The 144,179-nt window shown below is 44.9% G+C and overlaps 2 protein-coding genes across 8 annotated transcripts; both read left to right on the top strand.

The window, feature by feature from the left end:
- Positions 1-11,147: 11,147 nt before the first annotated feature.
- SMIM36 (small integral membrane protein 36) lies at positions 11,148-11,432 on the top strand. The gene has a single exon (XM_084832325.1). The coding sequence runs from the start codon at positions 11,148-11,150 to the stop codon at positions 11,430-11,432; it is 285 nt and encodes a 94-aa protein (XP_084688451.1).
- A 74,719-nt stretch (positions 11,433-86,151) lies between these two features.
- MMD (monocyte to macrophage differentiation associated) lies at positions 86,152-122,795 on the top strand. Of its 7 annotated transcripts, none has more exons than XR_014788155.1 (10): positions 86,152-86,473; positions 91,890-92,023; positions 96,855-96,936; positions 106,311-106,471; positions 108,998-109,072; positions 110,062-110,163; positions 113,661-113,730; positions 119,641-120,535; positions 121,576-121,607; positions 122,086-122,396. XR_014788155.1 is itself a non-coding variant. In XM_084837234.1 (10 exons), exons 1-10 carry the CDS (start codon positions 86,348-86,350, stop codon positions 122,155-122,157), a joined length of 906 nt encoding a protein of 301 aa, XP_084693360.1. In that variant the 5' UTR covers positions 86,152-86,347; the 3' UTR covers positions 122,158-122,779. The 7 variants fall into 7 exon arrangements, 5 of the variants coding, with proteins under 5 accessions (XP_084693360.1, XP_084693362.1, XP_084693361.1 ...); XM_084837234.1 differs by having other exon boundaries at positions 120,484-120,535; positions 122,086-122,779; XR_014788157.1 differs by lacking the exon at positions 91,890-92,023.
- The last annotated feature ends 21,384 nt before the right edge of the window (positions 122,796-144,179 follow it).

Below are 144,179 nucleotides of genomic sequence, written 5' to 3'. Positions count from 1 at the left end.
GCAGGTGATTGGCCTTGAAATACAGAACTGTATCCTGAACCAGCTTTCATTCTGATAGTTCAATTTTCAGGGGAGATACCACCTTACATTACAATATGCTACATCTTTACTCAGCCCCTTTGAAAATGGTTGCAAAAATCCAGCAGACCTTGGAGCTTGAATTGTAGAATGTTGTCATTCTGAACCAAATTTCATTCATATCTTGACGTTTAGGGAAGATATGATGCTGCACACAAACAAGACAATAGAGAGGAAGATGGGTAATGGAACCCTCCCCATGCACCCCTCTGCCCTTTTGTATGGCCCCCTCCACCCACCCCCCTCACCCCAGAATTTGCCACCATAGTAGCAAAAAGTCCCATGATTTTGCTCTGAAACAAAGCAAGTGGGGAGCGCATGTGTTATTTAAAGCAAAATTGAAAGGGGGGGTGCTGCTGCTGTACCACCACTGAATTTTGGCAGCAAATTTGGCTGCCTGGTGGGTTCTGGGGAGGAAATTAGCCTCTGGACTCAGGGGAGTTGACCACCCCTGTAATACAGAATGACAGGTGGATTAAATCCAAGAGCTCAGATGTGTTAACCCCAGGGAAAAGCCTGTAGCTTAGTAGAACACAAGTTTTGCACTCTGAGGGTGCCAGGTTTAATCCTTGGATGGGGGAGAAATTAATTTGGTTTGTCTTCTAATGCGAACTTACCTAACTTTGCAGTTCTGAACCAACACACAAACCAAAACTCAGTTATCCTTCGAAATTCGCACTACTCCAGTGTTGCAGTAGAGTTCTCTAATCGAACAAACGCATATAAAAATATGTATATTAGGGGAAAATGTTTGGGACAAACTGAATTTAAGATTGGAGAAATTATCAAAGTTCAAAATGAACCAGATGTAACATTGGAAAAAATGAGAAACTGACAGAAACTGAAATTGACAAATTTGTCCATCCCCAATCTCCACTTAGAAGCCGACCTCAGGTAGCACGTGATGGAAAAGAGTTCTGTCTGATACCTTGGACAATGTCTCTCAGTCAGAGGAGACAGTACTGGGCAAATGGACCAGTGGTCCAGCTCAGCATAAGGCTGCTTCATATGTTCTTTGCTCCACCAATAAGTATTCCTGGGGTAAAATCCAGCATAAGTCCTACTTAGAGTAGACCCATTAAATGAATTGGACTCCCATTCACTTCAATGGGTCTACTCTAAGTAGGACTGGATTTTACCCCTGGTTCCCAAAAGCTTACACTGCACAACTCGACAAAGCATCAAGAAAATACTCACTATACCATCCCTATTTTGCAGTAGATGATGAGGCACAAAACATCAAGTGATTTTCTCAAGTTTATGAAGGAAAATATGTGGTGGAAACAGGAAATATTTCCAGGTTACAGAAGCCCCCCTCCATGGCCCCAATGTTTTTCTTCTATAGCCATGTGTGTGTGCCCACAGATGTGTATATGTATGTGTGTGATAGATATACAGATATACGCACATATTTAAAGTTGAAGAATAAATTATCTTCTGATTAAGGATAACATACCATACATCTGATGGAACTGGCTCTATGTACAGCTATGCCACACAATTCTTTGTTCTTCTCATTGCACCAGACTACGGTGTCTCACCCCTCTGTAATTTGTTCCATTAAGTTCAGCAGTCGATGTTCTTACAGTGCTGGTAACAGGCAACAGGACACTATTGGGCACTAATCTTGTCTGATCCTTTGCCTGTATCATTGGGCTATTGTCCTGCATACAACTCACCCAGACTGTTGACGTCTTTGCTTCTCTTCTTGTCTTCCATTTCCAACTAAGCTTCAGTGGATTTCTTTTTCTCTGTCCTCCAGCTATTCTTAGCAACAGCTATCTGACAACAAAGGCAGCTAAACCAATCTATCTATCTTGTTAATAACAATGACTAACCCACCTCAGGCCAGCAAGGTTTGTTGGTGTGATCAGTGGGAGTCATTTGGAGTCCTACAACACTTTTTGGAAGTGTTTTGTTGAGTTGTTTTGATTCCTACCTGATCTGAATTGTAGCCAACAAGATCAGGTTTAACAGTGGTTCCATTAATGGGAAATGCTGTGCTTGCATTTGACTAAATCCCCCCTTCCAACTGCCAGAAATTTGTATTATTAAGGGTGCTTATTAGCCATTCTTCAACAAAAGCTCTGAGTGGTTTACAACATATAAATAATAACAACAATAACAATAACAATAATAATAATGCAATAACAATTTAAAAACACAATCAAAGGTCACAGCAGAGCAGCATAAGATCAAATCCCAGCATAAAACACTGCCTGCAACACTAAACACCAAAAAGGCCTGGGCAAAGGGTGGGGGGAGTTTCCACCTTGCACTGAAAAGAAAACAAAGATAGTGCTAGGCAAATCTCCCTGGGAAGGAAATTCCAAATACCACAACAGAAAAGGCCCTGTCTCCTGTCATCCCACCCAGGCAGAGAGACATGAAGCAGGGTCTCAGTAGCCAATCTTAACGTGCAGCCAAGTTCATGAGAGAGGAGTTCAGGAGAACCAGGTTCAGGAGAGCCAGTGCAGTGTAGTGGCTAGAGTGTTGGACTAGGAACTGGGAGATCCAGGTTCTAGTCCCCACTCGGCCATGGAAGCTCACTGGGTGACTTTGGGCCAGTCACAGACTCTCAGCTCAGCCTACCTCACAGGGTTGTTGTTGTGAGGATAAAATGGAGAGGATTATGTAAGCTGCCTTGGGTTCCTTGGAGGAAAAAAGGTGAGATATAAATGCAAATTAATTAATTAATTAATTAATTAATGAGGGAAAAGGCAATCCTTCAAGTACAATGGTTCCAGCCACTACTCAAGACTAAGGGCCAAACAGGGAACATAGAACATTGCCGTGTGACAGGTCAGACTATTTGTCCATCTTGCCCAGTACTGTCTGCTCCAGGGGTGCTGAACCTCTTTCAGCCTGAGGGCTGAATTCCACTTCAGAGAAGCTCCTGGGAGCCATATTCCAATGGTGGGTGGTGCTAGAGGCAAAGTGTGTGGGGCCAAAAATACAAAAACAAACCCACCTGCATATTGCACCTTCAAGTGCTTACTGCCAGTAACTGTGTGTTGCGAGAGGCGTTTCAACCTTTTCAAATTGGGAAGCTGTACAAAACCACCAAACAACCAGTGGTTGGGGAAAGGGGTGGGGCCATGTGAGGGGGCATGGCCATAATAATCCCAAAGGGGTAGGTTGGGGCTCCAGAAGGACAAGATTTAGCCCCTGGGCCTGGGGTTCTGCATCCCTGGTCTGCACCCATGATGGGCAGCAGCTTCCCGGTGTTTCCCATCAGCTGCTACCTAACCCCTTTAACAGAAGATGCCTGGGATTGAACCTGGGACCTTCTCCATGCAAGCATGTGTTCTGCCACTGAGCTGTGGTCCCAGTCCCCCACCACCAGGGATTGCAATTAACTTGTCTATTTTATTTTTTAGTAAAAGCCATAGGACGGGGAGTTTCAGCACTGGATGCATGGGGATGATGGAATTAACCCTTCTCAGGCCCCCAGCCCTGTTCCCGACAAAACTTGCCCCCGTCAAGCTGATTTGTCTCAATGGGAAACTGCTACTGGTGCCAACGGACCCTCCCAGGGTGTGGGGGGGATTTTTTTCTTGGACCACGGCTATGAGGAAAGGGTAAAGAGGCCTTCCTGTGCACCATGATCCCAAACATGATCTCTGACCCAGGAGTTTCCAGTCAAAAGGGAAAGCATCTAGACAGGTTCAATGCAATCATGCATTTCACAGATTGTCTAGTTCAGGGCAGAAAATGTGATGCCCCTGGCAGTGGAGGCCGGTGGCTCCGATTTTGGTGGGGCTATCCAAGAATTCTAAAGGAGCTATCCAAGGTGCTGAACCTATTTTGGGGATAGAGTTCAGTACCTTAGATAGCTCTTTTAAAGATCTGGCTGGTTCTGACTGAAACCCAGAATGGATGTAATGCCCCACCAAAATCAGAGCCACCAGCCTCCACTGGCCCCTGGACACCAATGCACACCTGGACACCTTTCATGCCACCCACCACGGTGCTCTATCCTTCCCACTTAATAAAAAATAATCTTACCAGCGGTTGTGATTGCTGTGAAGTAGGTTTCTGTTCTATTCTATTCTATTCTATGTTGGTGCTGCAAACTGTGGATTTAAAGCAGTTGTTTAGTGTGTTGGAGCTCAAACACCACCTCTTGGACTCTTTGGGGCAGGTTAGTTGTCCTTTGCCATACCTCCCATGGCAGCCATTTTGTGGCAGTGCCCAGGACAGTTTAACAAATTGCCAAATGCGCCAATGGCCCCAAAAGGTTGACTGCTTCTAGTCTAGTTTGGCCCAGCCTGGCGTTCTTACCAATGACCAGGTGATCCTCTGATTTAGGAGGGTTCCATCCAGTCACTTGAAAAGGCTGGTCCTTTTTCCAGCCAGCTGATCCATCTTTAGGAAGAGTTGGTGCCAGTTTTAAACTCGTGGGTAGGCATACAGGCAGGGAGGGCCCCAGCTTGCTGCTTAAAATGGATCCCTTTCCAGACAGCCCATCTGGACCCAATGGAGGGAATACAAGCAGTCTGGATTGCTGAGAAAGGCTCAGTTTAAAGTGGCTGACTAGAGCCCTCCCTACCTCTGGTTGTACTCGTAAACAGGCACCTCCAGCCTAGACTCATGCTCCCTACAACAGCCTTCCCCAACGTGATGCCCTCTGGATGTGTCGTAGTCTAACACATCTGGAGGGTACCAGGTTGGAGAAGCCTGCTCTACAACCTTTCCAGCTAGCAACCTGAATTGAAAGATCATACTACCCCAGATAGATGGCCTCTGCCCCAGTGACAGGGTGCCACAGTCCAAACTCCCTTCTGCTCTCCGAAGCATTAAGCATGGATGGTGGAGTAAGGGTTGTAATTTGGGGCCCAGTTCATATAGGCTGGTCATATAGTTCCATAGAGGCTATATGATGAGGCCCAACCTGGCCAGGTGCTAGCATTAGGATTATTTTTTTATCCTAATTTTATAGTGGACTATTGTCTTCTGCTGGGACTTCACTTGGACTCTGCTGTTCTAATCACATGTGATATGCAATTGTGTGTAACTTTTCAGTGGACACAGATTTTTTAAAAACCAATAGTGGAGTGGGAGAGCAATGGGAGAAAGAGCTGCTCAACCCTTCTCTTTCCTCCTATTTCTCCAATGAAAAATGCCCCAGTTATTCTGCTTCCCCATATGTAACGAAGAAGATACATGCAACTGCATGTCATCTCTAGTATAGTCCTGAACCAGTAAATAAATCCAAAGTTATGGTGAACAAAGGGAATGTTATCTCAGGATAAATGGTCATCTCAGCCAACGCTGAAGTCAATGAAGAGAAATACCTTTCTTGCGCTCTATTTTTCTGTGGCAAATGACTTCTCTTCCAGCTATCACCACCAGATGGCCTACGAATAAAACACTTATCACCTGATGTTTACACCCTTATGTACAGTGAATGGATTTGAAATGACATCTAGAGCATTGGTCCAACTGATGGGGCAGGACCAACCACTGGGTCACAGCTGGATCTAAGGTGGATCAAAACAGCAGCCCCACCACCATAAAAAAAATTAAGAGGTGGGCCCCTGAAATGCATGTTCAGGGTAGAAGTGGCCCCCAGTCTCAAAAGGCTGGTTAAGAGGTTTCTGAGAAGAGTGTCTCAGAACTGACTGCCATTCTCCTTTTTAGAGGGGGCTTTATGGCCATGAAAACAAAATGTGGTTCTTTTAATGCTGAATTTAAACACACACACACACACACACACACTTTAAGTGGGCCTTTTCCATCAGTGATGTAAATGGTGTTTCCTTCCAGAATAATTTCTTTGGATTAGGAATCCAAAGGCATCAATATTCAGCCATTCTGGGTGCCATTAGAGCTAGGCGCTCAATCAACCTCTCACTCATTTCCTTGCGTGCTGTATAAGCAGCTGTGTGTGTGTATCAGTGGAGTCTGGTGGCTCTGATGTCAGTGGGGTGGTGAATCCACTCCGGGTTTCAGTCAGAACCAGTCAGCTCCTTTAGAGTTCTGACTGAAACCTGGAGAAGTTTCACCGCCCCATTGACATCAGAGCCACTAGCCTCCATTGGTGTGTGTGTGGAGAGAGAGAGAGAGAGAGAGAACCCACAAGCAAATATCTGTGGAAGCAGGTACATTTGGATGTAAATTAAACTTCTGTCACCATGTGAGGTGCCAGCTTGACAATATTATATTTTGTTTTCAGTGCTGAAACAATCGATGCCTTACTCTCATTTGCACTAAGGTCCTCTGACCCTGCCCTTATGCTACAAAGATGTTTATACTTGCACCAGCTCTGGAGTGCCCTGATCTCTGTCAGAGATGAGAAAAGTGATTCCCTGTAAACCACCCTAGTTCTTTCTTGAGCCCTGGAGCAAAGCAGCAGAAGCTGCATTCTTCAGCCTCTGTTCCCACTGGGGCTTCAATTCATGGCTATTCCATGCAGGGACTGTATCACTCAACTTGATGGTTTGTTACTATCTACTGAAAGGACATTTTTGCAAAGATACTCCTGCAAAGTATTACAGATATCTTATTTTAGATAGCATCCATCTTATCTTATGAGAGTCTGTCAAGTTTATCACCTACAAACCACAGGTCTTCCAGAAAGCTGGAAGCCCTTATCCTTGAGCCGCTGCAGCTCTGGAAGCCATAGGCCTCTTCCAAGTAGCTTTACAGAGCAACCGTTTGCATCTTTAGATAAATAAGTGCTGTCTGGGACAGGGAGATGCTGAGTTGTAGAATTTATTTTTGTTTAAACATGCATAGGATTGCATCCTTACTGGCTCAGCCCACCGCCGCACAGTGAGTGGTCGCTGCCCATTTTCTGTCCCTCTATAAATATCCCCTTCCTATTAGCACACTATATGCTCATAATGATGGCAGATTTATTTTACTTAGCACTTTTATACTGTCCCACCTTTCATCCATCATGGAACTCATGGCTGTGTTCATGGAGGGGTTCTTTCGTGGTCTCCCCTCCAAACACACACCAGACCTAGGCCTGCTTAGCTTCAGCAAGGTGGCTGACAGTGGTGCAGCTAGGGCTGGGCCTTGTAACTTAGATTCTTAAACATAGAATCATATAATCATAGAATAGTAGGGTTGGAAGGGGCCTACAAGGCCATCGAGTCCAACCCCCTGCTCAGTGCAGGAATCCGAGTCAGAGCATCCGTGACAAATGGCTGTCCAGCCTCCTCTTGAACGCCTCCAGTGTGGGAGAGCCCACTACCTCCCTAGGCCATTGGTTCCATTGTCGTATTGCCCTAACAGTCAGGAAGTTTTTCCTGATGTTCAGCCAGAATCTGGCTTCCTGTAACTTGAGCCCATTATTCCGTGTCCTGCACTCTGGGATGATCAAGAAGAGATCCTGGCCTTCTTCTCTGTGACAACCTTTCAAGTACTTGAAGAATGCTATCATATCTCCTCTCAGTCTTCTCTTCTCAAGGCTAAACATGCCCAGTTCTTTCAGTCTCTCTTCATAGGGCTTTGTTTCCAGTCCCCTGATCATCTTTGTTGCCCTCCTCTGAACCCTCTCCAGTTTGTCTGCTTCCTTCTTAAAGTGTGGTGCCCAGAACTGGACCCAGTACTCCAGATGAGGCCTAACCAGTGCTGAGTAGAGGGGAACTTTTAGTGCCCCTGCTGTTTTTATTCTTGGGCTGTTTTTATTGCATTTTATTGCAAGTGGGGCCACACATCAATGGAGGGGGGGTCAGACTTTCCCCCTGTGCCCTGGTTCCTCCAAACCCCCACCCTGAAAATGCTATTAGCCCCAAGATGGAAGCAGGCCTGTAGCCAGCCTAAAGGGGGGGGGCAAAAAAGTAGGGGGCAGTTCATCTGGTTTGCAGGGCTTTTAAAGACAAAATTGTAAACTGTTTTTAATTTGTTGTTGCTGTTCAGTCATTAAGTTGTGTCCAACTCTTCTTGACCCCATGGACCATAGCACACCAGGCCTTCCTGTCCTCCGCTCTCTCCTGGAGTGTGCTCACGTTCATATTCATTGCATCGGTGATGCTATCCAGCCATCTCATCCTCTGCCGTCCCCTTCTCCTTTTGCCTTCAATCTTTCCCAGCATCAGGGTCTTTTCCAGTGACTTTTCTCTTCGCATTAGGTGGCCAAAATATTTGAGCTTCAGCTTCAGTATCTGTCCTTCCAATGAGCACTCAGGGTTGATTTCCTTTAGAATTGATTGATTTGACTGCCTTGCAGTCCAGGAGACTCGTAAGAGTCTTCTCCAGCACCACAGTTCGAAAGCATAAATTCTTCGGCGCTCAGCCTTCCTTATAGTCCAGCTCTCACAGCCATATGTTACTACTGGGGGGGGGGGGGAATAGGGAGGGCAAAGAAAATTGGGGGGCAGCCCACCCAGCCCCCCACTGGCTACAGGCCTGGTGAAAGCTTCCATTGGAACCAGGGCTAATAGCTGCTGAAAGGAGAAAGGGGCATTTTCATCAGAAATGTGGTGGGAGGAAGGGAAGTGTTAAGCCCTCCCCCCCAGCACACCACTGTTCCAATTAGGCTCTCTTGGTGGGGGCTATTGTCAAAGAAGAAGAAAAATAGACACTTTAACTGCATTTGCACATTTAATGTCACAGCTGTTTGGGCCCAAATTCTTTCCCTTTCTGAGGCCTTGAATCCTCCTTCCTCATAGCAGTGTTTAGGCTGCCACTCAGGCAAACAGACCTCTGGAAAAATTCCACTCCTTGACCTTCTCTGGGATTCTTCACATGGAGTTTTTATCCTGCTATTGAGATTGCTCACCCATGGAAGTTTGCAGGCCCTTTAGATGGTGTCAGCCTCCAGGGCATCTCCCACACTAAAGGACCTTTATTCTGTTTTTAAATAGATCAGAGATAATGAGCTATCAAATTACCCCACTTGTGTTCCCTCCGTGAAAAAGGAAAAGCCGCCAGAAGAGGAGCTAAACCAATGAAGCCTATGGAAGACTCAGATAAGGGGGGAAAGGAGGGGGAAGGGGGGGAGGAAGCACGAGTAAAGGGAATCTGTTGTGATCCTGCATTGAAAAGGGAAACAGAAAGACCCATTTTAAATGCAGGATTTTAGGCTTGTGTAGCAATGCTTCTGTGTAGCAAACAGAACTATGGGAAAATTCCACTCCTTGGCCTTCTCTGTTTATGCATCACAAGACACTCCCAATGCTAAGTTCTGCATCTCTTCCTGAGAATTTTGCGCATTTTTGCAACAATATCATAAATATCCACCCATATTGTTCGTTTGTTTGCTTAAAGGATTTTTAACCCACTCTTCAAGCTCCCGGGATGGCTTACGGGATAGAGAGAGTCTCTGCCCTCAGGCTCACAATCTAAAAGTGCACAGCATAAAAGAAAAAAGTGACGGGGAGAGGAAAGGAAAGTAAACAAGTAAACCTAGGCATCAGTTCTTAGAGTTTTATGGTTCTTATAATGACTAGCTGTTATGCAGCTGTATTGCTGTAATGGCTATAATGCAGCTGGACATGGCTGGTCTTATCAGGACCAGCTGGAATGGGATGCATCATGCGCACAAAAAAAGAAGCAGCATGTTCAGACTTCTAATTTCCCTAATGGCAGTGATCTGTTGGTTCAGAAAGTCCCCCAGGAAAGGGTTTCCAGATGCCTGACATTCAGCGATGGTGCTAATGCATCATATCAGTTCATGCTGGAGAAACATGCTTCCACTGGATTTCTAAAATTAAATAGCGAGATAATAATAATTCACATTTCTATAGCACTTTCAAGTATTCAAAGCACTTCACATGCACTATCTAGTTATAATCTTAACATCAGCGCTGTAAGGCAAGGGTGAGGAGCCCTTTGGCTGATGCTGAACTACAACTCCCATCACCCCCAAATATTGCCCATACTGGCTGGGGCTGATGGGACTTGGAGTATATGTTCTGGCCTACAACTCCCATCAACCCTAGCCAGCATAGGCAATGGTGAGGGATGATGGGATTTGTAGGCCAAAAATCTGGAGGGCTGAAAGTCATCCACCCTTGTACTACAGTCTTACCCCTGCTGTAAGGTAAGTCAATATTATTATCCCCCATTATTGCAGATGGGGAGACTGAAGCTGAATGAGAGTGACCTGCTTAAGGCCATTTAGTGAGTTCATGGCAGAGGTGAGATTCAAACTGGATACTTTCCGATTCTTAAACTCGGCTTTTTCGTCCTTTGGATCTCCTATTATTCACAGCAACTGTATTCCAGTGCAAAAAGGAACTGTGTTCTATGTTTACACACAGATGGAAACCAGTTTCAAACTTTTTAATCTATGATAGCCTGGGAAGTGTAGTCCTATGAAGTGTCTGAGGATCTGTAAGGAACAAAGCCAGCCCTCGCCTCATTCAAACTGCAAATTCCTTCAAAGGAAGCCACAACAGTTAAACTGGATTTAAATGTGGGTTTGCAATTACACTCCGAATAACTTGCAAAAGCCCCGTCAGAATCAAATTTGAGCCCTCATGGACCACAAAACCAGATGCCTCCCTCTAGTCATTTCCTGATGGATGCTTGCAGACAGATGGCTCTTACTGGTACCAGTGTGCACCTACTCTGTCTCCTCCTCCTTAATGGGTTTTTTTGTGGAAAGAAAAAAGACGGAAGCAGTGGTGGGAAAACCCAGGAAGGTTACAAGTGGAAGACAACATTGTCTTGATCTCCAATAAAATTCTGCCAATTAGACAGTGTGATGGCCCAATAAAAGCCTCATCTAGAAGCACCCCTTGTCAATTTCCTACTTGCATTTTCAGAATGTGCATAAGAAAAAGGGCGGCAGGGGAATCCTATACAGTTCACACAGACAGAAAGCTGTGTATCGTGCTGCAATGAAACATTCAAATTTAGCTTCTGTCACTGTTGGCAACATGGTATTAAAAGAAGGAGCTTAAGTTATTAAACTGAGCAGCTTTAATCATGCAGTTCAGGGGGAGAGAGAGAAAAAATCCATAGTTACAGAGTGCACAGGATTAGAGTATTTTTACCACAAAGCCAATACATCTATCAGTAAGCTGCTGCTCCACTAGTGTGGGTGTATGTATAGATGCGTATATGTGCAACTTCATTCGCAGAGATCCTGTTAAATATTATGGGATCCAATGGATTTTTATTTAGAAATTGACCCAGTTACCTTGAACCTGATCATACTGGTAGCTAGCTATGTCATCTTGCTTTTGGTTTTCCTGATTTCTTGTGTGCTGTATGACTGCAGAGGGAGAGACCCCAGTAAGGAATATGCTCCTGAGATTCCAGCGGAAACCCAGCCTCCAGTCCAGCTTGTGGTGATGCAGCAAGGAAACCCCAGTGCCCAGTGGGCTAAAGGACTTGTCCCCGCTTATGAAAATGCCTCCAGTCCACCAGGGAAAAGGACTACAGTTGTTTAAGAAGGCCTTCAATTGCTCTGGAGTTTTAGTCTAGGATTGCCTCGTCGGCCATGTTTACATCCTGTTTGCACAAGGATAACGGAGCAAGGTAAGCCAAGATGGAAGACTTTATGTTCGCTTACATATGCTGCAGCAGTGCGGGTTATATATTTCATTCTCAGATGTCTTTCATTTCCATACGGTGCCACCAGGACCTTAATAAACAGAGTTAGACCTAGCCCTCATCTAATTCAAATTCCACTTATTTGTTATTTTCACATATGGCATTTATCTTTGGCAGATAGCAGATGTGTAAATACGAAAAGGAACCACCCAGAAATCCTAACTGGGCGGTAGTGCTAGAAGTCGGAGTATATCACAAAGCAGATTAGTGATTTGTCAGAGAGAAGGAGACAAAAGCAATGAATTCGAAAGAAGCAACTATAACACATTTGCCAGAAACTGTTCTGTCTGCTGCCAGCGGAAGGGAGGAACGGTGGGGAATATTAATCATGAACCTGATCAGTCTTGAAGATGACAAGGGCTGCAATTCCAAATTCTATGTAGTGTGATACCTTTATTAGGCCAACTCGAAGATCACAAAAAATGTGCAAGCCTTTGAGATCTCCAGATCTCTTCATCAGGTAGTCTGGGGTGCCCATGGACCCAGCTCTGCCACTAGAGGCCCTAGTGGCCTCAATGGCATGGCATGCCTTTCACCAGATAAGGCTGGTGCACCAGCTGCGAGCCCAGCTAGACAGAGAGGATCTGATGTCATTTCTCCATGTTCCAGGAAGCTCCAGGATAGACTACCACAGTATGTTGCACTTGGGGCTGCCTTTAAAGATCACCTGGAAACTGCAGTTGGTTCAAAACAAAGCTGCCAGGCTGCTAATTGGCACTGGGCATTTGGAATATATCTCATCGGTCCCCTGGCTTCAAGTCCATTTTCAAGCACAATTCACCATTAAAGCCATTGTCAGGGTGGAAACTGAGCCCAGAGAGCCCCAGAGCAGTTCTGATTCTGAGGAGCAACAGGAATCCGTGGGAGTGGAGCCAGCTCATCCCTCACAGGCTCAGCACCTGGCAGAGATTCCTCCTGCCGGCATTCCAGAGATAGTTAGTGACCCGGGTAGTGAGGGAGTGCGGGAGGGGGGCTTCTTAGATGCTCGACGCAGACGCAAAGAGTGACGAGTGATGGAGGGCGTGAAAGGAGGCGTAGCGCCCGTTTGGTGCGCAAGCAATGGCCACCTCCCATGGACCCAAGGGAAAGAGGGAGGATCTCTCCCTAGCCCATAAGTTCTGGGTCTTCAAGTGACTCTCTTTCAAACGGGGATCAACTGCCTATTCGAAGCTTAGGCCACTCTGCTGTTCCTTGCTTTAGCTGATGATTAGCATCTGAAAGAGTCATTAAGTTGTAATGGGATTAAAGCTTTGAAAAGAAATCCCTTTCGTCTGTGTCTTGAGTTGGCTATTGGAATCTACTGAGAGAGGCCGCCAAGGCGTTCCTAACAGCCATACACAGTCTGGGACCCAGGCATTAGAAGGGCTGTCTTCTCTCCCAGCAACCAGCCCATACACTGAGTTCTTCTTTGGAGGCCTTCTTCCAGGTGCCCTTCTTCAGTCCCCTGAGATGGGATGGGTAGAAAGTGGGGAGAGGGTCTTCTTGGCTGTGGCACACTGCTTATGGAATACCCTTCCCATGGAGGCTGCCTGGTGCCTGTGCTAATGTCTTTTTAGGTGCTAAGTAAAGACTCCCTCACCCAGGCTTCAACCTGTGGTTATTTTTATTTCTGCTGCAGTTTTTTTTTTAGCACTGCCCTTTAATTGTTGTTTTGTTGTCTTTTAAAAGGCTGGCAGCATAGAAATAGAAAAATAATCAAAACAGCACAATAAAAACAAAACTTAATAAAATCAGTAGTGAGGACGGACCACAGCACAGACCACAGAAAATCCAGCTCATCTGCAGTAATACCTATTGGTTCTGGGTCCTTTTAAAGCCTCTTTAAAAGACAGACCTTCGCCTGGCACCAGAAGGCATACAATGGGGCATGCCAGAGCATCAGTGCCACTGCCCCAACGGTCCTACCCCTCATGCCCTCCCACCAAACCTCAGACAACATCTCCTCAGGGAAATGCCAATCCACTGGTGACCAGCCCACTTTCACAGCAAGAGTGCTCTTTCAGCAAGGGAAGATGGACTGTTGCCCAAATGGAATGGGCTTATTTTCCTTCATCCAGAAGTCTGGTTTCAGTCTATCAGTGCGACCTTATAGCAAATCAGACCATCGGTTGATCAAGCTCAGTATGGTCTACACTGAGCTAAATGACTTTCCAGGGTTTCAGAAGGAATCTGTCCCCGTTCTACCTGGAGATGCCGGGGGTTGAACCGGAGACCTTCTGCAGGGAAAGCAGGTACCCTACCACTGAGCCACAGCCCATCCAATGGGCCTCATAGACTAGCAGGGTCTATCCCAACAGCCAGGCTATGAACATCTGACACTCTAAACAACAAATCACACAATGGATGAAAGCATATTGCACAGGGAGCTGACTGGGTAAGAACGTCTAGAGTTGCTTAGCCATCTGTCATTTAACCACTTGAATGGATAAACCCAATCACATTCTTGCTGTTCTGAATATGTCAGCCAACCATTTTGTTCAGCTAAATAACACAATAATTTGTTGTCTGGAAAAAATATCTTTCCCAAACTGCAGCACAAATCAAGAATCGTGATAACAATGCAATCAACACTGAAATTACTTCAGTTCCAAAAGCCCACATGATCAACTGCAATTAATTAATTTGAATCATATTAGTTGATGTATACTATCATCCTTAGCAGGAAAACAAAAAGATAGTTTGCTTGAATACATCAGCTTCTTTATTCTCTCTGAAGCTTTCTCAACATGAACTGATGTGGAATGGAAAGATAGTGCAAGGATCAAATGCCAGCCAGCCAGAAGAAATTTCTCTCGACAAGCCTTCCATGAGTAACCGCTGTCTCTGCATGACTGCTTTTCAAATTCCACTGTATTGGGTGACATGGGCTAAGATATCTTTGCGAAGGGAAAGGTACTACTGTGAGATTGAATCTCAGTGTGACAGCCATTATATAGAAAGAAATCAATAACACTGGATTTGAACACGAGTACCCCAACTGCACACATACACACAGCATGTGTTTAATTTCTAAAATGAGAGTGATGAGCCCGGCATGTCTGAATTCATATCGCCTATATTGACCTGAATGCATATGCTCTCAGGTTTGTGGTGTGGGGCTGATTGCAGTGACTTGAAAGTGAAGGAAAGGCATTCTGTGCATGCTCAGGGGTACTATTTCCCCTGTCTTATTTCCTGTTTTAAGACTGATCATGTTACAGAACTTTGGCCTCAAAGATATAAGACATCAGATGATGGCTGCTACTTCTTCTACTGATCTGGGGGAAAGTCTGCAGCCATCTTACCAGGCTGAGTTGACAGAGAAAGCTCTTTGAAATCTTGTCTATAGGACTTTACCTACTTTCTGTGTCCTCAATTGGAGTTCTGAAACTGTGTCTAGGCTCAGGACATCCGGAGAGATACAAAGTTCCGGGTGGTGGTGATGGGGCGGATTATTAAACTGTGGTATTCTTAGGTAATGTTAGACCCTGGACCTAGCCTTGAAGAAAGTGGGTAGGGAGACATTTTTCTCCCTCTCTCATAATACTAGAAACAGGATCATCCCAGGAATCTGATTGGTGGGAGATTTAGAACAGATAAAAGTACTGCTTCACACAGTGCATACTTAAACTATGGAATTCACTACCACAAAATGTAGTGATGGCCACCAATTGTCTGCCTGCGACTGACAATTGGCCAGACTGGATGGCCACCAATTTGAATGACTTAAAGGGACTGGACAAATTCCTGGAAGAGAAGGCTATAAATGACTATTAGTCCTGATGGCTATATGATACCTCCAGTATCAGAGGCAGTATGTCTATGAACACCAGTTTCTGGGGAACATGGGCAGGAGGGTGCTGTTGCACTCATGTCCTGCTTGTGGGTTTCCCATGGGCAGCTGGTTGGCCACTGTGTGAACAGAATGCTGGACTAGATGGATTTCTGGTCTGATCCAGAAGGGCTCTTCTTATGTTCTTATGTCTTACAGGGGGGCAGGAGGATAAAAGCTTTCTAGCTGTTGCTATTGTCAGACAATTGAGCATCAGAAACCCTTGCACATCTACTGCAAATCACACAGGGATCTACCAGTGCATCCTGATTAGGGATGTACGGTTTGTGTAAAATTTGTTTCATCTGTGTTTCGCAGATTGTCAGGAGCCTTTCGTTCTGTCGTCCGCCCATCAATGGAATCAGGTTTTGTTAATTTCCAAATTTGTGCAAATGTGCATTTGTGCAAATTCGCACGTGCAAAAATGTGCAAATTCCCCCTAAGTGCACATTTTTACGCTTTAGCCTATGGGGGAAATGCAGATTTTTGGCCAGTGTTTTTTTTTTATTTTGTGTATTTTTCTATGACAAAATTTGCACAAACTTCAGGAAAGTTAGAAAAACCATCCACAAGTCCACAGAATCAGCCTAAGAGGGGAAAAGCCAGTCTGCTGCGGAATCCGCGGGACAGATTCATGAAGATCCAAACTCATTTGGTTCCATTGCAGATTTCTCCGACATCCCTAATCTTGGTCTGCCTTCTGCCTACCCCTGCGCAGAACAGATGCTTGGGGCTGAGTTGGAGGGAAGAGCTTGGACAGCCCATCATGTTCAAAAAATTTCAAAAGCACAGGTGTAGGAGGAGACGGCTCTGCCTTTGAGAGGAACCCAAGCAAGCTGGGGTTGTTGTTGCTTTTTGCTCCTTCCAGTTCTAGGAACTGAGTCTCTCCTCTTCCCACTCAGCCAAGCATGCACCAGCAGAGCAATGAGCAGCAGCTCAAAATCGCCAAGGTAGCTACTCAGCATGTCTCCCCCAGGAACAAATATCCCACCTATCCATCTAAGGTGACTGGCGTGCGCGGACATGAAAGCATTTTGCAAGAGCATGGGAGGCTGTGCCTTTCTCTCTCTCTTGTTCCTCGTGACCTTGTTGTTGACAGGGGAACAGCTGTGGGACAGGAGGGAACTAATCAATTGGAGATCAGTTTTGTGCTGCAGTTCAGAAGACTTTGCCCTGATAACGTGGCACTTTGGGTGGGAAAGGATCTCTGAACTCTGACACATGTTGTTTCATGTTTGAGCTAGTGCTGTAGAAAGACCTGGGTGAAGGTGCTTTGCAGATAGTGAAGAACAGGTGCAAATTAGAACCCTGTGGTGGAATTGTCAGCACTGTCAATCATTATAATGTTCTTTTGCTTTTTTCCCCTGGGGAACATCAGCCAGTTCTATCCTGGTCAAGCCAGTGTGCAGACATTTTACCTGTTTAATAGGCTCAGATCCAATGTTCTCATGAAATATACCAAAACTGAGGAAGGGTTAATCCGTTTTCAGTGTGTGTCACTTTTACATGTTTTTACCCATAATTCTGTTCTTTTTCTGCATTAATCTGCAATTTTAAAAAAAAAATCCTCTCAAAATACACTTTTAAATACGCATTATAATTTTAAGCTGTATTTAATTGTTTATTTTCTTCTTGAGGTGTATTTAAATGCATATTGTGGTAAATGCTTAACTGTTAAGAACTGTATTGCAACATTCGGAGAAGTGTGGAACCTGGAGAATAGCTAAGATCTCCACATTAGTCTGAGAAGTGTGGATCATGTCATTTTGTAGAGGAATTCCGAGTTCTTCATGCATCCCAAACCAGAATGTCTACCTGTTTTTGGAGCTTACCTAACAACAATGGGCAGGATCCCAAGCTGCGCGTGTGCCAGTAGGACCCACCGCCAGTGCAACGGGAGGCTGGTGCTTCGCGAAGCAACCAGAAATGAGCCAAAGTGCTCATTTTCAGAATGGAAAGGTCAGCGGAGTTCGCCAAAGGGAGCTCCACTGGCCTGTCTTGTTCTGGAAATGAGAGTTTCGGCTCATTTCTGAGGTTGTTCTAGTGCGTCGGTGGAGGGAGAGTCCCGCTGGTGCAACATAATCAACAAAGCTGCAGCTGCAGCAGCATTGGTTACTGCCCAATAGCTGGGCAACTGCTATCACTTCTACTGCCCTTGGCTATGCTCCACTTGCTCTTCATTTTCGTTCTGACAGGTAGAGAGGAACTGCATTACAGGTCCCAAGCCAAGATGCCTTACAAACACGTATGGCTAAAAAGGCTGCAGAGCAGTGCATGGGAGGGGAGGCAAATTACAGAGTGGACTTACCCCCACCCTATTATATGATGTGAAATATGGATGGTGTTTTGTGTGGTCTGTTGGTATTAGGGATGCTGGAGAAATTCAAGGTGAACTAAAACAAGCTCGGATTTCTAAGAATCCGACCTGCGGAATCCGCTGTGGAGAGACCCCCTCAGGCTGCGCAGAGTCCCTGGACTTCTGGATATATTTATTCTTTACTTTCCCCAAAATTACACATATTTATTCATAGGAAAAGTTGAATGGGAGACAATACGCTAAACACTATGTACCAAGTTAAATTATGTAATTTTTTATGAAACCTCTTATTTGTGTATTTTTCCACATGATGGAAAAAAATTGCACCTGTCTCTGAGCATACAATGGAACAAAAGGCTCCTGATAATCTGCGAAACTCCGACAGAGCGGATTCTACACAGTCCGTACATCCCTAGTTGATATACCATTTAGGGCAGGGGTGTTGAACGTCTTTCAGTCCCAGGGCCAAGAGCTCTCTGGGTCCACATTCCAGTGGTGGGCAGGGCTGAAAGCAAAAGGGGTGGGGCAAAGAAATACCAGCATATTTTCATTTAAAGCTCTTACTGCCAGGAAGTAAGCCTTAGAAGAGGCATTGAAACCTTTTAGAATATGAAAAAAGCTGCACAAAAGCCATGAAAGTGGGTGGGACCAGGGAAAGAAGGCTGAATTGGGATCCCAGGCAAGCTGCATTTGCCCCCTGGGCCTTAGATTCTGTACCCCTGATCGGGGGTTAGTGTACCGTCCCTTTCAATATCTCAGTATCAGTCTTTTGCTGAATAATAAACTGGGAACTTTGAGCCAAGAGAAGGGTTGAAAATGTGTGCATTTTCTGCTGACCCACCAGCCTCCAACCTAATCCACCAGGCTCGTGACCTGCTAGGCCCCCGTACTTGCCAAAAAACAACAACCAGGATCTAGCCCTGAACAGGCAAAACCCACTATGGTTCTGTCCAACCTTGACATCAACTCAGCCCTTGCCGCCTTTATTTCTCCCTGTTGCAATGTACTTTAACAAGAAACCCCCATTATATTCCTTAAGATGAGAAGGCCTGGTTGTGGGACCAGATGCTGCTGTCAGGCTCTAGAAACTTGAGTCTCCCTGCTAAGGCTGTTTTGTAATCCACACGTGCAGCCAGAAAAGCAGGAACCTTGGAAAACATGCAGAGTGCAGGTTCCTCAGTACTGGCATAAGGAGATGTGGGAAGATACTCCCTGGAAAAGACCCTGATGCTGGGAAAGATTGAAGGCAAAAGGAGAAGGGGATGGCAGAGGATGAGATGGCTAGATAGCATCACCAATGCAATGAATATGAACTTGAACACACTCCGGGAGAGTGCTATGGTCCATGGGGTCACGAAGAGTTGGACACGACTGAACAACAACAACAACAACAGAGACTGGTGTCCCAAATGCTTCCACAGCAAAGACTGGAATATATAAAGGGAAGGAGGACCAGCCCTCTACCAATGAATTACAGTCCAGATATTTGCCAGCTAGGTTTTGTCTTGTTCCATTGTCTTGTAGATCTATTTATGTTGGCACCGGACCAGTTTGCTTGCACAACTACCACTCACCCAGAAAGGCAGGCAAAAACAAACCCAACCCTTTCCTGTTCTTAAGTTCCCCTTAAGAGGATCAGCATCTAGTGCTGCTAGCATGCAGAGAGCTGTAACTATGCTCTCCAAATCCAGGAACAAAAACTTCAGTCACTTCAGCAGACCTGTCAAGGACTAGAAACTTGTTGTTCTTTTCAGATCGCCTTCAGATTGGCTAGGAGCTCTAAGTCTAGAGGTCAGTTGAGACTGATAGTTAGGTATTCTGTTGGTAACCTGCTGCCAGCTAGTTAGGGCAGAACTATATGTATCAAAAACACAGGACTGCCACCAAAAATGGCAGACCTGTGTCAAGACCTCCCCTGCAGTAAGACTCACTTGTGTCATGATGTCCTCATGTTACACATTTCTGCATCTTCGCCCCACATCACAAGTTTGCATTGGTGGAGGTTGGGAAACGCACAATTGGATGATGTCTGCATAGATGTTTTATTGCATGTTACTAGGTTGTGGGGCTCTAAAACTAATTTAGTGATAGGAATGCGCTATCATCCCCCAGACCAGAATGCTCAGGGTGACCTTGAGATGGAAAATGAAATCAGGGAGGCCTCCAAACGAGGAAGTGTTGTAATAATGGATGGCTTCAATTCCCCCCACATTGACTGGATAAATGCACATTCCAGTCATGACAAAGTGGTTAAATTTCTCAATGCCCTAAATGACTGTGCCCTAGAACAGCTGGTCATGGAACCGGCCAGAGGGAAGGAGACCCTGGATTTAATCCTAAATGGTGTTGCCCAGGACCTAGTACAAGATGTACATGTTGTTTAACCAGTTGGAAACAGGGACCACAATGCTATCAGATTTAATATATATTTGAGTGCAAAATTGCCCGGGGAAGTCCAGCACAGTCACATTTGACTTCAAAAGAGGAAACTTCTCTAAAATGAGGGAACTGGTGAAAAGAGAGTTGAAAGGGGGAGTCAAGAGGGTTAAATACTTTCAAAATACTTGGAGGTTACTCAAAACCACAATAATAGAAGCTTGGATACAATGTATACCACAGGTTAGGAAAGGTAGCACCAAGTCCAAGAAGTCACTGGCAAGGTTAATGAGCAGCATCATGGAATCTTAGAGAAAAGAGAGCTTCCTTCAGAAAATGGAAGTCTTGCCCAAGTGAGGAAAACAAAAGGGAGCACAAGTTTGCACAAAGGCGATGCAAGCAGGCAGTAAGAGATGCAAAAAAGCATTTTGAAGAGCATATTGCTACCAAAACCAAGGCCAACAATAATAACTAATTCTTTAAATAGAAGCAGGAAATCAGCTAGGGAGACAGTTGGACAGTTGGACAATGGAGTTAAAGGAGTACTGAATGAGGGACAAGGGGACTGCAGAGAAGCTGAATGAATTTTTCTCATCACTCTTCACTGCAGAAGATATAGGACAGATACCTGTGCCTGAACTGATGTTTTCAGGCAGGGTGTTTGAGGAACTGAGGCAAATTATGGTGACAAAAGATGAAGTTCTCAAGCTTATTGATAAATTGAAAGCAAATAAATCACTGGGCCCAGACAGTAACCATCTTAGAGTTCTCAAAGAACTCAGATATCTTCAAACCAAACTATGCAACATGTCCCTAAGGTTAGCCTCTGTATCAGAGGACTGGAAGATGGCCAATGTAACACCCTTTTTTTTTATTAAAAAAGGGGGGGAACCAAGGAGGATCTGGGAAATTACAGGCCCATTAGCTTAATGTCTGTTCCAGGTACATTGGTTGAAAGCATCATTAAAGATAAAATTAGTAAGCATATAGAAGGACAAGCCCTGCTGGAAAAGAATCAACATGCCTTCTGCCAAGGTAAGTCCTGTCTCACTAACCTTTTAGAGTTCTTTGAGAGTGTCAAAAAAACATGTAGATTGGGTTGATCTAGCTTCCAAAAGTCTTTTCACAAAGTCCCTCATCAAAGACTCCTGAGCAAACTTAGCAGTCATGGAAGAAGAGGACGGCTCCTCTTATGGATCAGTAACTGGCTAAGGAACACAAAGCAGAGAGTACGAATAAATGGTAAATTCTCCCAATGGAGGAAAGTAAATAGTGGGTCCCACAGGGATCTGTATTGGGGCCGATGGTTTTCAACTTGTTCATAAATTATCTCGAATTAGGAGTCAGCAGTGAAGTGGCCAAGTTTGCTGATGATTAAGGATGGCACGGGCACCCAATTCCGTCCGGAAATCTGGCGGAACCCCCCCCTACCGCCCACACCCCTGAGCCCCACTCGCCAAGCCCCTGCCCCCACTCGCCCCCTGCCCATGCTCAGCGAGTGGCCCACACTCACCTCAGCAGCCTTATCGAGCTCCATGGTAACCATTTTTAAAAAACTAAAATGGCAATCACAAAAATGTGCATATTTGCATATGAGCGAAAATGCACATTTTGCGAAAATGCACATTTTGCACATCCGCTAACATGCAGATTTGCAAAATGCACATTTTTGCTCATAGGCAAATATGTGCATTTTTGTGACCACCATCATTATTTTTTTTTAATGGAGGTCGACAAGGCCACTGGGGTGAATGCAGGCTGCTCCCCAAGCATGGGAGATGCTTGAGCACAGTCCTGGGACCAGCGAGCGGGGGCAGGGGCTCATGCGGGTGCCCAGAGAACCCAGATGGGGGTGGGTTCACACATCCCTACCAATGATACCAAATTATTTAGGGCGGTTATTTATTTATTATTTTATTATTTATTTATTACATTTATATCCCACCTTTTTTCCTCCTTAAGGAACCCAAGGCGGCGTACATAATCCTCCTCCTCTCCATTTTAGCCTCACAACAACAACCCTGTGAGGTAGGCTGGGCTGAGAGTCTGTGACTGGCCCAAAGTCACCCAGTGAGCTTCCATGGCCAAGTGGGGACTAGAACCCGGATCTCCCAGCTCCCAGTCCAACACTTAGCCACTACACCACACTGGCTCTCTGGTTAAACACTGGTAAAACAAAAAGGGATTGTGACAAATTCCAAAAGGATCTCTCCAAACTGGGAGAATGGAAATCCAAATGGTAAATAAGGTTCAGAGTAAGCAAGTGTAAAGTGATGCACGTTGGAGCAAAAAATCCCAACTTCAGGTATAACCTGATGGGATCTGAGCTAGCAGTGGCCAGCCAAGAAAGAGATCTTGGGGTTGTGGTCGACAGCTCAGTGAAGATGTCAGCCCAGTGGGCAGCTGCTGTAAAAAAAGGCAAACTCCATACTAGGCATAATTGGAAAAGAAATTGGGAATAAAACTGCTAATATCATACTGACTGATACAAACCTATGATGCAACCACGCTTAGAATACTGTGTACAGTTCCAATTACCACACCTAAAAAGAGATATTATAGAGCTAGAAAAAGTGCAAAGAAGGGCAACTAAAATTGTCAAGGGGCTGGAGCATCTCCCCTATGAGGGGAGGTTACAACAGCTGGGATTGTTTAGCTTGGAAAAAGGGAGAGTAAGGGGAGACATGATACAGGTGTACAGTTTATGCATGGTGTGGAGAATGTGGATAGGGAGACATTTTTCTCCCTCTCTCATAATACTAGAACCCGGGGTCATCCCATGAAGCTGATTGGTGGGAGAGTCAGAACAGATTAAAGAAAGTCTTTCAGACAGCGCTTCAGACAGCGCAGAGTTAAACTACAGAATTCACTACCACAACATGTAGCTATGGCCACCAGTTTGCATGGCTTTAAAAGGGGGTTAAATAAATTCCTGGAGAAGGCTATCAATGGCTACTAGTCCTGATGGCTATGTGCTACCTCCAGTGTCAGACTCCACAAGCCTATATACTATACACCAGTTGCAGTGGATGGGAGGGTGTCGTTGCACTCGTGTCCTGCTTGTCGTTGAGAGTTGGTTGGCCACTGTGTGAACGGAATTCTGGACAAGATGGACCCTTGGTCTGATCCAGCAGGGCTCTTCTTGTGTTTTTAATACCACATGGGCTGCTGGTGCTCTAATTTTTACAGTAGCTAGAGATTTTTACAAAATTCTCCCCATCCCCATTTCTTGCAGACTCTGTGGTTGTGGATTATCTGCCGTTACTTGTGGAGTTCCCCTGGTTTTGGTTGATGTCTTTATTTCTGGACTTGCTTTTTATTTCTGCATGGTGGTTTTCTACATCTGTCATTTGTTCAGCTTATCAGAAGGTTCAATACTATTCATTGGGGTCTGAATAGAGACAATTGTTTCCTGTCCCACTACAGGTGTTAATTTATTCAGCAACACTAACATGATTGTGTCACCATCAATTACAGCTGCTTCATATGAATTTGTATAGATTTAAAATCTAATTGAATTGTCACAGACTGGACTGTTTTGCATTCTATTGCCGTTTAACTCCTGCCTTTACTTCTTCACACACACACATCCCTTACTCCCTGTCTAACAGTAAACGGTTATGGACTCTGATAGAGTCAGAACCTGCCCCAGTGCTGTATCCCACCTGGGCATTCACCCAAGTCTGGCAACTGAATTAGGCCAGCGGGATTCATTGTGGCATGTCAAGGCCAAGACACACACACACACACACGCGCATACGTACACCTGACAACTGAGGATACATCTGATGACGTGCACTCTAGTCCACAATAGCTTATGCCATAATAAAATGTGTTAGTCCTTAACATGCCACAAGACTCGTTGTTGTTTGCAACAGATTAAGACAGCTACCCCTTTGGATTCTGTTTGTTCTTGTCTTTCACCCATCTGGGTTAACGTTGCACACAAGTGCTTATGCACACTGATGAAACACAGCGTGCGCACAGAAGCACAGTCGTGTGCTTTTTTGCACTACGTATCATCACCTGGGTGCAGCAATAGGAAAAAAGCAAAAGATGCATGTGTACAGAAAAAAAAGAGCAAAAGACACATGTGTACAGAAAAAAAAGCAAAAGACGCATGTGTACAGAAAAAAAAGCAAAAGACGCATGTGTACAGGGAAAAAAAGCAAAAGACGCATGTGTACAGGGAAAAAAAGCAAAAGACGCATGTGTACAGAAAAAAAAGCAAAAGACGCATGTGTACAGAAAAAAAAGCAAAAGACGCATGTGTACAGAAAAAAAGCAAAAGACGCATGTGTACAGAAAAAAAGCAAAAGACGCATGTGTACAGAAAAAAAAGCAAAAGACGCATGTGTACAGAAAAAAAAGCAAAAGACGCATGTGTACAGGAAAAAAAGCAAAAGACGCATGTGTACAGGAAAAAAAGCAAAAGACGCATGTGTACAGAAAAAAAAGCAAAAGACGCATGTGTACAGAAAAAAAGCAAAAGACGCATGTGTACAGAAAAAAAGCAAAAGACGCATGTGTACAGAAAAAAAGCAAAAGACGCATGTGTACAGAAAAAAAGCAAAAGACGCATGTGTACAGAAAAAAAGCAAAAGACGCATGTGTACAGAAAAAAAGCAAAAGACGCATGTGTACAGAAAAAAAAGCAAAAGACGCATGTGTACAGAAAAAAAAGCAAAAGACGCATGTGTACAGAAAAAAAAGCAAAAGACGCATGTGTACAGAAAAAAAGCAAAAGACGCATGTGTACAGAAAAAAAGCAAAAGACGCATGTGTACAGAAAAAAAAGCAAAAGACGCATGTGTACAGAAAAAAAAGCAAAAGACGCATGTGTACAGAAAAAAAAGCAAAAGACGCATGTGTACAGAAAAAAAAGCAAAAGACGCATGTGTGCAGAAAAAAAAAGCAAAAGACACATGTGTACAGGAAAAAAAGCAAAAGACGCATGTGTACAGGGAAAAAAAGCAAAAGACGCATGTGTACAGAAGGTACTGAAGATTGAGGCAAATGATGCAAACCAATCCTGGAATATATTTGATCAATTCTTCATGCTAAATCAGAAGGAAGGTGGAACACAATTTGGGCAGAGCAAATAAACCACAGGAGAATGGAATGAAGCAGAGAGGATCAATTAATCCTATTCATAAATAAGACTTTGCCATATACTGAGATTAAGGCTGGAACCAATCCACACTGTACAGTTCTCCACTATAGCTCAGTCAAGACTTTGTCATTCTCACCTGCCCACTTAGTCATTCTTACCTGTTGCTCTGGCCATTGCCTTCCCTCGTAAGAGCACAAGATGGACCAAAGGCCTGTTTGATCCCAGTATCCTGTGTCTCACAGTGGCCAACTGCATGCTTCCTGGGCAGCCCACAAACAGGACACAAGGGCTGTTGTTCCCCAGCAGCTGGGATTCAGAGGCATAGTGCCTCTCACTCTAGAAGTCGCATACAGCTAGGATGACTAGTAACCCATTGATAGCTTCATCCTCCACAAATTGGTCTAATAAAGCCTCCCAGGTTGGTGGCCATCACCACCACATCTTTTAGTAACAAATTTCATTGTGTGTGAATTTCCAGTTCTTTACCCTCTGCTTCAGCTTGCTTCCCCACATGCTGACCTTGGTTCAAACCTCAGTGACCACAGTAAGGGTCTTGGCCTTGACATGCCACAATGAATCCCGCTGGGCTCTGGCCTAATTCAGTTGCCAGACTTGGGTGAATGCCCAGGTGGGATACAGCACTGGGGCAGGTTCTGAGTCTATCCGAGTTCATAATTGTTTACTCTTAGACTCTCTCTTTATCAGTGCTGGCAAATACGTCTCTGTGACCCTCTGTAAACATAATTCAAAACTTCGCCCATTAGATAATTATGTGCTATTAAGTCTGCACATTTTGTTTGCCTTACTATAATCTTCAATAAAACATGCCCTTACCATGTGCCAAAATAACAGTGAATACATCATCTAATCCTTAATAATTTATTAAAATCCCTTATAAGCTGCTATATATGAATACAGGATTAGTGCTGAGAGAATAAACTCTCAGTGACAAAGGCAGGGGGCTCCAATCCAATTTGGCAAGTGCTTTGAACTTTTGCAATTTTGAGAACAATGCACTTTCCCTCCACTACAATTCCTCATGGCCAAACGTGAATTATTGCTTTGCTTTCCCAAGGGAAATCTTGGTCTTAGGAAACTTCTGTACGACTGCGTGCCACAATCTCCCTAACAATAACATTCTTTGGCTGAAATAAGAGTCAACATCCCAGTGTCACAACAGCAATTCAGGGACCCACAGATTTTGGCTGAACTTAGTAGCTAGCCATTACATGGCACACAGAGAGAGGTTGGGAGGAGGAGCAGGGTTGATCCCTCCCTTTGTGCTGGCTTTGGAGAAGGTCAGAAACAGTGCAAGCCTCTCTGGATGATTCTGACCTTTTCGCAATGGCTGACGCAAAGAGAAATGTGACACCCCAAGCCCTCCCCAAGTCCTCTGTACATGCCAGGGGGATTCAGAAGTGAGGTGAGAGATGGGACTCCTCCCCCTCTCAGTTCTCCAACATGCATGGAAGGCTCGAAGTCTCCCACTTTGTACTGAGCATGGGGAGGAAGGTGTTTTCTAGGATTAAATATAAGGTCACCATTGCTGACTGTATGTGTGAAGTCCCAGTTATCATTGTGCAACAGCTCTTGCATGCAATTCTTCTTTACTTTGTGTGGAGGTCACTTTTTCCTTTTTGCTCCTGTGCTTTATCCTACATCCTTCTTCTCCCTTCCTGCTTCACAGGGTCTGCCTTTCATAAGGAAGGGAATGTGGGAATTGCACATGAAGGCCCTGTGTAAATTATCATGCATGACAAGAACACAGTATTTCAGTGCCGTGCATATACGCAAGCTGTGAAGTTATAATGAGCCACAGTTTCCTACCATACATATAGTATATGTATGAATGTATGTGTGTGTGTGTGTGTGTGTGTGTATACACTCACACACACACACACATACATACACACACACAGTCTCTCTACAGTGTAATTGCATAGTGAATGAGCAACGACTGCAACGTGATACTGACATAGGGATTTTGTTGGGGGGTTTCCTACATGGAAATGCTTTCCTGTGTAGGAAATATGCAAAGCACCCCCCATCAGTAACAGAATGGTAGTAAAACATGCTAACTAAGTACAACTTCACCACACTACGATGTTGTGGGAGACAGTGGGGAACATGCCATATATCGAGCATAGTATCAGTCATAACATCCAATATTTCCAGTATAAAAAGGTAAAGGTGTCCCCAACCAGTCGTGTCCGACTCTAGGGTGCGGTGCTCATCCCCGTTTCTAAACCGAAGAGCCAGCGCTGTCCGAAGACGCTTCCGTGGTCATGTGGCCGGCATGACTGAACACCGAGGTGCACGGAACGCTGTTACCTTTCCCGCCGAGGCGGTACCTATTCATCTACTTGCAATTTCTTGCTTTCGAACTGCTAGGTTGGCAGGAGCTGGGACTGAAGACGGGAGCTCACTCCGTCACGCGGCACTCGGGTCTCGAACTGCTGACCTGCCGACCTTCCAGTCTGCAGTTCAGCGTCTTAACCACTAAGCCACCACGGCCCCATATTTCCAGTATAGCATCTTCCATAAAAATTCAAGAAGCCATGCACCCAAGTCCCCCAATCTCAGACCCTTATTTTTGGATGTGGTGGGTGTGAGGTAGGAGGAGGAAGAAGAGAACTCGCTATGGGTAACTGATAGCAAGAGTGCCTTTCTTCTTGTTAATGGGTCTGCATTCACACTTTTAGATATAGTCGATGCAGGAACAAACTTGGGAAACAGTTATTTTGCATTTGAATGTAAGTCACCTTCTATCCTGCCATTTAATTGGAATGATCCTATCAATGCATGTTCTTCTCAGCCTTGGTTCACAGAGCCTTAATTCATTGGAACAATGAGAACTAGATACTTAGGCCATTTAAAAACTGAAATCAAGAGCCTCTTTTTAAAAAGGCTTTTATGTATGAATGTGGTGCAGATGTTCAATTTAGCAGATGGGAGTACAAAGTCAGCATTGCTGATTCTTTTACTGAGACTGATAACTTGAGACATGGATCGTTAAGATCTCAGCTTCACGACAGATATCTGGTGTGGGCAACACTGACATGTGGCCTAGTTTCTCCATCTGTCACAATGGCAGGGAATAATTTGGCACTTACATTACAGGGTGCTGATGTTTATGAAGCAATCTGAAATTCTGGCTTCAGAGGATTCGGCCAAGTATAAGTGCTGTTGATTGATAATTGTTGCAAGTACTTGTCCGTGTCAGATCCATGCACTTTAAAAGATTGGGATAACCATGTGCCTAGTAGCACATCAGCTGTTCCTGGGCTATCCCCTGAACATCTAAAAGGAATTATCAGAGTGAGACAATACATTATAGAATTATAGATCTGTAAGGCTGGAGCAGATATGAAGGCTATCTCTATTTTCTCCATATGATTTAAGCAAAGGCATAACAATCCCACAGACAACTGGAAACATCACCACCACCACCACCCTGACCTCCAATGCATATTCTCAAAGTATAAGCTATAATCCTGCCTGACACACATTAATAGGATTTTGCCAGTGTTACACCACAAGTGTAACACTGTGAGCATGCATTCACATAAGAAGCATATGTGAATGCATGCTCACGCAAGCGGAGACACACACAAACACGCAAAAGCCCGGGGATTCCCTTGGTAGCACTAGCAAAGAACCCCTTCCCTTATCTCTGATCTCTGATTAGGGCTAACAAGGCAAACCCCAAGCAATGCCACCATGGTGGGAGATGCAGGGAGTCTAGTGGGCTGCAAACAGTCCACAGGCCCCACTTTTTGCACCCCTGCCATATAAGCCTACCCATATGTTGAGAATTTACCTGAAGGCCCTGCTCTCTGTGCCCCCCCCCCCACTTTCAAATGACAATAGGTAGCAATAAGGACAAGCTTTGGGACTGCCTGGATAATTAGCTCCTTTTTCTTGCTTATGCTGCTCTGATCCATATTGCTGCTATAATTACTATTTAAAAGAGGAAGGGGTTAAAATGTTATATGTGTTTATATGATTTCATATTGTTTTCCATATGTTTTGTTAGCCACCTTGGAGGCTTTTAGTCAAGAGATGGCTTCAAATATTTTTAATAAGTATATGTACAGAAATAGCACAACAGTTTAATCCTTCTTGGATTGTACCACTTCAGATTGCAAGTGGGAGGAGTGCATCATGGTTGACTATTCTCCCATACTTTTTAAAGGACAACAACATTTTGTATGTGAAAAGCTAGGGTACAGGCTGGCTTATCCCCAAGATCCTAACTTTTCAGATATGGAAGCATTTTCCATATGGGGAACCTTCAAGCATGGAGTTCCATACTTGCATTACAAAGTGGTTCTGTCCAGGAAGGACCACAAAATGTGTTGTTTGTTTGTTTGTTTGTTTGTTTCATTCATATTCCACCTTTTCCTCCAAAGAGCCAAAGGCAGTGTATATGATTCTCCTCCTCTCCATATTATCCTCACAAAAGCCCTGTGAGGTAGGTTAGGCTGAGAGTCACTGACTGGCCCGAAGTCACCCAGTGAGCTTCATGGCTGAGTGGGGACTTAAACCCAGTCCAACGCTCTAAGCAGTACACCACACTGGCTATTTCTAAACATTGTAATCAATTAGCATTAGAGAAGTATTATTCTGAGCTCTTTGAGGAATGACAAGATTTAAAACATGGTAAATAAATAACTCCTGTCAAAAACAGCTGTTCATGTTTGGCCTAAGTGTTTCCCCCAGGTGCATGCTCTTCCTAAAGATCTAACATCTTGCAAGCCTTTGAAATACTACATTCCCTTATCATAATTACCACTTTCCAAAATATATTTGATGGTAGTATGTACATCCTTTTGTTACCACTGTGCAAATCAAACATGATAAATAGTAGACATGTTTCTTTAAATATCCATATTCAGCAGAAGAAACTAGTAATCTGAATCTTACCGACTGTAATATTGGGAGAACATCTGCTTTCCAGTTTAATCCAAAGATCAAATGGATACAGATGGGCTTGATTTGATGGGTGACTGGTTCCTTGTACTAGATGTGTTAAGGGCAAAAGTGGAGTCGTGCAGTAGATCGTGTTAGAGCCAGTTCACACACTGGTGAATCTGGCCAACCTATCTTGTACTGTGGCAACCAGGCCTGTGTGCCAGATCACCACCATGTGTGTCATGCCCCTGTCAGAAGACTCCTTGGACAAGGAACAGTTAGAGGCCCCAACACAGGACGATGCCTGCCAGGGCCCACATGGCAACATGGGTCTGAGCCCGTGGAGGAGCCCAATTATGTCCCAGCTCCTCGGGAAGAGGGGGAGTCTGCCTCAGAGGAGGAGGTTGAGTGCCTCCCAAGTTCCAGGGAGCAACGGTGCCAGAGGAGGCAGGCCCAACTCAGAGAACCTCAACGAAGTGTCAGGCTGCAGCAGAGCTCTACTTGGGAACAGAGGGCTCCTCATGAGTAGAGGGCCCTCCTCATGAGGAGGACTCTCTACAACCAGAGTGAAAGACTGCAGCTAGGGCTTGGGTGGGGCTCCGGCAGCTCCAGGACAGAAAGCCCAGTAGAAGCTCACAGGAGGTCCTGGAAACAATGTCTGTGTTTGACTCTAGCTCCAGCCTACTACCCTCCTGTGGGCCCTGCCTTCTGCTTGGGCCCCTCTCTGTAAGTGACCTGGATTTGGCTACTCTCTTTGCATAACCCCTTGTATCTTGTTCTGCCTGGCTTGCTGTTTGTTACTCTGGATCTGACTTGGACTGTTTGTGGACTCTGGCTCTGTTTGCGCATCTGTTGTACCTTCAGCCAGTGATTTGCCAGCCCTGCCTGAACACTGGGGGGTGGGGGGCAACACAGGACAATGTGCGAGTGACTTTTCTGGTATGACTATATGTCTGATCCTTCCAGCACAAAACAAGGTAGGATTATGAAGTTCAGGCTCTTTGTGTAACATGGGAACTACATCATGTCCTATATAAAATGTACAGTGGCAGGTGAGCACACCTAGGTCCAATTTCCATGCCCTTGCAGAAGAGCGAACAACCAGCCCTTGGTCACTCACAATCAGCTTCTAGGAATCCAATGCAGCTCACATGTGTGACATTTAGGAGCATTGCATCGCAATGAAACACGCTACAAATAGGTCAGCCTCTCTAGCAATGGCACTAAAATCCTTTGGCTGTTTTCTAGAGAGTTGTAGCTGTCTGCACAAAGGACGATTGCAATACCAGTATTAGACAGTTGAACAGAACCCAGTTCTGTGTCCACACACCCTTCCATTCCACCAGTATGATTCTGCTTATTGTGGCTAATCAGCATGGGTGCGGGGGGGGGGGGGAGCTAACAATTGTGCCTCTTTACTTCGTGTTCACAGGTTGCTGGAATAGGGTTGCCACTCCAGGTGTCAATCAAGAGATTCCTCTTAACTTCTGAACTGGCTGCTGAATCAGGAGAAAAGGGATCCATTTCTCCACCTCCACCCCCAGTCCTGCTGTCCTCTCATGCCTCTCCCTCATCTGCTCTAATGGCGCAACTCCAGATATAGATTTCTCGCGGAAGCAGCAACCACAACTGAACAGGAACATATGAACGCACAGTCCTGTTGTTGCAATTTCAGACTTACTTACTTCAAAGTAAATACCTTCCACTTGGTTAGACTTACTTTTGAGTAATGTCAAGAATACAGATTTGTTGTTGGTTTTTTATGTTATGTTATTGTCTGCCTTGATCTGTTGTACATAGGGATGTACGAAAGTCACTTACCTTTCGTGGATTATGTTGATGGGGGGGGAGGCGTTCCGTTCCTCCCCCCGGAATCCTCGACGGGGGGGAGGCGCTCCGTTCCTCCCCTCCGGAATCCTCCGCGGCCGGCTGTGCTCCGTGGCAGCTCCGCGGAGCAGCCGGCCAGGCCCAGCCAGGCCAGAGCCATCCGCAGCTGGATTTCCGGCTGTGGAGGGCTCTGGGGAAAACAAAAAAAAAAAACGTGTAGGCAAATGGTGGCGGCTACGTCCACCGCCATTTGCGTTCCTTATTTTTGCCATCTTAATCTACATAAATATGTACGTAGACTAAGACAGCGAAAATAAGGGGAATGCAAATAGTGTAGCGGATGCTATTTGTGTTCCCCTTATTTTCGTCGTCTTAGTCTATGTAAATATTTACGTAGACTAAGACGGCCCAAAATAAGGAACGCAAATGGCGGCGGCCATAGCCGCCGCCATTTGCGTACACTTTTTTTTTCTTTTTTTTTTACCCAGACGTTGTAGGCTACGTAAAAACTTACATAGCCTATCACGTCTCTGTAAAAAAAAAAAAAAACTGCAAATGGCGGTGGCAGCAGCCGGTCGGAAGACCAGCCGCCGCCACCGCCGCCGTAACCACCACCACCCGGAAGATCCGCCCCAGGTAAGTCTCGTCCCGGGGTGGATCCGCAGGGGGGGGCGGGGGGGGCAGGCCATTCCACCACAGATTTCAGGGGGCTGAATGCACTGGCATTCAGCCTCACCGAGATCCGTGGCGGAATTCTCTGCCATCCCTAGTTGTACATCACCTTGGTAACTGCTATGGAAAGGTGGTATAGAAATATTACCAATACAGTTTTGAATAACCAGAATTAGGACACAATCCTATGTATGCTTAGCCAGAAAGAAGTCCTACAACTCCCAGCATGCCTCAGCCAGCCATGCTGGCTGGGGCATGCTGGGAATTGTAGGACTTTTTTCTGTCTAAACATACCTAGGATTGCACCCTGGCATTGCCTTAGCTGAAACATTCGCTCTCACCGCTTCAGGTCCCATGTGTAGAACAGGATTAACAGAGTCACCTACATCTCATGAGTGTGGTAATGCAGAGCCGAAGAAGGGCTAGCATTTGTGTGTGTGGTTCATTTTCTTTGTTCTTGGACCAGAGTTCTCTCTCCATCCCTTCTGGTACATTTTAAGATGAGGGCAGGGCCAGTGTCAAGGGTAGGCATGGTTGGACACCTTCCAAAAACCCACACCCCAGCAGGGCCCACGGAGAAGAGCCCTCTGGACCTGCTCCTCCACTTCACCCACCTCTCCTCTCCCTCTAGCTCTGGCCCAGATGACACTGGTGGTGAGAAGGAGGATCAGTAGATGCCATGGCCTACTTGCTCTCCTGGCTCTTTGCCTGTCAATCAAAGCACACAAGTGTTAGCAGTGGTGAGAAAGAGGATGAGAAGCAATGGCGCCTGGTGACAATGGTGGTGGAAAGGTAGGCTCAGTGAGGGAAGGGCCCATTGAGGGTGTCTTGCCCAAGGACTCTCCAAAACATCAAGCTGGCACTGGATGGGTGTGTGTTTTGTTTGGTTTTGTCTTGTCTTATCTTGTTTTACTAGTGTCTCAGTAAGACCCATCTTTTAAGACCTGCAAACTGATTGATTTTGTTGTTGTGCACGTGTGGTTCATGCGGTACAATAGTAAAGGAGCCTGGAGGAGGAGACAGGAGGCGGAAATTGAGTAGGAAGGCAGGTAGAATGAGGCAGAGCAAGGGGTGTCACCAGGGCTGGCCCTACTATTGGAAAGAGTGAGACAGCTGCCTCAGGCACTGGATCCTGGGGGGAAAGACAGGCAGTGAGGTGCTGGAGGACAGAGCTGTGTATGGCATGTGGCCTGTCCTGCTTCCTCTTAGCTTGTCTACTGCCCTCAGGTGTGGTGGAGGATACTATCTTGTCACCAGTGTTGAAGTAAGATTCAGCTACCCTTCTGGTTGGGTTCAGTGCATGGAATGGGGTGGGGACTCCATCTTGTTCCTCGCTTCAGGCAGCAAAATGTCTGGGGCCAGCCCTGGGTGCAGCCTAGGGTGGTGGTTTGGATACCAACATCCATTCCACATACGTGATGCTAGTAGGTAAGTCAGCAGAGAGACAAGGAGGACTGAATTTTGAATAAATTGTTCCACAAGTTTGATGCAGGGTTGCATATGTGGATCTGTCTCTTGTCAGTCTACCTTGTCAACAGAGAAGCTTTTTTTTCCCTTTTAAATGTGCCATGTACATAATGATGACCATCGAAGGAGCTCTTCTCTTGAGTACTGAGACAGACTTGGCATCAATTCCAGTCCCAGCAGCTTGAACTTTGCATGTCTGGGGGTTGGCTGGCTGGCTGGAAGAAAGGAATTAATGTAGTGACGCAGGCAGGAGGAAGTCAGAAACCCTAAGGACCCTGGGCATAGTCTTCAACTTCAGCCTGAATTCAGCCTGTTCCTTAAAAGAAGGGACATTTTTGAAAAAGTAATAGGATATTATCTGTAACACAGGGAGCAAGCAAAGAAAAGGAAGGCCTCAAATTATGTAGGAATCCCTTGAGATATGAGGGGGTTCCTCCAATCCCGACTCCTGTTCTGAAAATTTTCAAATGTTGATATAATTTAATTTTGAGGGACACATTAGAGCTGTGCACAAATGGCCCCTTGAAATTCTCCATGCTATTTGTGGACAGAGAAATTGTGGGGACAATTTCACCGCATTTCTCCAGGGGGAGAAATTCTCAACAGTTTCTCACATGCAGAGTTCACCATTGGCAGGAGGTGCAGTAAACCTTTCTCCTTTTTTGTAAGGGTTTGTGAGTTTTTTGTGCTGCCACTGCAAGTGGGAACAGCATCAACTGTGAAACCAGGCTGGCCACCATTTTACATCCAGTACAATGCAGGGGTGTGTGTGTGTGGGGGGGTGATATTGTGTCTAGCTCCAAGGAGTTGCTACTGAGCCAAAATCTGTTCTCCAGTTTCCTGAAAGTTTTCTTCCCCCATGAAAGTGGCTACCATTGTTCTGCCTCCTTTTCAGAGTGTTTTATAATTTATTTTTGTGGTGTTTTGAGCATACCTAATCACTCCAAGGCGGCTGAGGTGGCTGTGTTTGTGTGTTTTCTCGGCTGCTCTGCAGCCTCTCGGGCTACCTGTACTTCCTGATCTGATAAAGCCCTGCCCTTCTGAGGTCTTCCCCTGGGCTTTAATTGAAATTCAGGAAACAGAGGAGGCTACAGGCTGCTATAGAGATGATTGTACAAAGAAAGAGAAGACACTCCTCAGCCATCTCCAAAGTAAGGTAAGCACAAGAAACCCAAACCCAACCCATGATAATTTACTCGAAACGGTGTTCACCATTGCATTTCTTTTTGAAAGCAATTTATTTTCTATCAGACTGAATGAGAATGGTTGGAAAAAGTGGGTTTTTAAGGGTTCCTAAATAATTCGAGGCTTTTTTTTTTCTTTGCTTGCTCACTGTGCTATAGATAACATCCTGTTAATATGTCAAAAATGCCCCCTTCTTCAGCTTTTAAGGAAAACACTGAGTTTCATGTTGCGGTTCTTGTTTTGATTAATGCAAGAGTGTTGAGTGTCACCTTACCCAATTCAATACTGTCAGTCGCTCAGTGAGGTGGGCAGGTAGGGTAGCCAGGTGTCCTCTTTGACAGAGGACAGTCCTTTATTTGAAGGGCTGCCATAAAAACTGTTGCCCGTCAACACTTGAACAGCGGACCCGGAGGTTACCATCTTCCACAGTATGGTTAGATGTACTGCACTTCTATTTAAATTATAGGAATTATTTCTAAATTTGCATCAAGACATATAGTGAGCATATGCACATCTTGTGCTAATTGCCTACCTCTTCTGTGCTCTTTTTGTCACCCCATCAGGCCACCTCCATTAAGTGGCTGACAGTATTGAATTGGCCACCCTATGGGCCAAAAGAGATGCCCAAGATAGGCAGTGTGGAGCATACAGGGAGAACCAGATGGCCTCCCTTGGACAAGTTGCCCAGACTGAGGAAGTCAGCAGGGGTGCAAGCATGATTAGGCCTGGAGCACTGCCAGCTGACTTCTGACTCTCCTGGCAGTGGTGTAGTGGAGCCAGGGCTCACTGGGATGCAGCACCGGCACTTTTTTATTAGCCGGGACGCTGACGTCCTCTGCCACCCCCTCAGGATTCCCTGTGGCCTCTGAATTTAGTCCTCACAGTAGCTGGGGTGGGGGTATAATTTCCCCAGTAATACTATATTTTCCCCTGTTTTCATGCAAAGTATTTTGGGGTGGCTTAGTCTTGAATGGGGAATTAAGACCCATTAGCTTTACAAAAGACCTGCTCCTGCTGGAGATGAATACTGCCAGAAACTGGTTTGTTGATATCAATCAACACAGCAGCTTGAAGTTTTGGACTGTCCTTGGGGGTGTAGTTATGGGGCCTGTCATGAGCCCCTGTGCTTCAAAATTCCCCACTACATCACCATTCCGGTAGCAGTTGTCTGCAGCTTCTGTTCCTCAAGTAGCAAGGAGCCACTGCCTGGCTCCCATAGAGCAGGAGTGGGTACCCTATGGCCCTTCAGATGTTATTGGGCTGCAACTCCCATCATCACTCACATTGACTGTAATGGCTAAGGCTGATGGGAGTTACAGTCGAACAACATCTGGAGGACCACAAGTTACCCATCCCTGCCATATTTTTCCTAGTTTGTGCCTGACAAATGCTTCTACATTTTTAGGGATTGATTTCCGCTAAACCCAACAGCATCCGTAATAAAGTTGAAATGTTTAGATTAAAAGGATAATGTTCTTGAGACATTGCCCCACTACATGTCACCATAGTGGAGAAGACTGTGACCACCTTACCTTTGACCAGCTGACTCTGCCTCTTGTGTAGGTGGCAACTTCAAAGTTCCTTGCTGTTCTCTTTTGTTTTCATGGTTCTTTATTTTTCAACTGGACTTGGCCTGGACAGTCCATCAAGCAGAGGGCTTTCCTCTGTAGAGTAAGACATGTGGCTTCCCTACCGCTGAATTATGGCTGAAGTAACATTTGGGAGCTCTCATCTGGTCAAAGAATTTCAAGGTTCCTCCTTAGGCAAAATATCTGAGGAATTTCAAAAGAAGCTAAAAGATAACAGTGGAATTTTCCAGGAGAGTTCGGCATCTCCCATGCTCCTGCCTGCACACCAGGGGCATCATATCTCCCTTATCCAAAGTAATGGACTTAATTAGTGATCTTAAGCAGCATTCCTCCTATTTCACACAGATTTCATTACTGCTGAGCTCTTGGCCAGAGGACATATAGTCAAAGCTGTATGAGCAGGTCCTGATGAACTATATTACTGCTTCCTCTAATCCGATCAACAGCTGTGGGAGGTGTTGTGAAATATAGATTCCTAGCTGGAGGCTTCTTTTGCATATTAATATTGTAATGCACTTTCCCAAGGCTTGCAAGCATGCCACATGAGATCAGTGCTCTAATCAGGCGGCAAATGTAGCCACCCAAACATAAAGAGAGATGGGCTGTGAAGATTGTGATGGATTATATGTCTCAACCAAGAGCTTCAGGGACTACTCATTCATCTCACTGTTATTGTGAGATCTCCAACAGAAGATACATAGACTGTTTTCCACAGAGCTAGCTGACCCAGAATATTTGGTAGGGATGGACTTCTGATTTAAGGCTGTGTGTTCCTATTGAGGTCAACTGGCTTAAAGCCAAGTAAAATCAGGTGCTTTGTAAATCTCATTTGTAAATTAACATTTATCCAATCAGGACAAAAGTTCAGGTGCTTCCAGGCAGAGGTTGTTACGAGCACACACTGGATGCTGGCAGTCCACAATGGGACTGTGCTAGGACTGTAGCCACAGGGAGGCTGAGAGCATCTCTTGTTGTTTTTCAGTCGTTCAGTCGTGTCCGACTCTTCGTGACCCCATGGACCATAGCACGCCAGGCCTTCCTGTCCTCCGCTCTCTCCCGGAGTGTGCTCAAGTTCATATTCATTTTAGCCTTGTGATACGTTCCATGGGGTTTTCTTGGCAAGAATACTGGAGTGGGTTGCCATTTCCTTCTCCAGTGGACCACACTTTGTCAGAACTCTCCGCCATGACCTGTCCGTCTTGGGTGGCCCTGACGGCATAGCTATGGCTTCGCTGAGTTACGCAAGCCCCTTCGCCACAACAAGGCAGTGATTCGTGAAGGGGAGAGAGCATCTCTACACCAGCCCCAAATCCTGCATTTAAAGGGGGCTTTCTGCTTCCGTGTTAAATGCAGGATCACAACGGACTCCCTCTACACACGCTTCCTTTCACCTCTCCCCGCTTCCCCTTATCTGAGTCTTCTTGCGGCTTCTTGCAGCTTCTTGAGGCTTCTAGCTCCTCTTCTTGCACCTTTTCCTTTTTCACAGAGGGAACTCAAGTGGAACACAAGCACGGTCATTTGATAGCTCATTATCTCCGATCTATTTAAAAATAGAATAAAGGACCTTTAGCGCAGGAGGTGCCCCGGAGGTTCAGGACGTCATCTAAAGGGCCTTCAAACTTCCGTGAGTGAGCAATCTCAACAGCAGGATAGAAGCTCTGTGTGAAGAAGCCCCACATCTTACAGCAAAGTCAAGGGCCCTTCTCTGTATTTTCAGTTTTCTTCTTAAAAAGTCAGGTGTAAGCCGGGGGGGGCTCTTTCAGCCCAAGGGCCAAATCCAGTTTCAGAGGAGCTCTCGGGGGCTGGATTCCTGTGGTGAGTGGGACCAAAGGCAAAGGGGGTGGGACCAAAATACAAACAATATCAACATGTTGTAGCGTAAAGCTCTTACTGGCAGTAACTAAGCTTTAGGAGGGGCATTGCAACCATTTAGAAAAAAACTGCACAAAAACTGGAAAACCACCAAATGATTGGTGGTTTGGGGGAAGGGGGTGGGGCCATCTGGGACACCCCCAGAGGGCTGGATTGAGATCATGTGCAGGCCATATTTGGCTCCCAGGCCTGAGTGTCCTCACTTCTGATGTAAGGCAAAATACGCAAGCAGTATTCTACCCAACTGCTGACAGAAGTAAACCTTTCCTGTCTTCCTTTTCTACAAATGTGTTGTGATAACTGGCAGTCACTAGGCGTGTTTTAAATCTGATCAACATTTAAATTTAATTGTATGAAAGAGTAATAGATTAACAGTGCAATCCTATGCAAGTCTACTCAGTCTATTGAATTCACTGGGGCTTACTTCCACATAAATGGGCATAGGATTGCAGCTTAAGGGAGCAATCCTATCTGTGTTCAGACAGAAAAAGTCCTACAACTCCCAGTATTCCCTGTCCATACATGCTGGCTGGGGAATGCTGGAAGTAGTAGGACTGTTTTTCAGTCTAAACACACATAGGATTGCACCCTAAATAACACAAGTTGCATCTCTGTTTGTTCTGCGTTGATTCACCTACCTACCTTTATTCCCTTAGACTTCCCCTTACCACAACTTTTCTGGTTATGTGACTGGACTGGGCTGGCCTTTGCTAGTCCAAGGAAAACAGTGTTTGGCCTACTGGACTACTGTGTATAGTTCTGGTCACCACACCTAAAAAAAGGATATTGTAGAGCTGGAAAAGGCACAGAAAAGGGAAACCAAAATGATCAAGGGGCTCGAGCAACTCCCCTATGAGGGAAGGTTACAACATCTGGGAGTGCTTAGCTTAGAAAAAAAGGCGAATGAGGGGAGACATGATATAAGAGAGGTGTACAAAATCATACATGGTGTGGAGAAAGTGGATAGGGAGGCCTTTTTTCTCTGTCTTATAATACTAGGTCCCATGAAGCTGATTAGTGGGAGATTCAGGACAGATAAAAGGAAGGATGTCTTCACACAGCGCAGAGTTAAACTATGCAATTCACTTCTGCAAGATTTAGTGATGGCCACCAGTTTGGATGGCTTTAAAAGGGGATTGGGCAAATACATGGAGATTAAGGCTACATGCTACTTCCAGTACCAGAGGCAGTGAGCCTATGTACACCAGTTGCTGGGGAACATGGGCGGGAGGATTCTGTTGCACTCATGCCCTGCTTGTGGGTTTCCCACAGGCAGCTGTTTGGCCACTGTGTGAACAGAATTCTGGACTAGATGGACCCCTGGTCTGATCCAGCAGGGCTCTTTTCATGTTCTTAACTGGAGCAGGTGCCTGAGGCACAGCAAGTCCAGCCTGAAAAAAGTGATGGTGCCACCAAAAGCTATTGGTGGTTGGTGCCTCTTCTGTGAGGTCAATTCAGATCCTTCCTAGGATCCTAAAGTGAAGAAGGGGATTGGAATAGACCTGTAGTGGCCAACTCTTTTGGGGTGGGTGTCACAAGTCAAGGCCAAAGTATGAGATACTGTCATTCTACTACACAGTACAATATACAAGCAGCCTGTTGTTCAAAGGGCTGGTTTTACTGGTAGTCTACTGAACAGGCTGCAGTTCCGTACAAGAGGGGCAGATATCCTTATATGCAGGATTTCTGTGTACATAATACAAAACATAGTTCATAAATCTTCCAATTCATTCCAAAGTACTATTAATTACTGAAAATTGATTCATTATGTGTAATGCAACTGGGCTCTAGGCTTCCCTTATGTTATAAGCTCGGCTTGTGACCTTTGAGATGCTGCCAGGGGGGTAACTCCAATATTTTTTGCAATCGTTTCAGTTTTGATGGAATGGTTTGCATGGTCCAGTATCTAGCAGAAATCAGCTTTGCAGCATATTCAATACTAACATTCAACACTAACAGTGCAATCCTTTTCATATCCACTCCGAAGTAAGTGGTATTGAATTCAATGGGACCAGGACCACTCTAAAGGGGTGGCATGGTTAGACACTTGCAGAGGGCCCATACCCCAGCAGGGGGCCTACTAACAAGGGCCCCTGGACCTGCTCTACTGCTTCGCCATTGCAACTTGCTTGCTCATCTCATCTGGCTCTTGCTCTGACCCCAACAATGGTGGTGGTGAGAAGGAGGGCCAGTAGATGCCACTGCCGACTTGCTCACTGGTTCTCTGCCTGGCAAGCAAGCAGGTAATAGTAATGATGAAGAAAACAAAGAGGAGGAGGAGCATTTTACTCCCAGGTACATACTTGTCTGGGAGTAAGCCTCATTGAAGTCAGTGCAACTTACTTTTGAGTAGACAGGTCTAGGACTGCACTTTCAGTTACGTGTGGCAAGGAGCAGTGGAGTATGGGCATTGCAGCCCCAGGTCTATTTCACAGAGCCCTGGGTGTCCATTGGTGCCAATGGAACAGTTTTTCTCTCCTTAATTGCCATGCAGAACAGGGCCAGCCCACCCATGAAGCAGGGTGAGGCACCTGCATCAGGCAGTGGAATGGGAAGAGTGGCAAATTGCTCTGCCCCTATCCCTGCAGCCTCCAGCAGGTGCTCTGCAGAGCCCTGCTAGCCCCTCTCTCATTGTGGCATTTGCTGCAGCGAGAGAGTGGCTAGCTGGGCTCTCTAGAGCAGCCGCCCTCCCTCTCGATCCTTTCTCACACACGGCCAGAAGAAACACTGCAGAGCTCTTGCAAGGTCCACGCGAACTCCTGCAAGAGCCCAATGGGGTCTCTCACACTTCTTTCAGCTGTGTGGCTCTCCACAGAACCGATGCAATGGCAAAGGTAAGGGGGGTGCGTGACAGGGCTGGGAGAGTTGTGAGGGCATGATGCTACGTCTCGGTGCTACTTCTCTCTTGTCTCAGGCAAGAGAGCCACAAGTTTCCCACCCCTGGTATAATGCATGTAACATATAAGAAAAATGATTTTGAAGCTGGATGCTACTAGGTGCTTCCAGATTAAGGGTTCCTAGTGCTACCAATGAGAAGGCATCATGCAAATATTCCATCTTTTCTTTCTTAATGCATTATACACAGCAAGAGAAAAGATGGAGGAAGCAGTGGGCAAACATAGGAGGGTTATGAAGTGAAGAAGACAACTTTTGCCCCTGTAAAATTCTGTGAATGAATCAGGGCAATGGCACCATAAAATCCGCCTCTGGAAACACCCCCTGTTGGCGTATTTATCTTTTAGCTTCAGGATGGAATAAGACTATTCTTTATAAAAACTACCATGATAACTTAGCAGTCCGCAACAACTGGTTTCATCCCACCTCCCACAGCTATTTCTTGTCTAGGAGATAGTCACTGTCATTTGGGAGTATTGTGTCTGTCTTCTGAAAGCTTTTGAGCCCTATCCCTTTTTTTGAGATTCATTTGTCTACTTAACTTTTGGGTTAGCTATGGCGGCGGCAGCTTTTCTGGCTTAGGAGGCAACTGGCGGGGGGTGGAGCGGTGCCAGCCAGATCACCACCCACAGAATAACCTTCCTTGGTCAGAGAGACTCAGAAAGGCTCCTACATTAGTCTTGACTGCATAATGGAAAGTCTTTAAATGTAACAGCAGCATGGAGGAGGGGGGGAGGGGGTGATCCAAAAGAAAAGCAGCTGTTGAAGTGCTGCTGCAAGTTTAAAGCAGGCAACTGGTGGCCCTCTAGAAGTTTTGGCCTACAACTCCCATGGTCCTTCACCACTGGTCATGCTGGCTAGGGCCGATGGGAGCTGTAGGCCAAAACATTTGGAGGGCCACAAGTTGCCCATCGCTGCTTTAAAGCAAAGGGGGATTTATGTAATGATTCCAGAGGGAGGAATTTGGTGTAGGTGATTCCTCCTCAGCCCAACAGCAGCTGGACACAGCCTACAAAGGTAGATCTCCTTAGCCCCTTGGCTGCTTGCTTTTTGACACGTGGCAAATGCTTTTTTTATTTCAGCATTGTAGATGATCACCCTTAGATTGCCTTGTGCCAGCCACCCTGAACCTGGTGCCCTCCAGATGTTTTGGACTTCAACTTCCAGCCACCCCAGCCAGTCTGGCCAATGGTCAGGAATCCTGAGATTTGTAGTGCAAAACATCTGGAGGGCACCAGTTTGGGGAAGGCTGACTTATGCTACTACAGCCTTTCTACTCTAACAGTGCAATCCTATACATGGACATGGAGAGGATTGTGCCATTAGCCTTTTCAGTGATTGTCACTGTTTTTATTGGGGTTTGGGGGGAGGAGTGGGAGTTGTACTTATAATTTTAAGGACGCAGGGAGAGCCCTGCTGGATCAAACCAGAGGCCCTGTTGGTCCAGCATTCTGTGCACACAGTGGCTAACAAGCTGGTTCATGGACATCCACAACAGGTCATGAATGCAAGAGCACCCTATCGCTTGTGTTCCCCAGCAACTGGTGTACAGAGTGCCTCTGATATTGGAGGTAACATCTAGCCAGCATGACTAGTTGCCACTGATAGCCTTCTCCTCCATGAATTTGTTTAATCCCCTTTTAAAGTCAGCCAGATTTATTTTGATTGTGAACCACTTTGAACATTTGTTCGGAAGGTGGGCTATAAATACTGCAAAATGAAGAAATAGCTAGACAGTTCAGTGGGCATGGCAGATTCCAAACCAGCTCTTTCCCCAGGAGCTGTTGTACAACTGCTGTGTGAATTTCTATCTCTTTTGCAATACAGCTAACCACACTTTCAAATTGGTGCCATATTGGAACGAAGGGAAGGGGGGGGAGAATGCTCAGCGTGCTGATGTCAGGACTTGTGTTACGCTGCGCATTACTGAAGCAGAGAACTCAACAAGGAGAGACTGTTTTTGGCAGCCTCCCCGTGTTTTTCGGAACTTGTGTTTCTTCTCTGAACCATGCTGTCCTATTATTAAAAGCTTTCCTTTATTTTTGCTGTATCCAACAACAGATGCTAAAGAATGGCTAACAAGAGCATAAATCATTTTAGACAGCCAGGTCATCGTGCCCCTCTAAGTGTGGGGTGCCTGTCTGTGTGTGTGCACATGCAGGGGGGGGAATCATGCATTGAAAGGACTTGAAAGCCCGAGGGTGGGGCAAGGAGACCTGAAAAGGAACAGTTCCAGTGTAGCTTTTGCTTCAAAAAATGAAGTGCAATCCTCTGTAGCAGTCCTCCCCAACCTGGTGCCCTCCAGGGGTTTTGGATTACAACTCCCATCATCCCCAAGCATTGCCTGTGTTGAGCTGGGATTATAGGAACTGTAGTCCAACACATCCGGAAGGTGCCAGGTTAGGGGTGGCTGCTTCTGCTTTAGGCAAGGGTCGGTCCTACTGAGTTCAGTGACACTTAGGCTGCTTCTTCCAGACTTAGGCTGCTTCTTCCAGACTTAGGCTGCTTCTTCCAGACAGAGAGCTCCTGGTGCTAACAGTCCAAAGGGCATTGTGTGGCTATTCCATCTTTTCTTCCTCAACAGATTGTTTTCTGGTTAAAGAAAGAAAGGAGACGACGACTTCTAGACCTCCCTCTGTGAATGAGGCAGTGCAATTGCACCATAAAGGCCGCTTCTGGAAGCACCCTTGCTCGGTGGTGAATTTTGAAGTGCTCATCACGACAGTCCCCATAGCCATGCCCCCAATATATGTTTAAATGGTTGATCTTTATTCTATGTATTCTCTTCTGAGTGAGCACGGAGGCTCCTGTTCCCTGATGTATTCATTTCCAGGCGCTCTGTTGTTTTGTACGCTGTAGCGTAAATACCAATTTGTCCAGCTAATTAACTTAACTAGTATTTTGCAATATGAATGAACACTCATTAGGAGCAGAGCTGGGGTGGAGATCCCTTGCAGTGTGGAATACAATACCATATGTAACAGTTGTCGGAGTCCAACGCTCTTGGCTGGCCCAAGGAATTTTGCTTCCCAGGGCTAAGGACAAGATACTTTGGCATGGATGAGGGAAAAGCCTGGCCTCCACAGCAGCTGAGAACAGGAAGACAGCTTAGGGGATGCAGGACCGGCTGCCTGGCAAACACATCTGTCTTTCAACACCTTGCTGCTCTCCCCAACACCCCAGCATCTAAGGTGGCCACCTCACTTTGCCTTATAGTAGGGCTGGCCCTGCCAGCATTCATTGTCCCAATAAATGGTTACGAAACACAAGCTGTCATTCTATGCATACTTCACCTGGGTGTAAGCCTCATTTTCTCCGTCTCTCGTAATACTAGAACCCGGGGTCATCCCATGAAGCTGATTGGTGGGAGATTCAGGACAGATAAAAGGAAGTCCTTCACACAGCACATAGTCAGACTATGGAATTGGCTACGACAAGACATAGTGATGGCTACCAATTTGAATGGCTTTAAAAGAAGGTTAGATAAATTCCTGGAGGAGAAGGCTATCAATGGCTATTCGTCCCGATGCCTATATGCTACCTCTAGTTGTCAGAGGCATTAAGCCTATGTACACCAGTTGCTGGGGCACATGGGGAGGGGGAGGGTGCTGTTGCCCTCGTGTCCTGCTTGTGGGTTTCCAGTGGGCAGCTGGTTGGTCACTGTGTGAAGAGAATGCTGGACTAGATGGACCCTTGGTCTGATCCAGCAGGGCTCTTATGTTTTTATGATTTTTGTGAACTGCCCAAAGAGCTTCAGCTACTGGGAGGTATAGAAATGTAATTAATTAATTAATGTTCTTAGCTCAGTGGGACTACCTTCTGAGTAAACAAACATACATAGGATTGAGCTGTAAAGCTGCAATCCTAAACACACTTATTAGGGAGTAAACCCCAATGAACAAAATAGAACTTACTTCCGAGTAAGCATGCATAGGACTATGTTTATCCTTGAAAAATTCATAGAATCATAGAATAGTAGGGCTGGAAGGGGCCTACAAGGCCATCGCAGGAATCCAAGTCAGAGCATCCCTGACAGATGGCTGTCCAGCCTCGTCTTGAACGCCTCCAGTGTGGGAGAGCTCACCACCTCCCCAGGTAATTGGTTCCATTGTCGTATTGCTCTAATAGTCAGGAAGTTTTTCCTGATGTTCAGCCAGAATCTGGCTTCCTGTAACTTGAGCCCATTATTCCATGTCCTGCACTCTGGGATGATCAAGAAGAGATCCTGGCCTTCTTCTCTGTGACAACCTTTCAAGTACTTGAAGAGTGCTATCCTATCTCCCCTCAGTCTTCTCGTCTCAAGGCTAAACATGCCCAGTTCTTTCAGTCTCTCTTCATAGGGCTTTGTTTCCAGTCCCCTGATCATCTTTGTTGCCCTCCTCTGAACCCTCTCCAGTTTGTCTGCATCCTTCTTCAAGTGTGGTGCCCAGAACTGGACACAGTACTCCAGATGAGGCCTAACCAGTGCTGAGTAGAGGGGAACTAGTACTTCCCGGGATTTGGAAGCTGTGTTTCTATTAATGCAGCCCAAAATAGCATTTGCCTTTTTTGCAGCCACATCACATTGTTGGCTCATATTCAGCTTGTGATCGACAACAATTCCAAGATCTTTCTCGCTTGTATTGTTGTTGAGCCACGTATCCCCCATCTTGTAACTGTGCATTTGGTTTCTTTTTCCTAGGTGCAGAACTTGGCATTTATCCCTATTAAATGCCATTCTGTTGTTTTCTGCCCAGCGCTCCAGTCTATCCAGATCACTTTGAATTTTGTTTCTGGCTTCCAAAGTATTAGCTATCCGCCCAATTTTGTGTCATCTGCAAATTTGATCAGCATTCCCTGCACCTCCTCCTCCAAGTCATTAATAAAAATGTTGAAGAGCACTGGGCCCAGGACTGAGCCCTGCGGTACCCCACTCGTTACCTCTCCCCGGTTGGAGAAGGTCCCATTGATAAGCACTCTTTGAGTCCGATTCTGTAGCCAACTGTGGATCCACCGGATCATTGTTTCATCTAGCCCACTTTGAGCTAGTTTGCTAACAAGTTGTTGTTGTTGTTACTGGTGAATATTACAAAATACACAAATGTACCTAAACATAATATTGCAAGATCATCTTACCAGGGAATGCAGACACTTGTGCAGCTCTGATTCATGGAGCCAAATGCAGGCACGGTGACCCATGAAAAGGTCAGTAAAGCTCCTGCTTTTGTTTTTGTGTTGTTTGCCTGCATTTGACTTGCTGCATCGTAACTTGGGCAGGCCTGCTTTTAGAATTATCAACGGCCCTTGGAGCCTTGAAAAACAGTTCTGTCCTTTAGATCAGGGGTGGGCAACACAGGCCACATGAGGCCTGTCATTTTTGTGCCCCCCCCCCCCGCCGTTGCTGTTGAATTTGTGGTGGCGGCAGCAGAAGCAAAACAAACCTGGCAATTTTTCTTGAAAACAAGGCCTGCAGGGAGTGCACTTGTTTTGAAGCAGAATCGTGCTCCGGGAAGCCCCCGTGGGACGCTGTTTTGCTTCCACGTAAGACATGTGCTCTCTTTGGTCTTGACACTTTCCACAGCAAATTCAGTGGTGGACCCCTAGTGGGGTCTGGGAGGGCAATGTGGGCCTTCAACCCCCAAACCACCTTCGCTTTAGATAGAAGCATAACTATCGGGGGGGGGGCAGATATTTGAGAAAGGAGCACCTCGCTGTGATTTCATGGATGAGGAATTAAATCTGGGTCAAGGAGTAACTTCTAAACAAGACTTTCTCAACCTGGCGTCCTCCAGATGTGTTGGACTACAACTCCCATAACCCCCAGCCCTCTGTTTGCTGGGGTTATGGGAACTGTAGTCCAACACATCTGGAGGGCGCCAAGTTGGAGGAGATTGCTCTAGACCATGCTGGAGGATGTTGGACAATGCAGTGATGTGTGTGTGAAAGTGAGTATGTGGAGTGGATTGGGGACCAGCCCTAAACCAAATGGCACCCTAGGCAAGCAGCATCTTTGGTGCCAACCCCATTTGTTCCACTTTTGCACCCCTTGTTTTCAATGGCATTTGTAGCTAGGGATGTCAGAAAAATCCACAACGGAACCAAAGGAGTTCGAATTTTCATGAATCCGACCTGTGGATTCCTCAGTAGACCGGCTTCACTACTGTTGGGCGGATTCCACAGACTTGTCGACCAGTTTTCTAACTTTCCTGAGTTTTGCACAAATATCATTGTAGAAAAATATACAAAATTAAAAACCCAGACAAAAATATGCATTTCCCCCATAGGCTAAAGTGTGAAAATGCACATTTCGGAGATTTGCACATTTTCGCACATGCAAATTTCTGGAAATGAGCATTTGCGCAAATTCAAAAACCAAAAACAACAACAACACCTGATTCCATCAAAGGACGGATGACAGAACAAAAAGCGCCTGACAATCCACGAAACACAGGCAGAACGGATTTTACACCATACCTCCCTACTTGTAGCCCATCTGTGCCTGTCCTATAAGACGATACGTTTGCATGCTAGACCCTGTAGGTCTGCGTTGACTTGTGCTATATGAGCTGCTGGAACAGCTTGTTTCAGTGGCTAAGCAGATAGCCGAGCAGATAGCCTGCAACAGCTTGGTTTACCTAGCCCTAAATCTGCCTCTCGATGGGTCCTGCTTCAGGGTAATGGCTCTTAAACTGGAGGATCCCTATATACTTTGTAGAGGCCTAAAGACCTGCCAGATATGAGAAGAGACTTCTGTACAAGAGTCCTTCACTGACCTTTCTTCTTTGGCAGCTCTGTCCTGGGAACTGGAGTGTTGCCATCTGAACATCAGAGGGGAGGTGAAAGGAAGGGAAAGTTTCAAGACCAAATTGGGTTTGACTCTGGCTCCCGTCCATCGACTCTGTTAGAGCCTTTCTCTAGAGATATTCTAGGTGGTTCAAGTCCCCCAGTCCTCAAGAGAGCTGCATTCCCAAAATAATCTTAAAATCCATATACATAAGAGCCACGAGACACAGTGCCCATCCCCTCTTCTGCTTCTTTCTTCCCAGTTGGCTTCACATGTGAGTCAAGGCGTCATGGCTCTAGAACCTGGGGATTGTCACTGAAATATGTAATCATCCAGGGCTGTGGATGTGGATTTGAGCAGGTGGTACGTGAGACACCACAAGCACTCAGAAAACCCAGTTTGCCTGCAAAGGTGGTGCAAGATTTTTTTAAAAAAGATGTGTAATGCACAACAGGAGGAGGGCAAGGTAACTGGTGTAATTCTCTGTGCAAGCTCTGCATTGTATACAACTCTGCATCTTATCTCAATTGTAGATATTATTCCTAGAAATGTAGCAGCAGTGCAGAGCCTCATGCCTGCGGGCCAAATTTGGCCCTCCTGGGGTTCCAGTCTGGCCCCCTGGGGTTCACAGATGGTCATGCCCCCTTCCCTGCCCCCACACTCTTTTCTCTGACTGCCAATGGTTTGGTGGTCTCCTGGCTTTTGTGCAGGTTTTTCCCCATTCTAAAAGGTAGAAATGCCTCTCCTAAGGCTTAGTGACTGGCAGGAAGCTCCAATATGCTGATAGTTTCGGTATTTTGCCCCTGCCCCTTTGCTCCCACCCCCATTTTGCCTTAGGCCCTGCTCACCACTGCAATGCAGCCCCCAAGAGCGTCTCCCTTGGGCTAAAATAATTTCAACACCCCTGATATATATGTAGCATTGGTTGTTCAGTGTTGTGGGAAACCATCTTTGCAAATTCCTTTATTAATTCATTTATTCTGGTGCTAGTCCCCAACACTGAAAGCTGTTTCTGAAGCCAAGGCCTGAGGAGCTGTGACTCACAGAGGGACACACTGTGCATCTGTGTGTGGGGAATGTATAGATGTGCTACATGCGTGCGCGCACACAAGGGAACTTTGCAGTGCATAATTCTGCCTTCACACATTCCATCTATCACAATGGCTTCATCAGACCCAGGTGAATGAGTGATGTCCCTTAAAGGATGTAATGGGCTGGAGGAGGGTGAAAACAGTTAAGCTCAACCCAGATAAGAGGGAGAAGATGGTGATGGGAGACTTGGTGGGCTGACCGACCAGGGAATGCCTGTTTTGGATGGAATTGCCCTCTGTCTTAAAGAACAGTTTCAGGAGTTCTCCTGGGCCCAGATTTGTTCTGGAGTGCCAAACAGAAGTTGTGATCCACAGTGCCTTTTGCTAGCTATGAATGGTATGCCACCTTGCATCCACTACTGGACCATTCTCAGCTACTGTCATCCATGGGTGCTTCCAGATGAGGCTTTTAATGTGCAATCCCCCTACCTTGTTCACAGAATTTTATGGAGCCCAGTCCAGATATCACCATCTTTTGGTTGTAACCTTCCTGTGTGTTTTTTTCCACACCCATCTATCTTTGCCAAAAAAAAATCTCTTAAGCAGGAAAAAATGGAATCACTGCACAATGCCTTTTGATTGGTAGTGCTAGTGTAACTTTCTACAAGGTCTCTAAAAGGACTCACAGCAAAGGCCTTATACAGAGACCATTAACATATATCATTTTAATTTCTTAATTATCAGTAAAAATAATAATACACATATAAAAATTTTACATACTTTTTTTTCAATTTTTTATTGTGAATTTCAACAAACAAAAGAAAAGAAAAGAAAAACAACATAAAGCCAAAAAGAAGGAGGGAAAGTATAACAACATTTTAAAACCCTCAGTTTTGAATTATTACAATATTTTAGAAAGAGTAAAAAAGGAGAAAAAAATATAGGTTACACATACACTTTAGTAAAAGCAGACCAAATACCCACATATAGGGCTGAATCTTCACACAGCAGTTATACCATTATCATATCGGTATCATAACTATTGGTGCCCACTGGTGTCATGTGTACATATGATAACAATATAATGGTATAACTGCTATGTGTAGGTTCAGCCTAAGTCCATTTGCAAGATATGCCTTTAACCCACTCTTCCTAATGTTGCTAGCATTATTAAGTCTTCAATCCATTGCATTATGGGCGGTGAGCTTTATCATTCCAGTATGATAGTATCAGTCTTTTAGCAACCAAAAGGCCACAAAAATACATTGACGCTCACCATGTGTTACATTCCAAGAAGCAGGTAAGTAATTTAAAAGAACATTTACATTAGTAAATATTAAAGAGCTTTCCAATACAAAATTTATCCATATAATAACTTCCTCCCAAAAGGAGGCAACCATTGGGCATTTCCAAAACATATGAATAAGAGAAGCATTGACTGCATTACATCTCCAACAATTAGCTGAATTTGACAAACCTTTATTAAAAAGACATTGTGGCATCCAGTAGACCTGAAACACCTTTTTGCTGAATAAGGCGTAACCGAAGATCTGTTGAGATATCCGATACAGACTCCAAAACGGCAGTCCATTGATTAAACAAAATAGGATGTTCCAATTCTCTGTTCCATTCCTGCTGTAAACCCCTTGTATCATATTTATTCATGGACACTACATATATATAAACATGAACCATAGGTCGGTATATCTGATCTGCTTCATTGAGTATTTCCACTAGTGAAGGAGACCGCGAAGCAGTAAAAGCTGCAGGACCAAATCTAGATACCAAAAAATGTTTCAGTTGCAAGTACTGCCATTCCACTGTAGCGGGCAAATCAAATTGATCTCGCAAAGTTGAGAATAACGAGAACTCATCATCAACCCCCACTAACTGATCCAGGGTAAAGATCATTTTATCTGTCCAGGTCCACCATAAAAACATTTTCTTTCCAATTCTTAAATCTGGATTTCCCCATAAAGTCAATTTGGCATGGGAAAATGGGTCAAACTGTAATTGACATGACATTATACACTACACTTCTCTAACTGCCAAAACTGTGGGAGGAGCTCTGTCTGCCTTAATAAGCCAAGAACCTAATGCCATCCATTTAAAGAGAGGCTCCAGACAAGAAGATTCCAACACTGACCAAGGTGGAAAATCTAATCTAAGCGGAAAAGACCAAAATTTAGTACAAGTCAGCAAATAGGCCCGATGGTACAAAGCTAGATCCGGAAAACCAAACCCACCTTCATTAATTGGAAGTTGCATCCTTTTCAAAGATATTCTTGGTGGAAAGGAACACCCCCCCCCCCAAATTTACAAAACAAAGCATTAAGTTTTTAGAAATATTTGCCGGGTATAAGTATAGGTATCCCACGTATAACATAAATAATTTGAGGTATGGTATTCATCCTAAGTGTATTCACCTTACCCCATGAACTCAACTTTAAAGATGCCCATCTATCTATATCTCATGAAATATCATTGATCAACTTGTTTAAATTCGACCTAATAATTTGAGATATATCTCTAGGGATAATTATTTCAAAATAAGTAATAAACTCTGGGCATCATCAAATTGCCAATTGGCTAATGCACTAGAGTATACCCTATCTCCAATCGGCATTATTTCCGACTTTGACCAATTAATTGAATAGCCGGACAATTCACCAAAGGTATTAATCAAATTCATCAAAGCTGGCACTGATGACTGGAGTCTCGAGATAAACAATGAAAGAGACAGCCAGCGTGGTGTAGTGGTGAGAGTGTTGGACTGGGAGCCAGGAGATCTGGGTTCTAGTCCTCACTCAGCAATGGAAGCTCACTGGGTGACTTTGGGCCAGTCACAGACGCTCAGCCCAGCCTATCTCACAGGGTTGTTGTTGTGAGGATAAAATGGAGAGGAGGAGGATAATGTGCGCTGCCTTGGGTTCCTTAAAGAGGAAAAGAGGCGGGATATAAATCTAAATAAACAAACAAAAGATCAATAGCATAAAGGCTAATTTTAAAATTCTAAACCAAAATGGACAAATCCATGAATACCGTTATTTTGTCTAATAGCACATTAGGGGTTCCAAGCACAAGTTGGATATCAGAGTGGACAGCCTTTAAAGCAACTAGATCAATAACTAATCTGAGATTATCAGCTCCCTGTCTATTTTTAATAAATCCCACCTGATTTGGTCTAGCTAATATGGCCATGACTTGTTGCAATCTATCAGCCAAAATTGCTGTTAGTATTTTGATATGTACATTAATTAATGATATAGGTCGATACCTAGCACAACGGGTATGATCCTGGTTTAGGAATCACAGTAATATAAGCATCATTTAATGGTGAAGAAAGGGAGCCTGCCTCAAAAATATGGTTACAGAGGCAATACAACTTTGGAGCTAAAAAAACTAGAAAATGTTTTATACCATTCACTTGGAAATCCATCTGGTCTGGATGTTTTCCCAGTATTCATTTTCATTATTGCATTCATAATTTCCTCTAAATGCAGAGGAGCTAAACAGAGCTAGAATTTTACATAAATAACAATTCACATATCACAAAACATTAAACAGAGCACAGGCCTCCCAAAGTTCTGTCTTCCAGATTGGGTCCACAACAAAAACCTCTCCCTGAAGCTTGAGTTTTCTGTTGGCCAAAGAGGGAAAACAGTCTCTTCTCATTTCACCTCAGCTCCGCAGCAGTCTTCTCAAAGTAGATCAGAGTCCAATAACACAGAAACTGACTTTACAAACAGCCCTTTATATAATATAAAAGAACAGAAACAGACAAGGAACTCATAGTGTTTGTAAAAATCATGACCCTTTAAAATGTTTAAAGGAAACCTCACTCCTAACCTGTCTCAAGGGTTCAGGGCCTTACAGAGAGGAGAAAGCAAGCTTCTTCCAAACTGCATTGAGCTGATTGAGGTAACTGGCCATAATAGTGACCACTCCTTATCTCACACCCTCGCTGAGCATGTGCAGGAATTTTATTTGTTCGTTTGTTTGTTCCGTTTATATCCCCCCTCCAGAATTCTTAAAAGGAAATATGCCAACGGGTTACACTAGGACCCCCCCTCCCCCAACGTGGAAGCACCCCATACCTTCTTGCTGTGTTCATTGACACTGACCAGTGATCCGAGTTCTCCTAAGGAAAGACATTAACTGCAATTGTCAATCCTGCTGCTGCTACCGCAGTATAGCACTCTTGCGTGTCAAGATCGTGGAGTACATCAAGAACTAGGAACATTTGTCACAGGTTCAGATTACTTTCCAGCAACCCCAGAGTTTCTGTCCCGCTCCACCACCTTGATGAGCCCCTAGGAACCCTGATCTCCATTTTTGTTTTGTTTACATGATATCTTGGCCAGTCTGGGCAGGCACAGGAGAGCCTACATTTGGGGCTATAGGCTAGCATAGAAGATTCAGGCCTGTATCACCTGCCTGCTTCTCTTTTGTTTGCTGTGATCTCTCCAGCTCAGCAAGTGTTACTAGACCAAGGCCTGATTTTAGACGGGTCCTAATCCGAATAAGGGTTCTGTGTGCATCCAGTCATACTTTAAGCACACTTACCATGCACACTAGCCTATCTGTGGGCAATGTTAGCACATCAGCAATAGATAGGAACGGAGGAAGCAGCCTTGTACTGAGTCAGACCACAGGGGGTCTTTCCTAGCCCTACTTGGAAAGTGCTGGGAATACAACTGGGGACCTTGAGCATGCAAAGTATGGGCTTCACAACTGAACTATGGTCCTTGCCACTGGGCCATGCACTGGTGTCCTAAGAATACTACATACGAATGGTCCATCTCCTGTTTTAAGTGTATTTAAATATATCCAGAGGTTTATCCATCATGACCTGTATCCTGTACAACTCAGGCCCTAGGCACTCTGGGCTACATATAATCTGAGTGTGCACGGGAGTAGTGTTGTCTCCTGTTCTGGTTAGGGCTGTACAAAAGTCACTTACCGTTTTGTGGAATCTTTCACGAAGGGGGGGAGGCGCTCTGTCCCTCCCCTCGGAATCCTCAACGGGGGGGCGCTCCGTCCCTCCCCCCAGGAATCCTCGCCGGCCGGCTCCGCTCCACGGGGATTCCGCAGAGCCACCGGCCAGCTCCGCCAGCAGCCGGACATCCGGCCGCTGGCTAGCAGGGACGCAAATGGCGGCTGCCATAGCCGTCGCCATTTGTGTCCCTGTATTCAGCAATACGCCGTTTGCGTCCCTGTATAAAGACTTATGTAGCCTATCACGTCTGGGTTAAAAAAAAAAAATGCGTATGCAAATGGCAGCGGCTACGGCCGCCGCCATTTGCATTCCTTATTTTTGGCCGTCTTAGACTACGTAAATATTTACGTAGACTAAGATGGCAGAAATAAGGGGGAACGCAAATAGCGTAGCGGGTGCTATTTTCGTTCCCCTTTATTTTCACCGTCTTAGTCTACGTAAATATTTATGTAGACTAAGACGGCCAAAAATAAGGAACGCAAATGGCGGCGGCCGTAGCCGCCGCCGCCATTTGCGTACGCGTTTTTGTTTTTTTTAAAACCCAGATGTGATAGGCTATGTAAGTCTTTACGTAGCCTATCACATCTATGTAAAAAAAAAAAAAAACAGAAGCAACCAGAATGCAAATGGCAGTGGTGGCAGCCAGTTGGAAGACCAGCCACCGCCGCTGAAGACGCTGCTGGAGCTGCCGCCATCCGGAACATCCACCCCAGATAAGTCTCGTCCCGGGGGGGATCCGTGGGGGGCGGGGGGGTGGCAGGCCGTTCCACCATGGATTTCGGGGGGCCGAATGCACTGGCATTCGGCCTCACCGAGATCTGTGGCGGAATTCTCTAACATCCCTAATTCTGGTCATGACTTGCAAGCACATTTGCTAATACAACTGGCCAGCGCTGGACAGTCCCCCATGTATGCACCTCTACCTGTTGCGTTCCTTTAGGTCAGGAATTGTCATATCCAGCATCAGTGGCCCAGTTTGACAAATTCTGCTCGTCTATGTTACTAAGCAAAACCTATTGTGTAAAACAAAACAGAACAAAAATCAAAAACCCAATGTGGACTGCAATCCTAAACACACTTACAGTGTAATCCTATGCATGTCTATCCATTGAGTTCCCTGGGACTTACTCCCAGATAAGTAGGTATAGGATGGTAGCCTTAGCCTACAGTCCTTTATACACTTAAGTCCCACTGAACTCAGTAAGACTTATTTCTGAGTGGACATGTAAAGCTGCTCAGTATCCATAGTAAAACCTGATAAATTAATTTGGATTTCAGAGCTACAAAATGTTGGGGTTGGGTTTTTTATTCGTTGAAATGTAGACCTCCTGGAACTATTGTTATTCCATTTGATCTATGATATTATTAAAAGTAATTCTTTTCCTCAGCACTTTGGATTACACAAAGATTTGGGGAAACCTTTAATTGTAGCTGGCAGTGAGGTGGCCAGCTTTACTGAGAATTGGACAAGTGCAGGCTGTTTTATAAATGTTTGTACTCTGCTGTTTAGCAGCAAGAACTAGTTCTCAAGACTCCCCCACCTAAAGTTCCATTCACGTGCTACAAAAGACCTAACAATTAAATACAATTTGGCTTTCATTACAGGCCTTCTGCTCCTCCCTCCCTGCCAGAAAAAAGGCTTGCCCATGCCTAGTGTTTTCTTTACTGTAAAAACAATGGTGTAGAAATTCCATTTGTTTGCCATTCTTGTCCATCTTGTGGTGCAAACTCACTTGCTTTTCTTTATCTTTTCTTAGAGCATCTCTACACCAGCCTAAAATCCCACATTTAAAATGGGGCTTTCTGCTTCCGTTTTAAATGCAGGATCATGACAGACTCTCTTTACGTTTGCTTCCTCCCCGCCCACCTTTTCCCCCTTATCTGAGTCTTCCATGTGTTTCATTATACAGCCTCCAGATGGTGCTGTGGTCTAGCTCTTGTTGCCGGTTTTCCTGTTTTCGCTGAGGGGATTCAAGCGAACTCAAGCACAGTAACTTGATAGCTCATTATCTCTGATCGTTTTACAAATGGAATAAAGGTAATTTAGTGCAAGAGACGCCCTAGAGGTTAACAATGGCATCTAAAGGACCTGCAAACTTCTGTGAGTAACCAATCTCAATAGCAGGATAAAAGCTCCATGTGAAGAAGCGCTTAAACATGTGCTGTAATAATACCAGTCCCCTTCTTGTAAAACACTGCCCACTGAAACTGAACTCTTTAAGAAATACAAGATGGTTGCTATCATGTCAACTTCTCTTGGCATAGGGGCAATCAAGCTTTTGTGCAGCACAAATCTCAACTCTATACACACACACACACACACACTCCTCTGTCTTCTCTCCTGATTTCTCTCTGTGAGCTTCCTGTAGCTTTCATCTTCCCACCCTCCTGAAACCTCTCATCTTAGCTCTTGCAAGAGGCTCAGCCCTGCTCTTCTGAGGCAGGTTCCAGGGACAGGTGAAACTGGACTACCTGAAATCATTCTGCTGCCCTCTCTTATGACTAGGGATGTCACAGAATTCTGCCATGGATCTCGGTGAGGCCGAATGCCAGTGTATTCGGCCCCCCGAAATCCATGGCGGAACGAAGCCCCACCACCATCCCACCCCACAAAATGGGCCTGGAACGGAGCACCTCTCTGCTGCCGTCCACACTGCATTGCGAATGGCGGCCACGTCTGTGGCCGCCTTTCGCTTCTTTCATATAGCGGTGATAGGCTACGTAAATACTTACTTAGCCTATCACGGCAAAACTAAGGGAATGCAAATGGCGGTGGCTACAGCGACCGCCATTTACATTCCCTTTTTTTCCCCGCCATGATAGGCTACGTAAATATTTACATAGCCTATCACGGTGGGAAAAAAAGAGAACACAAATGGCAGCCATCATAGCCGCCGCCATTTGCGTTTGCTGTTTGGTGGTTTTTTTTTGCCGTGATAGGCTACGTAAATATTTACGGAGCCTATCATGTCAAAATACAGGGACGCAAATGGCAGTGGCTACGGCGGCCGCCATTTGTGTCCCTGTGCAGGCTGCCCAGCGGCTGGATGTCTGGCTGCGGTTCCCTGGCCGGCGGCTCCGTGGAGTCGCCACAGAGAGGAGCCAGCCGGGTTAGGATTTCAGGGGGAGGTGTGGAGTGCCTCCCCACACCGCGAATTACCCCGTCGAAAAGGTAAGTGACTTTTGTACATGCCTACTTATGACACAACTCACTGACCACAATCCATCAAAGAGTTCTGTGTGCTTCAGCTCCATTGATTTCAGTGGAACTTTAGTGTGGCATAACTGTGCGCTGGATTGTAGCAGAGAGGGAGTGTACTGTCCTGCTGTTATTGCTGTTTAGTTAGTTCCTTGACATCTTTCAACCCCAGTTTCCAGGAAGAGTTACAAACTAACACCATGAAATTTGGGGCCAACTTTCCATTTCTGTTCACCTTGTCCCCCTGCCTTTCTTGGGCATCTGCCCTTTTCATTTACTTTGCTGGCACATATAGCCGTGATAGGCTACGTAAATACTATGTGTACTATGAGATGACCAAGAAGCTTGCATCCAGTATTTTGAAAACAAGTTGTTCCAATAAAGATTTCATCTCACTTAATCTGTGCTCCTCCAAGAATATTCTTACGGTGGGGAGGAGGGAATCTAAGTCTCAGGTGTCCATTTTGGGTGCACTTGATTCCCATTAGACCTGCAGCACTGCAGCAGCCCTCACATCCCCTGATGGTCCAAATGCAGATGTGGGCAATTCCAAACTGTCCAGGGGGGTGTCTCCATGAGCAACTGACTCTGAGCTGGCTGTGTATGGAGGTCGTTAGGGATAAAGTGCGATCTCAATACTGCGATTCTCCATTGTTTGGTTTATTGCCATTCGAAAGTAACTACTTCCACTGTGCAGCATCGGGTTACAAAGGGGGCTGGTCTCCAATCCCTTTATTTCCCGTCCCTGTCTTTCCCAGCACAAACACATGTGTGTCTACCCAGAAGTAACTCCCATTGTGGTCAATGAGGCTTGTTCCCGAAATGCATTCTCCCAAAGTTAACTGAGACCCCATGAATCAAAATAATGCATTTAGGAGCCTTAATGTCAAAGCTTTGAAGCTTCAATTGATCGCAACATGGCAGGGAAAATACTGTGTTCCTATGTTCTTTGTTCCTTTAAGGAAGTAAGGGAGTAAGTAATGAGAGAAGGAGATTGTTCACAGCTTTAGGTTCCAGGCAGAGAGAACTCTGTGTACCTTCCTGTAATGATTGCTACTTTAAGGGAGTAAGTAATGCGAGGGTGGGAGGAGGGAGAAGGAGAGTGATTTTATCGAAGGAGAAAGGGGGGAGAGCACGGATGGGGGAAAGCTTCTCTTATTGATTGAGCAGCCCCTGCCAGTTAGATGACGTTCACTCCAACCCCCGTCCCACCCCCAGGAAGTATGTTCTGTGAAACGACTTATACTGGTGTGGTGCACTTGCTTGTGGAGCCCTGCATGGACCAAAGCCGGCTCCTTGAAAAATCTGGGTAAGCCACCATTTGCTTCTCCTTCTGTTGTCGTAGAGGACCCCCCCCCCCCGCATCTGTGCCTTCCTGTGCTCCTGATGCAGTGCTGCAGTGCACAATTGCAGTGTGGTGAGTCTCCCAAGGCAAAGCAAACTTTTTTGAGCTGAAGTGAGCCTCAGCATAGACCAGCTGTAAATACTGGAGGCTACTTCTCATAACACACACAATACAGCAGCATTCATTTTCTGTTGCTCAGCTAAGAATTTTGAGCCATGCAGTTAAGCACAACTACTCAGCAGTATGTGGAAGAAGCACTTGAGAGTCAGCATGGTGTAGTGGCTAAAGAGTTGGTCTTTGATGGCAGTTGACATGGGTTCAAATCCCTGCTTATTCACTGGTAATCTTAGCTAGTTGATACCTTTCAGCCAAGCCTACTTCACAGGATTGTTGTGATGGTCAAATGGATGGAGGAAACCAAGTGTACACGACTACCCTGAGTTTTTTGCAGGAAGGGTGGGATATAAATGAGATAGACAACTAGGAGCAAGTTGCACCAATTTCAATGGGACTTCTTCTGCCTATCACTGCAGCCTTGATTTTCTTTTAGAATCTTTGTATTACATTTCTAGCTTTCTGATTGTGATCTAAAGTAAAACAAAAACAGTAAACAACATTTTGAGATTACATTACAGTCAGGGGTTTGTCTGAATGCTTCCAGCAGCAGCTATGGCATTACTTTATGACTGACATCCATAAACCCTTTCTGTTGAGCAGCAGCTATGGAGTTTCAAGAGCACTTGACTTCAGGTATATGTTCTTTCCAGTGCAAAATCACAGACAATGGCCTTTTTTAAAGCATGGGTAAACTGGAGATTTAAGAGGATTAGTGTCCTTAAATGGCAATGTGTTGATAGCAAAGAGCCGCATGTACTTTACCTCCTCAGGAGCAAATACACCTGGGGAATTTCTTTCTGCTTTCTGAGCAGAAGGCACAAGTCACAAGTCACTGGGGCCTAATTTACCAATGTCATCATTTGGGGCTTTTGTGAAGCTGTCTAGATTACAGCAGAGTAGAAGGGATGTGTTACTACATGTATGCCGGTTTCATACATAACTGCAGAACTGAACCATAAAGGCTGAATACCTGGAAATCTATGGATATGTCTGCACAGCATCTTCCCATGCCCCTAGTTCCATTAAAGCAGGGGTGCAGAACCTCAGGCCAGGGGGCCAAATCCAGCCTTCCTGGGGTCCCAACCCCTTTCCCCTGACCATTGATCATTTGATGGTTTCCTGGCTTGTGTGCAGCTTTTTTCTCCATTCTAAAAAGTTGAAATGTCTCTCCTAAGGTTTAGTTACTGGCAGTAAAAGCTTTAAGCTAATACATGCTAGGGGTGTGTGTGTGTGTGTGTGTGTGTGTGTGTGTATACTACAAATATAACTGTCACTGACAAAGGTGGAAGCTGAAATGTTTGAAAGAAATGAAAAAAAATACATTTATTCCTTTTTTGCCCATTGCTTTATTAGACATATAGATTCTTATTTCAGTTAATTGCATCCCTCAGGGATCTAGGGTCTGCCTGACTGCATTGCTGTTTAGTTGCTTTGTCTTTTGTTATGCTATATATGGAACTAAAGCCTGCAGCTGTCTGTTTTGTTTTTATTTTTTCTCTGCCCCTTTTACCTTTGACCCTGCCCGTTTTGCCTTCATCCCTGCCCACCACTGGAATGCAACCTCCAAGACCTTCTCTGAAATGGAATGTGGCCCTCAGACTGAAAGAGGTTCAACACCCCTGTATTAAAGATTAGGGCACTCAGGAGGCAGTTTGGTCCAACTAGCCTGTTTTGCAACTTGAATCTAAAAATAGTGCTCCTCAGGTGGCTCAGGTAATCGAATGCCATGTGCAGCGAGTGGCTGACCTGGGTTGTTGCATCTTGGGTCCACTAAAGATGATCCCAAACAATAGTGTTTGCTCTGGAGATTTTAAACATGCTCACCCAGAAAGAAGTCCCTGTGAGTTCCACAGGAATTTCTTCCTGACGTTTATTTATTTATTTATTTATTTATTTATTGCTTAGCATATTAATATCCTGCCTTTCTACTATGAGTGCCTCTAGAACACCAGAGAAAGCAATAATCACTAAAGAACAGACATTGCAACTCGAACAGCAACAATAATAAACTAGCAAAAGCCTCTGGAGCAGAGATGTAGGTTCATGTTTATTTACTGATGTATAATACTTACATAGTGCTTAATATAATAAGAAGTTAATAAACAGTATTCTATAAAATGTTATCCTGGTGCCCCACCATGCCTTTCTTTAGGCAGATTGTGGCTTAATAGCCCTGTACAGTCAGTCCTTCATGTTGCTCAGTGGGAAATAATTGAAAGAAGATGTCTTGATAGCTGGAGATCTCACTCTTGTGTGTTGAAGGAGAAGAGGGGAGGGGCCATAGCTCAGTGTGATAGAGCACCTGCTTGGCATGCAGGAGGTCCCAGGTTTGATCCCCGGCTTTTCCAGGTGGGGCGAGGAAAGAATCCTGCCTGAAACCCTGGAGAGCCACTGCTGCCAGTCAGTGTTGACAATACTGGGCTAGATGGGCCAATGGTCTGATTCAGTATAAGGCAGCTTCCTATGTTCCTGTGATGACCTCCCACAGCTAAGGGGAGGGGCCAGGTGTGTGTGTGTGCGCGTGTGTGTGTGTGTGTGTGTGTGTGAGAGAGAGAGAGAGACAGACAGACAGAGAGAGAGAGAGAGAGAGAGAGAGAGGAAGCACATTAGCTATGAGTTACACTGCTGGCACCTTGAGAGTTCAGGATCTCTCTCTCTCTCTCTCTCTCTCTCTCTCTCTCTGGGGACCACAGTGCAACTATGATTACCACAGTGCAACTATTCTGCCGCCTTCTCTTGGGATGGTGCTGGGGCTCACATACCCTGGCAGGGCCCACTGGCACTGACACCTGCCATTGCTGATCCTGCTGCTACCCCACCAGTTTTCCTAGTAGCGGCAGCACTCTTCTGATGGAAGCAAGCCAAGTTGCCATCAGCATCGGGCAGCCGCCATGCTAAATCTCCCTGAATGCAATGCCCTGGACATTCGGGGCATTGCATTCTGTGAAATGTAACATGGCAGCTCCCACTGGAAGAAGGCCACACCTGTCAGGTAAGCCTGCTGCGGAGGGACATGGGGGGCACCAGGCCCAATCTGTGGTAGCCTGAGGGGGGTCATAAAGAATGGCCACTGTGCCAAGGCCCCCAGAGCCTGGCACCAGCCCTGACTGTCTGCCAGCATTTATGCTCTACTTCTATGTTGGCAAACAAAGCAGTATTAGCAGTATTCCAAAAACACTTCAAATCTCCTGTGCTTGCCAGTCCAAGGAAGACTCAAATCCTGCAGCACTGCCCCTGGGAACTTCCCACTGCTCAGGAAAGTGGAGAGAGCACAAAGGTGTTTAGGAGTGCAGCTGTGCACAGTCTGATCCTTTCCTTGTCATCAAAGCACTGGGAATACTCTGGAGTAGCTAGTCGGATCACTCTGGATGTAAACAGTGGCGGCTTTGCAAGAGGAAGCATATTTGGGTATCACTTTCAGATCTCTGATGTGACGTTTTCAACTCATGCTTTAAAAGAACATTCACACCGACTTAAAGATAAAGTATTCAGCATTTAAGACGCAAAAGCTCGGCTCTCATGCGATACTTCCTCCTAAACTGATGGTCCCTGTTATTAACAACAGCTGTGAAGGTCCTGATGTGTGCCACGGTGTCTGTTTTGCTTAGGCAAGGCCCCATCAATAATGCATCTGACTTCGTTTCCATTTTAGGAGCTGTTACAAAGGGCTGTTAGGGAGAGCTTCCTGCTGATCAGCTATTCACAGCTGTTCCCTGGATATCTTGTTTGCCAGGATAATTTCTTCCTTGTGGCTAGCGTAGGGAAGATTTCAACAGGGGCCAGAGGCCACACTAATTACATATTTGGGCTGTTGTGCCAGAGCATATGCTTGTATACAAGGGGACCCAGGTTCAGTCCCTGGGAGCTTCAGGGGCTGGGAAAGACCCCTGTCGGAATCCCTGGATAGCAGTTGCCAGTCTGTCTACAGTGCTGGCTCCAGGTTTCTCACTGCCAGTGTCTCCAACTGCTGTTGCTCCTCCATCTTTTCATCATGGTTGCTACCACTTGCTTGCTTGATAGGCAGAGAGCTAGTGAGCAAGTGGACCATGGCATCTCCTGCTCCTCCTTCTCACCACCACTGTAGTCTAGGCCAGGTGAGAGAGGCAGGGGAACAAGCAGGTTGTGATGGTGAAAAGGAGAAGCAACTCCAGGGGAGTCTTGGCAGCGGGCCCCTTTGGAGGTATGGGCCCTCAGCATGTGCCTTATCAAGCCTATCCTTGAAGCTGGCCCTGCTACAGAATACTGAGCTAGATGAACCAATGGTCTGACATAGTATAAGGTAGGTTCCTGCGTACCTCCACTAGTTGACAATAAGGCTGCTGTCACAGTGAACAGTAGTTTTTGCCTGCAAATTGCATCTGCTGTTGCAAGTTACACATGAAATGCCTGCTGGTCCCCATCTCTGCTTCTGTTCTGTCCTCATCAAAACAAAAATTAATGAGCAGGACTTAGGACTAATGTACTGTGTTGACCCCAAAAGAATGACAGCCAGAGAAATACAACAACATCCGTTATCAGAGAATTTTGCCACCAAACTTTTCTCCCAGCAGAAATGAGCGCTCATCAGTCTTCATCCTTCAATTTGTGCTCCTCGGGTGATTCTTTCCTTTTCCCAAGATAGTCAGTGAACATGAGGTAAATACCAAATGGACTCAGAACCAGCCATTTCCCATCTTGCATTGCTTTATCCTGTATCCCTTACATGTGGGATGGCGCACCAGAATAATTCATATATAAATGTGCATTGCTGAGGAAGGGAAGGGCCAAGGAGGAAATAGTCTGGAAGAATATAGATGGAGCCCTCACACGAGGCCAAGGAAAAAGGGTCAAACTACATGTTACTTAAAATGCATGATTTCGTTCTGGGGTGTGTGTGTGTGTGTGTGTTTATAGCAGCTGCGGGGGGGGGGTCAAAATCATGATCTCGACTGTAGCACGTGGGGAGGGCTTAATCCACCCACACTGTGGTCCTGATGAAAATCTGACCGGCTGAAGTTGCTATTTGCCGTGAGTGGGAAGATGCTATTACAGTTTGGCCTCAAGACGAGCTGTGTATTCTTGGCAGAAAGGAATTGGATAGGCAAAGAAATCATGGCTAGGGCCAAGCAACCATGGCAAATAAGGTTGGTGAGGTAGGTGTGGCATACATGCTGCATTTCATGTATGAATTTGATCTAACCAGCCAAACTTCCAGAGCTAGCCCAAGATATTTTGCTGCCTGAGCCAAAGCAGCACATGGCGTCCCTCACCCACCCAAATCCCAAAAGCACCTCTCAATTAGTCATGGAAAACACTATTCTTAAATAGTTTGCCTCCATAATCAATGAAGACACATAATAATATTTAGCATTTATATAGTGCTTTGGAGCATTCACTACACATGCAGCCAAGTGAAGTGGAGAAGCCCTGAGGTGGTAGAAGGCACCGCTTCAGACTACGGGTGGGGGATTATATTTGGGAGTGCTCCTTTGCATTTAAAAAACAACACAACTCTCCCGCAAGTAGAAAACCAGTACAGCAAGGAACTATATCTCCTGAATATGCGGGGGGGGGGGTAAATATAGGGAGAATTTTAAAATGGCAGCCCCCATCCACAATTGTCTACTGGATTCTGCCTTTAATCACCTCATTCTCCTGTATGTGTAGACCAGGCCTACATAATCCTTACAACACTTCAGTAATGCAGGAGTGTGGAACATGTGGCCCTGCAGATGTTGTTGGACTGCAACACCCAACATCCCTCATCATTAGCAGTGCAGGCTAGGGAGTTGCGGCCCTCCAGATGTTGGAGGACCACATGTGCTGCACCCTGGCTGCAATATGTCAGTATTATTAACCCCATATTGCAGATTGGGGGTGGGGGGACTGAGAAATAGCGGCTAGCCCAAGGCTACCAAGTAGGTTCATGGGAGAGGAGAGATTTGTACTAGGAACTTCATGATTCGTAGCTTAGTTTCTTAGCTGCTATAATACATTTATTAGGCCAGATCTACACCTTCTGTCATGTCATTACGATCCCATCATGGTAACGCTGTATCCTTCTTGCGCATGGATACCTCGCAGGACACACAGTGACACTGGTTGTGGTATTTTGGATAACGTGGAATAAAAAGCAGGAAATAACACTGCAATAGCGGAACATGGAATGCGCAATGTGCCCCAACAATTATCAGTGCACTTCAGTACTGCTATAAAGCAGGAGTATAGATCTAGCCAGAGTGGCCCAAGCCATGAAATCCATTTCAAGGGAAGTATATTGCCAATACAGGGATTGATTGGCAAAAAGATGGCTTTGGGTGGCTTTAAAAGGGATGGAACAAATCTGTAGAGGAGAAGGCTATCAATGGCTACTAGTCCTGATGGCTATGTGCTACCTCCAGTATCAGCGACAGTATGTCTATGTACACCAGTTGCTGGGGAACATGGGTGGGAGGGTGCTGTTGCACTCATGGGTTTCCCGTGGGCAGCTGGTTGGCCACTGCATGAACAGAATGCTGGACTCTTGGTCTGATCCAGCATGGCTCTTCTTATGTTCTTATGATGCTGCTGCCCTTCATCAGATGCAGTAAAGCAAGGGTACAGAACCCCTGGCCATGAGCCTAACCCAGTTGTGCGAGCCTCCTGGGTTTCCTCCAGGGGTCGGGGCTTCCTGGAGGAACTCCTTCCGCTCCTGCTGTCATCTCCAATCTCAGATCAAAGAAAGGAGTGGGAATGCGGGTGGCAGGGGACTCGGCTGCTGCCAGGAGGAGCAGCCACTCTTCCTAGCAGCAGCTGAGTCACTTCACATGGTGCCCCAATGGAGATGCCAGGAGCTGAGCAAAGTCAGCGTCTTGGCTACCGCCAAGAAGAGCAGGAGCTCTTCCCGCCGCTGTCTCAGTTGCTTTGCGTGTCTGCAGGCCACATCCTAACTCTTGATGGGCAACTTCAAGGCCCCTGGTCTCCTGGCATTTTATGCTTCTTTCAGATTAAACCAGACGTGACCTGGAAAGCCCTTCAGATAAAGGATGCTTTGAACAGAGGACTATCCTCTGACAGCCCTTCAAATAAAGGATTGTCCTCTGTAAAGTAGGACACATGGCCACCCTAGTACCCCATACTTCAGGCAGGCTGCCTGCCTTTTTGTATATTTTTCAAAGCTCTGCACAAGCAATTATCAGCTGATTAATCACCTTTATTAATTAAGCAAAATGAACTTCTTTTCTGGAAGGTGCAAGAGCGCCCTGGGAATTGGGAAGGAAGTGTCTGGGGGAGGTACAGGAAACAGCCAGTCGGTGCTGTGTTTGACCAAGTTCTCCTTCAAACTTGCAGAAACATTTTTGTTTCCTTCAGAACTCAGACACTGGTGACGAACGGCTCATTTTGGCAGAACACAATTCCTGGGCAGCATCAGAAATTGTTCTAAAAACGTTTGTGCATCTTGCCCTTAATGTCACAGAGGGGCAAGGCAGGCAGAAGCACCTCTGATGCTACTGGATTATCTGGTTTGTAAAGGCAGAAAGGCCAGGGTAGGAAGCCTGGTGCCTTCCAGATGTTTTAGACTATAACACCCATGAGCCCCAGCCAGCATGGTCAGGGATGATGGGAGTTGCAGTCTGAAACATCTGGAGAGCACCAGGTTGTCTACTTCTGGCCTAGGGAAAGAGGGCTAGTAAAGCTGGAGGAGGCCTAGGAAAAGAGGAAGCAGAAGCCTGAGAAGCTAGAGGCCTAAAAAAGGAAGATTAGAAGAAAGAATGGTCTAAATGAACTGAATGAAAGGGAAAAGAGAAGGCCAGAGGGAAGCATTTCAGAGGAAAAGGACAACTGGGAAAGACAATGGACAACGGAGATGTACACAGGAGCAGAAGAAGCCAGGGAAAGGAAAAGCAACGCTCATATATCAGTTTGGAGTAGCAAACTGAATCTTGCCCTGCATCCCTCCCTCTGCCCAGTCATTACCAGATGTTGCTTTCTAGTCACCAAGAAAAAAGATGATCTCATTTAAACATCTTTGCGGTACCAGCTCCAAGTTTTTTTTGGGGGGGGGGGCTTGGGAAGATGCCCTCAGTGGAGCCCCTCCCAGAGTGCAGCCATGTCCTCCACCCTGCTGTTGCCACTGCCGATTTGCTTGCCCAACCTGCGCAGCTGCCCAGAGGGAGAAGGCAAGGCAAGCGGACACAGCTGCTCCATGTCTTTGTTCCTGTTACCGCCCACTCACTTAGTGGAGACAAGTGAACCGTCAGGGGCCGCAAAGAGGAGGAGCAGCAGAACCAAGGAGAGCAGAGCTGGTAGTGGGCCTGGGCCCCCTCTTGAGCCGTGGGCCATGGATGTTGCCCAACAGTGCCAATCCCTGATGCCGGCCCAGAATCCTTGCTGTCAGTGAAGCACAGCATGACAGATGTCAAATGAGCTAACATGCATGTCTGCACAGAGAGAGCTTTTTGTTCAAATAGCATATCAGAACTGTGACTATCTGTAGCCCTTCACAGAACAGCTACAAGGACATTTCAGGCAGCAATTACACATTTTCAACACAGAGCACGGACGGCCATTGTTTGTTACTCTTTGAAACATAAACTCTGTTTTGGCCCATAATGCTGGCAGCACAATCCTGACCTTCTGGTATTTTGTCTTTCATAGCACGTCTGTCCCAGATTGTGGGCATAGTGTCATTATATAGTTTAATCATTACGTGGCACTGGACTGAGTTGTATGGTGGAGTCAGAAGTTTCTGGTAACTGTTGTCGTTTAGCAGAAATAATGAAGCTCTTGTCTAACTTCCGGACTGGGATGTCTTCTAAGCCTTCCATGACACAGACAGTTCTCATGCTGCATTTGCCGGCATCTTCAGGCAAGAACATAACGCATGAGATCACACCCAGGCCTTTCAAAAAGGAACTCAAGAAGCGGCACACGGTGTGATTAAGATGGCCACAGACATGCGGCAAAAGGATAAAGCACAAGGCACAGAAGACAGCAAGCAAGACTCATAAACATTTAGGAACTGACTCACCGGTTGAGCTTATTTTGGTTTGTCATTGAACAGTGACTGGAATGTTAATGGACTAGTGAGATGCTCCACCAGTATTAGGACTGTGTATGGAAAAATGTGGTTGTAAAGATGGGCTAGAGCTGAGCCTAGGATGAATAGTGCCCTGAGTGAGGAGTGCCTTTGGTCCCCCTGGCCCCCAATAGTCAGTTTTGCAGGGCCATCTAGAGAATTTATGGGGCCTGGTGCAGGTGTGACGTCCATTGAGAGCGTTGGTCAAAACCTTGATTTCTCAGCCACTGTGCTACAGTTTGCACAAGCCAAAGTTGGCTTGCTTGCAAAGTTGGCAGTCCACTATGCAGCACAGCAGAACTATCACATGTTTTACTTGTAATATTTTTGTTTTGTATTAGTTCCTATCTTTTGGTAAACATTCCTGACTTTAGAATAGCCATTATTTTTATCCATTATCTTTAAAAACAATAAAGGAAAGTTATAAATAAAAAGGTATCCAGCTGACCTCTTACACCTTACGACTTTATTTTATTATTATTTATATAGTGCCTATAGCGTTGACAGTATTTGAAGTGCTAAGTGCTCAGTAACGTTGCCTCAAAGTAAAACTGTGTTCCACTGAGTTTTACCTAGCGCAAATGACATCACAGTGGAAACTGAAAAAGAAACATGCTTTAAAGCTAACTGAAAGAAGATCATGTTTGTAGTTAGTACCCAAACAACCTGTAGGACCTTGAAAGAAAGGTTGCAGACACTTGCTTTTTGCCACCCTAGCTCACTGCAGAAAGTACACACAAAAAACACAGCCACTGAGCTCAGCTTGGCACCCATCTCAGCTCAGCTTGGCGCCCCCTCATCTAGGCTTTCTTCACACAGAGCTTTTATCCTGCAATTGAGATTGCTCCCTCACAGACGTTTGCGGGTTCTTTATTCTGTGATCATTCAAAGCGTCTCCTGCACTAAATGCCCTTTGTTCTGTTTTTAAACAGATCGCAGATAATGAACTATCAAATTACCCCATTGTGTTCCGCTTAAGTTCCCTCCGTGAAAAGAATAAAAGCGGTAAGAAGAGGAGAGAGATCAATGAAAGATAATGGTAGACTCAGATACAGGGAGAAGGAGGGGGAAGGGGGAAGGGGGGTGGGGGTGGGGGGAAAGGAAGCACGTGAAAAAGGGAGTCATTGTGATTTTGCATTTAAAACAGAAGCAGAAAACCCCGTTTTAAATGCAGGATTTTAGGATGGTGTAGAGATGCCCCTAGACACCGACTGCCCAGCTTGCCCACCCCTGGCTGAGTGAGTATGCAAACAACCCCAGCATCTCATCCCAGATCACTCCACCTGTCTATCCCTTTGCTCTATTTCTTCCTCCCAGACCTTCACCTCTGCCCACTTCATAATCTGCACTCTTTCCTCATCTGCGTCTTTACTCTTTTCCTTTAAGCTGTAGAGCATCCATAAGGATGCTTTATTATGGATGCCCTTCAGTACAGCATCCTGTACTTATGGTCATGCTCATCAAATTCTTCAAACCATGGAGAATGTGTCCCTGCTTCCCCAAATCCTGCAGTTCTGTGCTTCTCAAATAGTACCTGAGCTGGTTGTTGCTACCTTGTGTATGCCTGCATTTATTATTGAGAATTTGTTTCCACACAAACCTGCTGTCCCTGACAATATTTGCCCTTTTTATTAGTGTGAAACATGTTGGTTGCCTGGCATGCAAATAGGTCTGAGATGAGAGTGAAGATTAGAATAATAACTACTGAGGTCACAAAGGTACTAAAATACATGAATGCTTTCCATATTTATCATGGGCAGGTGCCAAAGAATAGTGGGTGGTGCCTTTCCCTAATTAACAGCTGTCCATAGGTCCTCATTTTAACTTTTGGGCAGATTGCGGGGGTGGGGGTGCTTTTTAAAAAAGGTTTATTAGCATGCATGCACTTGCACGAGAGTTGCCATTCTTGAGATTTCAGCTCCAAGTTGTTAGAGCTTAAATCTCTAGAGCAGAAGTTCTCAAACTCCTCCTCCCTTGCCCCCCGTAGATCACTTGGAAATTACTGGGCATCTCAACACGCCATTTAATAAACTTCTTCTGTTCTAGAAATCAAAGCATGTGCATATTTTAATAGCCTTCCTTGTAGTCTTGCCTTCCTAATGTGATGGATGTGCCTGTTTTAGTGAACAAAGTTATATGACATCAAGTGTAATGTTTGTCAGCTTTAGCCTCAAGTTAGATTTAGCAGTCATCCTAATGACTGCTAAACTGCTAAAGTCCCATCCCGCACATATGAGAAAAAGAAAAGAACCTCCTTCCCTCCCCCCCTCATCCCATACCAGGCTAAGTACAGATATTTTTAACTGTTCTGCAGCCTTTCTGTGGACCACCTGAAAGTTGATGGGTATGGATGTTTATCTGGATAGTAAATGCTGCTGAATGTGTTGACTTTCTGGGGGTTGGTGGTGGTGGTGGGGTGTGTGTGTATGTGTGTGTGTGTGTGAGACAGAGAGACACACAGAGAGAGATGGTTATTAATATGGGATACCATACCAAAAAGTGCCTTCAACAAAATGGCATGGGGTGTGGCTGGGCAGAATGACAGTCAGGCAGTGATCTTTGGTGAACGACTCCAGTATCCTTGTTTTCATCTGTGAAAACTTGAAAGGTAAGGCACTGGTGCATGTCTTCCAAGAAAAAGTGGTACTATCCCATGGCACCATTGCCAGGAGTGAAGGAAAATATCGGGGGGGGGGGGTTCTCCAAGGTGAAAGGTTACAGGAACTCCTTTACCTACCCTCCCAGCTTTCATATGGTACTTGAACTGGCACAGTAGTTTGAGAAAAGGCAGAGGAGGAATATGGCAATATATACGATTCTGTCCCATGTTGAAAATTTGAAGGATTGTGACTTGCCGGTGACCTTCATTGCCAAGCAGAGATTTGAGTTGTGTTCCCAGGTCCCTGTTAATGCTGAGTCAATGGACTTGGCCAAGCCATCTCACCTCTCCATCTGCTCAGCCAGGCAGTAGTGCCCTCAGGGCAGGACTTTGGGACAGACATCCAGGGACACAATCAGCAGGACAATCAGAAGGGCCCCAAGCACAGCAGGCTTACCCCTTTTTACCATCTGCAGAGTCCTTCCCTCTGGCCCACAATAGGTACTCGTGAGCCCTGGGTTGCAGCACGGTCGGTCCACCTATGGATCGGGATTTTTCAGCAAGGTCAGGTTTCAGGAACAGGAATGAATACAACAGCACTATGGAAAACTTCATGGGGTACTAGGACTGGAAGCCAGACAGGTGCGTCTGTATGTTGCCCCAACAAGGAGTAGAGCTGGACCTAGCCTTAAATAAGAGTGTAGAGACATTTAGGGTGGTTGGCCCCACCTCCAAACTGATTGAGGCTTTGTCTCCTACAGGGGCTTAGCCTGCTATAGCAATCTCAGACTACAACAATGTGGCCTGAGTCCTCAGAATATGAGGACCGCAGTGTAACCTCTTCTGGATGCAGTGGAGTCAAACTCTGGGCACTTTCCGGAGAACTGACTTCTGGGGAGATGGAAGCCCTGTGATGCCTTTCCATGGCCGAGACCTCTCTCATTAATTCTGGAGCCTCTGCTTCTGATGAAAAGGGACTGGGATCCTTTGAGGGCAAGGGTTCAGAGCCCTGGTCCATGACACAGTCAGCCCAACAGGACCCAGATGTATCGCGAGACGGGGAGCAGAGAGAACACAAGATTTGCTGACACGTAGCAGGCATTTACATTTGGGTACGTGGGGTCAAGCAAGGCTCCCATAAGGGCATCCCTAAAAAGGTAAAGGTAAAGGTGTCCCCAACCAGTCGTGTCTGACTCTAGGGTGTGGTGCTCATCTCCATTTCTAAGCCGAAGAGCCAGCACTGTCCGAAGACGCTTCTGTGGTCATGTGGCCGGGATGACTGAACACCAAGATGCACAGAACGCTGTTACCTTTTCCGCCAAAGTGGTACCTATTTATCTACATGCAATTTCTTGCTTTCGAACTGCTAGGTTGGCAGGAGCTGGGACTGAAGACGGGAGCTCACTCCGTCATGCAGCACTCGGGTCTCGAACTGCTGTCCTGCCGACCTTCCAGTCTGCAGTTCAGCGTCTTAACCACTAAGCCACGGCAGCCCCCTAAGGGCATCTCTACACCAGCCTAAAATCCTGCATTTGAAATGGGGCTTTCTGCTTCTGTTTTAAATGCATGATCACAACGACTCCCTTTTTCACGTGCTTCCTTTCCCCCCACCCCTTTCCCCCTCCTTCTTCCCGTATCAGAGTCTTCCATTATCTTTCATTGATCTCTCTCCTCATCTTGCCGCTTTTGCTTTTCCTCTTTTCACAGAGGAAACTGAAGTGGAAAGCAGTGGGGTAATTTGATAGCTCATTATTTGAGATCTATTTAAAAATGGAAAGGGCATTTACTGCAGCAGATGCTTTGAATGATCGCGGCATCACGTAAAGAGTCTGCAAACTTCCATGAAGGAGCAATCTCAACCGCAGGATAAAAGCTTTGTGTGAAGGAGCCCTAAGGCTCGCATGGCTGAACAGGAGAGGAGACACAGGAAAGAGGAGAAGGACCAGGATTCTTATGAAAAACCTTAAGTCCCTAAAGCAAATAATTCCAAAGATGAAATGAAAACACGAGTGAGTTACTCCAATTAGTTTTGGGTCAGGAAACTAATTTGAGGAAAGATAACTCAATATCAGTAGAAAACTTGTGAATGAATTATGAAACTGTTCCCAAACTGTGGCAGATATTATTATTACTATTATTTTATTTTTTAGATCTGACACCCTTTAAAGCTTTATTGGTTAAGACAGGGCCGATGCATCTTGTCTTTTCCAGGAACAAATTTGTGATATTACATTAGCCAGGTAATTCTGCAATATCACCTGAAATTCAAAGCTAACAACAAGTGATTAAAAAGAAGGTACATCCTTGTGCCTGAAAAACTGCTTCCATAGCAAGTAGGTGTCTGTGCCAAGCTGTTGGTCTCCCTTCAGTCCATCTGGTAATCTAGAAAAATTGTCTGGAATTAATTCTGTCAGAATGTGTGTAATTCTACCATAAACATATGTAAGTATACTTGTCTTTAAAGCAAAAACAGTAAGGGGTGTGGTGGCACCTTAAAGGCAATAATCTTTTCTTACCTTGCCTCAACTAAAGAACACATTTGTATGCTTCATGTGGCAGGTGGCTATGTTTGCATATAACGCTAAGTCATGATTTAGGTTAACCATGGTGTATTGCTTTAGACATGAATTGTCTTGAAGATTAGCAAACAAACTGCAGATTGTTTTCCCTATTTCTGGTTTGTTTCTCTCCTGCCCATTTTGCCAGCCTTCAGAGTGGTTTCATTTTCAGGCTGCTCTTGCTGGGCACCTCTTTTTCAGGGCAGATAGCAGCGCAAGCAAGCCAGGGATAAGCCACAGTTCTGGGTTCAGACATCACAACAAGCCATACTTTAATCAAGTCAGACTTCATAAGCCAACAGTGAACCATGGCTTCTATTTGTGTTTTGTAACTCGTTTGCACAGATGGGTTCAGACACAACGATAGGCCAGATTTCAACAAGCCATACCATGGTTTAGCATTATGTGCAAACCAGGCCAGTGCCTTACAGCACAAAAATCCTACATATAAAAACTTTGTACCCGACATTCCATAAGATTACCACCTCACATTTTCACCTCCAATATCATCAGTGTAAAGATGGGAGGAGGGAATTATAGTGTCTTGAAGATCTCCAGGTAAAGATGGGAGGAGGGGATTATAGTGTCTTGAAGATCTCCAGGGAAAATGTCTGTCTGGGGAGACGCAAGACTCTTAGGTGTGTGTGTGTGGCGAGGGGGACCACAATTTTCTCCAAAGAACTGGGTGGTGGTGCTGGTTCTTCTTTTCTATATATATCTCAATATGCAATGCCTTCTTTCAAAACAAAGTCCAAAGTAAAACAAAAAATCCAGCATTAATACCAAACCTTGGGAGGCCAAGACAATCTCTTGGCTTAAGAATATATAAAACCAGTAAGACAAATGAGGCAGGTTCTTTTGATTGCTCAGGTATAAAATGTCATGAAAACCCCTGCATCAATCAATCCTGCATGCCTTCAGTCATGGACAGAACAAATACTGAAGAACCTAACTTTGGTAAGCTGTTGCACTGGCAACTGTGGAACAGAGATTGTTTTGAAGACTTCACATTATTTAGCTAGGCAAAGAAAAGGTCAGCCAGCCACCACCCTTGCTCTCTAGGTTATCTCTAATGTACTTTGTATTGCAACCCTTTCTTAAATGCTCCAGGCCTTTTTTCAAGATTTACTTGCCAGAACACGTGAGTAAGCCTTGCTCATCTCTTACTCCATACCTGTATGATGGGCGGACTAGTTTTTAAGCATGCCAATACTCATACTTTTTTTTTTCATTCTTATTTTTCAAGAGAGTTGGACAAACTCAATCAACACACGATAGACCAGGAGAAGTCAAGGATTCCCATCTATTCTCCTGTTACTTGAGGACTCCCACATTATCACCTTGCTCTATAAGATGGCTGATAGCTCCTGTGGAAAAAAAATAAAATCTTTGGCCAGCAATGATCCACTCAAGACCACAGAAAACCAAGAAAAGTGAGTATTATGGGTAACAAGTTAGCACTTGCAAGTAGCATCTTTCAGTACAGAACACATCTGCATCTGAACCGAGCAGCAGTAGTTACATACTGTGATCACCGGAAATTTTAGCACAGGCACCACATCTGCTATATCCAATGTTGTTGTCTTCTTATATTCCCCCTCCCCCAATGTTTGGTTCCAAATCTGAAAACAATTTGTATGCACAGTTTTCTGTTTGAACCATGTCTGCATATGTGTACAGACAGAGTGATGTGTTTATGGAACATGTGATTGCACAGTATCACTGGGGCTTTTGCATGAAATGTATAAACCTGTAGTGCTGTGTCAGAACCTTTTTTCATTGCTAGTACGAACCTTTTTTTAGAATTAACCATGCAGTGTTGGCTTGCAGCACTGGATGTTCCCTTCTTGTTTGATCTCCCTGTCATTTGTCTTGAACAATCTGTGTTGTGAAGGGTTTGATTTGGCTGTAAAGTGAGGATTGAAAAGGCAGCTGTTAGAAGAAATGCAAGCCCCTCATGTCTGGCCCTGTTTTATATAAACCTGGATTTCCATTTTGATGTGTAACAGAATGAATGGCAAAGCCAGCTGTTTCCTTTTTTACAAAAATGTATCTGAGGGAGAGCTCTGTGTATGTCCAAAATTTACTCTGGTCTCTGCTGGAAAACAATGAAGAGAAGTAGCATTTTGTAATATACTTCTCTATTAGGATGTGGGCAGGTCTTTTTAATAGCAACTCACTAAATTTCCCAAACAGCCTCCAGAATGTGCCACATATATAGTATTGTGGATAGAGCAGGGGTAGGCAACCTGGTGCCATCCAGATGTTCTGGAATTCAGCTCCCATCAGCCCCCAGACAGCATGGCCAGTGGTCAAGGATTGTGGGAGTTGTCGTCCAAAATACTTGGACAGCACTGCTGGAATTGGCTGAGATTTCAAATCCATGCTCAACCATGAAGCTATATTTGGCAGGATTGGGGGTGGGGGGAGTTAATCACAATCTCCCAGCCTGGCCTACCTCAAAGTTTATCATGAGGAAAAATAGGATAATCCTATATATGCTGCCCCAAATTCCTTAGGGAGTGTGATATGCATGTGCTAAATAAAATATCCATACAGATTTTCATTTTTAGTACTGGTATTCATATATGTGTGTGTATCTAGAGAGCGGGGGAGGGGGGAGAGATTTCATTTATTTGTACACTTAAGACTATACTGTGCTCCTGCCCAAAGTCCTATAGGAAAAGCACTGCTACTTGTGCTTTTAGAAATTTATCTGGTCATAATCCCTAATACACTTATATGGGAGCAAGCTTATCTGAAACCACTGGGACATCAGCAGCCACAGGAAGGGGCAAGAAGTTTCAATTGCAACCCCCCGCTCCCCACCCTGGGATGAGCCATAATCTCCAGATTCATAGAATCATAGAATAGTAGGGTTGGAAGGGGACTATAAGACCATCGAGTCCAACCCCCTGCTCAATGCAGGAATCCAAGTCAGAGCATCCCCGACAGATGGCTGTCCAGCCTCGTCTTGAATGCCTCCAGTGTGGGAGAGCCCACCACCTCCCCAGGTAATTGGTTGCATTGTCGTATTGCTCTAACAGTCAGGACGTTTTTTCTGATGTTCAGCCGACATTCTGAGCTTTCATTAAAAAAAAGAAAAAAAAAGAGCAAGTCTCTAGCCCTTCTACATGGGCGTTCACAGGAATTTTTCCAGGGGTGGCAGTGCACAGCAGTCTATGGTTGTAATTTGCATGCATAGCATGCACCACTACAACACGCCTGTATTTTCCTTCTGTGTGCTCTTTGTTGCTTAGCATCACATTCCATGACATTTATCTTGGGTTCTACAAGGGTTAGAAACTTTCTTCTTCTTCTTCTTCTTCTTCTTCTTCTTCTGAAAACTGGCAATCTGGAGATTATGGCTCATTCTGGGGGGGGAGGCTGCACCCCCGTACCCCTTCCCGCAGATGCCCATGCCCTTGTAGAACACGAGATTTCATTTCATTCATTTCATTTATTACATTTCCATATCGCCCAATAGCTGAAGCTCTCTGAGCAGTTTACAAAGATTAAAAACCTTAAAAATACAATATTATACATACTACAAAAAACCTTTTACAGACAAACATATAAACAGACAGCACACACATATAGGGGTTCATCACACAGACCTTTTATCCTGCTATTGAGATGGCTCTCTCTCCAAAGTTTGTGGGCCCTTTAGATGACGCCGTTACCCTCCAGGGTGTCTCCCACTATTTCTTCCAGCCTATCTCGTGTTTTCCTCAAGTGCAAAAAATGTGGTATTTTTTCCAGCCCACAGAACAGGAGCGCCTGTGAAATTCTCCAATAGTGGAAAAAACCGCTGTGTCTGCCTGCTGTGGGCGTTTGTTTTCAGTTGTTGGGGGCATGGTCCGGATGAGATTTGACAGGAGCAAGGGCAAGAATCGCCTGCCGACTGCGTCTTCTGCCTCTGCATTTCTCAGTTGGGGAGGGAGAAGAGGGTAAAGTGCCTCCCTGCAACAAAGGGAAACACATCTGATCTCCCACCCCACCAAGCTCAGAAGCAACATCCTCTGGTGCTTCAGAGCACCCTATTAAGTTCAATGGGGCTTACTCCCAAGTAAGTGTGCCAAGGGTTGCAGACATACAGCACAATCTTACATTTTATGTCTGCTCAGAAGTAAGTCAGAGGTTTCCTGGGGGCTGCAAGAAAACAGTACAGCAGAGTTAAGCTATGAAAACAAGACTCCCCCCTCCCCTTTGCACACATGCCAGGGAGGGAGGAAAGCACTCACTCAGTTCAAATCATGTGGCTGCCGTGTAAAGAAATCCTTCCTAATCCTGCAAAGAAACTGAGAGCAGGAAGCTCCAAAAAGGATGTGGGGTTTTACCAGGTTTTTGCTTAATGCAGAAACACCCATACACACACATATATATCTAAGCAATTTTAAACAATAAAAAAATCCAGGACTTGATTAAAACTTTATCATATGCTGCCAAATGTCTGAGAGTAGTGTAGTGGAAGGATTTGTCCTGGTGCTGAAAAGATAACAATGGCAGCACCAGGCAGGCCTTGCTGGGCAGATTGTTCCATAATTGCAGGGCCACCACTGAGAAGGCCCTCTCCCTTGTTGCCACCTTCCGAGCCTCCCTCAGAGGAGGCACCTGGAGGAAGGCCTTAGATGACGAACGTAGTAAACACACTGGGAGAAGCGCTCTGTCAGGTATTGTGGTCCCGAACTGTGGCCAAAACCAGCACCTTGAATCAGGCTCAGAAACATACAGGCAACCAGTGCAAGCGGGCCAGAATTGGAGTTATATGTTTGGACCTTCTTGTTCCTGTTATCAGTCTGGCTGCAGCATTTTGCACAAGCTGCAGCTTCTGAACTGTCTTGAAAGGCAGCCCCATGTAGATAGTATTGCAGTAATGGAATTTGGAGATTACCAGAGCATAGATGACTGAAGCCAGGTTAGCCCCACCCAGATAGGGGCGTAGCTGGGCCACCAACCAAAGCTGGTAGAAGGCACTCCACGCCACTGAGACCACCTGAACCTCAAGTGACAAAGGTGGCTCCAGGATGTGTTAAGCCATTTGGGGGTCTTCCCTGTTAGGAAGTAATTGCAGCCTCATAAAAACCAATATAGAAATCTAGGAGTTTAGCATACCTGCATTTGGGCAGTAGTGTGTCTACCAAAAAGAAAAAAGGAAAAAAAGGTAGCAGCAAAGACAGGAGTTAACGATCTTTTCAACTCAGGTCTTGTTAATCATTTTTTCTGAGTTCATAAACATTTTTAAAAATGAACCTGACCATGTGTGCAGATAAAGTTCATCATTATTATACCCATATTGCAGGAGGCAGGGCTGTGGCTGAGAAAGTGCAGGTTACACAAATCCTGCAAAGTAGCCCAGTGTTGTCACTCCCATTTTGTGTGTGTGTGTGGGGGGGGGGGTGTTAGAGTGGTATAAGACAACTCTGCAGTGCAGTCCATTGTTGTTATCCAATATCCTGGTCTATTGGTGTTTTAGGGAAATGCAGATGGGGCTGTGAAATTGATTGTAGCAGCAGTGTAATTTATTAAGGGCTAGACTGGGCTGTTGTAATGTATATAGCTTTAAGAAAACCTGCCATTTTCAACTCTTGCAGGAGGCCCACATGGAGCCTCTTCCCATCTCTCTCTCTCTCTCTCTCTCTTAGTGCGGGCCTTGGAGCTGTCACAGTGTGCCATGCAGCTCCCCAGACATTAGTGTTTTCTCATGTATTGCAGTAAGAAATAATCCTGTTGCAAAGGTACCTGAATCTATTGTGTGTTGCCTACACATGAGAGCCTTGGAATGGACTCTAAGCTGAGCAGGGCACATACATCTCCAATATTAAGCATGCCCTTCACCCCTGTAATTGTCCTTGGCCCTAGTGCCATTATAGGGGTGAACGGAGGCAGGGAAAGAATTGAGGGTTTCAGCTGTGGGTGGAAAGACATTGTACAGACACCAGATCTATCCACTTAGAAATAACAGAGGGGTAGACCTGGTATACAAATTTATCTGAGACCAAGTCTACCTATCTCGTTAGACATGGTGCCCAGGCATTGTCACAGCTCAGTTACCAGATCTACCAAAAAAAGCGAACCTCTTCTCTGATGCTGTCAGGGCTTTTAAAAACTGTGCAGCCATACACAAAATGTGCAGTTCCAGGAAAAATAACGTTGTTGCAGTTCAAAATTCAAGCCATACAAAAGTTGCATTTTAGCTGGTATGAAAAAGTGGCTAATAACAATGTGAAAAATAATGTGAGTAGTCCAGGCTCTTCTAGAACCCTAAACCCTAACCAAACATACCCATTTCTCCTCTCACAGCTAAAGACACTCCCCACAGACTCGATTGCTACTTTCTAGAGCCAAGCCTGGTGCCTTCAAGATGTTTTGGACTTCAACTCCCATCAACCCCGGCCAGCATGACCAATGGTCAGGAATGCTGGGAGTTGTCATTCAAAACTTCTGGAGGGGACCAGGTTGGGGAAGACTGTTCACCAATGCTCGCAAGATGAAGGAAATCATTCCAGGCAAGTCATGCGAAGTTGTCAATGTTATGCTAAGAGCAGCGATGCCATAAAATATCTGATATGACATTCTTAAGACAGCTGTACTGTATCTGTGCATTTAGGGTTTTTTGTCTTGTTCCTAGGTGTGTGTGTTCCCCCCACGCACACTCCAAATAATGTTTTTTTTGTGTCCATGATGCTTCTCCGACATTAGTGCTGTTCATTTCCCAGGATCTTCTACTACTCTGTGTAGGCTTCTAAATGTCATGGAATGTGGCACTGAGCAACAAAGCACACAGGGAAGGAAAGTACACTGGTGTGTTGCAGCAGACACTCTGCTGTGCTTGTGAATTACAACCACAAACTGCTGTACACTGCAGCTTTGCCCCCCTCCCCTGGAAAAAGTCCTGTGCACCAGAACTTAGTTCCTTCTAATGTGTGTAGATGTAAGATTCTGGACAGTTCATCCCCACCCCCAATCATAACTCAGCATTTGCTTGATGTACAGAAACTGAACAGGTGCAGCCTTTCCCAATATGATGTAGTATGGGAAAGCAGAAGCTAATAAATTTTTGCCTGTTTTTATTTACAGCATTTTTGCCCTGCTCTTCAGCCAAAAAAAAGGCTCCAAGAGCAGCTTACAAAGTTTAATAAGACAGTCCCTGCCCTCAGGCTTACAATCTAAAAAAAAATGACACAAAAGGAAAAGGGATTGGAAGGGAGGAAGAAAAAAAGCAAAACTCAGGCACCAGTTCTTAATTTCAAAGTTCTATAGTTGTTCCTTCTGTGGCTCATGTATGGGGCTAGGTCTCCCCTTTGCTGTAATGTTTATCCTGGGACATGGGGGCACAGCCTCCTAGTGGCCCTTCATTAAAATTCAACATTTCACTATGCTGGAGTAGGGACAGTCTGATATTCGGGAAGAGCTGCCTTTCTTTAAAAAAAGGAGCCAGATAGGTGAAACTGACACATTTCTTGTCAACTTCAACTGCATCTTTCCCTTCTCCCCTCTAAGAAACTTTGGAAACAAAGGGGCCCCTTCAAATGCCTGGAGAAGGGGTAGAATTAAGGATGTAACAAAATTCTGCAGTTTTGTGCATGGCTAGCAAAGCAACCAGAAAAAGCAAGGGGCAAGATTGAAATGAACTAGAAAAAGTAAGCAAGGTAATTTCCTAACTTGGTTATGAAACTGACAAAAAAGCCAGGATTTACAGACCCATAGTAACCATATTTCCTCAGAGGTAAGGCTGCAGTTCATTTGCCCTGTGCTGCAGGCACTCTTAAAAAAATAGTAATAATAAGCACGCACACACACAAAATGGTGCTAAAATGGTGCTAAAATGGTGAAATGCTGAGAAACACCTGCTTCCAAATGTCGGGGGGGGAGCAACCATGAGAGGTCAGGAAAGGGGAGGGGATCATGCCCACTGTATTGACACACCAAAAGCGCTACATTCCCTGAAGTCTGGACAGCCAATGGGAATTCTGCTTTTAGTTTACAGCAGAAGAGCAATGATTGGCAGTACTAGGAGCCCTCCATCTAGATGGACCAAGATGTCATTTTGGGGCAGAAATCCGTTGTCTTCCTAATATCTAGTTCTGCCCTGAGAAAGGGAGCTGCAGCTAATCCTGGCTCTCTTATGAATGTACCTGCCTGGCCACAATTCCGATGTTTCCAAAACATGTATTTGACTAAGGGCACAAGCCTATGCAGATAAGCAGCCACCTCCTAACTCAGAGGCGACCGCCTATCCAATGCAGGGCAAGAGAAGCACGAAGGGGATCATTCCCTGGGTGCTTCTCCTGCCCTGCATTTTCAGCTAGACAGACGATTTTGGCTGTCTAGCCAGGGGAGGGCGGAGCGGGGGAGGAGGCTGCCAGATGACACTTAGGATGTGTCGTCCTGGCATTTCCGCCCTCCCCGCCTCGGAACACCCCCCGGAACGCCTCGTTTTGGCCGCTCCGTGCTCCTGTTGCGAGCGTGGAGCACAGGGCTGTTCCGTGCTGCCTGCGAGGCAGTGCAGAAGGGGGGGAAGGCCGGTTCTCTGGGAACTGACCTTGGAGTGCAGGCTCTGAGGTCAGTTCCAGGAAAACCAGATATCCTATGGCCATCTAGCTGCTGACTAGTGGCCATAGGATTGCTCCCTTATTCACTTAGTATATATTAGATATATATTTAGATTTTAGCAGTGTATTTAAAAATGTAATTTTTGAATCAGGCTTTAGTTTGCACTGCTTTGATTGCTGGTGCAACAACGCCCTCTGCAAGTATCAAATCCATTGGATCAGGCTGTCAGTGATGCAAGCTGTCTTAAATCTATCTAAATTCTCTGGCTTAAATGTTTGATGAACTTCAGACTTATGTTGAAGGGTGCAGTTCTGGCCCATGATTCTGGGGTGCTTTGAATATTGTCCACAACAATTCAAGTTGGCAGTGGAAATTATTTTAGCACCTTTTCCTGATCAGTCCTCTTTTCTCTAGCATTCTATCATTTTTCTGTTGCTAACTTCTTTCAATTTTAATTTTTTTCTTTAATTTTTCTTCACCCAAACACCTAGTTGTTTAAAAGACTTTCTGCCCTCCTTGTCAGTTCTTTATGTCCAGCTGCAATTATTAGCTTCAAACACTGCTTTTGTGTTTTTATGCCTAATTTACACAAGAACTAAACAGGGGAGTGTTTTCTTTCCCCTTTTCCTTGTCATATGATGGAAATTCAGTCTGCTTGCCAGCAAGGTTAGACTTTCTTTCTTTAAAAGGATATTTAAACTGCAAGTATGCATTTTGTCCTACAAAGTAGCCTGTTCTTAGCTGTGCCCCACATGGAAAAGAAATGACCAGTTTGAGGAAAAGAGTAATTTTATTTGTTACTTGTCCTTGGATATTTTCTTTTTAAAAGAGCAAGACCCACATCCTATACCAGTGTGCTCAAAAATAAACGTCTTTCCAAACAACAGTAGTGACTCATAAGAACCACCCCCCAAGGTTACTACATTGGCTATTATCATAGTTGTCCTTCAGATGAGGACACCTTATCCCTGTCCTTATCCCTGAGAAGCTCCCACACAGCTAGAAGTTTTTAAATGACCTGGCTGTGTGGGCAAGGCTGGATTCCATGGGTCTTTCACACATGATGGGCACCATGCCAGTTAGTGGGGTACCAGTTTGGGGGGGAAAGACCCATGCAGTTGGGTTCTCCCTGTGCTGTTGGGTCACTTAGAGTGCAATCCTGGGCATGTTTAGACAGAAAAAAGTCCTACAACTCCTAGCATTCCCCAGCCAGTCATGCTTACTGGGGAATGCTGGGAGTTGTAGGGCTTTTTCTGTCTAAACATGCATAGGATTGTGCCCTTAAACATTCACCCAGCTGTGCAATGGCTGCTCACAGATCAGTAGCTCCCATGCAACTGGAAGAATCTCAGGCACCATAGACTTACCACACTCTGTAGATGTAGTAGGAAACTGATCCACATACTCCTGTATGTACTCTGCTACAACAACTGAGTTTCATCATGAGGGTATAAGAAACAGGGCCTTTTCAGCTGTGGCATCCTTCTTATTCAATACCTTCCCCTAGGGAAGCACACTCAGCAATATCATACAGTTTTCACTGCATGTTAAAAATATGACTGTCGATGACAGCCTTTGGGAGCCAGGTAAAAGGCTCTATTGCTGATTTTTCTGTTGCTGTGGCTTTAACAGGTTTTTTTTATGCTTTTGTAATGCTATGTTAAGTTTTTTTAAAAAATTGTTTAGCTGATCTTGTGTCAATCTTTTATTTTATTAAATTAATTCCGTTAGCTGCTTTGGATCCCTTCGAGGGAAAAGGACAGGATATAAGTTTTTTTTAAAAAAAATAAAAATAGACTGAGCACTAACACGCCATCCTTCCTCTGTCTTACTACTAATAATTTGTATGCATGAGCAAGCCCAAGATGTCCCCCAAAGCAGGAAGTGAACCTTCTTCATTCTAGATGTGTTGCCAAATATACATTAATGTATACATTGTTTCTCATATGGTTAAGGCAGAAATGTGTATCTGCATTTTCCAATTTTGCTAGATCTCTTAATTCTGACTATGTGAGTTCACATGCATAAAACAGAGATAATGCAGGAGGCAGGTGATTTTGGTATTATGTTTAATCAGATCAGGCCAGGAGGATGTACAGTAGGATATCAATACACTTGTTATGGATATCTCTGCTAAGGAAGAACAGTCTTCAAACTCATGCACCTTTTCTAGAGTATACTACATCCAGCATAAAAAGGCATACACGTTAGAAGAACCTATCTGTCCTACAGGTCAATCCACATGAGAGAGACTCACATAATAAATCTTCCAGCTAGGGTTACATGCTTAGATCCCCACGGGTAGAATCACTCTCCAGGCTTAAATTTAGTGCAGTTCTTGAAGCTTTCTGGAGAGAAGGGGGGGGGCACCTCCTCCTAAATGAGGGACGTGCCTGTGTCTACCCCTCACTCTTGCATGGCTGAAAAGCAAGAGACCCTCATTCCTGCCACTGGTATCAGCTGACACAATAAGAAGCAGTTAAAAAAAAAAGGCTGTCACATGCACAAGGGCATTCTTGGCTACACAGAATATTTAAGTGAATTAACAGGTGATAAACAGGTCAGTTGACAATAGGCTGGATCCAAATGTTCCTTCCATTCGAGCAAAGGAACCTTTGGACCCAACCCTGTCTATATTGATTGTGTTGACTATATTTTATTATATGTTATTGCACTTTTCAGACAAATACCATTTCCCACAGTGATTCACCTTCAACAAAAAGTGAAGCACAGGCTTTACCTTCAAGCTTACAAACGAAAAGACACACAAGGAAAGGAGAGTGGAAGGAAAAGGTAGAGGAGGGAGATCAGTTTGGCAATGCCAGAATAAAGAGGTGAGTTGTAAACAGGCACTACCTGGTGATCTTTAGTTTTCTGGCTGGTGGTAGAGTCTAGTGTGTCTGTAATATTTAGCCAGTCAATTGACAAGCATCCTGTCCTATCTGTCTCCCCCTCTCTCTTAAGCAGCAATCCTACAAACACTTCTGTAGGAGAGGCATTGCTTTTCCCATCCCTACCCACCATCCCTCTTTCTCTCTAACTCTAAGAAACTGGTATGGTCAGTCTACTAACACACCTGCTTCAGAAGCCAGTATAGGGTTGCTTCCAGGTGCCATCATCACCCTGCCTTATTCACAGAATTTTACAGTGATCCAGACAACAGTGACTTCCATTTACATCCCTCCCATGTTTTCCCACTGCTTTGTCTGTCTCTTTCCTTACGTAATGAGAAAACTCCGTAACGAGAAAAAACATGGAATTGCTGCACAATGCTTTCTGGATTGTTAGCACTAAAAGCCCTCTGTCTGGAAGGACCCCCCCAGGCACACTACCACAGAGCAAATAAATACAGAAGAGCATTCAGCAAGACGTAGGGTTCCCCCCAGCGTCTAATAACTGTGGCTGTCTTGGTGTGCGTCCTGATTGAAAAGAGACCACATCCATACCGGTGACTCATGCAGAGACACGGCGCTGATGAAAAGGAATCTCACTGTGTGTATGACCCAGTCACTCTCGGGGGCAGGGCCATAGCAGCATTGCTGGTCTGCAGCCGAAGTTGACTGGACGGAAGGAAAGAAGGCCAGAGCAGAGCATCAGGCAGAGACCAGCAGGCAGCCTCCTCTGTGGACGCGCCCAGGAGCCTTGCGATTATTTAGTTATCTCGCAGCAGGCGGTTCTCTCTGAGCACAGCACACAGTTTGGGAAGGACCAGCGGAGCGCGCGTGGAAGGGACCCCGAGGCAAAGGCAGTCGTTTGCCGGAACAGGGCTGGCACAGCGAGGACGCGCCTCGAAACGCGTCGGTCCGCCAGTCTTTTAAGTGCTCGCCTTCTTGTGCGCGCTTATGTCCTACGGGCGGACGCGGCTGACCCGCAAGAACGGGAGTGAAAGGGCAGGGCAGGGCGAAAGGAACCCCTTGCATGTCCGGAAAATGCCTCAGGCAGCCCCCCGCCAAACGGCTCCTCTGCTCCCTTCCAAGCCAGTGTCTGTGGGGCAAATTCTCGCTCGGGGGCGGGGGGGTCACTGTCATGACTCATCCTTCCCCCGCCGCCTCGTATGGACTTTCGGGATACAGGCGGCGGCTCCTCTGCTCCCTGCGACGACAACGCGTGTGTGGTTTGCCCCATTTCCGCCTCCCCTTTTACCACACGCCCCGTCCTGCCCTCGCAGCCCCGCAGCCCCGCGCGGCCTCCCGCCTATTGTTCTCCCGCCGTCTCCCTGCTCCTCGTTCCCACCCCGCCGGCGGCTCCCTGCGGAAGGCGGGGCTTCTCTTCCCGGCCCCGGCATCGACCGACTCCGGGGGGCGGGGCGCAGCCGAGGCCGGGCGGGCTGAGGGAGAGCGGGTCGCCGGCGGCGGCGCTGGGCGGAGCGGGCGCCTCGCGGCGAGCTGCCCGGTGGACGTCCCTGCACCCGCGCGGCGGCGGCGCGGCCGAAGGCAGCCCGGGCCTGGCTTCCCTTCGCCTCGCCTCGCCTCGCCTCCCCCAGCTACCTCCGCCCGGGGCTGGCAAGCCAATGAGGGCCCGGACTCCGGCCCTCGCCGCCTCCGGAGCCGCCAGGAGCCCCCCGTGCCGACCCCCGGCTCTAGAAGAGGCGGGTGGACCGAACCCCCATGCGGCGGCTCCAGGAGAAATTCAGGAGGTGAGCCGCGTAACTGTCGGGAGACGGGGGGAGAGGTTCGTCAGGAGGCGAAATTTTATTGGGAAATAATCAGAGTTACAAGTTAATTCCTAGGGCCATTTCTCCGTTGTCTAGGGATGAGGCAGATTTCTAAGTCCTAGTGGATTCCTCCCACCCAAAGCCTTTGATCTCGCCCTGGAAAACTCCATCTACCGTTCAGTCCAAGTTCCAGACGATCCTTTGTATGATTCTTTTTGTACTATGCCACAAGAATTGAAATCAGTTAATACAGATCCCATTTTCTCATATTGGCTGTAGTCAGTGGGGATTATAAGAGTTTAAAGGGTGCTGTGGTGGTGGTGGTGTTGTTTTCCTCCTATACTTCCAGTTCATGCTTCTGGGGATTCTGATCTGTGATTCGTGCTTTACACTGCCAGGAGCCACACGGTAAAGACAGCTTAACTTGGGTTAGTTATCCCTTAACCATCTTTCATATGTGTGGTAATATTGTCGTAAATGAAATGCCCTGAAACTTGTTGGTTGATGGTTAGAAGTTGTATGGTTTATTATTTGTATTTTTATTTTGGGAGATAACCTTACACACACACACACACACACACACACCCCAAATGAAATGTCTCAGAAAGTGGGAAAATAAGTTGTAATAGGACAGATTTTAAAAAAAGACAATTTGAGTGGCAGAGTGCTTTCAGACAAGAAGGCTCCTTGCACCAACAGCCACAAGGCACTGTGCAGCTATATTGCCTTTTCTTCCTTAACAGATCTTTTCTGGAAAGAAAAAAAGATGGAAGAAGTGGTGGGAAAATATGAGGGGACTGCAAATTGAAGATGATGACATCTGGACGGACACACAGACCCCCCCCCCCCAAATGTCATTAACGAGGCAGTGTGATGGCACAATAAAAGCCTCAACTGGAAGCAGGGAGAGTGTATGCGTATGTTGGGGAGATCAAGTTCCTGATTGTGAAAACAGGATCAGGTGGCTGTAGTTATTCCAGATTAATTAAAGCAGAGTATAAGTGATGAAGTAATGTAGATGTGGCATGAGTGTGTGTGTCTTAAGTATTTTCCCATGGTTGATCTGAAGTAAGGAGATGTATGCAACCCCTTATGTCCTGTTTCTGTGAGTCATTTTATTAGAAACCCATGAGGGACAAGGACTTACTCTCAGGGGATCCTTACAAAGCTCTTTACTTCATATAGATTACCCTGTAGAGTGAGTTGGCTTTCATCTATAGCATTCAAGTTTTCTTCCTCTAACACTGGCTGTTTAAAGAAGCGGTTGAATGTACAAGTATGAGTACAAGAAAATTGTACTATTAGTACAAATTAGTACAAGAAATTTGGTGATATTGCTTGATAATCAGTAGAGAGAGGGCAGGGAGCATGACTTCTCCAGGCTGGTGTGGAAAGAGGCACATGTTTTACAGGAACTATAGAACCATTTTTGTGAATAGGAGCCTCTTTTAAGCTAAACGTTCCATGATGGAGTTTACTCTTACCTTGTAATGTATTGGACTTTATCAAGAAGCTTCATTTTTCATCTAATATTTATTTATTACTTATTTAAAGTATGTTTACCTCGCTTCGCAGTCAGCAGCCCCCGGTGTGGCTTACATATATGCAGAAAAACTAGACAGTCCCTGCCCGCAGGCGTAAATATTCCTTTTGCACATCCACTGATGGGGTGCAGCCTTCTTGCTTTTTTTAGAGCAGACAAGAACAGTTGTGCATGTTACTACAGTACAGGAATGCGTAATAAAATTCCATTAGTTTTTGCAGATAAACATGAAATGAGACTATGCCTCCTTGTAGAAAATAAATCCGTGGGAGTATTCCCTCTTTGTGCTATGTATGTGATTTCAGGTGTGACTTTGTGAACAGTGTAATATAAACCCTGGGAGCACATATTTGTATCCAAAGATCTCTGTTTTCATGCATTTAACTAGGGAGGAACTAGCAAATGCCTTGAAACAAAACCTGTACCTACAATATAACCTTTGTTTCTACCTATCATGTTCTCTACCTTCTCTGCTCACCCACAATCTTTGGTTATTCTAAACTGCCATTATTCCTAGGAGTGTTAGTATTTGCCAGAAGAAGACAAATGCTGCTGGCCCAAGTTGCTTATGAATGGCATGTAAAATTCAGACCCTTGCATTAATTTGTCCCTCCTGGTTTGCTCCACTTCTTCCTAGGATTTGCCTTTTTCCTATGCATCTATGCATTTTATGACACCCCTGATAAGGGAGAAGCATGTTGAGTGTACAGTGTTGAGATATACTTTGTGAGAATGACAGTTGAGATACTAGGATTTACAGAGAATGTGAGTTTTGCATACTGTTGGACAGGCTTCAAAAATTATACATGCAACTAGAAGCAATGGCTATTCCCTTTCTCTCTCTCAGTTGCTGAGAAAAGTGGGTAGGCTTGTGCTGACTGATGAGAAGAGAAGGGATTATATCACTTTGCTTTTAGAAAGGAAATAGATCACAGTGAAAGATGAGGCTTTTTCGTCTTCTAGAAGTGGGTGAAAGTTCATATATCCGGTGTTTGTCATATTCATCTTGGTTGAACTAAGCTTCTCCTTCATGTATGACTGTTGGAAAGAAACACGCTGAAAAGCCTCTCTGTGTCTTTTATGAATGAATGGCTGACTCTGCAGTTGGACGGGATTCATCTGTTTGTTTTTGCTATTTTTACAGTGTAAAACTGGGAAAAGAGGAGCAGAGGAAGAAATTAAGACCAATTTGGAAATCATTTAAAAGTTACATAATAGACTTCTTCTCAAAAAAGGAATAATTAGCGCATGAGGGTGTGGGGAGGCAGGAATAGTTTAATTAGGGGCATGATTGGATCTGCTCTGTATGTAGTTCCCCCAGCCCCGCATTGATATGCGTGCCTCTGTCTGTTTTCCACATCAGACATACCGAAGCACTGTCTGTCTCCTTCCTCTCCCAGTTGTTTCATCCTTATTTGAACAGCTGCTTAAGAACAGTCCTTTCTTCACATGAATCTGGAACTGTTGATTGTAGGCAAGGAGTGTATTATTAAAATTTGGGCTCAAGTACGGAGACAGGTAATGTATTGCTGTATTTATGACCTTTTTGACATATTCCCTGTTTTGGAGAGACTACTTGGATCAGAATGTAATTTTGGCCAGGGTCAGAAATATTTTCTAAGTACATAGTCTTCAGCACACACATTCTTGGAGCCAATATCAAATGTCTATGTACCAACCTTGCAGAAAGCTAACGATGTTTCAGATGTAATGACTGATAAGAATTTTTGCCAACACAACAATCTGGCACACTCTATCCATGACATATCTCAAGGCTAAAGCAAAACAGTGGTGGCTTCACTTTGATTTGAACCATTGGTAGCAGCTCACTTAGGATTCAGTGTCATGGTAAAGTTCCGATTACCAAAGAAGTAGTTACTCTACTTACAGATCTGGCTTGGGTATCAAGTTATAACCCTTGAGAGCTTTCTAGCCTCTTTTCATTATCCGTACACAGATTATAAAACACACTGAATCAAATTTATGGACCTTATAGTCCAACAGGGCATGTTGGGATCTGAGTTCTATACTTCAGATCACAACCACAACAAATATCAGAGATTAAAGGCGCAATCCTGGGCATGTTTAGACCAAAAAAAATACAACTCCCAGCATTCCCCAGCCACTGTGGCTGGCTGTTTACACTGGGGGTATTTTAGCTCAGGCAGGCCATAGTTAGCAAAGGATTATACACACTCCAGGGTAATACTGTATAGTGCTACCCCGTAGTGCAGCTGTGTTAATTAAGCATTCTGGTAGTCATAGGCAACAAGGAATTGCATGCAGGTGAGTGAGTGGGCTGATGGAGAAGGGTCAGAGCACTCTGTTTCTCCTCTGTGCCCAGCATAAAAACCAAGCAGGCTGCTTGAGAAGCTTGCGAGACCACATCCAGCACAGACATGCAGACGATTGTTGGAGGAGAAACGGAGCTCTCTGTCTTCTGCCAGCCCCGCAGTAAAAAAATAAAAGCTTTTGCAGGCTAGTAACTTTTGTTGGCTTATTTACAAGGCTGCTTTAGGGACACCGGCAGCCAGACAACCATGCTCTCAACACATTCAAGCCCTGTTTACAGCCATATTAATCAGACAGAATAAGAGAGAATAGTTGGAAATGATACCTTCTTTCAGATTGCTTTTGAATTATCACATCCTTTGTCAATCATAGGCCTTCACAGAAAAAAATAGAATTACCAAGGTATTACTATATCTGCAGGCTGCTGGTTACACTATCTGTTGGGATTGCTGCTCTTAGGAGAAAGGAAATGAAAACAAACCATTTTATGCAAACTAGATCATCCAAAAATTATAGGGAGCTTGTTTTTTCTCAGGACTTGAAGCAAAACAGTACATTTCAATACAATATTTGGAGAGCAAAGAATTTATTTCTTTTTTAATTTGTAATTCTTGGAATTAAGAGAAGACCCCTCCTTTATATTATCAGTAAACCTGGATACTAATTTGGAAAGGGATACTAACTAGAAAGGTGATTCATTTAAAATAATTGTTCTCAACTCTATTAAGAGCATCAGTCCTAGGAATCTGAAATTGTTTTCTAGCCTGTGCACAAGGCCATCTGACATACCATGAAATCATTTTTAGTTTGGTCCTTTTGTGTCTCAAACAGTTCACTACAATACTGATTCCACTACAATAATGATTATGGCTTTCAGAAAAGATAGCAGTCTCCCTTTGTGTGGGAGACTAAATTTAGTATCTATATTCTGGGAGATAATACAGTATGGGTGAAAACAGAAGCAGAAAGACAAACACCAAACTTAACCCAGAACATTTTTTGTTAAAAAAACGAATCTGTTAGCAGGATTTAATTTGCTTAATTTTGCTCATAGTACATCTGTTCTCTGGAGGCTCAGTCTAAGGTTTATGCTCTTACCACAAAATACAAATTCCTTATATGTATTGCTTGAATACAAATCTTAGGAGAACTGACTGGGCTTCTTTGGGATTCATATGCTAAATCCAATTTAATTTACTCATTCTGTGCATGTTTAATTCTTTTTTTGGGTGGGATCAAAACACATTCTTGTGTAAGCAGAAGTAAAGGGAAGGTCCCCAAGGACTTCCACCTTCTCTCGCTCATTCCCCCTATGCCACATCTCATGTTCTTCCAGAGGGTTCTTATAGTCCCAGGACTGGAATTTATAGGACTAGGAAGGATCTGTCTCTAGAGCCAAACCATTGTGTTTGCACTATGCTGTATATGTTCTAGCACACTAGTCTTCAGCTAGTATATTGCGACACCAAGCTGGATTGTTGGGCCTGGGTGATTACTCGAAGCTAACATGGATTTGTCAAGAACAAATACTGCCAGACGAATCTGATCTCATTTTTTGATCAGGTAACCTCCCTTGTGGACTGTGGGAATGCTGTGGACATAATATACCTCAACTTCAGCAAAGCTTTCGACAAAGTGCCCCATGATATCCTGATGAGCAAACTAACTCAAAGTGGGCTAGATGAAACAACAATCAGGTGAATCCACAGTTGGCTACAGAATCGGACTCAAAGACTGCTTATGAATGGGATCTTCTCAAACTGGGGAGAGGTAACGAGTGGGGTTCTTGATAGACTGGAGCACTGGGCAGAGAATAACAGAATGAAATTTAATAGGGATAAATGCCAAGTTCTGCACCTAGGAAAAAGAAACTAAATGCACAGTTACAAGATGGGAGATACTTGGCTCAACAATGCTACAAGCGAGAAAGATCTTGGAATTGTTGTAGATCACAAGCTAAATATGAGCCAACAAAGTGATGTGGCTGCAAAAACGGCCAATGCTATTTTGGGCTGCATTAATAGAAGCATAGCTTCCAAATCCCGGGAAGTACTAGTTCCCCTCTACTCAGCACTGGTTAGGCCTCATCTGGAGTACTGTGTCCAGTTCTGGGCATCACACTTTAAGAAGGAAGCAGACAAGCTGGAGGGGGTTCAGAGGAGGGCAACAAAGATGATCTGGGGACTGGGAACAAAGCCCTATGAAGAGAGACTGAAAGAACTGGGCATGTTTAGCCTTGAGAAGAGAAGACTGAGGGGAGATAGGATAGCGCTCTTCAAGTACGTGAAAGGTTGTCACAGACAGGAAGGCCAGGATCTCTTCTCAGTCATCCCAGAATGCAGGACATGGAATAATGGGCTCAAGTTCCAGGAAGCCAGATTCCAGCTGAACATCAGGAAAAACTCCCTGACTGTTAGAGCAATACAACAATGGAACCAATTACCTAGGGAGGTAGTGGGCTCTCCTACACAGGAGGCATTCAAGATGAGGCTGGACAGCCATCTATTGGGGATGCTCTGACTTGGATTCCTGCATTGGGCAGGGGGTTGGACTTGATGGTCTTGTAGGTCCCTCCCAACCCTACTATTCTATGATTCTATGGGTCCTAGTAGGGAGACAACCACAGTTATCTTTTGTGTTCCCCCCTTCCCCACTTTTTTCTAGAGAAGAGAAAAGAGCGGGTAAAACAGGAATATGAGGAGGGGTACAGTGAGTAGTAAGGAAAAAGTTAGGCATCTTTAAAAAAAGAGAGGAGTGGACCCATGTAGCAGGTTGGGATTGAAGGTGAGTCCTGGTCTGAAGAACTTGAGGACTACCTCATGCTACTATTCTAGCTTACTCTTGTTTGAAAGGGGACATAAAGGTATATTGCACAAGGAAACCAGAAGGGCAGTAGATAACAGTAGCAAAAGGTGATACATCTGGTTTAAGGAAACCTGTACAATTTATTGATGAAAAGTATTTTATTCACAAATTATTTTAAAACCTACACTGGAGCATGTACAAGGGATGTACAGTTTGTGACTGACCTTGATGGCCAAGTCAAAATTGTAGTCGCTAGCTCCTTTTCCTGGCAAGCCTCCCACTGGCCTTTTTCGCTGGAAAGGCAGGACAATGTGCTGGCTTGGACACCATTGCTTGGAAGCGCCTTGGTACCTTTGTACAGCAGTGCTCAAGGCATGTGCATGCGTGCACATATACGCACAGCTGGCCCTTCCCAAGGGAATGACCAGCAGGATGAGGATCGTGCCAGCTTGGGCGCCACTGTTTGAGGGAACCACAAGCACCGGCGCCACTGTTTGAGGGCAACACAAGCACCTTCTGGAAGTGGTGTCCAGCCCTTCCCCACCGGCTTTTCCAAAGGGAAGGGCCAGGAGGAAGGGGAGTGTGCTGATGGCCTGGGTGCTGCAGGGCAATGGTGTTCAGGGCACCGTTGTCCAAAGGTACCCAAGCAAGCCTTCTTTCTGCTCCAAAGTAGGAAAGGCCAATGGGGAACAGTTGCCAGTTTGGCCCAGGATGACCAAGACACTCCAGGCCCCTAGCCATGCAACAGCCAAACAAGCTCCAGCCTCCCTCCCAATTTTGGAGCTGGGGAGGTGGCAGGGATTTCTCATAACCAGGATGATCCACACCCACCTGTGTAGCTTCAAAATTTGGAGTAAGGCTGGTTGTTCATCATGCTCACCAGAGGGCAGAAGCACATCCACAAGCATAGTGAGCAGAGTTGTTGAAGCCTGAGCATGTGTAGCCTAGTAGCTTTGTCTGGAGCTGTAGTTGCTACAGAAAGACCTACGCCTATGAGTCGAGCTCAGGCTGGAGGAAGAGAGTGGGAAGGCGATCTTTGCGATTCCTCCTGCCCACTGTGCCTCCTGAAAAGCTGTGGAGGGCTGTGAGACTCTCTAGAGCAATATGAGATGCGGGGCACTGCAGGAGGAAATAACAAAGTGCTTCTCCATTTACTTCCTCCAGCAGGCAGCCTCCACTGGATCCCAGTGCCTTCTGTGAATGGAAGGAGGCCTTTCCATGAATGGAGTGGCCAATCTGGATCCAACCTATCATGTATTTAGGTCACCAGACAGCATTTTTCCTATTAATTTATCAAATTGTGAAGAAACATCCTAAGTGTATAGCACTGTTGATAGTGGCCTTACAAACCGAGGATGATACAGAAAGCAATTAAGCATCCCAATCTTTCCCTTCCTTCCAAAGATATTTAAAAATGTCTCATCTGTTCTCAGTGTGCTCGCTGTACAGTACATATGAGAAATGAGTTATATAAACTCCTGTGCGGCTTTACTGGTACAGCATAATAGGTCTTATATAAATGCCCATTTCCACTACTATTTTGTGTGTCACTCTTCTTCCTTAACTTTTGTCTCTCTTAGATTGTTAGCAGAGTATGTCTTTTTTCTTTTTTAAGTTTGCATATGTCTTCAAAAGACTATCATTATAGAATAGAATAGAAAAGGGATGTTGTCAAGCTTAAAGCAGAGTTCCTTTGCACTTCTTAAAACAAATACATGTACACTTGTATTTAGAATTGCAAGTTTAATAACTTAAACATGTATTCTAGGAAGTAAGCCCCTTTGAACATTGTGGAGCTTACAGTGTAATCCTACACATGTGTGCTTGGTAACAATATGAAATAGTTTTTATTGTTGTTCATAGTTTGTTTATTTACTTCATTCCATTTCTATACTGCCCAATAGCCAAAGCTCTCTGGGCAGTTCACAAAAATTAAAACCAAACGGCACACAATAAAACAATTTAAAATATATAGAACATTAAAACCACAATATGACAATACAACCACAGTAAAACCTAGCAGCAGTGCAGGAATTTAAAACACAGATTTAAAACAGCAAAGCTAAAAGTCTAGAAAGCTAAAAAATGCTAAAATGCCTTGGAAAATAAAAAGGTCTTCACCTGGTGCCGAAAGGAATACAATGTAGGTACCAGGCGAACCTCACTAGGGAGCTCATTCCAAGCCGGAGTGCCACAGCAGAAAAAGCTGTCCTCCTAGTAGCCACCCGCCTCACTTCCTTTGGCAGGGGATCCCAGAGAAGGGCCGCTGAGGATGATCTTAAAGTCTGGGCAGGCACATATGGGAGGAGGCGATCCTTCAGATAACCTGGCCCCAAGCCGTTAAGGGCTTTGAATGTTAACACCAGCACTTTGAATCGGGCCCGGAAATGGACTGGCAGCCAGTGCAGCTGAAAAAGTATTGGCGTAATATGAGCTCATTGGCCAGTCCCCATAACAATCTTGCTGCCCTATTTTGGACCAGCTGAAGTTTCCGGACCATTTTGAGTTCATATGAGTTTGGTATGCAAATTTTCAACTTCTGGATTGATTCTGTGATTCTTTGCTGGTATGTCTGCAAACATAAGATGGACTAAAACAACTGGTGTAGAATGTACAGTAAGGGTTCAATCCTACGTGGCCTACAACTTTCATGGTGGCTGCGGGATGCTGGGCGTTGTAGGATTTTTTTCTGTCTAAACATGCACCCTAACTCATCTACACATGGCAATATAGTATTTGAGAGCAAGCATTTTTAATGCAGAGAGAGCTCTTCATTTAATTAAAAATCATCATGCTGCTTCAAGTTCCTAGCAAGAAATTTCCAATGGCACTGGCGCCATAGTTGTTTATAGACATTTATACAAAGTAAGTGCATGTTTTGGGAATAAATAAAATTATGCCAGGAGCAGCCTGATATTATATATGTGTGTGTGTAGAGTGGCCTCCTCTCCTACCTCCCAGACACCAAGCAAAAAAGTGCAGTTTAATTCTAAGAGGAACATGCTTGTTTCCTCTTCTTTCCTTCTATCCTCCATCTCCTGAGTCCTCCATTACTGGCTGGTGGGCTACTGAGTATATACAGTGGCTGTACATGCCGAGAGTGTTCCCACTCAGAGCAACTCAGAAGGTAGCAGAGGGGGATGCCATTGGTAAGGAACACTCTCCCTTCCTCCCATAAATGGATATGTTTGGTTCTCCTGGGCACGGCCCAGAATTTTCTTTTGTGAAATGGACATCCATTCAGACACCCTAAGCCAATCATGACTAGTGACTAAACTGTAAAAAAAAACAAAATCCTCACTCCAGTGTCTGTCCAGTATTGCAGAGCACTAGAACATCAGCAAAAGGCAGCATCCCCAATAAGGGAGGTGTCTCCTGGGGTGGGGGTGGATGTGTGTGTCAATCTAGAAGCCTCCCCAGGCTACAAACCTGAGGCTTTAGAGGGAGTGGAACCCCATTCCATTTGGTTGAACACCTCTATTTTACCTCTCCATTTTACCAAATTCTTATACTGGGACCATTTTCAGTGTAGTTGTATAATCCCTTTAATGCTCGGTATCTGTTTGTTTGTGATATTTAGATACCACTAAATATAATAAAATCCCTAATATCTAGAATATTAAAACATTAAATCTTCATTTTAACTCAGTAAATAAATGTATTCCTTTACGTCCATGTAAGTATCAATTTGCATCAACTTTTCTGTATGTCTTGCCTCAACAGATTCATGAACCACCCGGCTCCAGCAAACAGTCGTTACAAGCCCACTTGCTATGAGCATGCTGCTAACTGTTACACTCACGCGGTAAGTAAATGGACTTACTGGCAGCGCAAACCACACAGCATCCAAATCATTCCAGTTCCCATCTGCAGTAGATTTTACTGTTTTTTAAATCACGGTTGAGCACAACCTACTACTTGGAAGTGCCATTAAAGCAAATTAGGTTGTTGACATAAGTGCATGTTCTGGGAGCTCAGCAGAGTCCAAAAGTTCCATTGATTGTTATACAGTCTTTCTTCATTCTGGCCCATATTTAGGAATCAAAGGTTCCCTAAAGTCTCATGAAAGCAGATTCCTCCACTAATCTAATGATTGCTAAACTATCATTCTGCCACCTTGGAGGCTCTAGAGAAATTTATCACCCAAATGTTTTGACAGCCTTTTGAATGAGGCAGCAGTGATGTTTTATATTGACACATGTCTTTCATGGTAAAGACGCCTTGTAAATAAAGCTGTGCAAGTTATCATCCCACAAAAACATTTACTAGTCTGGCTGCCCATACTACCATACATTAATAATATGTGGCCTAAAAGAGAGAGAGAGAACTAGCCCTTCTAAATGTTCCCTATTTGGTCCCTGAAGGAGATTCTTAGTCTTTCTAGGCTTTTCTTAATTGCTTGGACACAGCTACATACGAGGGACAAAACTGATAATCCATGGAACTAGGATGGTGAACTGTTATTATAATTTATTTTCTATTATAATTTACAATGTATTACACCAGAAATCTTGCTTATGTTTTGCATTGCATTATGTTAGTGTTCTGGTTCATGCTACTTCCACACTAAAGGTAATGGTAGAATTATCTCATAATTGTTTGGGGATTTTTGCTTCTGCTTGTGGCTGTTTTTTATTTTATTTTTCGTTTGTTTTGTAGTGTTGATTACTTTTTTAGCAGCCCATGCTGAAAACTACTAACTTGTAGTTTTAACCATACACAGTCTTTGGGGTTGTTGTGAGTAATTTTTCTCCAGCGGGCCACAAACATAAGTAAATGCAAGTCATTCATATGTTTAATGAGATGAGAGCTTAATGATATAGGGTGGGATACAAATGTTTTAAATAAGTTAAAATAAAATAAATTAATGCCAGATTTTGGTGTGTGTGTCCACACACATACACACACACACACAGTAACCACCATGAACAATAAGCTGAAGTATTAATTCTTGATGGAGGCCTTAATTAAAAATGAGCATATTTGTTCCTTTCCCCCTCAAAAAATTGTTCCACAGTTGTTAAAATGCTGACAGGGAGACAGCTGGCATCTTATTGGGTCAATCTCAGCAGAAGAATCCTGCAGTTACTTCTGTATACCATCCTTTCATTTCAAGTTCTTCCTTTCATTTCACATCTGCCTTGTTTATAGAGCCAGTGTGATGTAGCGGCGAGAGTGTTGGACTGGGAGTTGGGAGATCCAGGTTCTAGTCCTCACTTGGCCATGGAAGCTCACTGGGCCAGTCACAGACTCTCAGCCCAGCCCACCTCACAGGGTTGTTGTTGTGAGGATAAAATGGAGAAGGAGGACTATGTATGCCGCCTTGGGTTCCTTAAGGAGGAACAAAGGCGGGATATAAATGCAATCAATCAATGAATAAAATAGGCACTCATCAGGGTGATCAGCAATTGTAGATCAGATGATAAAATGGGGCATGTGTGTTTAGTTGAAATTTTACAAGTTTTATCTGAACCTTTATTTATGATTGCAACTTTGCAGCAAATTATACATGTATAGATAAATCAGAAGGATTTGCATGTAAAGGACTGCATCTTGCCTGCATATCTATTTCATGTCTAGTTTAAAGTCTATATTTTGTTCAGACTAAGCACATTTCTGGCCCAATTTTCATGTCCCTATTACATTTGTGGGAATTAGTTATTGTCTGTTCTAACTGATCAGCACAGCAATCCAATGGTCCCTGGGAGAGTGTCCCAGGGACCACAGCATATAGCGGATTTCCCTTCCTGAGGCTGTAGACACTGCACTGATCTCCAAGTGGGTATTTCCTCCCTTCTCCTCCCACCCCTCAGAGCCACTGTGGTAAACTCCACAGCAGCGGTCTTGCGAGATCACAGTTGCAATCTTGGAAGAGGTCTGGGGAGGGTAGGAAAGGGTGTGCTGGTAGGCAGAGAGGGGAGGAGCGAATAGGAGGTGGGTCTGCAGGATTCACAAGTCTCTGTTCTTGGCCACACACGCAGGTGAGCCAGCAAGCTGGATGGGCTCAGAGGCCTGTCTAGCTCAAAATAGCATTTTTCCCCTCCTTTGCTCCTCCCACCCTGCCTTGCAGGCCATAGGATAGAGGGCTCTGATCTTGGAGCCAGCCCTCTGTAGACCAGCAACTCCTTAGGAATGCATTCTATAATAGGTAAACAGAACAAATGCTATAACATTAACCGTGTTACCAGGTTAACTGTAGCTTCACTTCTCAAAAACCAAATCGGTAATATGGGATGGAAAATATTTTTCCGATATCATAGAATCATAGAATAGTAGGGTTGGAAGGGGCCTACAAGGCCATCGAGTCCAACCCCCTGCTCAATGCAGGAATCCAAGTGAGAGCATCCCTGACAAATGGCTGTCCAGCCTCGTCTTGAAGGCCTCCAGTGTGGGAGAGCCCACCACCTCCCCAGGTAATTGGTTCCATTGTCGTATTGCTCTTACAGTCAGGAAGCTTCCTGTAACTTGAGCCCATTATTCCGTGTCCTGCACTCTGGGATGATCAAGAAGAGATCCTGGCCTTCTTCTCTGTGACAACCTTTCAAGTACTTGAAGAGTGCTATCATATCTCCCCTCAGTCTTCTCTTCTCAAGGCTAAACATGCCCAGTTCTTTCAGTCTCTCTTCATAGGGCTTTGTTTCCAGTCCCCTGATCATCTTTGTTGCCCTCCTCTGAACCCTCTCCAGTTTGTCTGCATCCTTCTTCAAGTGTGGTGCCCAGAACTGGACACAGGACTCCAGATGAGGCCTAACCAGTGCTGAGTAGAGGGGAACTAGTACTTCCCGGGATTTGGAAGCGCTGCTTCTATGAATGCAGCCCAAAATTGCATTTGCCTTTTTTGCAGCCACATCACATTGTTGGCTCATATTCAGCTTGTGATCGACAACAATTCCAAGATCCTTCTCGCTTGTAGTGTGGTTGAGCCACGTATCCCCCATCTTGTAACTGTGCATTTGGTTTCTTTTTCCTAGGTGCAGAACTTGGCATTTGTCTCTATTAAATGCCATTCTGTTGTTTTCTGCCCAGCGCTCCAGTCTATCCAGATCACTTTGAATTTTGTTTCTATCTTCCAAAGTATTAGCTATCCCGCCCAATTTTGTGTCATCTGCAAATTTGATCAGCATTCCCTGCACCTCCTCCTCCAAGTCATTAATAAAAATGTTGAAGAGCACTGGGCCCAGGACTGAGCCCTGCAGTACCCCACTCGTTACCTCTCCCCAGCTTGAGAAGGTCCCATTGATAAGCACTCTTTGAGTCCAATTCTGTAGCCAACTGTGGATCCACCGGATCGTTGTTTCATCTAGCCCGCTTTGAGCTAGTTTGCTCATCAGGATATCATGGGGCACTTTGCCGAAAGCTTTGCTGACGTCGAGGTATATGATGTCTACAGCATTCCCACGGTCTACAAGGGAGGTTACTTGATCAAAAAATGAGATCAGATTTGTCTGGCAGGACTTGTTTTTGACAAATCCATGTTGGCTTCGAGTAATCACGGCATTGTTGTCAAGGTGCTTCCAGATGGATTGCTTTATGATCTGCTCCAGAATTTTCCCAGGGATTGATGTCAGACTGACTGGTCTGTAGTTCCCAGGTTCCTCCTTTTTACCCTTTTTGAAGATAGGGACAACGTTAGCCCTCCTCCAGTCATCTGGCACTTCCCCCATCCTCCATGATTTCTCAAAGAGAATAGACAGTGGTTCTGAGAGTTCTTCTGCCAGGTCCTTTATGACTCTAGGATGCAGTTCATCTGGCCCTGGAGATTTGAACTCATTCAAAGTAATGAGGTGTTCCTTGACCATATGCCTGTCGATCTCAAGCTGCAATCTTGCCCCTTCAGCCTGTACTTCGCCTTTGCCAGGGGGGTCATAGACCCTCTTTTGGGAGAAGACTGAGCCAAAGTAAGAATTGAGCACCTCTGCCTTTTCTTTGTCATCTGTTATCATTTTGCCATCCTTATTTAATAGCTGAACCACCATTTCTTTCCTCTGCCTTTTACTATGCACGTATCTGAAGAAAGCCTTTTTGTTGTTTTTAACATTCCTTGCTAACCTCAGCTCATTCTCAGCTTTAGCCTTCCTGACGCCATCCCTGCAATTCTGTGCTATCTGCCTGTACTCTTCCTTTGTTACTTGGCCTTCTTTCCACTTCCTATATGTGTCCTTTTTTGTTTTCAGATCATCCCTAAGCTTTTTGTGAAGCCACATTGGCTTCTTCTGTTGTCTTCCACCTTTTCTTCTTGTTGGAATTGTTTGTGATTGTGCCTTGAGAATTTCCTTTTTTAAAAGCTCCCACCCATCTTGGACTCCTTTTCTCGCTAGCATCACTTGCCATGGGACCTTACTGATCATTGTTCTGAGTTTATGAAAATCAGCTTTCCTAAAATCCATGGTACGCGTTTGACTGCACTCGGCTTTTGCTTCCCTTAGAACCAAGAACTCAAGTACAACATGGTCGCTTTCCCCCAGAGTTCCTGTAACTGCTACTTTATCCACTAAGTCATCTCTGTTGGTTAGGATCAAGTCAAGGATAGCCGATCCTCTAGTTCCTTCCTCTACTTTCTGTAGGAGGAAGTTATCCGCCACACAAGTCAGGAATTTCCTGGAGGGGCCATGTTTTGCAGAATTTGTCTCCCAACAAATATCGGGGAAATTGAAGTCCCCCATTACTACTACATCATGCTTCCTTAAAACATTGGCTATTTGCTTTTCAAAAGTTTCATCCTTGTCTTCTCCTTGATTGGGTGGCCGGTAGTAGACTCCAACCACCAGGTTCCTTTTATTCTTTGCTCCATTTATTTCAACCCAGATGCTCTCGATGGGGCTACCAAGCTCCTCCTCCTGTATTTCTGTGCAGAGATATGTATTTTTCACATACAGTGCAACCCCACCTCCCTTTCTGTTCCTCCTGTTCTTTTTGAACAAGTTATATCCTTCAATTGCTGTATTCCAGTCATGAGAGTCATCCCACCAAGTCTCAGTTATACCTATCAGGTCATAATTTCCCTCTTGTATTAAGAGTTCAAGTTCGTTCTGTTTGTTTCCCATACTCTGGGATTAGTATATAGACATCGAAGACCATGTGCTTCATAGTCTGGCTTTCTTCCTACATGTGTCTGAAGACTATTATTGGGCGCTATCAGAGCTGTTCTCTCCATTGCAGTGCATGCGCCTATGTCCATTGTTACCCCCAACATTACATCTCCCTTCCCCGTAGGATTCAGTTTAAAGCCCTCCTGATGAAGTTGTTCATGCTGTGGCCAAACACATTCTTCCCATCCTTTGTGAGGTGCAACCCATCCCTAGCCAACAGCCCATCTTCCAGGAAGTATAGCCCGTGGTCCCAGAATCCAAATCTCTCTCGTCGGCACCACCTTCATAGCCAGTCATTCACCCGGAGTATTTTTCGTTCCCTTTCTATCCCTCTTCTAACTACTGGAAGGATGGATGAGAAAACTATCTGGGCCCCAAAGTTCTTGAGTTTCCTTCCCAAAGCTTCAAAGTCTGACGTGATCTCTTTGTAGCTCCGCTTGGCGGTATCATTTGTTCCCACATGGATGAGAAGAAAGGGATACCTGTCAGTGGGCTTTATGAGTGCAGGCAACCTTTCAGTCACGTCTCTAATCTGTCCTCCCGGGAGACAACATACCTGGCGAGTCCATGGGTCTTCGCGACATACTTGGGTCTCGATCCCACGCAGCAAGGAGTCTCCCACTACTACCACTCTTCTCTTCTTCTTCTTGTAGGCCTGGGTTTCATCGCCTCTGTTTGACTGACCTTTAGCCTCTTGCTCACTCTCATGCAGGTTCCCCTGTGATTCTTCCTCTGCAGGCTGTCCTCCAGTCTCATCCGCAAGTACCTGGAATCGGTTCCACAGCTCCACTGCTTCCACTGGTGCAGAGTGGCATCTAGTTCTTCTTCTCCTAACTGTCACCCTTTTCCAAGGAGTATCCTCTATTCCATTTTTCTTCACCTCAGCATTTCCCACTGCTTCATCTTGCTGTTGCTCTTCAAGCTTCTGGTCTGCCCTTTGCTGCTGTAGTTCCCCCATTCTGTCCAAGAACTCTTCGTGTTCTCTTATTCCCCAGAGGGTCGACAGTCGCCGCTCCAGTCCACTTACTTTTTCCTCCAGCAGCGTGATCAACTTGCACTTGTTGCAGGTGTAGGCCATGTTGTTCTCGGGCAAGAAAACAAACATTGCACACACCTTGCAGGTCACCACCACTGGAGAGTCTTGTCCTTCCATAGCCTCTTTTCCCTTTTTGTGTCTAGCTTTGTGATTGTTCTAGACTAGCCTGTGCCTGCTCCTCTACTCAGTAGAGGTTAAAAGCAGAGTCCCACTGGTGTGGAAGTGTGTGTTACAAGACAAATAAATGAAAAAAAGTTAGTAAAAAAATAAAAAAAAATGTTAGGGGCCTCCCCCTTGACCTCCCCTGGCCAACTCCTGTTTGCTCCCCCTGTTCGCTCGCTCTCTGGGAGCTTGCCTGCTTCTGTAGTCCCTGGACCAGCTGGAGCAGCTTGCTCTGCTCTGCTCAGCTGGGAGGCGGGAAACAGACTGAAGCTTCCCACCCAGTCAGCTGCTGGGAGTACTCAGGCCACACCCCTCCAATTCAGTTGGAGCTCTCAGAAGCACCTGGTGAGCTCACAGCCAATCAGAAGGATAAAGGGCAGCCCCCTGGGCTTCCTGCAACCCACTTACCTCTTAGCCTCTGTCTCCTTTGTCTCCTTTGTCTCTTCAACCACTGCAACTCCCCTGGCTAACTCCTGTTTGCTCCCCCTGTTCGCTCGCTCTGTTCGCTCGCTATCTGGGAGCTTGCCTGCTTCTGTAGTCCCTGGACCAGCTGGAGCAGCTTGCTCTGCTCTGCTCTGCTCTGCTCTGCTCTGCTCTGCTCTGCTGTGCTCTGTTCAGCTGGGAGGCGGGAAACTGACTTTACTTTTTCCATTTCTATAAATGCACTGTTTGATAAAATGAGTTAGTAACATGATGAATAAATGCAAAAAACAGTTAAATTGTGACGTTTCAAAGTTGTAATTAACATTTTACAAATGACTGTTCATCCCCATCCCCAATTTAAAACATGTGAGGGAATTGTATGCTATTGAATTGTCAAGTCTTAAGATACTTACTGGCATTTTGAAAAAAAAATTCCAAGTAAAGCCAATAATAATATACTTGGTGTTATTCAAAGTGCCTCTAGCTAAGTTGAAGCATTAGGGGATAGCAGAGAGGAATCCCAATTTCATTTGAAAAGTCTCTTCTGTAAAATCTGCTACTGGATGGCACTGACCTTCCTTATACAGTCATGTAGTTTCCCCACTTCAGTTTCCTGTTCTAGGAGCTTTTATTATCTTAAAAATTCTAATTGCTATTAACCTTGAAAGTAGAAAGTCAGGCTGACGTAGCTACTCCTTAAATACAAGTCATGGTTTTGTTGTTGTTTTTAGTGTGTGCATGTGTTTAGTGAGGATGTTATTTATACATCAGCGTGACTGAAGGAAGTACTTGCATTAGCTCCTCTCTAAGCAGTTTCTACAGTTTTTGCTTGCATGATGAACTTAACAAAATGTTACTTTCAGCACATTTTAAACCAAATAGAATATACTTCTGACAGTTTGGCGCTGCTTTGTGTTTTGGCGGTGACTGTAACCTTCAGCCAAAGAAGTTTAACTGATCAAGGTAACTTAGATGTCCCTCCTTTCTGTGAAGATAACAGTGCCTTTCAGGCTTGGACTTCCAAAAGGCTTTTGACAAAGTCCTTCACCAAAGACTCCTGAGGAAACTTAGCAGTCATGGAAGAAGAGGAAAGGCCCTGTTATGGATCAGTAACTGGTTAAAGAACAGAACACAGAGAGTAGGAATAAATGGTAAATTATCCCAATGGAGGGATGTAAATAGTGGGGTCCTACAGGGATCTGTATTAGGACCAATACATTTCAATTTATTCATAAATGATCTGGAATTAGGAGTGAGCAGTGAAGTGGCCAAGTTTGCCAATGACACTTAAATTAGAGTGGTTAAAAAAAAAAAAAGGATGTGAGAAGCTCCAAATGGATCTCTCCAAACTTGGAGAATGGGCATCTAAACGGCAAATGCAGCTCAATGTAAGCAAGTGTAAAGTGATGCATGTTGGGGCAAAAAATCCAAACTTGAAGTATAACCTGATGGGATCTGAGCTAGCAGTGACCGACCAAGACAGAGATCTTGGGATTGTGGTGGACAGCTCAATGAAAATGTCAGCCCAGCAGTGCTCCAAAAAGAGGCAAACTCCATGTTAGGCATAATTAGGAAAAGAACTATGAATAAAACTGCCAATATCATACTGCCCTTATATAAATCTATGGTGTGACCACACTTAGAATACTGTGTACAGTTCTGGTCACTGCACCAAAAAAAAAAAAAAGATATTGTCGAGCTGAAAAATGTGCAGAAGAGGGCAACTAGAATGATCAAGGGACTGGAGCAACTCCCCTATGAGGGAGGACTACAATACTGGAATTGTTCAGCTTGGAAAAAAGGCAAGTAAGGGGAGACATGATGGAGGTATACAAAATTATGCATGGTGTGGAGAACGTGGATAGGGAGACATTTTTCTCCCTCTCTCATAATACTAGAATCCAGAGTCATCCTATCAAGCTGATTGAGGACAGATCAAAGGAAGTACTTCTTCACACAGCGCATAGTTAAACTATGGAATTCTCTACCACAAGATGTAGTGATGGTCACACATTTGGATGGCTTTAAAAGGAGGTTAGACACATTTGTGGAGGAGAAGGTTATCAATGGGCACTAGTCCTGATGCCTCTATGCTATCTCCAGTATCAGAGACAATATGCCTATGTGCACCAGTTGCTGGGGAACATGGGCAAGAGGATGCTGTTGCACTCATGTCCTGCTTGTGGGTCTCCAGTTGACAGTTGGTTGGCCACTGTGTGAACAGAATGCTGAACTAGATGGACCCTTGGTCTGATCCAGCATGGTTCTTCTTATGTTCTTATGTTTATTTGTAATAGACCTGGGCAACTTTCTTGTAATGTTTAAAAATCACAAATTCTTTTCACTCGCTCCTTTTGAAGCCAATGTTCAAGAGGAGGAGTTTGGTTTAAGAATAGGAAGCAGAATGATAAAAAGCAGAAAATGTGGACTGGGTGAATGGCAAATAACACATTCCTGTTGTTCCTATAGTTTCTTATTGTTCCAGCCATTGTGGGTAGTGCTCTGCTCCATCGACTCTCTGATGATGGATGGGAAAAGATAACAGCATGGATGTATGGAATTGGTCTGTGTGCACTCTTCATCGTTTCCACAGTGTTTCACATAATTTCATGGAAAAAGAGTCACCTACGGTATGAACCGTATACTCATTTGGTGTTCTAATGTGTTCTCTTGCACGCTGCATGCTGTTTCTAAGTGGGCTTCTTAAATAGGTTTTATATTCTCCTTCTCTAAAGATCATTGTTGGGATTTGTAATTCACTTTATTGTAGTTTTTCTGGGTAATACTTGCTTTAGGATTCCTCTGAAGTACTGGCACCATAGTTTTAAAAAATGATATCTATACAGGGTTTCAGAGCACAATAGTGAAATCACTAGATGTTACTGTGCTGCTGCTTGGTACTGCACAGCCACTGTTACCAAGAGGCTCAACCTTGCTGCTGTTTTGAGTATCTTCCTAGCACCTTGATTCCAAAATCTCCATCTTGTCTGGGAAGAATAGACTAAGCTGGGACTTGGCTATCAGGACAACAAAGCAAAATGACAGTGTACATTGGCTGTCCTCCATTAGCTGTGCAAGGGGCATGAACCTCTGGAATATGCAGATGCTTTACCCTCTGCCAGGTTCCTAGTGCAATCAAGTCATCTGGACACATCATTTAATTAGACTCTCTAGAGCCCTGACAAGGGAAGCACCATGCATAAAGTACTGCAAAACCCATTGTACATTCTTAGTCACACATTAGCATACATCAGGGCAAGGGACCTCTTCCCAAAACGTCCCCAGCCCTCTGTATAGAATTAACTAAACGTCTTCCTGTCCTATTTAAATGCTGTACATGAACTTACCTTATATATTCCTGTAATAAACTGCCTACTCAATTATTCTAACCTCCGGCTGATTGTCTTTTGCTTTTTCCCCACCTGGGTACCCCAATTTTTGTTGCAATGCACTGTGGTTTGGTTGAAGATCCAAGATGTATGTTCATTTGGATACATGTGCATGATTGGACACGTGTAGACGAGGACATGTGGTAAGAGCCACAGAGTTTAAATCTTTATTTAAAGTTTCCATAGCCAACCTGCAGCACAGGTGGCACAAGCAGCACACCAGGGCAGCAGCAGATGTACCTGGATATGGCACAGAATCAGGCCTGCATCCCTTCCTACCTCTCACACAGAGTGCTGCTGTGTAGTTTCCCTTAACTCACTACCAGTACAACAGTAACCAGTAGGGTGGAGGACTGCATATGGTGTAATGTGCACTTAAGTAGCGCTGTCTTATACTTTGAACTTGTGTTATGATGCAATTGTCAAAACGTTGTCCACTTCTGTTAAATGTCTCCTAAAAGTTGCCTGTGGGCCTTATAGTCATACAGCAGCTGTGACCGTTTTAAATTTATTTAAGCATTTTAGCCACTTTTTCAGACAAAGTCCTCTCAAGGTGGCATACAACACTATAAACCAATTATTAAAACCTTGAAAAACAAAAATTCAAAGACAAACACCAACATCTTAAACAGCCAGCATAAAATAATTATTAAAACCACAGCAATAAAGCAGTAAATCAGCAGGACATCCAATAAAATCACATCAGCTGAAAGCCACTTGGAACAGAAAGGTCTTCAAAGTATTTTTGAACAGCAAGACTGAAGAGCCCAACTGTGCATCCCTTAATTAATCCTCGGGATGGGGGGGAGCGGTGGTTGGGGTTGATATTGAATATGAATCATGACAAGTGAAATTCCATGAAGTCTTCAAATTGTGTCCTGAACTTGTCCTAGGAGAACTCATTGCAACTTGAAAAGTGAGACTTTTTAAATGCCTTGAATGCATTCTACCTGCTGGCATAAGCAAATATGCAAGTGACTTAGGGTACAGTTACTGACAAGACACTATTTTGATCTATTACAGTTCTTATTGCCAATGACTATGATAAGTCAAGATGAGTTTTGCAAACCAGTTAGTAGCACCAATGTAGACAATGTTAACATAATATTCGGACAACATGATCAGAGAACAGTGAGATGCACTGTTTGTCTCACCCCACCAGCACACACATGGCTTCCTTCTTTTTTGATACGCCTGAGCTGAATTGCAAAATACCTTCAGTAAAAAAAGTTTTAGGGCTCACCCCACCCCCGAACTGTGCCTTAACTAAATGCTAATGCTCAGTGCAAGGTGAACTATTCTGTGTTTTAATGTTTTAAGAGTAGTGTTTTTGGAAAGAGAATGTTTCTATTTTATTTAAAGAATGTTCATCCCACTCTTCAGCCAAAAAAGGCTTCTAAAGTGGCTTACAAAGACGAATAAATAGACAGTCCCTGCAGTCAGGGTTACAGTCTGAAAGACACAACACAAGAAGGGGACTGGGAGAGAGGAGGGGAAAAGCAAAGTTAAGCACTAGTTCTTATAGGTGTCTTTCTGGCAGGGAAGGGCGAAGCAAGCTCCCTGCAGCTGCTCCCTCTCTGGCTGATGTATGGGGACAGGTTGGTCTCCCTATTGCCATGGTGCTTTCCCTGGGAGGCAGAAGGTACAGCCTCCCAATGGCCCTTTATTGAGGCCAGCTCATGCTGCCCTTCAGCCCTGCAGCCCCAGGGCAATAACCTGTCTCTCCTTTTTTTAATGAATTATTCCACTGTTTGCCTTTCTATTTAGGACAATGGAGCACTGTTTTCATATGTGTGACAGAATGATGATCTATATCTTCATAGCAGCATCATATGCACCGTGGTAAGGATTAAAATGTATATTTCTGGTAGGTAAAATTGCAATGCCATATTATTACAGCTTCCACTTGATGGATTAGTTGACTAATTGATCATGGCCTAATCGGCTAGGGTGAAGTAGTATAGTGAAATCCTTTTTCCATTTAATAAATTAAAGATTTTCTTTGACTTTGCATTTTTAACTCAGTTGCCCTGATCCAGCACATACAGAAGCAGGCTTTGGCTTATTCATCCTCTGGTAGATTGGTAACTGCATGCAAAAGAGTGCATTGTATGTATACCACTAAATTGGGGCCAGGGTATTTTGCACATGACTGTAACAATTGATCTTGCCCTTCATTTCTATTCTCCCAAGCACCAATAATCTTAATAATATGCGGAGCCTTGGTTCACATGACACAGTAAACCACCGTGGGTTAATTCAACCATGGGGTCTCCATATCGTTTCCTAGCCAACCTTTTTGCATATGCAAGCCATGGCATGCAAACCTGACAAGGGTGGGTTATTGGCGTGATTTACAAGCCACTCACAAACCACAGCCTGTTTTAAGGTTGTGGGTGTTTTATTAATCACACCAACAACCCACCCTTGCCGGGTTCGCATGACGTGTCAAGCTGTGGTATACTCCCGCCATGGCTTGCACATGCAAAATCATGTAAAGAGTTTTGATAGGAATTATAAAATGAAATAAAAATTTATTGTTTACTATAAATTTTGTTTAAATGTTAAAGGTATTTTGCAATTAAATGTAGGCAATAAAAAGTCTTTAAAGTGTAAACTCTGCATAATCAATATTTTAACTTTATTGAAGTGATTTCTTCTTGATTAAGGAAAAATTATATATTTTTTAACTCTTAAACTTGCAAGAATTGAAAATGAGTATTCTCTCTCTTGAGAAATTTTGTTCCTTTCATTATATCTGTAAATAGAATTTAATGTTTTTCATATACCATCCATTCACTACTTCAGGAGTCACCTTAATGCTTTTTTAGGTTAAATCTTCGTGAGCTTGGTCCTTTGGCGTCTCATATGCGTTGGTTTATCTGGCTAATGGCTGCTGGAGGAGCCATTTATGTATTCCTCTACCATGAAAAGTAAGAAATGTCATTATTTGCACTTGAGTTGATATTTTCTGTCAATTAATTATGCCACTGTAGTATCAGTCTATAAACACAAACTCTGCACTGATGTAAAGATTAGCCATGGCTTAGGAACTGCATAACGTTGCACCATTTTAATGTTTGTTTTCATTGTTTCTTTCTAGTTATCTTTGTTGTAGTAGTTGTCATTGTTAATTAACAGTGTATTTATTTTTAATATTTTTGAATGTAAAATGCTTAGAGATTTTATTAGATTAAGGGCACAGTCCTAACTAGATAGGCGGCCACCTCCGAACTTGGAGGCGACCACCTATCCTAAACAAGGCAGGAGAGGCACAGTGGGATCATTCCCTCTGTGCCTCTCCTGCCGTGCTCCTTTTCGCTAGACAGCCGTTTTCAGCTGTCTAACGGCAAGGGGGCCGACCAGGAGAGGAAGCTGCCATACGACACATAGAATGTGTCGTAGGCACAGCTCCGCTCTCCCTGCCCCAGAATGCCCCCCAGCCCCGCCCCTTTTCAGTTGTTCCGTGCTCGTTTTCCGAGCGTGGAGGATGGGGCTTCTCCGTGCTGCCTCAGAAGCAGCGCGGACAAGGGGGGAGGTCAGATTTCTGGGAACCGACCTTGGCGTGTGGGCTCCGAGGTCAGTTCCCAGAAAGGAGCATATCCTATGGCCCTCTAGACAGTGTCTAGTGGCCATAGGATTGCTCCCTTAGTTGTATACAAGTATAATTAATAAACAAATAAACAATAAACCTGAGAATGGGCCATGAGATTACAGTTTACACCAGCAGTGAGCAACCCAGTACCCTCCAGATATTCAAGACTACGAGTCCCATAATCCCTGACCATTGACCATGCTGGTTTGAGTTTATGGGAGTTGTAGACCAAAACATATGAAGGGCACCAGGTTGCTTCCCTGGGTTTGTATGTTTGTTTATTATTTATTTAATCAATTAATAGACCACTTACCATATCTGAAAAAATATCTCTTAAGTGATTTACAATATAAGAAACCAAAACAAACATCAAAATACAAACCATAATGACCAAAGTTCTGAACTGTAATTCAGGAATGTCCTTAACCAAGGTTAGAACACGCTTAACTAGGTTTAGCAATGGTTAAGCATAATGCTGAAGCAGGATAGAGGCTGCCAGGAGTGGAAGCAAATAATCCCACAGCCTGATTCTGATTCCTAACCCATGGTTAAGTGTGCAATCCTATGCATGTTTAGACAGAAAAAAACATCTACAACTACCAACATTCCCCAGCCGGCATGGGTCAGTGGCTAGCTGGGGAATGCTGGGAGTTGTAGGACTTTTTTCTGTCTAAACATGCATAGGATTGCACACTAAATGTTATTGGCATAAGACACTAATGTGTGTATTTGGCTTAAGAATGTGAAAATAGCAAATAAATAGAAGGATGCAAAGATTATCCTGACTCATGAAGGAACATTCTACATTTAGTGTACATTTCTTTTTGTCTAATTATTATAATGGTGTTTTTCTGTAATGGAAATTGGAGCACAGTGTCATATTACTTTTTCCAGTTCAAACAACCCCATTTTAACTGAAACACATTCTCATATTTCTGTTGCGAAAAGCACAGTCTTGGCTATTAAATTAGCCTTTTCAAACTGTCTCTCAGCATGTCAGCATTAGACACATCACCAGTGTATAGAAAATGACCGTGTCTCACTTTTGAAATTCCTCTTTGATAAAAAAAAATTCAAGCAGTACTTAATATGAGTGGGTGAGAAGAGCCTGGATTTCTATCAAAGAAATAGAAATTGTGGGTGCAATCCATCTTCCATTCCACTGAGTGAAAACAGATTGCACCCTTCTGATATTTGATATTTATCCTTTTCTAGTGAGATTAATGGGAGTAAAAAAGATATTTTATTTATTTATATTTATTTATTTATTTCATTTCTATACTGCCCAATAGCCGAAGCTCTCTGGGCGGTTCACAAAAATTCACCAAAAAAAAATTCACAAAAAAAAGATAGCCAAGGAAGCAGGAAGAAAGCAGATTCTCTAATAAATGTGCCTGATCCTTTCCTGCTCACCCAACTACAATTTGTTTCATGTTTCTTGTTTTTCTTTTATGTTATGACTTTGCCCATTCTGGCCTGCACAAAGACTTCGGCTGGCTTTGTTTACTTGCCACTGGAGAGTATCTTTCCTGTGCCTTAACTAGTGACATGTTGGGCTATTGTTGGGGAAAGCCCTCGTTTTGAATATGTGTCGGATATTTCTCTTTCTCCAGCTACCAATAATGGAAAGTTGAATTTACAAAAAGGCTGCATTCCCACATAACACTAAGCCATGGTTTATGCTAACCATAGTTGGATGCTTTATCCATGAATTGTCTTGCAGATGAACAAACAAACCACATCCTGTTTTCCCTATCCATGATTTGTTTGTGTCCCACCAATTTTGCCAGCATTCAGAGTGGTTTAGGGATGTACGAAATCCTTACCTGGCTCCGTGCCGGTCAATCCGCGGTGGGGGGAGGCGCTCCATCCCTCCCCCCGGAATCCTCCCCAGCCGGGCTGGCCGCAGCTGGAGTTCCGGCCGCTGCTGGGCTGCTGCGGCCGCAAATGGCGGCTGTCGTAGCGGCCGCCATTTACGTCCTTTCAGTAAGCCATGATAGGCTACGTAAATACTTACGTAGCCTATCATGGCTTACTGAAAGGACGTAAATGGCGTAGCGGCCACCATTTGCACCCCTGCTCTTTGCCATGATACGCTACGTAAGTATTTACGTAGCCTATCACGGCTTACTGCAAGGGCACAAATGGCGGCCGCTACAACAGCTGCCATTTGCGGCCGCAGCAGCCGGGCAGCAGTTGGGAGACCAGCCAGAGCCTCCACCGCCACCAGAGCCGCCGCCAGGTACGTTCCATCCCAGGGGGATTCCTCAGGGTGGGGGAGGCCGTTCCGCCACGGATTCTGTGGATTTCACGGACTCACTGGAGTCCATGGCGGAATTTTCTGACATCCCTAGAGTGGTTTTATTTTCAGACTGTTCTTGCTCTGTTTCAGGGTGGACAGCAATGCAAACAAGACAGGGATAACCCACGGTTCTGGGTTCAGAAATCATGACTAGCCATGGTTTAAACAAGCCAGATTTTGTCAGCCAACAACAAACCATGGCTTCTGTTTGTGGATTATAGCTCTTTAACAAATCATGGTTTGTTTGTGGGGATGGATTTGGACATAATGACAAGCCAGATTTCAACAAACGACACTTTGGCTTAGCAATGTGTGCGAACCAGACCAATCTCTTTCCATTTTGTGGAGGCCCAGAGCAGTTAATAACAAATGAACTATTAAATAGGGTTTTAAAAAGTTTCTACTATCCAAAAAGAACTATAATTTATTGCTGTCACAAAGGCAATATATGAATGAAGGTAGGCTATGTTTCTAGAGTGATGAGGACCTGTTCTTGCATAGTTGTAGGCTTATCATTTTTCTTCTTTTTGAAGGTATAAAATTGTGGAGCTCTTCTTCTACCTAGCAATGGGCTTTTCACCTGCTCTAGTAGTGACTTCCATGGTAAGGAATGCATGCTTGTTGAAGAGCTTTAAAATCTAAATCTTAAAGAATTATTATAATTCTGATATGCTTAAAAATAGCTTTTATTCATTTATATACTTGATATTTAAAAGACTACTTAGAACTTCATTGAATTTTTAATTCATTATCTGTTTATTTTCTTCAATTGTTTTCGCTTAAGAACAGTGCAAATATTTTCCACTGTAGCAGGCACCATCTTATGTCACCCTGTTTAACATAACATAATCATTATCTACCCCTTTAGGGATTTTAGTCCTATAGAACTAGCTTGCATGACATAATTTTGGTGACTTCATCAGTGTTGGACCACATATGCAAGTGGAGCTCATATTATTAATAAGGACGTAAGACCCTTGATGGATCATATAATGGGTCCATATAATCCAGTATCCTGGAAGCATCTGGCTAGCCACTAATGCAAACAGGAAGGCCACAAGCAGGACCTGAAACACTCCCCCATTGAACCCCATTGAACACCCCAGCAACTGGTGTTCAAAGGCATGGAGAATTCTATCTAGTTATTGTGGCTAGTTACTGTTGATAGATCTAACCTCCATAAATTTGTCTAATGAGAACGTAAGAAAAAAAGAAAGAAAGGTACAGTACTCTTTTCTCCAAGTATACAAGTTTGCAATTGTTGATAATATCAGGGAAAGTGCCTTGTTCTCTCATGGAGTTCCACTGGTCATAGCAGACACTGGGAACCTTCAGCATGTGTAGCTCTTGATTGCATCCATCATATGCATAACCAGTGTTCTGTACCACCTCTATACCTTCTAAGAGCCACACTAGGTATTTCATGCAGGCACAGAACATCACCCCTGCAGCCTTTTTAAAACCAAATATGATGCTTCTGGACAGGTAGTCAGGATCAGAGAAGTAGTGAGGAGGGAGGAAGGGATGCTTAACTCACTCTGCACTAGAAATTTCTCAGCTCCAAATTGCCCCCTCCCCCTCTGGTGACTTGTTCCTCCACATGGCATACATGCATTTGGAACTTCAAGGGAGAGAAACGGCAATTTGGAGTAGAGAAAGGGTTAAGTCTTCCTCACTCCCAATTTCTAGATGTCAGGTACCAACCGTCCATCCAAAAATGGCTTTTCTGGTTTCAAAAGTTCCATTGAGGGGAATATTAAATGAATCTAATGTTTCGTCTGGCCCTGATAGTTCTTCACAGAGGGATTTGGGATATTTTGCTGGAGCACTGAGAGTAACTTGGTAGACTATTGAAATAATGGGTATAGGAAATAATGTGACTCTGAACAAAATTTGAACTTAACTCATGTTCCTGTGTAAGTGGAAATGTATCTTGCAGCAATTAGAATCTATTAAAAGTGGGTAGCTGAGAAGGTTTTTCCTATATGCATATGGTAGGAGACTTTTGAAAGAGGAAAAGGCTCAACAACTGCAGATTTATTCTTTAAAAAAAGACATACTAAGAAGGTATTAAATTTAGCAAAATAAGAATACAAACAACTGCACCCCCTGACAATATTTCATTCAGTAACTTTTAACTATATCCTGCCAAGAAATTATTGCTCTGTTGCTTTCAGACAAAGCAGTGTATACCAGATTGCCTTGGGAAGAGAATTCTTATCTTGGAAAAAGCATACTGATTTTAGGAAAACCATGACAGCAACAATAGTTGCTTTATGCTTCTTCATCTGATAGAAGTGTTTTCTTGTCCATTGGGGCAGTGTGCAATGCTTTCTCATTAGCTTTTAAGCTGTCTGTTTTTATAATGTTGATAAATCACTCCTAGTTGTTCAGATTTCCAACACAGATACAATTAATTTCACTCTTGCACATCCATTCAATTAGGCTTCCATTAGACTATTGGTACAGGGTTTTCTTTAGACTAATACAGCCACTGGAAATGGGTCCAGTATCCAGTTTGGCTGGGATTACAAGCCCAGGAATGTGAGCCCAGGAATGCGAAGAGTGCAAGATAAAATAGTGCTGGAGTGGCAACCCAGAGGGGCAGCAAACAGATCCAAAGAATGTAAACATAGGAAGAGGTTGAAATCTTTTCTGTTTGTGTGCGTGTGCGCACACACACACTTACACACACGCCGAAAATGTCCTTCCACACCAAAAATGTTTGCGTGTGAACGGTCATCACTCAGTCTTTCAAACGGAGTGAATGGACAACAGATTGGCAAATGAAATTCAATATCAGCAAATGTTTACCTTGGAGTTTGCTTAAGTAGTTCTATGGAAAGGTCAACTCAGTCTGTGTTGGCAGTGAAAAAGGCCAATTCCACATTAGGTGGGATTAGGAAGGAAATTGAAAATAACACTGCCAGTATTGTAATACCTTTATATACAGTTACATGCATCTTTTCCAAGTTGAAAAAGATGCATAAAAGGTCATCAGGGTGTTCAAGCAGCTTCCCTGAGAGGAAAAGCTAAAGCATTTGAGGATTCTTAGTTTAGGAAAAAGAAAACAAAGGTGGTGGGAAGAATATGAGAGTTCTATATGGTCTATGTGCGTCGCACGTATGGGCCCTGTGCCTGTGCTGAGCCTCTTTTGGGAAACTTCTAAAGCTGAGGAATGTTTTGGTGAGAAGCCTCCCCCACCATGTCCTAGCAGGTTCCCACCCATTCCCTCAGTTCTCTTTCAACCACCTAGCCGGTTGCCTCTATGGGGGCTTCCTCCATATTTGGAGAACGTTGCAGTGCTTTGCACTATTGTTTTCTTCTTTTTTTCTTTTATAGTTTCTCCTTTTTTTAATAACTTCTCCATTTTGCCACTTCATAACATTAGAACCAGAGGTCATCCAATGCAATTGACTGGCAATCGATTGAGAACAGACAAAATAAAGTACTTCACTCAACACAAAATTAACTTCTGGAATTCACTGCCACAGGTTGTGATAATGGTTACTGGCTTAGAAGATTTTAAGAAGGGGGTTGGACCAGTTCTCCATGAATTTGTCTATAGGCTAGAATCACTAAGACTCCCCGTATTCAGCAGCCATCCAATACCAGCTACTGTGGAGCAGACAGACAGCTGTTGTATTCAAGTCCTGCTTGTGACCTTCCCGGAAGCACCATGCTGGCTTCTGAGGGAAACAGGATGACAGTTTACATGGCATCTTGGTTTGACCTAGCAGGGGATGTCTTTTGTTGATGTCCCATAATGGTTTTATAGCTAGTGCTTGCTGGTGTATACAGTCTCAGTCTCAACAGCCATGGTATTATTATTTTTTATTATTTTTTATTTATTAAATTTATTAATCGCCCATCTGGCCGGTCACCCAGCCACTCTGGGCGATGTACAACAATAAAAACAGTTTACACAATAAAATTGAACATTAAAAACATCACATTTCTAAAATTACCATAGCCCACCCCAAATGCCTGCCTGAACAACCATGTTTTTAAGGCATGGCGGAAGCTCATTAAAGAGGGGGCATGGCAGAGTTCCCTAGAGAGGGAGTTCCACAGAGTGGGGGCCACCACAGAGAAAGCCCTCTCCCTCATCCTCACCAGCCTCGCTGTCCTGGCTGATGGCACAGAGAGAAGGCCATCCAAGGCTGATCTTGTTGAGCAGCCTACCTGGTGTTGCTGGAGGCGCTCCTTGAGATAGGCTGGGCCAGAGCCATATAGGGTTTTAAAGGTCAAAACCAACACCTTGAATTTGGCCTGGAAAACAACTGGTAGCCAGTGCAGCTCCTTCAGCACTGGAGTGATGTGATCTCGCCAGCGGCTGCCTTTAGTCAGGCGAGCCGCTGCGTTCTGTACCAGCTGCAGCTTCCGAACCATCTTCAAGGGTAACCCCACATAGAGCGCATTACAGTAGTCTAAATGAGAGGAGACCAGGGCATGTCCTACCGATGGGAGCAGATGGTCGGGAAGGTAGGGGCGCAGCCGCCGTATCAGATGGAGTTGGTACAGCGCTGTCTGGCTCACAGGTGACACCTAAGCCTCCATGGACAGCTGGGAGTCTAAGATGACCCCCAAGCTGCAGACCTGGTCTTTCAAGGGTAGCCGTACCCCATTCAACACCAGGTCAACATCCCCCAACCTCCTCTTGTCTCCCACCAAAAGTACCTTGGTCTTGTCAGGGTTCAGCTTCAGCTTATTCCTCCCCATCCAGCCACTCACCATCTCCAGACAGGGATTCTACGGCCAACCTTGGTGAAGATTTGAATGAGAGGTAGAGCTGCATGTCATCCACATATTGATGACACCGCACCCCAAACCTCCTGATGATAGCCCCCAGCGCCTTCACATAGATGTTAAATAGCATCGGGGAGAGGATGGAACCCTGTGGCACTCCACAAGTGAGCGGCCACGGGTCCAAAACCTCCTCTCCCAGTGCTATCCTCTGGTACCTGCCGGAGAGGAAGGACCGGAACCACCGTAATACGGTTTCTCCAATGCCCAACTCCTCCAGGCGGTCCAGGAGGATACCGTGGTCAACGGTATCAAAAGCCGCTGAGAGGTTGAGGAGAACAAGGAAGGAGCATTCACCCCTATCCAGAGCCCTCCTCGTATCATCCACCAAGGCCGTTTCTGTCCCATGCCCAGGCCTGAAGCCCGACTGAAATTAATCTAGATAATCGGCTTCTTCCAAGTGTGCCTTCAACTGCATCGCCACCACCCGCTCAATCACCTTGCCCAAAAATGGCAGATTCGAGACTGGGCGGAAGTTGTTCAGAACTTGGGGATCCAAGAAGGGCTTTTTTAAAAGCGGTCTTATCACTGCCTCCTTGAGGGCTGATGGCATCACTCCCTCCTCAAGGGAGGCGTTCACCACCGCCTTGATCCCCTCACCCAGCCTCTCTCTGCAGCTCCTAATGAGCCAAGGTGGACAAGGATCAAGTAAGCAGGTGGTCGGCCTTACAGATGAAAGCACCTTGTCCACTTCATCAGAAGGAAGAAGCTGGAACCGATCCCACAAAACCGGTATGCCACAGACCGCCCCCTGCTCACTAACTGTATCCACAGTGCACGGAATAACACTCCTAATCTGATCAATTTTATCTGCAAAGTGCCTTGCCAAGGCCTCACAGGAGGCCTTAGAATGCTCCAGTGGTTCCGGAGCCACAGGACCGACCAGGCTCCGGACCGCTTGGAACAGCCTCCTGGGACAGCACTCTGCAGACGCGATAGAGGCAGCATAATATTCCTTTTTTGCTGCCTTCACCGCCACGTGATAGGCTGAAGATACAGCTCTAGCCCTTGTCTGATCGCCTTTGGAGCGAGACTTCCACCACTGGCGCTCTAGCTGTCTCACCTCTTGTTTCAGAGCTCGTAACTGTTGATTGAACCATGGTGCAGTCCGAGCCCTGTTCAGGGGGAGAGAGCGTTTCGGAGCCACCCGATCTAACACCCCAGTGATTGCGGCATTCCAGCCACCCACCAGGGTCTCGACCAAGTGTCTGTTGGCGTGCTCCAGAGAATCCCCAAGCGCATTCAGGAATCCATTTGGATCCATAAGACGCCTGGGGCGGACCATTTTAATGGGTCTTCCACCCCTGCGGAGGGGTTGTGGAACCGAGAAGTCCAGCGTCACCAGATAGTGATCTGACCATGACAAGGGGGGGGTGGATATACCCCCGACTTCCAGATCACTCCCCGCTTCTCCAGAAACAAACACAAGGTCTAGTGCATGACCGGCTACATGGGTGGGCCCAGTTGGAATATGGTGCAGCTCCCAGGAGGCCATGGTCTCCATGAAGTCCCGAGGTGCCCCTGTGAGGACGGCCCCTGAATGTACATTGAAGTCCCCCAACACCAACAAGTTAGAGGACTGCACACGCACATCAGAGACCACCTCAAGCACCTCGGCCAGGGAGTCAGTTATAACATTTTAGTGTTATGACCATCCTCATATATGCAACCAACCACTCACAAAGAGTACCTTTTCTTAATCCACAGAATAACACCGATGGACTTCAAGAACTTGCCTGGGGAGGCTTAATTTACTGTATGGGAGTAATCTTCTTCAAGTGTGACGGAGTCATTCCATTTGCCCATGCCATCTGGCATTTGTTTGTTGCCACGGCTGCTGCAGTTCATTATTATGCTATCTGGAAGTATCTTTACAAAAGCCCTGTAGATATCATCCGTCACTTGTGATATTAAACAACTAGGCAAACACAGACCTGCGACCTGCACTATGCCTCTGACACAGTATTACTTGGGTAAAATAAATTCTGGGGAAGTGGGGAAAAACATTGCACAGGGAAGAATGCACTGACTTTGATAGTTTTCTGAACACATTTTACTGTGAAGTGACAAAAATGTGTCCTAGAATTACTGTTTGTATATCAAGTGCTGGGCACATAATTCTCCAAGCACTTTTTCTGGGGAAGCCCTTAAATGGAATAAATAGAAATTATGCAAGAACAATTATGCACAATTCCTGTTTATTTCAGCGTGGCTTGCACAGAAACGTTTTCCTTTTGTATTGCATCCACTGTCTGTAAGTGGAGGCTGCAATCCAGCACACAAAGTTGGGTGCATTTGAGCCCATTGAGTGTAAGTATGCCTAACTTTGGATTGTGGTTTGAAGCATGATGCTGCATCATTAACAATCCATTCCACATTAACAGCGAAAACAGTGTAAAATGGCTGGTGGCCTGATGTTTACAATTTTTGTTTAAGTGTATTTAATGGGTTTAATTTCTGCAACTTTAAACTACATAAACTTTCGAAATGACAGTTTTGAATCATGGAAGTTTATGCAATAGCAACAATGCTATTTCTTTCTTTATTTAGTTGCTTTCTACTTTTTCCACAAACTATTTAATAAAACACAGATCATGGATAGGTAAGTTTTAGCTTCCCCCACCAGTTGAACTGATGTGACTTTTATAGTAAAACAATTTTTTAAACAGAATTTTAAAAGTACACACAACTTCTGCAGTTGTTACATACAGTGAAACTTTTAAAGAAACAACTACATTCCACATACTGTCCTGACAGATAAACCTCTTCCAAAGGTTTGGGTTTTTTAACAAATATTTAATTGATAATTATGAATTTCAAAATTGGTTCTGCCGAGCTTTAACCTGAAAACCTGCTATCCTGCACTGTAAACTGAATTGCCTAATTTGGGTTTATCTAAGAATACAAGTAGTGCTAGCTAACACATTAAATCATCATACCGTGCCATTTCTAGAGGCAGTTGCATGTGTATATGTGAAAGCACTCTGGAATGTTGGTTCTAGTGGTACAGGTGGCCAGCAACTAATAATTGCAAAATCTAAATTATTCTAAAGAGCCAGTAATTTTGTAGATGTGTAAGACACTTTGGTGCTCAAATAGTGCGTCCTGAGCAATCCTATGCATGTTTACTCAGACATAAGTCTTATTTTGTTCAGTGGGGCTTACTCCCCAGTAAATGTATTTAGGATTGCATCCCTAGAGTGTTCAAGATTGCTAGTCTAGGAAAACATCCCCTTTTGGATGTAACCTTGCTGTATCATTTCAAAAAACAAATGGTTGTTGATAAACTTTGGAGTATTAATAGTTAGTGGTTTATGATACACCCAAATGGCCTTTTCAGGGAGGGAAGCTTGAAGAACTTGATAGGTCTCATCAGTCTGGGACAAAGTAGCAAAACTGGGCTTTAACTGTGCTGCTCTTTAGCATCTGGGACAATGAAATGTGGTAGCAATTTGATTGTAGAACATGTGCATTAAATAACAATGTTAGAATCCTCATTGTAATGATTGGTGTCCAGTTACTGTAGTGTGTCCCACTGTACTATGAATATCTTATATTAAGATTGAATTTATTCTTTTTCTAACGTGCTCTTTTTCATGTCAGTGTTTTAAAAACTAAAATGGAACATGTTGCCTTTTTCAGATTTTACTCTGAATATTTTGCCTGTCAAAACAGTAAGTCTGTACTATATAGATCTGGGGTTGGGGGGCAAGGTAATATATAATTTCTTCTAGACTTGCCAGTGGGTTGTTACATATTTTAGAATTTGGTGCACTTGTATACAATTTGCAGGAGGAGACAAATGCTCAGATGACAAGTAGAGCATTGAAACTTGGCATCCATGCAGTATTAGCTGATGACTACAAAATTATCCCACACCAGGGACACTTCCAGAATTCCAGGATACCAACAGGGTTCTGGGGAAGTGATAGTTGCTACTCCCGTCAATGTGGCAAACATTCTGCATGCACAATTGCAAAGAATGGAGATGCTCACACCAAGTTTCCACATGACTATTGGAATACCTGGGTTGGGGCAGAACAGGTTTAACTTTCTTAGTAGTATGCAAATAAAACAGCAGACTAGTAAACATTTTCTATGACATCCGAATGCCTCAATCATCTTTGTTGTCTTTTTTTTTTCTTTTTTCAGCAAATGTGTCCAACTTTCAGTATATTTACTTTTTTTGAGTTCCTGTACTCTGTTCAAGTGCAGTACTGTTAAGACCACTGAAATATGTGTAAATCTCTCTGCTTTTGTCAAAACTATGAAACTAGATCCAATTAATTCTGCTACTTTTTATGGTGATTCATCATCTTTTTAATGTGTTTGTTTTTAAGAGTGGAAAGTGTTTGGGTTTTTTAAAAACAATTGAACTTGCCAAAATATAATTTTTCTTCAACCTAGTCCCTAAAGGTTTAAATGTACTAGATTAATGCAAATAAACATTTTGTGCAATTTTGAATTATGCTGGCGAATTTTGTACTTTTAAAACTGTACTGTTTAAACTATAGGAGGCTTTATTGCTGATTTTTCCTTGTGGTTAATACACTATGATCGAAATTGCAGCCATACTCCAGACAACGATACAACTAACATCATGCATTCAGCCTGACTTCAGTTTTATGATGTGACATGGGGACTGGCTTTTTAAAACCAAAAAGCCCCACCAGGCATGCGTGAATTCTTGAGTGTACGTAAAGACCCACTGGAATGCAACCCATATGTAGTAGTAGAGAAGAATAATCAAGTTCCTTCTGGCCATATGAAATACCTGACTTGAAGAACATTCTGCTTCTGCTATTTCATCTATTGCATTTGTACTTACCTTGAAATAAAATGTATTCCTGTTAAGGAAGACCGAATCTGAGGGGAGAAAGGGACGTTGGTATCAAGTGGCTATTAATGTTCTGGTCCCTTTTAAAGAGCATGCATCCTATTGGCTAACATCTGCATAAGTTTTGTTTTGTGCTAATGGGAAAGGTGGTGTGACATTTCCTTGTCTATGAAACAGTTGCAAACTAAGGGAATAGAGGGGGCTAGGATGGAGCAGAAGTGTCCCTCTGCTAGCACAGAGGAGGTCCTCTGGTAGGGTACAGTAGCAGAAAGCTCCACAGCAGATCTTGTTTCTGCTGCCAGTAGGCCCCAAATCAGGGTGTAGCAGGACAGGGGCAGGTTGGCATTTGATCTGCTGGATTAAAGACCCCTTCATCCCCTCGAGAGACCCCAGGATCAGCCCCCTTACCTATGCCAGCCTGGAGCTGGCATACATATCTTCCTTCCCATTGTAACCAATTGGAGGGGTGGGGGAGAACCACCAGGGAAGGAAAAAGGGTATGATCATTCACCGTCTGCCCTGGCCAGTGTGAGTTGCAGGGCTTTGAGAGGTGAGTAACTGGCCACTTCACCCCACCCCCACCCCACCTAGGGTTGCTCTGCCTGTGACTGACTTCATAAACATGCTAGAGAACACATTGTTGACTAGAACCACATGCATCTTAATTTGCTTGAGCACTGGCATTTGAAAGGGAACTCAATCTGGATTGTGCTGACTGAGAAATCAGTATCTCTCAGTCCCAAATAGGACACAGTTTATCAGACTGCTAGCAGAAGCATGTGAGATAATGCAGGAATTAAAAGTTAGGACAGGTAGGTGTATCTCCACAGACTAAACTCCATGAGAGCCATCTTAATAAAAACTACAGAAGACTAGAATTTCAGAATAAATTTTAAAAAAATCAGAGGCATTGGTCCAGTTCACACGATAACCATGGTCCACTGGATTGTAGTGCATGCCAGTAACCATTTTGAATATTCAACCCCTGGCGAGGGGTTGTCATGGTTTGTCATGTCATCCCAGCCCAGGTGGCGGGGGTTGTTTGGGGATTAAACATTCCTCAACCCTACAACAGATCATGGAGTCATAAGCCACAGTGAGCTGCAGTGATCACGTAAACCCAATCAGTGCTTCACAGTTTGACCATATGTATTGCTCTGTCTTGGGTGTGGACATGTGCCTCTATCATGGTGCAGCCTTTGTTGATTTTTTCTTTTAAATAGTCACAATCTGAAGGCACTATTTGGTGGCCTTGAAGTTTTTGTAACAAAGAGCCTTGATGCCCTTTCTATAACCGTTACAGTGGCAAGGCTTTGGTCTGGATTCTCAGATTTTGAGTATCTTAGTTGTGAGTTCATTCATTTTAGGTAACATCCTTTTTGTATCCTTTAACTTGCAGCAGGTTTGGTGTAATGGTTAGAGTGGCCGATTTTTATGGGTTATGAGAAACCCAGGTTCAAATCTCTAAGGTATGACTGAGTATTGGGTATGTCTTCATCTTAGCTTAACGACGTCACGGGGTTGTTGCAAGACTCCAATATTCTTCTGCCTTGTTGAAGGAAGGGGTGGAGTACAAATGTAACAAATACATAAAATGATTTGGGCAGATGGATAATAGCTCTATTGGAATAAGCTTAGACAGTGATGTGGGAAAAGGCAAAAGAGGAAGAAAACTTTACCCGCCTTTCCTGCACAAAATAAGACTGATCTTCACTACTGTCCTTGCCCCCCCCACACACACACATTTGAAAGATTTTTTTTGTCCTTATTGTTCTTGCACCAAATGTGACAGAGTCTGCCTCTTGCCACGTGCAGGAAGTCAACCAGGAGGAAGTTTAAGAGACTGCCTCCTGGCCCTAGACTGGAGTCTTCCCCAGCCTCCTGCGATTATGGGCAGAACTGTTTCTTGTGTGGGCTTTAGTGCATCTACCCAACACTAAGACTACCTTTATTTTTACCTGTGAGTACAGTCAACTGGCATAATCTTCCATCTTCGCCAGCTTCTGCCCCCAGGGTCACAATGTATTCTTAAACAAGGGAAGGACCCTTGGTACCTTCCTGAGATCTTTGTGCATTGTCTCCACTGTTGGATGCATTCTATCTTGAGTCTGGGGTAATCACACATAAAACCAGCCTCCCGCCGCAAAGCATCCTTTATCTTCTATGGTATTCTATCTCTGGTACTCGGGTACGACTTGGAACATCACTTCTCACCACCCGCACCGCCAGATACATTTCAAGACCCGTTTGTCAAATTATTTCTGAGGTGTGAAAGGAGAGACAGCAATTAGTTTTGAGTCTATAAGATGATGGCTTGATTTACTTCTGTGTTCTATACAACCGCAACATGATTTTTTACTTTGGGGAAGGATGCCTGTTTTACGTCCAAAGAATTTATTGGAGTGTGCATGTTGTAATGCCCCCTTCCATTTTTAAAAAAGTTTGGCTGCCCCCCAAATACTGCCTCCTTTTTCTTAATATGATGGCAAAGGCATTATAACTAATCAGATAAATGAACGTGTATTTAAAGCTTTTGTTTCCCTTCAGGGGACTTTCCATGCTTATATTTCCTACACAAGCAGAAGTGTGATGAACTGTTTTGGGTGGGAATGTATGAAATCCTTGTCCTGTTGTGACATTATAACCAAAAATGATATTTTTGCAATCTCCTTGCCGTTAGCTGCATTACTTGGATGTCAGTTGCCATCTCTGTGTGTCCTAACCCAGCAGGAAGTTCATACAAAATTGCAGGGAGCTTGACTGGTGATGCTGGCAACTGCCTGCTGAATTTGCTTTCTGCTGGGTTAAAGTCATGCCAACAGCAAGCCTGCATAAGAGGAAACTCAGCATCCAGTTTGTTACAGTTGAAAAAAGTGCTTTTGTTGTGCTCTGTAGAGCATCACTCTTTTAGAATGCACACGGCACCAGGTGGGCCTGTAATGCTGTGGCTTGCCTTGAAATCTTGAAATCTCTTGCACTGGGGGACTGAAAAGAGACGCCAACTATAAGCAAAGTCTTTCTGAAACCACATCCTTAAGCCAGCTGAGAATACTGAGGAAGTGCCAAGCCACAATGAGATGGTTAACACAGAAAGATGTATTCTTAAAATAACTTTTACAATGATGATGGTATTGATTGATTGATTGATTGATTGATTGCATTTATATCTTGCCTTTTTTCCTCCTTAAGGAACCCAAGGTGGCATACATAACCCTCCTCCTCTCCATTTTAGCCTCACAACAACAACCCTGTGAGGTAGGCTGGGCTGAGAGTCTGTGACTGGCCTAAAGTCACCCAGTGAGCTTCCGTGGCCGAGTGGGTACTAGAACCCGGATCTCCCAACTCCCAGTCCAACACTCTACCCACTACACCACACTGGCTCTCCAAACTCCAATTATGAGTTGTTTCAGTACAAGACTGTCATTCATCACATTGAACTGTTTGTAACACTCCTTGCACCTCATGCTGTGTCCCCCGCCCTTTTCTTACATAATTTTCAGTTGACAAATTAGGTTCCTTAAAAAAAAAGTCAAATTTTTGATTTGATTTGTACCCCACTTTTCACCCAAAAAAATTGCATTCAAGGTGGGTTAAAGGCACAATTAAAATGGATTAAAACCATAAAACAACACATTAAAATACAATAAAACATAACAATTACAGAATAAAAAGAATAAAAAACAGTGCCCAACCCAACAGACCTACTTAAAGCCCAAAGGCCTTCTTGAATACAGTGGTCTTTGCCTGCGAGCAGAAGGAGCACAGAGAGGGATGAACCTAGCCTCCTTTGCGAGAGAGTTCCACAGCTTGGGAGGAGCCACAGAAAAGGCCCTCTCACCGGTCAGCTTAGAAAGGGAGCTGGTCATGAGGCTTTGCGTTCAAGGGAAGTAATTAATTTGCACCTTTGTTACGGAGAAAGGGGGGGAGCCTGGATGGGGGGAAGCCTCTGTTATTGGTTGAGCAGCCCCTGCCAGTCAAATGGCGTTCACTGCAACCCCCCACCCTACTCAAAAGTACGTTGTGTGAAGTGAGTTAGAATTGTGTGTTGCACACACTCGTGGAGCCTTGCCCGGACCAAAACCGGCTCCTAGAAAAATGCGGGTAAGCGACTCCAGCCTTCTCCTTCCATTATCATGGAAACACAGCCCAGGTTCAGGGCAGAGTCCAAGAGTACACCCAAACTGCGAGCCTGAGTCTTCAGGTGGAGTGTAACCCCATCCAGCACAGGTTGAAGCCTACATTCTAATTTACACTGAGAATCTATTTCGTAAACCAGACAGTGGCTGTATAAATGTTGGAGTAAATGGGGCTCTGCAAGACTACATATTACGGCATAGTTGGGGAGGAGGACTTCCTTTCTTTTTTTAACTGTTATCCCCATAGCCACCCAAGCAGAGCCTCAATTAAATGTTTGCAGACTGTACAGTAGTTTCAGAGCCATGTGTCACTGGGCCAGGCCTTCGGGCAAGTATCTCAAACCTTGACATGACTGTTAATGTCTCAAGTTTCTGAGTATGACGTAGCCTGACTCTCCACTCAGACATACTGCCCTGCTGCTGGCATGATTCATGCACACAATGCCACAGCGTAATTCAAATTCCACCTCTCCCCTTGCAGTCATGAACAGAAGCTCCTAGTAGACCAGGGATGGGGAATGTGTGGCCCTCCAGATGTTCTTGAACTGCAGCTCCCATAATCCTTCGCCATTGGCTATGCTGACTAGGGCTGGAGGGGATTACAGTCCAGCAACATCTGGAGGGCATTCCCACCCCTGCAGTAGAGAAGCAGCTAACACTTCCAAACATTACAAAGGCACAAATTGCACTTCCTGTTCTCATATACCTCCTGAATCCATTCCTGCATAGATCATATACTGGTATCAGCCGTTACATATACAGTCATGGGGGCTGAGCTGGTGGTGACTGACCAGGAAAGAAATCTTGGGGTAGTGGTGGATTGTTCAGTGAAAACATTGATCCAGTGTGCAGCAGTTGTGAGAAAGGCAAATTCCATGTTCACAATCATGAGCAAAGGGGATTGAAAATAAAGCTGCCAATGTCGTTATGCTTTTATACAAACCTATAGTGTGACCACACTTGGGATGCCATGTACATTTCTGGTCACCAAACCTCAAAAAGGATATTGTAGACCTGGAGAAGGTGCAGAAAAGGAAACCCAAATAATCTACAGGCAGGAACAACTCCCCTATGAGGAAAGGCTACCTTTGGGGCTTCTTAGTTTAGGGGGAAAAAACTAAATGGGGAAAAGAGATAGAGTTATATAAAAGTATGCATGGGGTGGAGAAAGTGGATATGGAGAAGCTTTTTTCCCTCCCATAATAGAACCTGAGATCATCCTGTGAAGCTGATTGGTGGGAGATTCAGGACAGATAAAAGGAAGGATTTCTGCACACAGCACACACTTAAACCATGGAATTCACTACTACAATATGTGTTGATGGGCATCAATGGTTCTGAATATACTACTTCTAGGATCAGGGGCAGCAATGCCTGGGAAGTCCAGATGCTGGGGAACAACAGCGGAAGAGGGAGAGGGCCGGCCTCTCTGGCCATAGGCATCTGGTGGCCATTGTGGAAACAGGACGCTGGACAAGATTGGCCTTTGGCAGGACTCTTCTTGTGTTTTGCATCTAAGAACTTCACAAAATTAGGGATGGGTGAACTCACTGTGGTCCAGGTTGCTGGACCCCCACCAGCCACCCGCCCCTGCTCTCAGCATGTGGCAAGTTGCCGAGCAGTCCGCAGGTGCCTGGTGCATGGCCAACCGATCCCTTGCTGAGGTGGCTCTGCCTTTTCCATAAAGGCCGATTTTACGCAAAGGGCAGCCATAAAGCAAACATTTACACAAGATTGCAGGTGTAACTGGCCATCTACGCCTGTACTCTTGTGTAACTGGTCGCTTTATGGCCGCCATTTGCATAAAATCAGTCTTTATGGAAAAGGCAGAGCCGCCATTTTGCAGCTTGGGGAGGGATCAGGGATCCTCATACTTGCCTGATTTAGCCGAGCCAGCAATTTCTCACCAGGCCTCAAGCCCCAGCTGGACTTCCACAGCATCCCTACACAAAATCCAAATAAGGCAGATAGGCAATACTTGAGAAGATAACTGTTTTGTTTTCATGTTTGTTTGTTTTTAATTAAAACGTGCTTATGTATAGGAAGTTGGATCCAAATCTGGTTCCAGACTTCTGCATCCTCTAAACCCCCCCCCCCAAGCCCTGCAGTTCTCCCCCTCGCATGCCCTCCAAATCTGCTCTGAAAGGTCAGGGGCAAGTGTTGTCGAACTCCAACTCCCATCTCCAACTCCAACTGTGATCAAGGATGATGAGAGCTGTAGTCTGGCCTCATCTGGAGGGCCACAGGTTCTCCACTCCTGGGCTACATAGGGCAATGTTCTGACTCAATACATGACAGCCTTTTCTATTATTTGCTCTTTTCCTTCCTGTTCAGAGGTCTGATTTCCTATTGACACAGGATCTCATGGAACCCAGGGTATGCACAAAGCCTTTAAGCAAGGATCTGGAATGGTTTAGGTAAGATAATAGTATTGTTTCAGCCTCAGTTCCAAAGTCTAACCACCGTGGGCTCCATACACTTCTGTTTAATGTGGCGGATGTAATCCTTACTGGCGATTTGTGAGTACAGAACAAGGGAGTGGTAACTATTTCAGTTTTAATATGGATTAGAAGAGGAGGGTTATCTCTAGCACAATGACTGAGCTTCCCACCCCAACTGGCTGGTTAGGGGGCAGGCTGTGGCTGTTGGCTTCGAGCGAGTCACACGCGCAACGGGACATTCTCCATTCAGTATCTCTGGGGGCCTTGTCGCAGTAGAGAGATGACCACTTCTTTCACTCCAGAAACATGCACGTTATTGTTCCGTTTCAGAGTCAGGCAACTCCGGCACAGAGACACAGCCTGCCAATGACACTGGTCCCATTGTGTTCCTGCCTGTGTTCTGGAAACCTGCCTATCTCTCTCAATTTGGAATCAGTTGTGTTAAGAAGTGGTTCTAATGCTTTTGTCAGCTGCAAGGATCAAAACCACTATTGGGCTTTTGCTCCACAGTGGACGTGATGTCCAGGTGCCATGCTAGAGTAATGTTAAAAGTTTAGATGTAGTGCCCCTATGGAGAGGCCATCTCAGTAGCTTTTGACCGCACAGCGAATTCCACAATTACTACCTCACATCTCTGAGCAGCTATGGAGGGTGTTAACACCATTTAACTGCATGGACAGAGACTACATAGTGGTGGGGAAACTGTGGCCCTCCAGAGGTTGCTGGACTCCAATCCCATCAGCCCCATCCAGCATGGCAAATGGTCAGAGATTATGGGAGTTGCAGTCCAGCAACCTCTGCCCTACAAGCACATATTTCCCTATGGCAGCTTTCCCCAACCTGGTGCCCTTCAGAAATTTTGGACTATATCTCCCAGCATTCTTGACCATTGGCCATGCTGGCTGAGGCTGATGGGAGTTGCAGTCCAGAACACTGGGAGGGCACCATGTTGGGTAAGGCTGCTCCATGTAGGGATATCAGAGAAATCCGCCACGGAATCAAATGAGTTTGAATTTCTATGAATCTGACCTGCGAATTCCACAGCAGACTGGGTTTGCCCAAGTTGCATGGATTCCATGGACTTGTGGACCATTGTTATTGTTGTTTACTTTCCTGAATTTTACGCAAATTTAGTCATAGAAAAATAAATAAAAAAACTGGCCAAAAAAGCACATTTTACCCCCATAGGCTAAAGCATGACAATGCACTGGGGGATTTGCACATTAGGGGAATTTGTGCATTTTCCCAAGTGTGAATTTGCACAAATTTGGGAAAGTATTTTTTTTTTGGAGGGGGAATCCGGTTCCATCCATGAGCAGATGACAGAATGAAAGGCACCTGACAATCTCTGAAACACAGACAGAATGGATTTTACAAAATCCATACATCTCGATGGCATTTCGGCTCAGAGTTTAGGGAAAGGCTGGCAGCCGGGCTGGATGAGGTGCCCAGCGCCCGCCCTAGGCCATGATAGGTCTTACAGAGATCAAGAGCCATGGGGGAGCCTCAGGCATCCCACTCTTGTAAGCCCTCCCTCAGGTGGCCAGTGGGTCAACCTTTTCTGCTGATCTCAAAATTGTCGTATGGTTTTGTTCTAAATGCAGATATTCATAGGCAGCTGATTTGGATGGAGGCTTTAACCATGGTAGAATGCCCAGCAGAGATATTAACAGATAATCCTTTTTTAGTTATGCCATTTCCTTCCCCAAGTAAATGAGTGGGGCAAGAGTTTAGGGATCCCTGCTGCCCTTGTGCATCTGTCCCTCTTTTCTCACTCCACATTCCTTCATTTCCAACAACCAGATGCCAGATTGTGAATGAATTTGCCAGGGGGAAGGAGAGATCACGATATTTGTCAATGTAGCTCTTGGGTGACCCCTTGTGTGTAGAGAGACAACTGCTGCTATGGTTATAGGGTGGTCACCAGAAATAATAACTACAGATTGACAGGCTCACAATACCTTGGTGTATGCGCGTGCGTGTGCAAGTCTTCCCTTCCTGAACCTGAGGTTTCTTCAAGTCTGCGAAAGCAAATCATCATTCTGTCCTATCTGTGCCTATATTTGATCCATGCTGTTGCTGGAGGGTGGCCTGCCGGGAGCTGGTGAAAAGAAAACGCTAGAATCTATGAAAACACACACAGGCCGGGAGGAGGATAAAAATACACAGGCCAGAACATGCACTTGGCTCCACCAAAGCCATTTCTCTCCTCCCCGACCCCTACAATTTTTTAGGCACCAGCTTGAAGGGAAGCAAATAGTTTCCTTTAGTTTCTTGAACTCCTTGGCCCAGATTCTTAAAGCTGGTTCAAGAGGACTGCTCTCTGCAGAGGAAAAGCACTGCGTGTGTGCGTATGTGTGCACAACCCTCAACACCCATCAATCTGGGGAGCTGTGAGGGATGTGGGGTTGCCAGCTCCTTTGCATCCTACTTTGCAAGGATATGCATCCTACAATGCATCCTACAATGCATATTCCTGCATTGAGCAGGGGGTTGGACTTGATGGCCTTGTAGGCCCCTTCCAACCCTACTATTCTATGATTCTACTTTGCCAGCTAGGAGAATACTGGGCATGTACGACAGCTACACATGCTCCAAACATTCCTCCAGCAGCAGAGATTGCTCGAAGGCAGCACATTGGGCAGGGAGGCACAGCATTGGTAGGGAATTCTCCCCCTGCCTCCCATATAGAGATGCTGGAGAATTTCACAACAGACTCCAATGAGGCCGTATTCCCAAGAATCCAACCTACAGAGTCTCCAGCGGACTAGCTCTCCTTACCTAGCTGTCCTCTGGATTTCACATGGGGCCTTTTGTCTTTAAACAGGGCAAGACACATTAATTGTGGTTGCAATTAGCATATCTTGGGACAATTATGGCTGTCATTAGCATACATGCAAGAGCTTTGTGGCCACAAATGTTGCAGAATACGCTAATTACAGCAGCAATTTGCCCAAGTTGCGCAAATTGCAGCCACATTTAGCGTATCTTGCCCTGTTTAAAGACAGCAAATGCCCACATGAATTCCAGAGGATGTGGCAGGGCTCCAGGGAAACCTGTGGGGCTCCAGGTGGCCCAAATTTTTCTGCAGCGGACCCCCCCCCAACCAGACATCAGGGGGGTTCTCACACCCCTACTCCCATATGAATGGCTATGTTTGGGAGCCTTTTCTTCTGTGCTCGTGATTGCTCGCTCATGGTAGGTTGCAGGTCCTTTACATAATGTCCCCCTCCTCCAGGGCCTCTCCCGTACTTTGCAACTATTATTGCATTTTTCCCCCCTAACAAGGAAAGTGTGGTATTATTTAGAAGTGGCGGAATGAGTCTCATGAAATTGCACAATTCCACTATACCACAGTGTCATCTAGTGGTTTTATAATAAAACAGATAGAAAGGCAGAGAAAGAAAAACCCTGTAAAAAAGCACGTGTAAAGGAGATTATCTTAATCCTGCAAAGAACCTGGAAACAGAAGCCTCAGTAAAGATGTGAGATAAAAGCCTCATGTAGAAATGCCTTGCATCTCCTGCACCTGTGCAGGGACCCAACACTTCATTTGGGAGATAAGTGTCCGCTGAGGCACCCTTAGCCAATTAAAAAAAACGCTCAACTTTGAGTAAAAAAATAATATTCTGCCTGCACAGGCCACCCCACCAGCATGTTTTTCCAGTGTGAGCACAGCAGGAGCAGAAAGCACTGTGATGAAGAGACAAGAAGGTGACAGACATAGAGGTTGGGGAAAGAGGGGGAATTCTGGGAGTGTCTTCCGTTTCTGGGCAAGGGGCTAGGGGCTAGGTCTGTGTGTGTGTATTCTGTGTGAATGGGGTGGTTCTGTGAGTGTGTGTGTGTGTCAGTGGATTGGGAGCAGCAGGCACTGTATTTCAGTGGTTTCACTCCAACTTAGAAGTCACTACCGGTGAGTAGCATTGGGTGACTTCTGCTCCATGACAGTTATCCTATGGGGTCCTGCAAGGTTCCATATTGTCACCCATGCTATTTAACATCATATGTTGAGGATACCCAGCTCTCTCAGTCCTTTGCATCTGAATCAGGACAGGCCGTGACAGTGCCTGGAGACAATGGTGGGCTGGATGAGGGCCAACAAACTGAAGTGAAGTCTTGATAAGATGGAAGCTGTCTGGGTAGGAGTTTCCTGGGTCCAGGATTAGGTAGGTGGCCTATTCTGCATAGGGTAGCATTCTCCCTGTTGGAGAATACATAGTCTGAAAGTACTCCTCAATTCAAAGCTGTCACTGGAGGCCCAGGTGGCCTCAGTGGCCAGGACTTCTTATGACCAGCTACAGCTGGTTCACCAGTTATGGCTGTTCCTGGACCGTGATAACCTGGCAACACTAGTCCATGCTCTGATAACTTCCTGATTAGACAATTTCAATACTCTCTACGTGGGGCTTCCCTTGAAGATGGTCTGGATGTTGACAAGGGCAGTGAAATGTGAGCATATCACACCAGTTTTGACATTTTTGCATTGGCTGCCAATGAGCTACTGGTCTAGGCCCAATTCATGGTGTTAGTACTAGTATACAAAGCCCTAAATGCCTCAGGACCAAGGTACTTGAAGGTCCATCTTCTCCAGTGAATTCCATGAGCTATTTTTTTGAGAAACAAAAATAGATAAATTAAATAAAATCTCAGGATACCAGGTCCCCTTGGCTTCAGCACAAGCTGGGGCTAAAACTAGGGATGTATGGATTTTGTTAAATCCGTTCCATCGGTGTTTCATAGATTGTTGTCAGGCATCTTTCATTCCATCACCTGCTCATTAATGAAATCGGGAGGGTGGGGTAGAGATGCCTAAGAATTTTGTTCCTGTTTGCACTTGTGTAAATGCACACATGCGCAAAAAGCGCATTGGTGCAAGTGAGCATTAGCATTAATGTGTTTTGTGCAAATCCCCCCACCCCCGGCAGTAAAAAAAACTGGTCCGCAAATCTGTGGAATCCACATGACCCAGAAAAAGCCTGTCCGCTGTGGAACCCGCAGATTGGATTCATAGAAATCTGAACTCATTTGAATCCATTGTGGATCTTTCCGACATCCCTAGCTAGAACTCACAGCCCCAATAGCTCTTCGAAGACAAATATGCCATGCTGAATGTGTAGAGCCACAACTTTCCAGAGTAAGAAAATCTTGAGGTGCTAAGCATGGCTGAATACAGGATAAAGCACTTTGCAGCCCCAGCCCGTTACATTACTGATAAGTAGTAGTGGGAGGAGCCAAGGAGGAGGAATAGCAAAAGGGGTAGTATTATCAGATCCAGGTAACCGTTTGCCACAAGAGGGCACCAGCCATTGCAATAATGCTGAAAAGAAAGAAGAGCAAAACCATTTGAAACTGCTCCAGTCATGGAAAAGTTGCCTTCCAGACAGCACCATCCCTTGTCACTGTTTACATGGTGCATGCAACGTGCATGCTGCGTTTACATTCACATGGTGCATGCAACGTGCGTGCTGCGTTGACATTCACATGGTGCATGCAACGTGCGTGCTGCGTTGACATTCACATGGTGCATGCAACGTGCGTGCTGCGTTGACATTCACATGGTGCATGCAACGTGCGTGCTGCGTTGACATTCACATGGTGCATGCAACGTGCGTGCTGCGTTGACATTCACATGGTGCATGCAACGTGCGTGCTGCGTTGACATTCACATGGTGCATGCAACGTGCGTGCTGCGTTGACATTCACATGGTGCATGCAACGTGCGTGCTGCGTTTACATTCACCTTATACACACTTTACCACAAAGAAGGGGGGAATGAGGTTGCACAGGGCTGTTCCCACCTCTCTGCATTTAGCTTCGTGTCTGCGTAGCGCATACAACTGCATGCACGCTCTTTCCATGCAATCCCAGAGTTCCCTACATATGTGTATTTGTATACAGATTAAGCTTTATCACAAAGCGCTTGAGTGGAAGTCAGGGGCGGGAACAGCACATGCAATCCACCCCCCCATTTCCAATTCATCATAACATCTGTCCGTCCATCCGTCCGTCCATCCATCTAGCCACAGCTCTTATACTCCACCCTTCCTTCAAAGCCAGAGCACAGAGCAGCTTACAAATATCAGTAATAAAAATACCAATAAAACAACCAAATCCTATTACAATGAAATAGTTAAACATGGCAACAATAATCAAAACCCAGAAATGAACAGGCCAGAAGCCAAACATGTCTGTAAATAAGGAGGTTTATGTAGCAAATAAATACCTGTTTGGATCCACAGCCCCAGCAAAATCGGGGCCACCAGCCTCCACTGGCTGTACTGTAATCAACAGAATAATAATGTCACCAGATCACGTAACTTAATATTGCTGCCTCAACATGTAAATTCAGATTCTCCCCCACCTACTCTGCCACCATGTGCCGTGTTTCTCTTTTTTCATTTCAGAATTAGTTACAATTTTTACAACCTTTTATAATGCCAAAGGGACATAACTTCGCAAGGCTGGCAATCATCCTGTCGCTAGTTCACAAAAGAAAATTTAAGGGCATTTCCACATCACAGCGGGAACATACTTCGACATTACACTTACGTTTAATAGTGTTCCAGCAAGTGATTTAAAAACAAAACAGAAACGAAGCTTCATTAAAACGTCTGAAGGTTCCCCACATGCCATTAAGAAGGTATGTTCTAAGTCACGACAAACCAGGCTTGGTTCAACAAGTCTGCATTAGCCATTTTGGGGTATTGAAATTATTTTTCTTTTACTTACTTTTTTTTAATGTGCTTTGCTTTTCCCATCCCAAAAGCTTTGGGGAAGGGGAGGAAGAGGATAAAACACCCTCAAATCAAAGTAAAAGGTAAAGGTAAAGGTGTCCCCAACCAGTCGTGCCCGACTCTAGGGTGCGGTGCTCATCCCCGTTTCTAAGCCGAAGAGCCAGCGCTGTCCGAAGACGCTTCCGTGGTCATGTGGCCGGCATGACTGAACACCGAGGTGCACGGAACGCTGTTACCTTTCCCGCCGAGGCGGTACCTATTTATCTACTTGCAATTTCTTGCTTTCGAACTGCTAGGTTGGCAGAAGCTGGGACTGAAGACGGGAGCTCACTCCATCACGCAGCACTCTGGTCTCGAACTGCTGACCTTCCGACCTTCCAGTCTGCAGTTCAGCATCTTAACCACTAAGCCACCACGGCCCCTTAAAATGCTTATTTAAAACATTTTAAATACACAAGCCATAAAATAACAGAATAAGCTGTTTCCTGCACCCTGCTATACCCCAAGTTCGATGGTCTCGCAAGCAATCTCCCCCACTTTAACCTTGGTAACAGAAAGCCCAGTAAGCCCCTGCATCAGTTCCCGAAAGTGCTTGGACCCTGTAAGATCTCCAGTCAAAGAACATCCTATAGTCGTGAATCAGCCACTGACCCTGGACACCATAATCAAATCCACTCTGCATGAAGAATGTAATAAGGGCGTTCTGTCCTTCAGATCACAAAACATGGCATATTCTATCTGACCCAGGGATGTGGAACCGGTGGCCCTCCACATGTTGTTGGGTTCTATCAACCCCAGCCAGCATGGCCAATGGTCTGGGATGCTGGGAGTTGGAGTCCAAAAACATCAGGAAAGTCACAGGTTCCCCATTGCTGTTCTGAACCATATCTGAGGATCTAGGCTCCACATACAGTCAGGGCCAGAAATATTGGAACAAGGATAACTGTTTTGGCAGTTGGCCTCTGTACACCACCACATTGAAGTTGAAAGGAAACACACCCAAATGGGAGCGAAATCAGGACTTTCAGCTGTAATTCAAGGGGTGTGACAAAAGTGGGGCACTAACTATTCAGGAAGGACAGCCAGTGGCATACACCCCCCCCCCACTGTTGGTGGCTCATAAGTAATGGAATGAATGGCTGACAAGCAGCTGCATGGCCAGGTGTGGCCTGTTTCCTGGGTACCCCATGACCAATCAAGCAGATAAAAGGCCTGGAGGTGGTTCTGAGTGTTACATTTGCATTTGGTACCTGTTCACTGGAACCCCCAACATGAGGTCCAAAGAGGTGTCCATGCGAGTGAAGGAGGCCATCATTAGGCTGAGGAAACAACATAAACCCATCAGAGAGATAGCAAAAACAGTGGGGGTGAAAAGAAGGAATTAACTGGCAAGCTCAGCAACACCGAAAGGCCTGGAAGACCACGGAAGACAACTAAAGTGGATGACCACAGAATTCTGCTCATGGTGAAGAGAAACCTTCACAACATCTAGTCAGGTCAAGAACGCTCTTGCGGAGGTAGGCATGTCATTGTCAACATCTACAGTCAAGAGACAGCTTTATGGATGTAAATACAGAGGCTTCACAACAAGGTGCAAACCACTGGTAGCGCTCAAGAACAGAAAGGCCAGATTAGCCTTCGCCAGCAAACACCTAAAAAAGCCTGCCCAGTTCTGGAATAAGATTCTTTAGACTGATGAAACCAAGATTAACCTGTACCAGAATGATGGGAAGAGAAAAGTATGGAGAAGGAAAGGAACAGCTCATGATCCAAAGCATACCACATCATCTGTCAAACATGGTGGAGGCAGTGTTATGGCATGGGCATGTATGGCTGCCAATGGAACTTGGTCACTGGTGTTTATTGATGACCTGACTGCTGATCAAAGCAGCAGGATGAATTCTGAAGTGTATAGGGCTATACTTTCTGCTCAGATTCAGCCGAATGCTGCCAAACTGATAGGATGCTGCTTAATATTACAGATGGATAATGACCCAAAAAATACAGCAAAAGCTACCCAAGAGTTTCTCAAGGCAAAGAAGTGGGATGTTCTTCAATGGCCAAGTCAGTCACCTGATCTCAACCCAATAGAGCATGTTTTTCACTTACTGAAGACAAGACTGAAGGCAGAAAGACCCACAAACAAGCAGCAGCTGAAGGCAGCTGCAGTAAAGGCCTGGCAAGGCATCTCGAGGGAGGAAACTCAGCATTTGGTCACATCCATGGGTTCCAGACTTCAGGCAGTCATTGACTGCAAAGGATTTTATCTAGGTATTAAAGGCGACCCTTAAGTTTGAAATTATGTTGGTTTGTTCCATTACTTATGAGCCACCAATGATAGGTGTGTGTGTGGCTGTCCTTCCTGAATGGTTAGCGCCCCACTTTTGTCAAACCCCTTGAATTACAGCTGAAAGTCCTGACTTTGCTCCCATCTGGGTGTGTTTCCCTTCAACTTCAATGTGGTGGTGTACAGAGGCCAACTGCCAAAACAGTTATCCTTGTTCCAGTATTTCTGGCCCTGACTGTATCTTTCTGTATGTTCTCCACAAAGGTAGGAAATATTCCCTTGCCCCCCTAACCCTATTCTTGATCACAATAGCTTCCAGGGAAACGTCAGTAATGTAAGCTGGGGAGTAGGGAGGGGGGAGCAGACTTTCGCATAGGTTTTGTTCATTGTTTTACACTGAAGGCCTGAAAATAAGTGCTTTCCGGTGCTTCAAATGGGAGAGCTGACATTAATGTCTACCAACAAGCAGGCACAGCAAAGAGTCTGTCTCCATGGTGATCCATCATTGATTTAAGCCTTCCCCGATGTGGCACCCTCTAGATGTTTTGGACTCCAACTCCCAGCAGCCCCAGCCAGCTTGACCAATGGTCAGGGGTGATAGGAGTTGTAGTCCAAAGCATCTGGAAGGCATCATACTAGGGAAGGCTACCCACCCCTGTCTCCCCCTGTTTCTCCCTCATTATAGACTCAGATATCAAACACACACTCCAACTTATCCCACAAGTATTTCCATGTTCTCAGTTTCAATTAGAACCAGTTCATTGGGTTATTTTAGAGCAGGGATTAAAGGGCTTGTAAATGCAGTCCTAGCTAACCTCAGAACCTGCACCAAATGGGTCTGAAGTAGTCCAGTGGATAACCAAGCTAATCCCAACAGGTAAATATCACCACAGAACATCACTACAGACGAGATTGTAAATTGAAACCATATTTATGGCTTTATTGCAGAAAATTCAGGAAAAATACAAAACAAAGAAAATGGCATGGTGCTTATATGAGCGTTAGAAACTTTGTCTCCAATTACAGGGAAAGAGAATGCAACAAAAACAGAAGATAAATCAAAAGAATTGCAGTTGCCAAAGCTGTTACTATGATCTTGGCCAATAAGATAACGGCTTGAGCTTCTAACATTGTTATGACTCTTCTCTCCAACTTACTCCTGTTTATTACTACAAAGACAGTCCTGCAAAATCTCAGTTAGTCATTTAGTATAGAATCAGACTTCACAGTCTTCTCGCCCAGGGGGCAAGAGTCTGGAATATAAAGCTGGTTACGAGTCTGGGGTCTTCTAGGGGCTCTTTATGTAGGCCTCCCCTACATTAAATCAGCCATCTTTACTCTTTGTTAACCCTTTTCAGTACCAGATTAACAGGGCTGTGGGGAACCACTGTGGTGGTATAATGATTGGAGCGCTGGGCTGGGACTCAGGATATCTGGGTTCTAATCCCCACTCAGCCATGAAGCTTACTGGGCAACTCTGGGCCAGTCACTGACTCTCAGCCTAACCTACCTAACAGGGTTGCTGTGAGGATAAAATGGAGAGGAGGAGGAAGACCATATATACCGCCTTGGGTTCCTTGAAACATGTAGTAGCAGCAGCAGCAGCAGCAGCAGCAACAACAACAATTTACAGCTATTCTTTCCATCCCTCCCCCATCAAATAGTCCTTCAAAACTGGAATCCCATTGTGGTGAGGCCCATTTGGACCAATGGATAAGGGAACTTAACTTATTTTCTTCATTATACCTGGTTTAGGAATAAGTTCAAAGCAGAAGGCAAGTATTTCCATAATGCGAATTACTCTGTGGCAGAGGTTCTCAAACAGTGTGATAAAAAGTGAGCCCAAATCAAGAAAAAAACATTTGTTTCACCCTTCTCAACAGTAGGGTAAATTCCATTCTTCCTGGGACCAGACTGATGTAAAACATAAAAGGAATTCCATTTTCAGTTCTGTTTTCCTGGGCTCATGCCTCAGATTTCTGTGTAAAATCCATCTGGCTTCTCAAATTCTACCAATTCCACGTGTGTTATTTGTTTAAGGCTGTCAAGTCACTCACTTCATTTAAAGGGGATCATGAATATGTATTTCACTTGTGGTAGCACTGCATAATGGGGTTTGTAGTCTTACTCCTTTACATTCTCATGCACATGTGTTTAGCTCACAAAAATGCAGATGGTCTGGCACTAAATGGTTGCACCACCATCCCACGAATTACATATAGTTTGGCAAAAACATGAACACAGATTATTGGTGTTTTTTAAAAAGCCATGTAGGGCTTTAAGGCATGCAGATTGAGACACCTGTGTGCTTTATCGTCTTCTGGTGCACCTTCCAACCTCAGTAATTCTGGTGGCTTGCCTGCAGTCCCCTGTAGCCTGAAGGTGCTGCTGGTGAATGCCAGGTTGGCTAGCCGAAAAGGTTGTGTCATCTCTGACCATATAACTGAAGAGCATGCTGACCTGACCTGTGTCACCGAAACCTGATTGGATGAGTGGGGAGGAATTACTCTCTCCCAAATGTGTCCACCAGGGTTTCTTGTGCAGCACCAGGCTTGACTAGAGGGGCAGGGAAGGAGGGTAGCCTTGCTCTACAGGGATTCTATCCCCCTGGTCAGATACCCCAATGAAAAGTCAGTCAGTTTTGAGTGTCTGTAGCTGGTGTTGGGCACCCGAGACAGGATTGTGATTCTGTTGGTGTGCCATCTGTCCTGCTACCCAAAAGTGTCCCAGCCTGAGCTGACTGAGGTGGTCTTGAGTATGGTCTTGAGGACCCCAAAGCTTGTGATCTTGGGGGACTTTAATATTCATGCTGAGGCTGCCTTGTCAGGAGCAGCTCAGGATTTTATAGCTGCCATGTCAACCATGGGCCTGTCTTAGATACTATCTGGCCCAACAGACATGGACCCAGTTTTCTGTGCTGGATTGGGAGAAAATGATCTGCGGGTGGAGGAGCTATTAGTGACACCATTGGCATGGACAATGGAGATCATTATCTGATCTTGTTTCCACCTACACATCCCAGGGCCCAATTTAAAGTTCTAGTTTTTGATCTTGAAAGTCTTAAAAGGTTTGGGACCAGATTATTTGAAAGACCGCCTTCACCCACATCAGCCTGCCCACACTTTAAGATCAGCAAGAGAGGCCCTCCTCATTTGCCCACCAGTGAGGGCAGTTAGGTCGGTGACCACACAAGAGAGGGCCTTCTCTGTAGTGGCCCCACACCTATGGAATAAGTTGCCATTGGTGGTCCGCTATGCTCCATCTTCACAAGCTTTTAAGCAAGCCTTGAAAATATATTATTTTACCTTCTCCTGATATAATTGCTGGTTTTGTTATTGGGTTTTATTGCTGTTTTTATCAAGTTCTTATTGTTTTATTGTGTTTTTATTGCTTTTACCATGGTATCAGTTTTATGTGTTTTATTGTTGTAGGCTGCTTTGGGAGGGCTTCTGACTTGAAAGGTGGCCAAGAAATATTTTAATTAATTAATTAATGGTAATAACCAGAATACATGATCCTTGTTTCAGCTCAAGTCCAGCTGGAACAACAACCCTAGTCCAGATGCTGATGTTGAGGAATCTGGGTTGGAGAATACTCCTTCCCCGCCTGGACTTGAGTACAGCTATCTATGGTTCCAGACTGGCCCTGACGCCCATACATGTAGAATTAAAGGCTACAGCATCCATGTCTGAGAATTAGACTTCCATTCTCATGAACTTGAGCACTTTTTACCAAGGGCCAGCCCTACCATTAGGCAGAGTGAGGCAGCCTCCTCAGTCAATAGATGCTGGGTGATGGTGGTGTCAAGTGATGGTGAGGTGCTAAAAGACAGAGCTATATGGGCAACATGGCTTGCTCTGTGCCCCCTAAGCCAGCCTGCTGCCCTCAGGAGAACACAGTGTCAAACTAATTCAGCTGCCAGTGAAATCAACTTCTGTATATGGAAAGGGGGGTGGAGGACTATCCTGTCGTTTGCCTCAGGAAGCAAAACGACCTGGGCCAGCCCTGCTTTTTACTCATTCAGTCCTGAAATGACCTATGCAAATCTCTGAGTCCTTCTTTAAATAAATAACAACAAAATTCTGGATAGCTGATGTCAATGTAAAAAAAAAAAATGCAAGCAGTGTGGGACTTTGGGATGCTCTCTCTTTTTATTTTAGATCAGTGATGTAAATATTTGAATGACTGGTTTGTGTAGAATGACTGTGGGGGGCAGGTAGGGAGGGTTTAGGGAGGGTTTAAAAGGATTATTGACCAGTTTCAATGAATGGTGTGGGAAGTGAAGCTTGCTATGGGGCGGTAGGGTGGGAAGATGGCCAGTCGTCGTTTTTCTAAAAATGGCTTGTGAACAGGTTCGATGCCTGTTGCTCGCTTCCAGGAAAGCAGCCAGCCCGCATAATTTCCTCTCCTTTAGAAGATTATGTTCCCACTTTCCACATTACAGCCAGGCAAGAGTAACCAATTACACGTGGGACTGCTGCATCAGGTAGATTTACTGCTGTTTATACAGCAAATGCATTTTCACTTTTTCAGCTGATAGCCAGCCCTGAGCAAATGGTAGCAGCATTTGGTGTTGTGACAAACAGAACTCATCCCAGGCTGCTGGATCTGAGAGGTGTTATTCACACATCTCAGGAAGACCCCACGTGTTTCTCAATAGACCTACTTACGGCAGAGGACCTACTTAATGTCCTGGGAAAGCCCTCTTTTTTTCTTCCTTAAGGCTAATGGAGAGCTCTGGGGATGCTTTTTTTTTTTTTTTTCTGGGGCTCCTATGCCTCTAATAGCTCCATGGCAGGTTCTGGTAGCAATTAATTGGCTGACGTTTTCCCCATCATGGTGGTCCACATAAGAAGAGCCTGTTCAGATCAGATCAAAGGTCCATCTAGTCCAGGGTCAGATAACCAGAAATGGGGGAGCGGGGCAGATGAGAGCTCCTGAGCACTCCATAGGCTGCTGAACAATGTCAGGGGATGTGGCCGCGCTCCCTGTCATTCAGCCCCTGGTCAGTGCATCAGGATGATCTTCCCAGCGTGGCCTCTGGGAACTGGCTTTGCTCCCATCGAAGCCACTGTGCCTGGCCCAGGCCTTCTCCCATTTTGGATACGGACCAGGGCAGGCAAAAACGCTACTCCTCAAATTCCCTTCTTCTCTCTGGTCTGTGATCGGGGACCACAAGGGGATTCCCCTGTATGCTGCTCACCCTTCATTGGGTGAGATGAGAAGGGGATTCCTCTCCCTGCCTCCTCACAAAGCCCCTGGCAGGGGTAGAGCGTGGGGACGGGGACAGGCATGCGGAGGGAGCCCAAACTTCCATGGACTGGATGGGCAACTTCCACAGGCCAGATGAGGCCTGTGGGCCAGAGGTTGCTCTCCCCGATCTAGTCCACATCCTGCTTTCTACGGTGGCCAACCAGATGTCTCCAAGAGGCCACAATCAGGACATGAGCGAAATAGCCCTTCCCTGCTGTTGCTTCCCAGCAGCAGGTATTCAGAGGCATATTGCATCTGATCATAGAGGTTGCATATAGCCATCCTTACACATCGCCATCAATGGACACCCCCCCCCGAATTTGTTTAATTTGAGCCAGTGGCCATCACCACCACATCTCGTTGGGCGTTGTAGGATCCTCCAAAAAGGAGTTGCAGTGATGTGGAGGAAATCCCCAAGATGCATGGCAAGCCCTTACACACACAGGGCCCACCTCTAGCTCTGATACGGCCCTTGAGTGGGACCCGTCCTACGTGGGTGGCTTTACCTGCCAGTGTGGGTAGGAGCAGCGGGCAGCCATTGAACTTTCCCACAATGCC

Source organism: Heloderma suspectum, chromosome 2 (genome assembly GCF_057233095.1).
Source record: "Heloderma suspectum isolate Gila_16-S chromosome 2, 16-S_ref, whole genome shotgun sequence".
Classification (NCBI taxonomy): domain Eukaryota; kingdom Metazoa; phylum Chordata; class Lepidosauria; order Squamata; family Helodermatidae; genus Heloderma; species Heloderma suspectum.
Note: the sequence above shows the minus strand (reverse complement) of the source record. Positions and strands in the feature narration are given on the sequence as shown.

Coding starts and splice junctions, on each gene's coding strand:
- SMIM36 (XM_084832325.1), top strand. CDS start 11,148: ATGGATTTTTATTTAGAAATTGACCCAGTTACCTTGAACCTGATCATA.
- MMD (XM_084837233.1), top strand. CDS start 86,348: ATGAGGGCCCGGACTCCGGCCCTCGCCGCCTCCGGAGCCGCCAGGAGC. Junction 106,472..108,997: donor TGGAAAAAGAGTCACCTACG/GTATGAACCGTA, acceptor CTTTCTATTTAG/GACAATGGAGCACTGTTTTC. Junction 109,073..110,061: donor GCAGCATCATATGCACCGTG/GTAAGGATTAAA, acceptor ATGCTTTTTTAG/GTTAAATCTTCGTGAGCTTG.